This window comes from Erpetoichthys calabaricus, chromosome 18, assembly GCF_900747795.2.
Source record: "Erpetoichthys calabaricus chromosome 18, fErpCal1.3, whole genome shotgun sequence".
NCBI lineage: Eukaryota > Metazoa > Chordata > Cladistia > Polypteriformes > Polypteridae > Erpetoichthys > Erpetoichthys calabaricus.
In genome coordinates this window covers 5,855,657-5,977,552 of record NC_041411.2, presented here as the reverse complement: position 1 = coordinate 5,977,552, position 121,896 = coordinate 5,855,657, and the positions used below count along the sequence as shown (strand labels likewise).

The following is a 121,896-nucleotide window of genomic DNA, read 5'->3' as shown; positions in this document are numbered from 1 at the left end:
AGATAGATAGATAGATAGATAGATAGATAGATAGATAGATAGATAGATAGATAGATAGATAGATAGATAGATAGATAGATAGATAGGATACTTTATTAATCCCAATGGGCGGTTTCTTCAATTTGTACTATGAGAGCAAGTGATTAGGTTCTAATATATTGCACTTAACTAATTTTCAGAGCTCTTTCAGTTGTAATATTCCCTTGTCTCTGGACCTTGTGATTCAGTGGACCAAGTATGGCTCCCTCGTCAATCCTCAGGCTCAAATTGTGAGCTTAACTCGGAAGTTCACCACAAACTCTACAGCTTTTTTTTTATTTCTTACTTTGTCTTTTATTTTTCTTTTCTTCATTATGTAAAGCACTTTGAGCTACTTTTTTTATATGAGAATTTGCTATGGAAATAAATGTTGTTGTTGTAGTGTTCTGATTGTGACCTCAGGCTGTGTACTGGTGACAGTCTCAAAACATGTCACACCAGTGGAAACCAGACAGACCTCTCGCACCGTGTTTATGGAGACATTTTGGGATTTACATGGTTCTGTAACACATCATAACATTTCTTCTTATTGAAAAAAAATCTTTTTTGGCCTGTTTTTCCTGGGATAAACATAACGCTAAGGGGCTGTGATAAACAAAATATCATGTGGTCAAACCTTTGCCATTTTAAGGTGTAGTTGGAAGTGATCCTTTGTTCTACACATACATAAATACACATACATACATCCATAAAGATATTTTCTTATATAATACGCTACCGTGGCTGTTCATTTGTCTATCCAGGATTTTAAATCACCTGTAGCTCGCAAACTGTTTGACCGATTGACCTGAAATTTGGTACATATATACTACGTGACGTCTACTATCCACATTCGGGGTGATGATTGACCTCCACGGTTATTCCTCTTTTTATTTTATTCTATTGTAGAATCAACTCTCAGCAGCAGGGTGGCGCATGCGTACGGGCGCCGTTCTCATCCTTACCACCTTTGCCGTCACTTCCCCTACCTCTCCATATCCTAAATCATTCTTGAGGCAGATTGAAGACTTAAGTGCCAGTTTAAGTGAAAAATTAAAGAATACGTACTACGTAATTACAACACAAACACTGACTTGATCAGTTTTAACGTGAAAAGATGCTGACGAGAGAAGAGAAGAAGCGGGCCGCTAGGGTGGAGTAAAGAAGAGCTGCTCAGGAATCAGCAAGCGCATCAACCTCTGAGCAAAAGAACGCTAAACGTACAGAGACGGAGGATGAAAACTAGGAATGATCAAGTCAAGTGGATTCACTGCAAAGTTATTGTGCAGTGCGCCATTACTATCTAGTATATATACATGCATATATACACACACATTATATATATATATATATATATATATATATATATATATATATATATATATATATATATATATATATATATATATATATATATATATATATATAATTTGCAGCTGGAGATCCATGAAGGGAGAAAAAACGAATCACGTATCATAAAATAGTTTTTTATTCCTGAGCTTTCAACCCCTATCAGGGGTCTTCATCAGAGGATAATGCTTAGACTTACAAGAATCAAAGGCAATATATAGCAACACATTCATTGGGGGGTGGGTGGAGGTGACTAAGTCAGTATAATCATTGGGGGGTGGGGGGTGGGTTGTATAGTTTATTTATTGTGTACATGTCCTTCTTAAGTTGGCATATGCTGGATTTATGTCCAAGTGTCTGTTGATGGCGTTTTCATCTGATAGCCAAGACTCGGCCAACTCTCTGGCACCCAATGAATGTGTTGCTATATATTGCCTTTGATTCTTGGAAGTCTAAGCATCATCCTCTGATGAAGACCCCTGATAGGGGTTGAAAGCTCAGGAATAAAAAACTAATTTTATGATACGTGATTCGTTTTTTCTCCCTTCGTGGATCTCCAGCTGCAAATATGCAAACCGTATCACAGACCTTCTCTTCCATATATGTCAATGTCAATTTATTTATATAGCACATTTAAACAAACATAGTAATGCTGTGGCCAAAGTGCTTTACAAAAATAGAACAAATTAACATAAAACAAATAGAAATAAAATATATGAACATAAAATAAAATACATAATAAATAGAAGTAATGTTATATACATAAAAAATAGAAGTAATATAATATAATCACAAAGAGGAAACCATCAGTATTACTGAAGGTCACTGAATGCAAGTGAGTAGAAATAAGTCTTTAATCTTGTTTTAAACAGTTCAGTTGTAGACGACTCCTTTATATGATGAGGTAAAGAGTTCCACAGGCGATGTGCGACAGCTGCAAAAGCCCTGTCCCCCTTGGTTTAACACTTGGTACGAGGGACAACCAGAGACAGCTGACCAGAAGATCTAAGCACTCTAGATGGCTGATGTAAAACACACAGTTCGGATAAATAGGCAGGAGTAAGCCCATGTAAAGATTTAAAAACTAGCAGCAGGGTTTTAAAATCAATTCGAAAATTGACAGGCAGCTAGTGTAAAGAAGCTAAAATAGGAGAGACAGAGTCATACTTTCTTGCCCCAACCACAAAGCGAGCGGCAGCATTTTGTACCAACTGTAACCTGTGTATCAAGGATTTGTTAATCCCAGAATACAGCGAGTTGCAGTAATCGAGGCGAGAAAAAATAAACGCATGAGTAGCTATCTCAAGATCCCTAGAAGATAAAGATTACCTAATAGACGAAGTTGGAAAAAGCAACTCTTGACTACAGAATTTATTTGTATATACATATACATACACACACACACACACACACACACACACATATACTCACACAGAATTTTACACAGAAAAGTACATTTTCCTTCACAGGTCATCATTATGTGGCAATTTTAGTGAAAGAAATGCAAGTTAAAGGTTCATATAAATAAAACAGCTAAATATGCACAACATTTGACAGGTAAAAAACATAGAATGTTCTATTGGTGAAATGAATGAATAAAATAAATAATAAATGTTCATGTGTAAAACCTGTGAACACATTTTTGGAATCAAGTGGTTTTCCATTCCATTCTGCGCTCACGTAATGCATTTCTTAACATGACATCGGTGACAAATAAGCCATTGGGGTACTGACCTGTAAAGAGGATTTGGGCCACTTGATCCATGACAGACTCGCTCTTTCGTTTCTTTAACCTGTAAGTCATATGAAGACTTGAGTTAGTTAGTCGAGACTGCCGTCCTTAACCCCTTGTTAAATGTTCTTTTCTACAAATTGCAACTCAATTTACAAAAGAAACGCCAAAAGAAGGAGGCAACTTACTTTACGACGCATAAATGAAGACAAGGCCAGGAGATGTGCCAGGCTAACACAGTACACTTCACTCGCTACTGCAGGTGCCACGTCACCCCAGTCGTGACTCACTGGTTTGCACGTCAGCAGGACAGCGTGGGCTCCAGAACACAACGTTCACGACAAAGACCTTCATTCATAGCTCTGCTCACTTCTGGCGTGGCACTGGATAACGTCTAACAGGCCTCGCTTCCTCTTCTCGGACGATGTGTCGATGTTCGCAGGACTTGTCACGTTTTCCTACTTAAAGCTGCTAAAAATTACAAGTTCTAACAATTGTGGTCTCACCTAAAACCACAACGTGAATCAAATATTAAGCAAACATTTTCACATAATGATTACAATAACAATAATACACATGGCTGAAAATCAGACATCAAACATACAATATCAGTTTTTAAAACTTTTTTTATTTTTTAATTTCTTTTTTAAATTTTATTTATATTATCTACAAAGTAAAAGTTCTTTAACTTAAAAATTAATTCACTGTCTGGTGATGAGAGGTAAACTCCACAGTCAATTTATAAATAGACTTTTTTTTTTTCCTTGAAATGGGATTTTTGCAAACTTCCTTTTATTTTCCTTTCCTGATTGGTTAGAATGATGAATCGTCTTCCAAGTCCTAGTCGGAGCAGCAGCAATTAACAGGTGTGTTAATTCGTTCACTAGATGAAGAGTTTTAGAAACATACCGGGCTGGGGTGAAGTGACAAGAAACTTTCCAGTTCTCAGCAGTCGAGTCCAGAATGGCAAATATGTACAACTTGATAACGAGAATTAAACGGGGAAATTTCCTTCACGTCATGAAAAACGTCTTTTAAGTCTGTCGATGGTCCGCCCACCGCAGACGGACCTCTTAGCATTCCTACGGACTTTACAAGAAAGCGGAGGGGGTTGGCAGGATGATCACGTAGCCATCGGTTTCTTTGGATCTGCTGAAGCAGGCTGAGAGTCCGTGGGAGGAAGCCGAACTCGGCAGCCGTTTAGTGTTTCCTATAACTGGGGTTGATGGTGGGTTTGCACTGAAGACGAGAAAAGATAAATACAACATTAAGGGGATGGGCGACACTGAAGAGGCAAACAAACAACCTGTAAAGACTGATTTGACCCACCTTGCAGTTTCATTAATATGTTCAAATTATTATGATTATTATTATTTTTTAAATTTTATTCACCCTTTAATGGCATACTCCACCCAAAAATGATCGCTTCTTTTAATCTGTTACTTAGGCTGTGTTGTTTGTACTGATGTCAAGTTTTTATGGAAAATGGAGATAACACAGTTTGATATAACAGGCTGAACCAACAGCAAATGACACCAAAACAGCCATGAAAGAAAATCTCAAGTTTACTCGTGTCGCATGATCTAAATACCCTCACAACGTCACTAACACATATTCCTGTTAAAACGTTGCTAAATAAAAACGCTTCTGGACAACACTCTCTCGCTGGTGGCTAACGACCAGCCTTCTCCGCTCCATGGTGGTGAACACCAGAGAGAGACAACAAAAAGTCTTGATAACATTCTGACAGCCTGACTGAAACAAAAAGGACTTGACACGGCAACGCAGAAAAGCTTTGGAACCGAAGAATCGCACTTCTGCAGCTACGCCCCTGTGAGGGAGCAGTGCCAGGACAAAAACACGGAAGGATGTTGCAGCAGCGTATGTACACACTGGATAGACTGGAAGGACAGGACAGTAGGTGACTGCCTGCTACAGACAGAGTCCCCCCCACCATAAATTAGGCAGCGGGGTTCCTGTCCGGTGAGCCCCAGTTTGAACGCCTGCATTGGATATTCCCAAGGGGGCTGCCCTGTCAGGTTCCGGGGGAGCCGCCAAGGGAAGCAGTCATATACTGATTGTACAAGGGTCACCAGACGAGCTTTCCAGAAGCAATAGATTGAGCATTGTAAGTACTCCTGGATCGGGAGTTAAAACAGAGCCCCCCCACCAAGTTAGCCAGCAGGGTCAGAGTCATGGTCTGCGCTTTTCAACAAAACTGTAGTAATGTGGACAAGGCCTTGGACTTTCATGAGATTGCACCTCTGAATTGACCTCCTGCATGTTGAAGCACCTCAGATATGGGCAAACACTTTCCTCCCAATTGTGTTCTCACTCACTTTTCTTAAACGGTTCGTCTCGAACTACACACTCCCGTCATGTTGATGTCACAACAAGTGCAGTGGTAGCCAATGGAGGAGCGATTACTACGAATGAGGCGGGTTTTCAATCTAAAACAACATTCTCATTCTAAATTGGCCCTAGTGTGTGCTTGGTGTGTGGGTGTGTCCTGCAGTGGGTTGGCACCCTGCCCGGGATTGGTTCCTGCCTTGTACCCTGTGTTGGCTGGGGATTGGCTCCAGCCGTCCCCCGTGACCCTGTGTTCGGATTCAGTGGGTTGGTAAATGGATGGATGGACAACATTCTCATTTGAGCGGGCGTTCTGTGACTGTTTGTGAAAGCATTTTCCGTACTTTATTTAACAACTAGCAAAGCCAAACGCCCGTTTATTAAAACAGACCTGATGGTACATAGGGAAGGAAAGAAAGAGAAGAAGAAAATGAATTCAGGCTAACAGGGGTGTCCAGCGTCCCTCATTTGTTCCATCCAGGGGCTGCGCCAGGGCAGAGGCCAGTCAGCCCTTATTGTGACGGTTCTATTCAATAAGGGCGCGCACAAAAAGGCGAGCTTCAAAAGGGCGACCTCAATTGGGCGTGGCAAATAAAGGCGCGCGTAAATAAAGGTGAGCTTCAAAAAGGCGACCTCAATTGGGCGCGGTGAATAAAGGCAAACGCAACAAAATTATTACAGAAAATTTATTAGATAAAGGCAATGATTGAATATATAAAAAGGCGAAAGCAAGAATATTAAAACATTCGCTCGATTGAGGTCGCCCTTTTGAAGCTTACCTTTATTTACGCGCGCCTTTATTCGCGGCGCCCAATTGAGGTCGCCCTTTTGAGGCTCGCCATTTTGAGGCTCGCCCTTATTGAAGGATACCTACTGTGACACCTGGTTATCTACACATATTGGACCACTAGCAAGATGAGCAGCCGTCGGTCCAGGTTGTACTGCTATTAAATTGTCACACTCACTACCGGTTTTGTGTTTTGGACACATCAGGAAGGCGAAGTAGTCTAAAACGCTAGAATAAATGCACAGACCTTTGCTACCGCTGCTTCTAGTCCTCTGCGGTGTAACCGGGGGAAATAAATATGAAGGAATGGGGACAAGTGGAGCTACAGATTGTGACAGGCTATAATAATAATTTTTATAATAATAGTAAGTTTTAGTTATGTAGCGCCTTTGATACACTCAAGGACACTTTACAATTCAATAAACACATTAACAAGACAGTAGACAGATACTTTATTAATCCCAAGGGGAAATTCACAAATAAAGAAGTAGAGCAGAAACAGAGCAGAGTGTCAACCCACAAAGGAGATTTGTGTTCAGGTCCATGTAATTAAGAATCAGAATGGGGTCACCCTCGGACCCTGCCACTATAAAATACAAGTGCGTGAGACATTGTGAACATTCCACTAGATGTCAGAGATGCAGATTACATGCCTGATGTAAATGGAGGTTTCTTTTCACGGGTGTTTTAATATTTGCCGTTTGTTAAGCACTGGTCTCCACTAAAGCCCACTAGGTCAGGAACTTTTTTTTTTTTTATCTCCTGGTTTTAACAATTTTTTCCTCACGCATCACTGCATACAAGGGGTAAGTAACAGATCAAAAAAAGTACCATAGTATGTGCTGGAGTAGTCCTTTAATATCTGAGAACAATGCACAGAATTTGTAAAGACAGACCCTACAGTTTAAGCTTAGAAACCGCTGTAAGAGGACAACCCTGTAAAAATATCAGCAATTACTGTACCTGATGGGGTGGCCAAGTCATCAATAGGTGGGAAAGGGTTAATAGGTCATCTCATCTTCTACTGACCTGACATAACTGATGGTAGCCTGCAATTATTACAGCTACATATTAAACACAGTGCATTGAGACAGGGGGATGGGGTAAAGAGAATGGACACAGATTGAAAGATGAGGATGGTCTCCATTCAGAACTGGAAATGCAGCACTTGCCCCCATCACAAATCACTACAAATGAGCAAATACATACTGATCCAAAATTATTAGCAAACTCCCATAATGCCCTGACTGAGTGAGTAACTAACTAACATCATGAACAAGAAGATTAGTAACTTCAAGTGAGGACATCATTTCAGAGAACATGCAGGCTCCAGATTCTAAACTCTCTCTAACATGAGACATTTTTAAAATTTTCTGCTATATAAGAAAAATAAAAACATTGCACATCAAGCTATAAAAATGGAAATGAGAAATTAAAAACATTACACTCAAAATATTTGGGGCAGAAGGGGGACTGTGAATCAAAGAGTGGAAACAAGTCACATTCTGCCATCTCACTTCTTTCCAGAACATATTAAGAGTGGGGTGAGGAAGCAACAGACAATCAGACGAGTATTTAAGGGTGCACTAGAAATGACAAAGTAAAAATTAAAATGCAGGAGTCGATACGCTAACAGCAACTGTGACATGTCGGCGTAAGGAACTGCTCACTGCAGCAGCATTCGAGTTCTGCCAGAGTTCATTTCCATTACATTCACTAAGCACCTAGCATGGCACAACACCAAAAAGTTAGAAATTAAAAAGATATTTTATGCTCATTTCATAAAAACAAGAAATATTAATTGAGCCCCAACAGCAAGAGTGGCACATACTGTTGCCCGTGGTCTTTACCTGAAGGATGTGCCATGTATGAGAAGTGTGTAGTTGAGGAGACAGGAATAGGAGGCAGTGCGCTCTGAGGAATTGGAGGCTGGGGTCCACCGGGAGGCTGGGTTGCCATCAGCATCATAGGCGGATGAGTGGGTGTCGCATGATGAGGTGGAACCATTCCGGACTGTACATGAGCCTTTAAATAGACAAGCGTCATTTTAGAAACATGGGCCACAGAGATGAGAGCACAACGAAATGACATAACGCAAAACCTTTACGAAGTATTAGGGACCAGTTTCCTCATTCTGTGTGGAATTCCAAACTTGAACTGCCGCAAAATGTCAACAGTTGAACTGTGTGGAACCCTTCTTAAAATTAACGTCTTTGTTCACCTGTCTTCACAATTTCGCAGGAAATTCCAGCTAAAAACAAAATCTGCATCGCCAACCAATTGGGTCATGTCAGGCAGTCCTTACCTGAGGAACGTGTGCCATGTGCGAGGTATTGTAGCCATGCTGGACCTGTTGGGGGTGAATGTAAACAGCTGGGGCCGCAGTGGTGAAGCTAGTCTGAGGAGACTGTGGGTTGGGGCCTGGGGTCATCGAAGGAGGGGTCGGGGTCAGGGTCGAGTAGAGGGGCTGTTGCTGTGGGTTCCCCAAATGAATAGCTTGAGCGGCTTGATGCTGGGCATGCTGTCTCAAGAAAGAAAGAAAGAAATATTAATATGCGTTAATCCAATGAATGCCTAATAAAGGACACAGAGGAAACAAGCGTTAGCATGACAAATGAAACCTGGGTAGCAGTTTGAAAATACAATGATGCTTGCCGGGAACAGACTGCAGCCACCACATGAGCCGGCTCAGGATAAGCAAGTTAGGAAGATGGACCCATGGAAGTCGATTTTAAGCACAAGTACTTTATCTTAAGCCGGATGGGATGTTGATTTCATTACCTGAGCACGTGAAGCCTGCGTGACAAGCTTCTAAAGTATCGCGAGCTCACCTCTTGTTCGGATAGCCAGGTGTTGCTTAACGTTGCCGGTGCCTCATACGAAGGATTTAGGTACAATGAGTTCAGCCACAGTCTCTTACCCCATTTTTTCTTTTTTGCTTAATTCCCAGTCTCTCATGGTGTGTAAAACGTAGGACATTGGATGAGCGAGCCTCTCTCCGGTTTGTGAGGTCTACCACACGAGTGTTCCGTATTTCTCTTTGCTATATTACATTCATTGTACTTCTAGGTGGGTGGTCATTGGATCTCAACTCACACACGCAACCTAATCCTCCATGACTTAATGTAAGATCAAACCAGTTTGATTTTGTCAGACTGTGTCACCGGTTGAATCAGATTAAACGACTGGTGCTCATAGGATTGTGCAGCGACTGCCTTCGATCTGCCAAGACTGTGTAAGTGAAGACTACGACTGAAAATTGCTGAGGACGTGGCCTTCACACGTGAGATGCACTCCTGAGCGCCACATACAGCAGGTTTTCTCTCAACGACCCCTCTTATTGCCCCCTAAAGCACAGCAAGCAAGGTTTTACACTTACCCAATAATTCATTCTCCATGTACGGTGCCTATTCAGAAACTCGACCCATTTGTTCTTTGACTAAACAGCAGTCATTTTTTTCTGGGATATTTTTCTATTTCTATGCACATAAACAGTATTTTAGTATTTTTTTTTGCTCTTTTCAATGTGACAATGTTTTCTGTACGAAAAAAATTATCATAAAGTAAAATAACTTTGCTTATGAAATCTCTAAGTTGTGGAGGACACAACTGCCGTACAATGCGCATTCACCACTGTTATGAGATTATACTGTGTGAATCTAAAGGATAGCACTGAAAAACAAATAAATCTCACAATTAAAAAAAATCTTGAGACGAGACTATTGCCAAGAGATGTTTTCAAGTCCCGCCCTCCTCTCAACCATTTCTGGTTCATGGCCCACCCCCACGGTCCTATCACCTGTTATTGGTGTGAATACTTTTGTCAGACGCAGTTCCTGCGCTCTTATAAATTTTTACATTTTCCTCACATTAATAAAAAGTCTTATTATGTCCAAATCTTATTGAAGAATTTCATCCTGAAGGGTTATCAGCAGAAGAAATTAGTACATGGGCAATCCTAGCACCAGGAAACGATTAAGTCAAACAAACGAACACAAAAACTGTCGATCGGTTACACGCAAGTTGATTAAATGCGTATCAATAGACTCTGCTGAAGCAGTTGGTGGTGATGATGCGGAAGATGAAAATTTTAACAACCGACAAGAACGGTAATGTAGTCCATCTTCAGAAGATAACATTTGACACCACAGGAGATCTTGATATGCATTTCATATTAAAACGTTTACAGTTTCCCATTAGTGCCAGAAAGATTAACTTAGCAAATGACAGAGCAAGCCGAGGAAGGAAACACCACACCACAGACAAATGACAGAGTAATAAAAGACAAGAGTGCACCCCAATGCAAGAAGAGTCCTCCGCTTGAACCACCATGCAACACCACACAGCATCGGACATTAGCCTTGACATCGTAAAATTGTTAATATACGGAAAAATAAATTAGAACACCAAATAGCCCGTAGATAGCCAGGTCCTTTTGTTTTATATGTCACTCTGCTATATTGGATTTATATGCAGTTACCATATTCCTAAAGTTTTTATGCTCATCGATAAAATGTGTCTCTATTATAAAATCTTGAGACGAGACTACTGCCAAGAGATGTTTTCAAGTCCCGCCCTCCTCTCAACCATTTACGGTTAACGGCCCACCCCCACGGTCCTGTCACCTCTCCTTCGTGTGAATGCTTTTGTCCGACGCAGTTCCTGCGCTATCAGCTCTAATACATTTTTACATTTTCCTCACTTTAAGTTCCCAATTAAAGAAGACGTATTATGTCCAAATCTTATTGAAGAATTTCATTCTGAAGAGTTATCAACAGAAGAAATGAGTACACAGGCAATCCTAGCGCCAAGGAATGATAAAGTTAAATAAATTAATGAGAAAATTGTCAATCAGTCACACGTCAAATTGGTTAAATGCGTATCAATAGACTCTGCTGAAAGAGTTGGTGGTGATGGTGTGGAAGATGAAAACATCAACTTACAATATCACGAAGAATATCTACAACCGTTAACACCGTCTGGTCTTCCACCGGCCGAATTACTGTTGAAGGAAGGACGTATCGTAATGTAATTGCGTAATTGATGTCTGAGTGATAGGCTATGCAATAGGGCAAGATTAGTTGTGTTCAAAATTGGTCGAACATTTCTAAAATTTTAACAGGCGACAAGAAAGGTAAAGTAACATGAGACACCAAAGGAGATCTTGATATGCCATTCGTATTAAAATGTTTACAGTTTCCCATTAGAATAGCTTTTGCTATAACAACAAATCACAGGGACAAACATTTGAAAAAGTCGGTTTATTTACTAGAGAGAAAAACGATATTCACTCACGGGCAGTTATACGTTGCGTTGTCACGATGCAACTCCAAATAGAATCCAAATTCAAAGCGAATTGGTGAAAAGTTAATTCCAAATATTGTTGTTACTGAAGTTTTACAGTAAAAGTAAGTTTAAAAATAATTTGCATGTTAATTTCCAAGCGAAACAGAACGAAAACATATAATGCAATGAACAACAACATTTATTTATATAGCACATTTTCATACAAAAAAGTAGCTCAAAGTGCTTTACATAATGAAGAAAAGAAAAATAAAAGACAAAGAAAGAAAGTAAAATAAGACAACATTAGTTAACACAGAATAAGAGTAAGATCCGATGGCCGGGGGGACAGAAAAAACATAAAAAAAACCTCCAAAATAAAATCTGCAGGGGTTCCAAGCCATGAGACCGCCCAGTCCCCTCTGGGCATTCTACCTAACATAAATGAAATAGTCCTCTTTGTATTTAAGGTTCTCACGGAAGGACTTGATGATGATGGTCATGCAGACTTCTGGCTTTTAATCCATCAATGTTGGAACATCACGGTGCTTTGAGTAGATGGTGGTGGTTGTGCCACCACAAAGAAACCGGAAAAAGAAACAAAAGAGAAATACCTCTAATGCAATATTAAATATAATTTTCTTTCAATTTATTACGTTTAACTATTTCTTACTATGGTTAAGTACTCGCTGTAATGTAAAATAGTTATTTGTACATCCGCTTCCCCATATGCAAGCGGCAGAGCCATGAAGAGGCTAGCATGTAGTGCATGTCTGGGGGTTGGTGAGCGAAGCGAACAGGGGGCAGAGCCCCCTAGTAAAGATAAAATAATAAGCCCAAATTAGGAAAAGGGTATTTAACAGTATGCAAGCATTTAGATGTCACAATAGGTTCAATTCTCAGGAGGCACTGCTTCATAAAACCACCAAAAGGGTGGTCCTCACAGGGCTGAGGTGTTGAGACGGGAGGAAATGTTCACCTGTCAGTCATATCAGGAACTTGGTGTAACACACTGTGAAATCAACCTCCTGAAGAGTGGCACAAAAAGTCAGTACTCCACTAAGACCCAGGTGGAGTTTGTCAAAAGGGACCAAGATGAACCAGTGGTAGCATGGGAAACGTTTTGCGCCTAGATGAAACCAAAGTATACCGTTTTACTCTAAGAGCAATGTGTGGTGTAAATATAAAACATTGCCTGCTCGTCTAGCAGCACTACGTCTACAGTTACAGTGACGTATGGTGGGGTTAGGCCGGGTTGTTCTTCATCAGCAGGGACCTGACATCTGCTTAAACGCTCAGTTCAATGAGGTTCATTTTTGTCTTCGGTGAGTGCAGGTGCCAAGCTCACCAGTAAATGCAATTAACTAAGTTTACAAATTACTAACTTCATAACGAGTACCCATAGAGACGCTGATTTGATTAAAAACAACAGAAACAAAGTAGTTGAGAAATATCTGTCCATTAACTTATTGTTGAATTATTATGAACTACTATGAATGTCAGAAAATACCTCAAGAAAAAATATATTATTTCAGTCTGCTAAAAGAACTTAAAAGCTTGGGCAAAATATCATCTTTCAGCAGGATAGTGGCCCCCAAACACAAAACCAAAGTAACCTTGAGAGGCCTATGGACAAAAAAAGAAAACGTGACTGTCCTACAATGGCCACGTCAAAGCCCGACTGACAATCTCTGGCACAAGCCAACAGTTGTGGTGCACAGGCATCTTCTGACCAATGTGACGGCCCTGGAACTAATCACTCCATCAGAATGGGCTACAAATGGTAAGCCAGGACACACTAACCCCAGAAGACGTCAAACTCTTAGCGTTGCAAAGTGTGGCTCTAAAAAATAACAAATGTGGAGGTTACATACTTTTGCTAACAACTTCTTTCTTACATTCTTCTTAGAATAAAACTTAACATAAACCAATGTTGGATAAACGATAAGAACTAGATCGGAGTTTTAGTGCTTTGAAATAAAAATATCAGCAAACAAAGGCCATGTCACATTAGACGACTTGCATAATCTGAATAAGTTGCCGCTGATGTAACACGACATACCCCACAAACTCACCCCAATAAAAGCCAAACAGGTCCGTGACTCCCCCGCCAGACAGGTTTGATTTTGTCTTTAGCCATATTAGCGGCTCGGCGTGGATGACAGCTAACAAGCAACGAATGCTCATCCAGAAGTATAACGATTATGTAACGCAGCCATGAGGATTAAGGAACACTGGTGTTTAGGACCTCACAAACAGATGAGACGTTGGTCTGTCTGAGGTGTCATTTTTTTACATATGAGAAAAGAAAAAGATAAAAACAAAGGAGGCAGAGATGGCGGCTGAACTCAAAGTACCTGTTAACTCTGCGTACGGCACCGGCTCCGTCAGTTAGCACACAATTGTCTGTTAGAAAAAAATCGGGCAGGCACAACCGTACTGGAAAGTTTTAATGCAATTGCTAACTTTCATTTCATGTTTATTTCTATAGAAGAAAGACAACAAGTGTCAAGTGCTGCACAATAACATGAACTAAAACAAACCAAACACTTCAACAAAATAAAAAAATCGGGAGTGGTCTTCCCTCGACTTTCTCGTATACTGGAGATGGATATTTGAGGAGTAAACCGTAAGACAACGATTTTTATATATTATGTACATTAAAGAACCATCAACAAAAATCCAATCAATTGAACAATTATTATAAAAGTTGAATAAATCGGACTCTGCAGCTGCTTGAATAAAAGGTGAAGTACCACTTCCGGTTAGTGGAAATGGCCGAAAAAGTTTCTAAAAAAATCTACGTTTTTGTACCTTATTATTGTATGCAAAATTTGGTTGACCAAAGTGAAAGCGCACTCAAGTTATTGTGTTTTTACACACACAGACATAATTCCAAAGATGGTATTTTCAGACTCATGGAGGTCTAAAACTTACCCTGCATAATGCAAGATTGGCTTAACTTTGGGCTCCCGCCACCAGACCCCCCGAGATGGGTCTTTGCTCCACTTAAAGTACATTCACAGCTTTACCTGTTGACCAATCCTGACCACTTTGAACATTTATTTCATCACAACAAAAGGTTTACAACTCATGATAGATCTCTAAAGAGGTCATTCCTCGCAAGCATTTTTGCGAAACCCTCTCACCTGAACGGGGCTTGGAGCAGGATGGCTGGCAGGGTGTGGTGTTTGCTGTTGCTGCTGCTGTCCCGTTGGAGTGGCCGATGGCTGAGGATGCTGAGGGTGATGGTGCAGCGCAGCACTGGGGTGGGTGTACTGCTGAGGGATGGGACCGGGCGAAACTGAAATCAAAAGGGAATGCTCAGTTTAAAACAGTAACCACAGCATGACAATCACCTAAAAACACAAGAAGTCGTACACTTGCTTGTCCATGTTGTTTTAAAATAAAATAAAAATCCTGAAAACAGGACTTATTGCAGTGAACCTTTGAAAAAGTACCTTTTTTTTTTTTATTTTTACAAAGCTCTCTCTTAGCCAACATTTTCACAGCTGCATTTTAAAACGGCCCCTGCACTTAATCGACAAAATCAATGTAACTGGTAAATCTTCGCCCCATCAATGTACTAACCCTGCCAACCAGTCACTAACCTAATAAATATTTAATGTTGAAACTGAGTTATAATTATACCCAGAATGCATTTTTTTGCATTTAAGAAAAAAATTCACACTAAAGCAGCCTGAGATGGTATATTTCTTATGCAAGAACAACGATAAGCAAGAGAAATCCATTAATGGGAACCCAAGAAATGTAAATACATCAGGCAACATCTCTTCTCAAATTAATTAGGCAGGGAAAAAAAAAAAAAGAACTGCTGAGTACATAGCTTTAAAAAGTCTAATTAAAAGAACAGAATGTATAATGTGCAGAGGAGAAGAAAAAGACTTGCAGGACTGTGTTAAAAGTGTTAAAAAAAAAAATTTAAAAATCGGACAATGTTGGCATGGCGTAACATTCAGGTGTGACAAAGTTAACTGATATGAACGTTGGAGCATTTCACACTTATTTACTTCATCCTAGAACACGGGTGGGCAAAGTCAGTCCTGGAGGGCAGTAGTGGTTGCAGGTTTTTGTTCCAACTCAGTTGCATAATTAGAAAACAATCCTTGTCTATTTAATTTCATGGCTTGTTAGTTGCTTTAACTCTGCCATGTCAGCTCACTCTCATATCCTCGATTTTCTTCCCTTTCCTAAGGATATCATCCAAATGATTTGAAAGCTAAAACGGACGAGTTATTCTCAGTGCTTCACTTTCCTTCCAAGTATTTTATTAAACCCAATAGTTCATGATAAATACACACAGAGGTGTAAACGGTAACACACTAAATGGAGAAATGCTGGTTTCTTTTATCATTTCCATATTATTGCTAATTAGGAGCAATTAAAAACCAAGAATACAGCTGTTTACGACTAAAATAAGCAATAAGAGTTCAAAATCTTAACGAGCGAGACCACTAAAGTGAAACAGAAGCGTTACTTGAGCAATAAGTGCCACTTATTAAGCAATCGGCCACTACGGCCCTCCAGGACCGAATCTGCCCACCCCTGTCCTAGAGTCAGCCATTGCATTTTTGGTTTTTAATTACATTTGTAACAATGAGTCGTTTTCAAAAGTAATCGCGATAATAAAGTGCAACTCGTGTTAGTAGACTACAGTATGTGACATGGCCGCTTGTTAAACTGCCTTTTACAACGGAGCACAGAGAGGCTTGTAGCGGCTCGATGGCTTTCATAAACAGCAGACGGCAATTCAAGTGACATCACGATGATGCGTATTAGTGGTGGAGCGTCTGTAACTAACTGCTGTTCAATTTTCTTCAACATAAATGTATACCCAATAGAGAAGTATCTAGTAATTAGCGACTGTTAATACAAAATGACCAATACTTACATAAAATCTGTATCAGTATCGCCGTATGTGTGGAGAAAAGCAACTGAAATGAATTCCCAGTTTAGCTATTAATAATAGTTAAAACATTTGTTAAAATTATTTAAATAAGAACTTGGAAAGGAGCCGATTTATTATATAACGGGACTACAAATCGTACAACATGGGCAAGATGATCAGGGGTTTTGCTGCGATTGTACGTTTGTGTTCTGGGACTGAAAGATCAGGCGCCCCTACAAACTCCTGACGCCACCGTCCATTGCTAAATCCGTCCTGTGTTTATATCCGTTTGGGCCGCTGCGCCTTTCCCGTGTTATAGAGGTGTCCAAACTCCATTTAGCTGCAGGTTAATGACGTAGGTTCTTTACAATAACAACCCACAGATAATCTTATATATGCGTACTTAATTGCTTTCACTTTCCATTTACTTGCAGAGAAGTGAATTCTTCAATCCTCCGTTATTTAAATGACCTAACGAACCAGGACAGGGCGCTGCTGGGTGACTTTTAAAGAGGAAAATCCTCAGAATGGACAAGATCAAGCAGCTGTCCTCAAGGTCAAACTGAAACAGCAAACGCGTTCCTAGTTGAAGTCCCACAGAACGGTCCTCCATTTTAAGATGGACGGGATTTGCAAATTCGCCAATGCTCTTCAATGGGAAATTTTGCAAAAAGTCCAGCAAAATGACACCTTTTATTGGCGAACTAAAAAGATTACAATATGCAAGCTTTTTCGAGGCAACTCAGGCTCCTTCTTCAGGTGAGATGTAATCCCCTGAAGAAGGTGCCTGAGTTGCCTCGGAACGCTTGCATATTGTTATCCTTTTAGTTTGCCAATAAAAGGTGTCATTTTGCTTGACTCTTCACTATTCATAATGGCTCACATGGTACAACACCCTAGTACTACAATGGGAAAATGTGGAATTTTAAAAATTCATACAGGGCAATCTGAGATATGTGAACGAAAACTGAACCGTCTTGACAAATTTCTTTGAAGGTCAACAAAATTGGTCCACGGGAGTCCAGTGGTGCCATGTGGACAGACAGACATGGGCTTTCACAATAGGTGCTTCACCCATTATACGTGAACGCACCTAAAAAACAGAGCAAAGTAAGAACATTAAAAGTACTAACTTCCACTCGCGATTGAAGCAACTTATAAACCCAAGTTACTGTACTGACACTTGTTGTCCCTCAATAGCTGAATGTCATCTGCTGCTCTAATTCAGCCAGCCCCTTACCATACATTGCATGTGTCTGGTCAGCAGCCCCATACTGTGTAGTAGAAGACGACACCAGCCCAGGCTGGCCATGCGTTGGAGGAGCCATCATACGAGCACCACTCTGTAACACTGGGCTGTAGACATGTGGAGGCTGCACAGGGCAGAAACAGGCGAGACAAAAGTTTAAAAAAAAACAAACAAAAAAAACCAAAAAAAAAAAACAGTAAAACGGCTCAAAGGAAGACAATGGCTACACGTTACCTGCGATTGATAATGAGGTACTTGCTGAACCAGAGGCTGACTGGCAAACTGCTGAGGGTTATAGGTCACATACTGTGCCGAGTATGCAGGGTTGGGTGTTACAATTGGCGGTCCTGCTGCCGACACTGGGTGCATCATGGCTGTTGTGCCTTGGGGATGGTGCTGGTCAGGTCGTTGTTGAGGCATGTTGGGTACTAAAGTGCAAGTGACATATTTATATAAAAAAAAAAAAAAAAAAAAAAAAGAGAAAGAACGAAAAAGACACACAGTTTTTCAGGGGAATACAAGTTGATCTCATCACAATCAAGTGGTAAGCAGTAATTCCAAATGATCAATACAGAGAAACTTTGGCGACCCAACTTTATACATTAAAATACTAAAGAGCACAGTGGGGCAAACCATTCACTACAGAAGAAATTCATGCATTTTAACATAACCGCCATCTTTGGAACACAAGGCAGCACTGTACAGGAAAGTATCTCATGCAACAAAATCGAACAAAATGCAGCCAACATTCTCTCACCTTTACCTGCTCTATAGGGCTTCGTCTGGTTCACTGGCATGTGTGCGACTGGGACGTGGTACATGGCAGTCTGCTACAAAAAAGAACAAAGAATTAAAAAAAACCACACGCATGCTATAGCAAACTCTAAATATACAAGTGAGAAATCGGCCTTATAACCTGAAAACCAAAATTAACGCAGACGTCCCATTACAGTTGAGGCTGAAGGCTTACCAAAACGTGAAAGACATCTTCAAAGATTACACTTTATTTTTTTTTGGGCAGTGGGGTTCATTCGTTTATGAAACAGTTAAAATAACTAAAAGCAAACAAAACATTGTACACAAATAAATTACAAAATTAAATAATTACACTCTCTCGGGGACTACCCCACAAATCACTACGTCAGTCGTAAAGCCAAAAACGGTAAGCGAGAGTGGCAGCCAAGTCAACTGGCCCCCTGAAACCCAGTCCTGAATGACCTTCATTCAGGGCTGCCACTTACTAATGTGAAGCCAGGATGCCCCATAATTCCTTGCTACTGACAGCTCTAATGGTGTTCAATTGAGAAGAGAAGCTCTAGAGGCCTAAGAGTGATGGGGAGTCAGTGGATTTCCAACAGGTTATTAAAACATACTTAGCAGAAAGGGAGACGAGGCGAAGAAGATTCAGTGAAAGGGAAGAAAGATCCAGCACAGCACAAGAAACTGATGAGGCAAGATTAACAGCCAAAACCAAAGAGAAAAAATAGGAACGTTTTGGACGGGACAGTGGATTATTGTGACTAATTGTAAAGCGCAATCTTAAAAAAAAATCCCTCTTCTCATAACAAGTGTTTAGGACCTGCTGCTAGCAGTGGTGGGCAGTGTCGGTCCTGGAGGGCCGCAGTGGCTGCAGGTTTTCATTCCGACCCAAATGCTTAATTAAAAGCCAATCCTTGCCAGTCTCAGACCTTATTTCATTTTATGGCTTGTCAGTCTGAAATGAAGATGCGAGTTCCAAAATCTGCTAATTACACCTTTTGGTAAAATTTAGCAAACAACGTGATTGTGACTTTTCATGCAGTTGGTCATGCGCCGAAAATATGTTTGAGCTTCAAAACCTGCTAATTGCAACAGTGTAGCACTATAGTTTTAGGGATTTAGTTTCAAAATCTGCTTACGGACCCAGATTTTCCTATTTATCTCCAAAATGTATCTTTTGTACTTAGCTGATTTTGGAACTGAGCTCTTCAAATGTTAGGCTCTTATATCGTAGATTTTTTTTTCCTTTCCAAAGCATATCACCCAAATGATTTGAAGCCTAAAGGGTGTCATTTTCAGTCTGTCCCATTCTTCTCTTAAGTGCTTTATTAAATCAAACAGTGCACGATGAATCCACACAGGTGTAAATGGAAACCAGTTGGATGGAGCCATTCAAAACGGTGAACGCAGCTTTTTATTTAAAGACTGTAATAAAAGTGCCGCAAACCAGCACCAGACAAATTCCGCAAGAAAATAACTACAAACTTTAAAATATTTATGGAGGAACAGAAGAAAGAAGCTTTGGAATTTCACTATACCTTCCAGATGAGAGAGCGAGAGAGAAAGAAAGGAGGAAAGAAATTAAATTTGAGTGTTTTAGCTGCGACAGAGATGGATGTTGGATTTGCTTGGTGTACGGCCTGCTGCAATATCCAAACTTTTATAAATTGTGCCACAGTGTTCCATTTGAGCATTTCCCTGAATGAATGGCAACAAAAAAAGGTGCTGTGTTTACAAGATACTAATAACTACTGACAACATCTGCAATGTGCAAATGACACGACTGCATCATATGGTCAACTTTTTGAGGTAAACCAATTTATGAAAATGTTTGTTAGCCAAGTTGTTTCCAACGATTAATGTCATTTATTAAGGATGAAATGCTTGCAGTATTTACTCACGCCCCCAAAAAAGTATTAATGCAGAACTCTAAAATGTTACAGAAGTGAGGAGGCTCACGTCATCGTCCTCGTCCTCCTCCACTTACACATACATATATCATATACAGGACAGGCTTACCTGCACTCCTGGGCTAACCGGAAGGGGGTACATCTGCGGAAAGCACACCGTCTGGCTGTACACAGTGGGATGCTGCTGCACTACAATGGATGGACTTTGCTGACTTTGAGGACGTGGAGGAGTAGGCGTAGATGCAGGTTTAGGCTGAAACAGGGAAATAAATACATGTGCTGCCGTTAACATTTAGACAGCACTTCACTTCTGTGTTAAGAACCCACGATGTACCAGAAATAGAAGGTTGCTCCTTAAAAATGTTAGGGGAAAATAAATAAATGAGTAAGGCAAATAATCTGGCTTTTTCACACCAGTCACAAAGACATTTCCAGGATGGTACAGTCCAGCAACAAGATGTTCATAAATGAGACCCACACACTAGTAAGCTGAACAACAACAAAAACAAAAGTTGGGGGCACCAGCCATAGAGTCAGCATTTTGCATCCTCCGTTCATCCATTATAACAGAGGTCAGGCTACAAAGCAAATTCCAGCATCACTTAACCCACCCTAAGACAGAAAGGCTGACGCCAAACTGTGTTTCAGGTGCCAGTTCTATTTTAATTTGTAAAGCAAGGATGAAGGAGGCCTGTTCTGAATCTTTTATCGTGATCACAAAGTAAAAGGATTGGGAGTGTAACAACTCTGAGGCAGGCACAAAGAAGACTGCCCAAGAAGATGGGCATTTTAAGGGTAATTAAAAGCTCTGGGGTGATGTCACACCAGAAGTCTGACCAATGGCCAGGAACTTATTAAATCTGGTATATGTAGAAGAGTATTGCAAATTTCAGCTAGCTAGAAGAATAGAGGTTAAGGTCAAGGGAGCTGAGGAAAAGCACTTGAAGCTGTTCAGAAGAGAGCAATTAGCTGCATCCCAGGACTTAAGGAGACAACGTCCTTGTCCGACAGGCTGAGAGAATTACAGCCGTCTAATACAACGCAGAGGAGGCTGTGTGGGGATCTAATCCAGACCTTCAAATGTCTCAGTCTTACACTGACAAAGTAGATCCAGCAGACATATTTCAATTAAATGGTGATTGACTAAGGCCAGGGTCACCAGTGGAAGTGCATTTAGGACTGGAGCCAGAGATGTGGGAATGTGTTTGTTTGTTTCTGTCCTCCTGGCCATCAGACCTTACTTTATTCTTTGTTATTTAGTATTGCCTTATCTTATTTTCATATTTCTGCTTTTTATAAACTTTTCTTTCCGCATCTTGTAAAGCACATTGAGCTACATCATTTGTATGAAAACGTGGAAAAGACATACATGTTGTTGTCATTCTGTACGTGTGTTGTATTTATTAACAAATAACTGCCAAACAGAGCAAAATATTAACACTAGGACTGCAGATTAATAGTCATTAACGAATGCAATTAACAGTTTAAAAATTTCTGTATTTAAATGTAATTCCCAGGTGCGTTAATTTATTCCGCTTAATATGATCAGTTGTCACACATTATTCATAAAGCAGTGCCAAATGAATACAAGATTATTAATAGTAGCCGTGGGACACAACTACAAAGGAACTCCTGCCCATCTTGACCAGTTAAACATGCTCACCCCATAATATTCTCCAGTCTACCTGAACTGCATAGGCTTCTCCTTACCTTCCACGAAATTCTCCCAACGCTTTTATAATCTTGTCCCGCTATCAGGTGATAAGAGAACCTAGTCGCCCATTCTCCAGCATCGAGTACACAAGCGAGCTAACCTCTCACCTGCTTGCGAGACAGGAGCGGCATATGCACATACCAATATTTCCTTCACAAAAGCTGCCAAAGCGCACTTTCCCATCTTGCTGCCTACAATCTATCGCTAGCAGCAAGTGAAGGGGCCAAATGGCAGATGACGCATTTAAGCAGAGATGGCCTCAACGCTGTCTACACACTCCAAAACCTCTATTGCTGACATCGTCCTGCACCCCTTCACGTGAACCTGAAAGGATCCATTTATGTCCCAGAATTCACTGATCTTATTTTTTAAAAAGCAGAAAACTTATAGGGCATACTTAAATTATATTCAGCTACACTAAAAAAAGAAACCTTTACTCCTGCACAGAAAAAACTGGTGAGGACGCCTATAAAACTAACTTTACTCTCAAAGACGTTGCCTGCTGGGTTTGTAACATCATGCATTTGTCTGTTCCGGTGACAGCCAGTGATCAAGATTAAAGCACATGAATAGCGCCAAGTGAAAGGAGTTGAACTAAAGTTGTAGGAATGCATTTAGTCCTACAAATGCAGAAGGGTACATTTCAGTTCAGTTCAGGGCAGCTGCAATGGGTGTGAATTATCATCCTGACCTGGCACAGAGTCGTAATGAATACAGTGGAACCTTGGTTTGAGAGTAACTTGGTTTACGAATGTTTTGGAAGACGAGCTAAAATTTTGAATAAATTTTGACTTGATAAACGAGCAACGTCTTGCAATACGAGTAGTATGTATACACTTTGTCTGCTGAGCATCATGTGATCACAAATGAGCGTATGGTTCTTCTCTCTCTCTCGCTGCGAGATTGCGGGCAATCGTCTTCTATTCTCCGTCCGAGTCGGCGTACCTCACTCATATAGTCAACATCCATATGAGCGTATACTGTTTACCATAGCATTGTGACTGTGTGTTTGTGCGCGCACGTGCATGTGCTGTGAGAGGCCCCGTCTTGCACCACCAGCTTTATTCAGCGTGAAACAGCAACAGCGCAGTTATTTATTGGAGCGGGATCTGTGGCTCTCCTATACACAGACACAGCAGTTAGGCAGGGTCGTGGCCAAGTAGTACTGTGCCCTGCGCATTTATAATGTTCCTTGTTCCTGGTATCACCCATCGACGGCAGGCGCTTATAGCATGTCTGCGATCTTTTCGGATTCACTTTTACAGCGAACTGCTACAGCGCTGGGAGACTGCGATTGCTTTGGGACGCTCTTCCGCGTGTCGTCCCGTTGGGTGGAATCCCACAAGAGTTTAGGAACTCACTCATACCAGCCAGCCAGCCATGACTCTTTTCAAAGGTAAAGTGCAGGTTAATTTGTTTTATGTATTTTTACTTTATATTTTGTATTAATCATTTTTATATGAATAGTTTTGGGTTGTGGAACGAATCATCTGAGTTTCCATTATTTCTTATGGGGAAATTTGCTTTGGACTGCGAGGACGTTTCCTAACGAATTATGCTTGCAAACCGAGGTTCCACTGTATTCTTATTTTCTCTTTGTTTAAAGAAATACATTTACCCCGATTACAAGTGTAACAGGGCGGCGCAGTGGTGGCACTGCTGCCTTGCAGTAATGGGATGATGGTTCGCGCCCCAGGTCCTCCCTGTGTGGAGTTTGCATGGATTTCCTCAAACTGTCCAAAGACATGCAGGTTAGGTGGAATGGCGTTTCCTAAATTGGTCCTAGTGTATGGGCTTGTCCTGCAATAGAGTGGTGCCCTGCCCAGGGCTTTTTTTCAAGCCTTGCACCCTATGCTACCTGGGATAGGCTCCAGCAGCTCCCCCACGACCCTGTTCAGGATTAAGCAGGTTGGAAAACGACTGACTGACAAGTCTCACACAGACAGCAATGGGGATTTTCTTCTTTTTACCTTCTTCTGTCACAGCTCCTCGACATGTTTAGATTCCGGAAGATTCCGTCTTGCCTGAAGAAGGGGCCCGAGTTGCCTCGAAAGCTTGCATATTGTAATCTTTCAAGTTAGCCAATAAAATGTGTCATTTTGCTTGACTTCTCACTACATCCATAATGGCTAACATTGTATAACACCCTAGTACCATATTCCACAACAAAGCTATAATGCACAGCAGCAATACTCACTTGTGTACAAAATGTCCTAGGGTTAAATTCCTTAGCATTTGGATTCAAAGTGGATTTCCTGACCTGTCTGAAAGCAGAAAACACAAATAAAAAGAGCAACAGGTGTCGATTTATCCCCCCCCCCCCCCCCCCTCCAATATGCCCACCTGTCACATTTAATAAAGTGATCTTGTCGGCTGTTCTGTGCAGTGTATTAATGAAAAATAAGAGACTTACTCTGGGGTGGTGTCTGCTTTTTCCTCCTTGTCATCTTTGTCATGTTTGCTGCCCGGGCCAGAGGTCTGGACCCCCTGAGAGGTAACATCTGGTCCCTTTCGCTGCTCTAAAGTGCAAAGTGTTGACGGAGGAGTGCTGGGGCTACTGGGCTTACTACTGCTGCTACTGCTGCTGCCGCCGCTGCTTCCCCCTGTAGTGTTGCTGGCAGAGTTGTCCTCAATCAGCAGCTCCTTACTAAGTGACTCGGACTTCTCTGACTGCGAGTCTTTCAACTTTTCAGGAGGGTCTCGAGGTTTGCTGATCATCTGGTCAAACACAGGGTCAGGAGTGGAACTTGGTTGTAACTAAAACAGAAACACACTTGTACGTGTATATATAAATTAAACCTGCAAGGCCGCAGAGTATATAAATGAATTAAAAAAAAAAAAAACAAGAAAAGCAAATAAAGGGAATGTAATGTTGGTGCTGCTTGTACGAGGAGGAGTCAAGCTAAAGTTAAAAAATGGAGCGAACCTTCACAAAACTAATCATGTCATATCTCAATGCAGTCTCCACCCTTCTCAATGCACTGGCGCCACTTGACTGGCAGTGCCCAGATTCCAGTTCCAGTAGAATAGAAGGTTTTCTCTTGTCCTCGCCACCACTCGTGCACCGCTTTCTTCACATCGTCATCTGTCTTGAATCAACGACCACCCAGATGTTTTTTTTAGTGGTCCAAAAAAAGGGGGAAATCACTTGTGCCAAATCGGGAGAATAAGGAGGATGTGGCAATAGGCGGAGTGGTGGCTCTGAGGCTAGAGATCGGCACTGGCAATCTGAAGGTTGCCGGTTCGAATCCCGTAAATGCCAATAGGGACTCTGCTCTGTTGGGCCCTTAACCTGCAATTGCTGAGCGCTTTGAGTAGAAGAAAAGCACTATATAAATGGAAAAGGATCACAGTAATCCCTCGCTGTATCGCGCTTCGACTTTCCCAGCTTCACTCTATCGCGGATTTTATATGTAAGCATATCTAAATATATAATGTGGATTTTTCGCTTGCTTTGTGGGTTTCTGCGGACAGTGGGTCTTTTTACTTCTGGTACATGCTTCCTCAGTTGGTTTGCCCAGTTGATTTCATACAAGGGACGCTATTGGGAGATGACTGAGAAGCTACCCAATCAGAGCACGCAGTTAAGTTCCTGTGTGCTGATTGGCTCAGCGACGGAGTGCCGAATTTGATTCCGCTGCTTTAACCAGGAAGTCTCATCTCGCTCATTCAGCTTCAACGTGTTTCGCTGTGTAAAGAGTTAACTTTTGTGCTCTTTTTTGTTTATCTTTGTGCATAGTCAAGCCCTTCGTTATGGCTCCAAAACGACCTGCTCCTGCTTCAGGGGCCGTGCCCAAGCGCAAACAAAAGATGCTAACGACTGCCGAAAAAGTACAAGTTTTGGATATGCTGAAAGCAGGGAACAGCTACACCGCTGTAGGACACCATTACGGCATCAATGAGTCCACAATTCTTTTTATTTAAAAAGGAGGAAAAGCATATAAGATCTACGGCCGCAATGTCCTTTAACCAGGGCGCAAAACGAGTTGAAAGTGGATGTAATAAGGCGGTAGTCCGGATGGAATCTGCTTTAGGGATTTGGATTGAAGACTGCCGGAAGAACAACAACGGCGGTGCTACACAATCGCCTGAAGAGGCTCCTTTAGAAAAGCTGTAACGCTCTCCTTTGTTGTGCAGTAAAATTAAACTCAACGTTATCGGACAAGTCATCGTGTCATTGTTGGTGAGTAACCATAATTAATTTTCTACATACAGTACTTATTACATAGTTTAATGTCACTGTATACAATTTTTCTTGCATTGTACATATTTATTGCTGGTGGCCTGTCTGTCGTAATGGCTGTAACATATGTGATATCGGAGACGCTCGATATCTTTAAAATAATATTTAGGTTTTACAGTATATAAAGTGTGTTTACATACATACATAATTTCAACGAATCTTACCTAATATCTAAGAGAATACAAAGGGTTTATGCTGTATAATTGTGCGGGAAATGCTTATAATAGTGTGGGAGAGTTTATAAGGGCTTAAAATATATACAAATAACCATATGACCATATGGTTTTTACTTCTCGGATTTTCACCTTTCGAGGGGGGTTCTGGAACACAACCCCCGCGATCGAGGAGTGATTACTGTATTATTATTATACCTCAAATTTCATTTTCTCCAGACAAGCCTTGGTGTTCTTAGCAGTGTGTGTGTGTGTCAATGTCTTGCAGCCCACAAAAGGACACCTTGAGACAGCAGTCCCCGCCGCTTCACAGTGGTCTCCAGCAAGTCACAGGAACTTGCACTTTGTGACTGTAGTACCCCTCAGCATGGAGTGTTTGACAATAACTCAGGTTCACGAGTGGTGGAGAGGATGAGATAAAACCTTGAGAAGGGTGGAGACTCCATTGAGAAATGACCTGATCAGTTCTGTGAAGGTTCATCCCATTTTCTAATTTTAGCTCGACTCCCCCTTGTACTACAAGCCTGGTAAGCTCCCCTAAATGTAAGCATGCTGTCTATCCATTCATTTTCCACCCTTTTAATTTACTTTTGGGTCACAGAAGAGTTAGACCATCATGGCAATACTGGGCACAAGAAATAAAAACAATCTCACAGTGCTCAGTATGGGTGATGGGGCACATACGGTGTGTAGTGGCATTTCATAGGGTCGCCTAACTCAACTGCATTTGTTCTAGTTTTGTAGTTACTTGCAAAATTAATGCAATACTTTAAATAAAAGGTAGACAAAATAAATTTCCTTCATTCTTTCATAAAAAACAAGTTATACCTCTTAAGCATTTTATGTAAACTGTATGTTAAAATACACATTGGGCACAGTTTTGTCATTTCTTCATGATATAAACTATACATCATTAATCCAGCAAGCTGGCCAGTAGAACAGCTTAAAACCGTCAAATGACTTAACATGTCGTATTCTGGCTGGACATCAACCAACAAACAAACCGGCCAGGGATTTCACAGAAGACTTACAAACCAATACTTACTCGAAAATCGACGCTGAATTTCTTTAAGTTATCAATTTGTTTTCTGTGGTCCGGGGCCATGCAGGGAACAGCTAGGGAAGAAATATCAATTACAGCACCTTCCAAATAACCACTTCACCAAATGGTAACGGACATGTATGTAATATTACGTCTCAACTCAAGATAATCATTTCTTCACATTGTACCACATGCTTCTGTCTGAAGTGATGAAATGTGACTTGGATGCTACTGGTTTTCAGAGAAACAGGAATTTCATACCATGCTGCATATTCTAATTCAAAGCTAACTCTAAAGAAGTAATGTTACAACCCTAAACTCAGAATTATACTTCCTTCTAAAAACAAAACAATATCAGACAGAAAACTGGGAAAAACATAAACTGTTTAGCCATGATCAAGAATAATTGCTCCGTGGCATTAAGGCTTGGTTTTTAGGACAAGGTTGATTAAGCAGATTGAACTCACAAAGAACTGGGAAAAGATGAAGAGGAAGAAGACAAATTAAGATTAAGTTTAATAAATTTAAAAGGAACCTTACCCTTAGTAACAGGTTTTGAGAAGTTTGGCGAGGCCTCATTTGTCTTGAGATTGTCTCTGCCTGAAGTGGGCGAATTTTGCCGTGGTTCTTGAAGCCTGGATTCTTTGGCTTGAAAACGTTTAAAAACAATCAGGCAAGAATGAATGACTACGTAAGATTCGAAGTATTGAACAAATACAAGATATCTGACATACGTGTGACAAAGTAAAACAGACAAAGTTATCAAGACATATAAGCTGAACTACTTCTTAAATTGTAGCTAATCAAAATGCGAAGATAATTACGTAATGACATAAAGACATTTATTTTAAATATATATGTGACCTAATCACACACAATACCAATATACTGTACTTTAGTCAACCTTGCTGTAAATTAAGCTCAAAAACTTTTCTATATTAGACTGTTTTTTTCAATAAAGATATCCGAGTTGTAGGTGGTGTTAACATTTTTTTTTTATTTAATGTCACAAGTATAGACACCTTGTGAAAATGACAGTTTAGAATAAAACGAGTTTCGCATAAAACCTTTTCCATTTGAAACCGAATTTGAACTGATAGCAATCATCTCTAACAACTGTTACTGCCACCTCAAAAACAAAAAAAAAAAAGGTTTCTACCAAACAACAACTTCATAAAAGCAAAATAGTGTGTATGCCAACAGACACGGTGCAGCTTCCCTGAGCACAGGTGGAGTGTAGTGCAGTGCAGGGAGCTAACTAATGCTGTTTGTTAAGGCTGCTTCTGTGATCCCTGCTATCAGTAAACTGCACTTTTCTGCTTCCTAAAATAAGCATGTTTGATTTATTCTATGAAAGGAAGGCATAAGAAAACTACAAGACTGAAGAAAACCCCCAACCTGCCCAGGTCACTTCTGCATAGTTGTATTTACACATACGTGAAGAAGTGTCACCTTCATTTAACTCTTGTACATTATAACTGACCAATACAACTTCATTTATTTTTAATCAATTATTTTCTGCATTTCACAGATCGCACAAAACTTAAGTGTACTAAATACGTTACATTTTAATTCTGTGAGTTTTAAAGATTCTCACTCTATTTAATATTTTCAGAAATCCGTGCCAATCACATACCTTTGCCCTACTAAACATTTATATAATGCCACTTCATCAACACTAGGTGTCAAACTTAGCAGTTCAGTCAGTTCTGATTCGGCATGTGGAATACTGTATGTGTTGACCATAGTAGTAATCAACATGCCTTTCTGCTTATGTAAGTATTACTTCCTATTTGTTATTTTTAAACAGTCACTTTGGTTAATACTTTTATGCAATGCTTGCATTTTATCAAGAAATGGACAAAACCAGCATACTAAAGCACCTCTGAATTGCCTGCTCGTCAATTAATACAACGAAGTACAGCAAGCAAGAAAATATCAAACAAAATGAGACTACGTCAAATCAGTGTGTACCGAAAGACCACTAGAGCGCACACCGTGCTCAATTCAGAAGGAACTCAAGTTTCTGTATTCACAGTGAATCAAAGTGAAGGACTGCACACAAACAGACTAAGTTCAGAGGTCAGGCATTTATGGTCTACAAGTTCAAGCTGATGACAGTCCTATAAATTGATCACAACATACATCAGCAAGGTTAATGCTTTGAACTTAATTGATGCTTACAGTTTAGAGCATAGACTGTGATCCCAAGATACAAATCTGCTTAATATTCCAAGGGTAAAAAAAACAAAGAAGATAAAGTCTAGTTAGCTTTTGTTCCTCAAAACGATTAACTTGGTTTACGAGTGTTTTGCAAGACAGGCTAAAATTTGTAATTAATTTTGACTTGATAAACGAGCGAGGTCTTGCAATACGAGTAGTATGTATACGCTTTGTCTGCGGAGTGTCATGTGATCACAACTGAGCTGATGGTTCTCCCTCTCTCGCTGTGGGATTGTGGGTAATTGTCTCCTATTCTCCGTCTGAGTCGGCGTGCCTCACTCATATAGTCAACATCCGTACGAGCGTATACTGTTTACCACAGCTTTGTGACTGTGTGTGTTGTGATGTGCGAGTCCCCGTCTTGCACCCCAAAACACGAAGCGGAGTCTCAGTACTTTAGCAACACCAGCTTTATTCAGCGTGAAACAGTAACAATGCGGTTATTTATTGTAGCAAGATCTGCCACTCTCCTATACACAGTCAGGCAGGGCCGTGGCCAAGTAGTACTGTGCCCTGCACATTTATAATGTTCCTTGTATTACTCATCGACAGCAGGCGTTTATAGCATGTCCGTGATCTTTTTGGATTCGCTTTTACGACGAACTGCTACAGCGCTGAGAAACTGCGATTGCTTTGGGACGCTCGTCCCTGTGTCGTCCCGTTGGGTGGAATCCCACAAGAGTTTAGCAACTCACTCACACCAGCCGTGATTTTTTTCAAAGGTCAAGTGCAGGTTAATTTGTTTTATGTATTTTTACTTTATATTTTGTATTAATCATTTTTATATGAATAGTTTTGGGTTGTGGAATGAATCATCTGAGTTTCCATTATTTCTTATGGGGAAATTCACTTTGATATACGAGTGCTTTGGACTGTGAGCACGTTTCCGGAACGAATTATGCTCGCAAACCGAGGCTCCACTGTGTGTGTATATATGCAGTTGAAGTGAAGACTTTCACCTTTAATTCAGTGGGGTGAACAAAACGATTGCATAAAAATGTGAGGCAACTAAAGCATTTTTTTAACACAATCCCTTCAATTCAGGGGCTCAAAAGTAATTGGACAAATTATATAACTGGAAATCAAATGTTCATTTCTAATACTTGGTTGAAAACCCTTTGCTGGCAATGACAGCCTGAAGTCTTGAACTCATTCATATATTTTATATATATATATATATATATAAATATATATATATATATATATTAATATATATATATATATATATATATATAAATATATATATATATATATATATATATATAATATATAAATATATATATATAAATATATATATATAAATATATATATATAAATATATATATATATATATATATATATATAAATATATATATATATATATATATATATATAATATATATATATATATTAATATATATATATATATATATATATATATATATATATATATATATATATATATATATATATATATATATATATATATAAGAAAGGCCCTTTGATTTCTTTTTTGCTAAACTCAAGGCTGAAGTTCCTTATTTGAACAAAACACGTCTACTACACAATAAAACGCTAAAGTCTTTGTGTACAGTCCCACGGATCAATCTGATTGGTCAGCTTGGCTTTGATGATGCAATGAAAGAGGAGATCCAAGATGGAGTAAAGATGCATGAAGCACACAGAGAGTCGCCAAAGACTGCAAGTATAAAACTGAACAGGAGGTGAGAAAGGTGCCTAGAAAATAATGACAGAGACTTTATGGCAACACGCTCAAGAAAGGTAGCGCAAGTGAAGAGAAGTTCACAGACATGCACACACAGATACCAAGGAACAGTGTTAAAAAATATTTGTTAGAATAATTAACAAATATTTTAGATATTACCCGACTTCGACAAGTACCACAACTAGGTTGTTATAAAGCTGTTGCTGAACTTGCTTCTCATTGCGTTTTCACAATACTTTTAATTAGTGCAAGCAATTATTTCGAATTGGCAAAACTTTAGCCCTCACAATTTCTTTTGCTTTCAGTGTCCTTGGTTGCATTCGGTCTGCCTCGAGGTGTAACTATCAACAACAGTGTTTATTATTAGAATTTTGTATTCAAATGAAAATGTTGTTTTCTGCAGACTGACCTGGGAAAGTTAGAATCTAAATACCATACGAATTAAACGCAGCAACTCACCTTCTACTGATGGCGTAATCGTTCTGTTTAGAGCAGGGCTGGTGGTCGTGGGTGAAGCTGATGAAACAGGCATGGCTACAGGCTCAGCAGGGATGGTACCCACTTGAGGAGAGGGTAGCGAGGAACCACTAGAAGCACTTCCAACACTGTTCTGTCGAGGAGACTTAGGCCTGTGTGCTTTGGGAGATAACCGGGAACTTGAACCTAAGAGTCGAACATCATTTTTATTTTATTTTAACGCTTGTCAATAAAACTGGCAGAGCTTTAGAATAACTCGTTTATACTGTAGGCTTTGATTGACTGAACCTACTTAAACCAAATCACATACAAGATATAATAAAATCTAACATCAGGATAACTATAGAAAGAAAACTGGATTTGCCCACTGGCATGTTAATCAAAAAGTTAGTTACTAAATATAATAAATAATACATTTAAATAATAAATAAATGATTCTGCACTTCTGGGGTATATCAGTCACAAACATGAGACAGAGGGGATGAGTGGAGTCAGGTGGAGAACTTAGAGAATTGTCTGCAGCCTAACATCAGTAAAACTAAGGAACTGCTGACTGACTTTCTCCACAACAAAGAGCCTCCATGTGTGTTACTATCCAGGGAGTGGATGGAGAAGTGGTCCACTCCTACTAGTATTTTCGGGGTGCACACCAATGACACATTGCACTAGTGTCAGAACACAGGGAAACTTTATAAGAAAGGGCTGAGCTGGCTGTTCTTCCTTAGGAGTCTGTGCTTCTTAAATGTGGGAAGTGGCATCCTTCATATCTTCTATTACTCTGTGATTGCCAGCGTGGTGTGCTGGGCTGGTAACATCAATTCATGAGGCGCCCACCAAATCAACAAGCTGATTAGAAGGGCAGGCTCAGTTATGGGGTGCACTCTGCACACCTTGGAGGTATAAGAAGAGGAGAGGCGGTGTGCCATTATGAACAATGATGCACATCCTCTCTGTGACACGGAGACAGGGTGCCTTCAGCCAGCCAATTATCCCAGCAGTCAAGAAGTGGGACTGGGGCTCCATTATACCAACAGCAATATGCCTGTATAGCACCTCACTGGGACTGTCAAGTCAGAAGTTTTTCTTGTTCCACCCCCACCCCCCTCTTCCTTTACAGTCATCCTGTTGTGTTCAGACCATAATGCATCTGTGTTTATATATCGATCTGTTTATAAGATTATAAATCAAAATTCAAATTTCACCCTATCTATTAATAAATGAAGGCAACTACTTACTTCCGCTGACCACAGATGACCACGTCCCACCTGAAGGGCTGGTTCGAGCGGCAGGTGCTGCCGACATTTCTGCAGTTGCTGTGTGAGACATAAACTCAACACTAGAAGACACACCACTCCGTCCTGTTGAGACCCTGTGGCCCCTGGGGGTTCGCTGCGTTTTAGGAGACATTCTGGGAGGACCTAACAAAATCATAAAAAATAAAGAAATAATTGCTTTTCAATAATGTTTAGTTAGGCAACTGTTAAAAAATATTTTCTATTACGCTTTGAGTAGCACATAGGTGAGAAAAACAAGTACCCCAGAATTCACCATCCGCAAAAAAATAAAGTTTTACATCCGTTTATCTGCAGCTCAAATTAATAACTACAAAAATGATTTTTTTTATTATAAATAAATTCAGATGGTCACATTTCACATAAACTACAGGAAAAACAAATTCAAATGACATTTGGCAAGTAAACTGCACAAAGCTAAATATTGAATTGAAACAACAACAGAAACATAAATTAGCACACCACTGGAAATTTTAAAGGTCACTCTTTGAGCAATGCCTTAAGACCGACAGTTCAGCTCATCACCAATTTCAGATCTCAGGCGTCAGTTGGCCTCGAGTCCCATTTGGTCCCGATGCTGCAGGCTGGCATCACTTAAAGCCGATGCACAAGGTCAGCCACTTTACGTGGGCTTACTACGCAATCTAATGTAGGAGACATGCGACTGTCTTATTAAAGTGGTCATTTAACGTTCCAGGTTCCTTTAATCAAATATTGAGGAAATCATTTGAAAGCATACTTGATATCTGACACTTGTTTCTCTGATGCTCCCCAACCACACTCTTCTAAAAACCAATGAAAAACATTAAGGGGCAACAAGAAACGCAATCACATCATCTGTATCAAGATACAGCAACTCTTAACATTTCGGACTACAATGGTTATCATTGTGCACATCTCACCACCAACAGGCCTTATGCACAAACTCTCAAAATATCCCAGACCCAATATTCGACTATTGCTAATAAAAAGTCAATGAAGATGTGTACTGTACCGTACTGCATCTCGGAAAATTGGATTTATACTTATCTGAGACTGCAATTGTTTTTTTTTTATTACTTTCTCTTATACAAAGTACAGGGAAAGTATTGTAATTGTCCAAGAATTAGACCTCCAAATTTTGATGAATCTCAACGTTTTAGACCTCCTTGAGTCCAAATTACTTTCTAATAGATAGATAGATAGATAGATAGATACTAGGGAAAATATTGTAATCGTCCAAAAATTCAATTTTTATGAACCTCCCCGAGTGACAATACCGTTTTTGGAATTATATCTCTCTCTGTGTGTGTGTGTGTGTGTGTGTGTATAATCACAGTAACTTCAGTACGCTTTCACTTAGGTCAACCAAAGTTTGCATCCAAGTGTTAGGTACAAAACGTAGATTTCTATCAACCTTTGCGCTATACCCGCTAACTGGAAGTGGTGCTTTACCTTTTATTCAAGCAGCTACAGAGACTGATTTATTCAACTTTACTTTTATATGTTCAACATATTATTAATTTGATTTGTTGTTGATGGTTCTTTAATGTACATAATATAAACATATAATCCTTGTCTTGCAGTTTACTCCTCAGATATCCATCCCCATAGCTGAGTATACGAGAAAGTCGGGGGGAGACCACTCCCAAATTTTTTTTAATGTGAGCTGCACAACAGATTTCATCACGGTCAGAGTGGCCTCTGCTTGTAAACTCAATAAACCCATTTTGACATTTGTCTTTGAGCACTCATTTTCCAGATTAAGAGGTGTCTCTTTCCCTTCCATGCAGACGACCCATCAAGGGCTCTACACAGCAAAGGGAATAAGGCCAAGTCCTCACAAAAAAAAAAAAAGAGTAAAAGGTTGGTTTCAGTCCAAACACAAAATATTTTCCAAAATTCCCCCAAGCCTTTCCCCTTTATAAACTATCTGGCACGTAAATCTCCAATTTCTGGTAAATACAAAAACATCACCAAGAGCCCACAACACTCTTAAAGACCACGATTATTATCAGACTGTAGAGTGAGACAACTGGGCCAACTGTTCAAAAAATCAAAAAGCAGTGCCTGAGACCACACATAATTCACAATCCTGCAGATGACATTAAATAACATTACAACTAAAATGACCAACATTGGGACACCATTTTACGTTTTTCCCTAATTCAGGAAAAATCCCAAAGGAACATAACCTGCTCTGGCTAATTCTACAATGCCACCAATCTTTGCTGCGACCAACAAGCAGCTACTTGGTCTCCATGAAATGCAATCACTGTAGGGTAGGAAATAATTTTATTTCTTTAGGGACAATTGTTGCCCCCATACTGTATATGTTACCGGCCTCACGGTCTAGGGGAACCTGGGCCAGGTACAAGCCACTATTGCTACAGGGTGTAGCTACAGCGATAGGGTGTAAAGCATAAAAGAAACAGACAGCAGTCCCGAGTCTCAGACCATACTTCTCTGTTCTCTTCTCCTTTTATTCTCCTTTTCCCAGAAATATATATATGCTTCAATTTCTGCATAGATGAACATGGTAATCAGTGAAAACAATGGTGCAAGCCAATTTACTCTGTATAACAAATAGTGTAAACACATTTACTTTGAGTACTTGATTAGAAACCAATGTCCCCAGAACTCAAGTTAATTTTCCAAGGAAGCAGACAGTTCTGTATCTACACATTGTGTGTAGATAAGATACTAAATCAAAGCAGTCTGACTATTCAAAGCAGGTGACTCTTTAGCAAGACAGGAAAATATTTGTGTCCTGTAGATAGCCATCAGCAATAACCTGTAGCAGAATTTTCCAGAAATTCTGGCTTTCCTTTAAAACACTGGTTTATAGCCCATTACACTAAGCAACACACCGAAATGTCATTTTCTTTAGAATACTGAATTGTAGCCCATTACATATACAGAAATTCTGTGGCCTTTAACATACAAATGGAGATATGCGTTTAAAAAAAGTCAGGAGTGGTCTCCCCTGGACTCTCTCGTATGCTCAGATATGGGGATGGATATTTGAGTAAACCGCAAGATAATGATTATATTTTTATACTATGTACATTAAAGAACCATCAACATTAAATGAAATTAATCTATTCAACAATTATTATAAAAGTAAAGTTGAATACATTGGACTCTGCAGCTGCATGAATAAAAAGTAAAGTATCCCTTCCAGTTATAGGAAATAGCCCAAGTTTTACACCTAGTACTTGTATGCAAAATTTGGTTGACCCAAGTGAAATCATACTCAGGTTATCTTGTTTGCACACACAGAGACAGACAGACAGACAGACACACAGACATAATTCCAAAAATGGTATTTTCAGACACGGGGAGGTCTAAAATATCGAGATTCATCAAAATCTCAAAATGTAATTTTTGGACGATTACAATACTTTCATTACACCTCACATACGAAAAACAAAAAACATTTTACCTTATAAGATCAGTGGAATTGGTTTTCATCTCCCCCAGGGACAAATAAAGTTCTGCCTGCCTATGTAATGCCTTTCCTATCTACTCATCTCTTTAGTCTTAGACAAACAGAAATACAAATTAAGCTGCATAAAGAATCAAGTTTCTTTCTTTTTTATTAAAAGAAGCGTCAACACACACACAATATAATGATTTAACCAAAGAAAAACATTATTCATTTAAGTCGGCTGTACTTTGTGCGTCAGTCCGAAGGTAAAACTGCAGTGGGGCACCTACAGTCCAAATTCACTTGTTAATTCTACAATATTGGTCTTTGCTGCAGGGTGAAAGAGAAGCACACTAGTTTTTCAAAGTAAGCCATAAGAAGCCAGCAGGATCGCTATCGGTGGTGTCTTTCTGTTTCAATGCTTCACTACTCAAGTGGATTACAGTTTTCATTGGGATTTGTTCTTGCTTTTTCGATTGGGTAGGAAGACACCTGCGTCTGTGGAGTGCTCCCAACTTCTACGAATCTTCGTGGATTTTGGCGTCACGGTAGGGAAAAACGTTACACAGCTTACAGGAAGCTGTTCACTGGGAGTTTTATTTAAAAACTACACCACCATCATCTGCAAAACGGGACTGTGTCATCTTGAGTGTTTATCGTTTTGTGCTTAGCGTTTTGTTGGATTTCTTTTTGTGCTTGTAATATTAATAATTTTTTGCATTTACTACCATAAATGTACATATAATTTTATCATTATAATAAGTTAAATGTTGTAGAAAGTTCACTAAAGAATGGATGAACTACACACTTTGTCTGGGGGAAGCCGCACATCTTGGTCTCAAGCAGCCAGGCTCACAGATGTGATTTGTTTGTGCACTGATCATTCCACCTCACGCTTTCACGCAGCTTTTTGCATCTTGTTCAATAAACAAATGAACATACAGAAATATTCACATTCACGGGAGTCCTGTGCCCTTAACTCCTGCAAATTGTGAGGGAAAACTGTACTTCAATTTTTTTTTTTATTTTCTAGGGGCCCATAACCTGAAAACTGCTCCAGAGGCGTTGTAAAATGGCTGACCCTGCACTTGGACCCCCACAGACCATGCGAAAGGCAAATGTCCCTCAGGGATTGATAAAATGTATCCAAAAAAGGGATTACCTTGACTATTAACTGCATATTTCTGTCTTACATATATTGGAATCTACAATAAGCTACAACCTCATTCAGAAAATAGGCAGAAATTTCCTAAAATACACTAAGAAAATCCCAAAAATGTACACAAATAAATTAACATTACTTGTAATAACACATTTTAAAAGATCATGGGCATTTATGTTATCCACAGCTGCATGCATTAAAGCTTAATGGAACAATCCACCTAAAAATGACATTTTATTATGTTACTATGTTGCAGTTTGTATTGATGACAGAGAAAAATATTTGCTCTCATGTTTTCATGCAGAATAGAGAGGAAAAAAAAGTATGATATATAAGAATGTAATGGTGACCAGACAGTGTTAGAAACTCCTCACGTTACTCGTGTACAGTGGTATTGTTGCTGCCTCGCTGTAAAAAGACCAAGGTTGGCGTCCCGGGTCGTCTGCATGAAGTTTGTATGTTCTCTCCGTGTCTGTGCGAGTTTCTCCAGGAGCTCCAGCTCCCTCCCACTGACCACAGACATGCAGGTTAGGTGAAATGGCGACTTTCAATTGGCCCTACCATGTGTGTGTGTGTTCACCGTGTGATGCACTGGCGCCCTAATCCAGGGTTTGTTCCTGCCTTGCACCCTATGCTAGCAGTGATAAGCTTCAACACCCTCCATAACAATGGCCTGCATTAAGTGGGTTAAAAAAAAACGACATGACGTTACTCAAGTCACATCAGTTATATTTGCAAAATTTATTATAAAGTATTTCTTCTGCAATTATGACTGCACACCCTAAACAGGCAACTTAAATCCTCACGGGAAGGCTGTTTGAATCGAAGACCATCACTTGTTGGTCAAGAGTTCCGTCTTCAGTCCAAAAACCCCTTCTCATGAGGCTTTAGAAATTCCGTAAGTACTTTATCTACTTAATATTTTAGCAAAACTCATGAGAGTTTTGCACATTTTGAGCATATGACTACATAACAGACAAGTAGATTATGGAACACAAGTACCGTGTGATTTATTTACTTTCTCATATACAAAGTATTGCAATCATCCAAAAAATCAACCTAAAGATTTTGATGAATCTCGACATTTTAGACCTCCCAGAGTCTGATTTACTTTCCTGTCGGGAAATTATTGTAATCGTCCAAAAATTCAATTTCAAGATTTTGATTGATCTAGATGTTTTAGACCTCCCCGAGCCCAATGTACTTTCTCATAGGGAAAGTACTGCAATCTTACAAAAATTCGATATTGACATTTTGATGAATCTCGACATTTTAGGCCTACCCGAGTCCAATTTACTTTCTCGTTAGGAAAGTCTTGCAATCTTACAAAAATTTGATGAAGATTTTGATGAATCTTTTAGACATGTTTTATTCGACTACTTCTAATAAAAAAAAGTCAAAGAAATTGTGTACTGTATCGTATTATATCTGGGAAAGTGGATTTATACTTAGAGACTGCAAACTTTTCTTTTTGCTTTCTCGTATACGAAGTATAGGTAAAGTATTGTAATTGTCCAAAAATTTGATATCAAGATTTTGATGAAAATCGACATTTCAGACCTCCCTGAGTCCAATTTACTTTCTCCCAGGGTAAGTATTGTAATCGTCCAAAAATTCGATATCGAGATTTTGATGAAAATCGAAATTTTAGACCTCTGTGAGTCTGAAAATACCATTTTTGGAATTATGTATGAGCGTGTGTGTGTGTATATAAAAACAGTAACTTGAGTTCGCTTTCACTTAGGTCAACCAAATTTTGTATCTAAGTATTAGGTACAAAATGAAGATTTCTATCAACTTTTCAGCTATTTCCGCTAACCAGAAGTGGTACTTAACCTTTTACTCAAGCAGCTACAGAGTCTGATTTATTCAACTTTACTTTTATAATAATTGTTCAACATATTATTAATTTGATTTGTTGTTGATGATTCTTTAATGTACGTAATATAAACATATAATCCTTGTCTTGCGCTTTACTCCTCAGATATCCATCCCCATATCCGAGCATACGAGAAAGTCGAGGGGAGACCACTCCCGATTTTTTTTTTTTTGCACATCGTTCACCGTTGTATGGCATTGGTCACTATTGGCTACTCTTACGAATATCAGAATTGTTCCTCTCCATTCTGCAAGAAAAGATGAGTGTGAACATTTTTTGGGGCTATCACTACAAACTACATGAGGCAAATAATATTTTAAAAATTCATTTAAAAAAATTGGTTCAATATTCCCTAACAAAAGCCTTTCCATTGTACAAAACTGCACCCCATGAATCACCACCATTCAAAATGCAATATTAATGACCGAGTGTAACTAAGTGCAGGCCTGAATTTTTCACACTCTGCCATGCATGGAAGGGAAAAAAAATCCTAGTAATGGGGGCAAGCAAACACAACCTGAAGTTTGAATACAAAATCAAAACTCAGGGTTATACGGAATATGGCAAATGGACGCTGGTTCAACCAAGGATTTTATTTCAGTAGGAAAATGAGCAACAGACCATGTGTTAATAAAAATAAGGACTCACAGTAAAAGGCACTACTTTTTTAAAATTGAATGAACACAATTAAGAGAAAATGGTGCATGTGTTAAAACTGAAAAGATACATTTAATCATTTCAAACATATATCAGCTTTTTAACTTATTTTCAGTCTTCAAATACAAACTCTGTTTACAGGCCTAAGTACAAAATGTGTCTCAAAAACACAAGAACATTTTCTGTTGACACTATATTCTAAGTGACAAATAAAATAAGAGGGCACAAACTGAAATAACAGTACAGTCAACCACCGTTTCAAAAGGCAGCTGCATTAAATGACATTCTCTTTAATGTAAGGGAGAAACAGGGGAGAGACAGAAAACACAAGGAACCGACACTCACAAAGACAAGATCAACAAAAACAAAAAGAGAAACCAAGGCGTTGTACCTTCAGTAGACATGCGTTTAGGCATAGCAGAAACAGGAGCTGGAGAGCCGTGAGCAGAGGGGTGAGATGGAGGCCGTGACGGCCTGGAAGGGGGCCTGGTAGGTGTGGCGGCCAGAGGTGGAAGAGAGGTGGGGCCTGACTGGTAGCGAGAAGGTGGGCGAGAGGAAGGAGATGGGCAAGGCGATGGCCAGGGAACACCTGACAGGACAAATGAAATGAAGTATAAACTAAAACAAAATAATAAAATGCATGGAGAGTGAAGAGCAGACCACAGATAAAAGTACAGCAACATAAAAAAAAAAACACAACACACAACCCGATACAAGAAGGGCAAATCCCACCAAACAAGATAAATACAGAGTTCTACATAGATAGGCAGCATGACATTCAAAGTGAAGAACGTCAGATACTAAAGGACATTATTCAAATATTTCAAACGTCAGCTGACTTTATTTATTTACCTCATTCCTGCAGGTCACGTAGGGTGGACAGTTCAGTGCTAGAAGGTGATAAGTACCCCCTGTAAAAATGCTTGAAAACAAACAGTTCCAACCATAAAGCCCACCCCATATATCCTCACAGCAGATTAATGCGGTGTCCATTGCAGATTTAGTTCACCCCAAACAAAGTTTTTGCTTTGTAGAGCAGAAATTTCGTCAAAAGCGTCAAGTCCGAGTTACACTCCTTAACACCTTCAATGTCTCACACTTGTGATTTGAGCAACGCGTAAATGTATATATTAAAATCTGAAACTATCATGCCACCCACCTCGGCTCCATCACGTACACCAGTGCTTGCAGATTAAACACTTCAACTAAACTGGAGTCCCATCTTTCCAGAGCTTACACTGGAACAGGCCTGCACTTTGAACACCAGTACAAATGAATAATACTCTGAATTGTGAAATGCAGGCAATTGTACTGAAACAAGCAGATGACACTATAAACCACCGGAGGATTTAAGGCCAATTTCAGATAGATAGAGAGGAAAGGGACAGACAGACAGACAGACAGACAGACAGACAACATATAATACATCAGGAGTCCTCAATCACAGTCCTGGAGGGCCGCAGTGGCTGCAGGTTTTTGTTCTAACCCGTTTGCTTAATTAGAAAGTAATTCTTTCCAATAATTTAATTTCATGGCTTGCTACTGCTTTAACTCTGTTATGTCAGGTAATTCTCATATCCTCGATTTTCTTCCCCTTTCTAAGGATATCATCCAAATGATTTGAAGGCTAAAATGGAGGAGTAATTCTCAGTCCTTCACTTCTTTCTCTTCACTTTCCTTCCAAATATTTAATTACACCCAATAGTGCAGGATAAATACACACAGGTGTAAATGGTAACAAGCTAAATTGAGAAATGCTGCTCTCTTTTGTCATTTGCATGTTATTGCTAATTAGGGGAAATTAAAAAACAAGAATAAAGCTGTTTAAGAGTAAAATAAGCAATAAGTGAAGCAGAAAAGTTACATGAGTAATAAGTACTTCTTATTAAGCAATTGGGTTGGAGCAAAAACCTGCAGCCACTGCGACCCACCAGTACCGTGATTGAGGACACCTGTAATAGATAGATGTGAAAGGCAATATATAATAGATATATAGATAGAAAAGGCACCATATAATAGATAGATGGATGTGAAAGGCACTATAATAGATAGATAGAAAGACAGACAGTTAGATGTGAAAGGCAATATATAATAGATATATAGATAGAAAAAGCACCATATAATAGATAAGATGTAAAACGCACTATAATAGATAGAAAGACAGATAGATAGATGTGAAAGGCACTATATAATAGATGGACAGATGTGAAAGGCACATTATAATAGCCAGATAGAAAAGGCACCATATAATAGACACAGACAGATCGATAGAAATAGATAAACAGATAGATAGAAGAGGCCACAAATAAAAAAACACGTGGGTTGGTGGTTTGTAACGACGGCTCAGTAACAAGTGAAATCAAAAATGAAAACACACACGTGAAACGACAGCATGCTAGGGCTGTGAAAATTAGCTAGGGACTAGAATATTACCAAACTAAACAGACACTTTACCCATGAACAGTGATAAAAATCAAGCAAGCAAAAACTTCTTCAGAATATAAACTTTTAAATAAGCAGAACCTGAGTTTAACTTTAAAATGGAATCAATACACACCACACCTTTCACAATGTAGTATCTCCATAGATCTTTGAACTAGAGGTCTACGCTGTATTGATTCATCATTGCCATTCCCACCCACTTTCTCCTGCTCCCAGCCGCGTTCCCATTTTCCCCTCTAAAAGACACCTGAATTGGGCAACTAGTCTAAGCAGACTCTACAAAATGGGAGAATCTACAAGGGGAAAAAAAAAAAAACAGTTAACAGATGTGAGTAAATGTCCTTAGGATTTTTAGTTCTTTTTCACAATACAACCAGAGTAGTCCTAGTCCTATAATTTTCAAAATAAAAAGAAAAATATGGGAACATTTTAACAATCTGGGCAAAAACAGGCCACTCAGCCCAACAAAGCTTGTCAATCCTGTCCACTTCTAATCTCCCAAAATAACATTAACATTGTGTGTAATGTTTTAAAGTCATCAGACTACCCAGCCTCTCAGATATTGTCCACACCAAGTTTATGTGCCTGGACCACAGCTACAAAAAAGAGAAACTTGTCCAGGTTCCTGAATTATTCAGCAGAAATGTGTCAAGAAATATTGCGGGTGTGCCTGTATACCAACAGCAATATCTGAGCAATCTGGACAATCTACAACCAGAGTAGACCTAGTCCTATAATTTTCAAAATAAAAAAATACTGGAAGGTTTCCTCTTCATCTCTGTAAAGGCTCAGCTCTTGTCGTCTTTCCTCAAAACTCATCCCCTGTAGTCCTGTACTCAGCCTTGTCGCTCTTCTCTGGACTTTTTCTATCACTGCTATGTCCCATTTGTAACATGGAGACAAAAACAAGGTAAATGAATACGCACAGGGTGAGATGTGCTCTTTATTTCCCAGGACACGTCCTCTTTTTAATACCTAAAACACTCAAATAATCTGCCTGGTATTTCCAAAACCCCTGTAATTTTTATCCTAATGGTTATTCACACCACGTAAACTATTAATAGCCCTACATATTTCGTATTTTCTTGCACAAGAGGCTTTGAAAGCACATAACTGGTAAGCTGTATATAATGTTTGTTTCAAGAAAACAATACTCATGGCAGTGTGACTCAGACGTTAACTACGAGGACTAGACAAAGCTATGTTACTAAACAACTTGTAAGTACAAAAGGTAGCCAGGCAAAACTGTTCATTTATAGTCAAGTTAAAAATAAAATAAAGAATGAAGAACCATGTTTTCCATCAGGAAATAAGAGGCAAGCTGAATGTTTCAGCAGCATAGAATCAGAAAGCTCAGTTTTTAAAATGTTACGGTAGCAGCATTTCAGTATTGTTTTGGTACTGTAAGTAGACGCCAGATTTCTACTCCATCTCCCCCCTTCACTGAGTAGACTGGGCTTCAAGGTGTCTTGTGGTCAATACTGTTTTGGCGTAACATGTTTAAATTTTAAAACAGTACAGCAGCAGAATTTCAAGGTTTTTGGTTCTGGAGGTAAATGACAGCTTTGCTCTCTATCCTCACCCCGGACACTCGCTGCTGAAGTTGTGGAGAACTTCCACTTCGTAGACTTCTTGAAACACAACTATACTGAGTATGGAGATGCTTGGGATTGGCTTTGGAACCGTTTTGGTACTGATAAGGAGGTCTCAAAGTTGGTGTCAATACCAACGTCCACATTTTAGTAACAATCTCACACTACAGAACGTGCAATCTGTAGAACTGGCATGGATGACTTAAAGTTCCTGCTCTAAAACTGCGGTTACAGGACGAAGCGCATCAGAAGAGGTGACAGACTGTCTGGGGAGATTTCAATAGGTTCCTAAATGTTCCATTCAAACCAATCATTTTTATAACCAATGACAACGTCAAACAATTTATGATGAAAGTACAAATAGCAATTTTTCATATATTATAATTAAAGTACTGGTCTCCATGATGATATCTAATAACGTATGATGAAAGTACTGGTCTCCATGACAACATTTCATAACGTATGATGAAAGTACTGGTCTCCATGACGACATCTCATAATGTATGATGAAAGTACTGGTCTCCATGACGACATCTCATAGGTTTTCAAAACTGGATTTGCTGTATTTTCATATTACTTCATATTATATATATATATATTTTTTTTTAACAATTTCTTTGTCAGTACTTCAACTATCCTTTCCCTCTTTTGTTTCCATGTTCTTTGGAAACTTGTTTAGACCAAATTAATGACGTTAAGGACCTCCACGTGAGTAGAAGTTCACTTTTTGAATAAGTAATAAGAATAAGGTATATCTTACAGTGGGGGACATTGTGATTTTAGATAGGCCTAGGTAGGGCTTGGCCAAAAAAAGGTTGGGAACCATTGCTCTAGATGGTCAAAAAAAGGGGGAAACCTCAAAAAGCTCAAGATCTTCCCTAACTAGACATCCAGACGAGTTGAACAGTATGTAATTGGGGAGTTGGTACTTGTACCGGTGAGTCAGGGGGCAACGGGGGGTGGGGGGTGGGTAATAAATAAACATTTCAAAGCGTTCGGAAGGAATTCTTATAAACATCATTTTTCCAGAATTTTCTCTGAGGTTCTTTTATACTCTGCTGGCCCACTTTTTTTAAATGTTCAGGTTGCAAGCGAATGCAGACCCTCTAGATTGAGTCCAGTAAATCTAGTTCTGGGTCTTAGCAACAGCTGGCACACACACAATGGAAGCGAACAACGGAGTGGGCACATCATGCATAGCAGCAGCTTCACTCATTCAGGTCTAATTTGCTCAGTAAGTCAAATGTTGACATCTTCAGGACGTGGAAAGAAAACTGTGCAGGTAGAGGAAGCCAACAATCAGGAAAGCCTGCTCCATCACCGGGTGAACCCTGGGCACACTGGAAGCGGTTGCAGAAAAGAAGATGGTGGCAAAAATCCCACCACTGGAGCACACTTAGCTGGGGGGGGGGGGGGGGGGTTTCTTGTCTGACCACCACTATCAAGCAACTCAATGCTTCTTCCTGGGGCACTTGTCAAACTCATTTTTGAAATACCATTTTGAAATATCTGCACATTCGACATTTATAATGTATTTACTTATTGATTATATTTTGTCCTGTAAATAAATCTCTTTGTTTTTTACGGTTCTGCTGTTCCACACATTTGAATTTCCGCATGAGATTAATAAAGTTTATCTAATCTAATAAATGCACATACATAATAAGCACTTGTTCCATGTTCTCCATTAGTTTAAGGAAGTCAAACTCAAAATTGTCTTTTCAACTGCACAAATAACTAATAGGAGTTCAAATGAAGAAGATGAACATAAAGCAAAGTACAGAATGTCATCTTTTATTCTGGCACATAAATGCAAAAAATAAAAAAAACACATAAATAATTATTCTCCTCACAGGTATGGACAAGGGTGGCTGCCGGGTGCTTTGTGTTGCACGCACAAAGATAAAGGTGTCAACACGCAGTGTTTGTTTTACTTCTCCTTTCTGTCAGCCAATCAAGATAACAGCTTGAAAAGAAAATTGTGAATAATGAATTATCAAAAAAAAAAAAAATTAAAGACAAAAGGGAGATTTGGTATACGTGGCACATGGCAAACTCCTTTTCTGCAAAGAAAAATACTCTGCGTATTCTCGTTGACAGAGCGACACCCTCATACAGGTTGTGGTCATCGTTGTTCATTTTCAAATCCTCGTCATTCACTTCCCGAATCCCAGGGAGTCTTGAGGCTGCATTTGGTACAAAGCTCAAACAACGGTTCTTAAATTCAAACTCCGTGCTGTTCAGTGAAGTCTTCGATAGGAGAGTTATTAAATGGGCAGCCCGAAAAATCTGAAAGTTTTCAGCTCTCTGACAAACAAAATTTTACAACTTAATAAAATAAGCAAGCGGCAACCTAAAGCAAACTGCGTCACCCGTTTAAAAACGGTAGACATAATGACCTGACGGTCCCTCAAAGGGAACAGAAACTTTATGTGTTCATTCGATAAAAAAATAAACACACACATCTGGTGAATGACATGCGTCAAGACAGGGAACAAGCTGCGAAGTTCACTGGGGATATGCAGGTAAAAAGACCAAAGTTCAGCGCCTGCTAAAATCCACTCAAGTATGCAAGTCACTTGCTGAAAAGCAGGCCAAGCTTGAAAGCCTAAAAAGCTAAAAACAGCTGTCGGGAGGGCTAGGCAATTCTAGAGGAAACATGTAAGGGACATTTAATGCATTCCAAGGATCTCCAATGAAACCGGTTTACAAAGAAAAACTGATTTACACCTTCACTCTCCCAGGCACAATCATCTGAAATGAGGGATGGAACACGAGGAGCATCATTCACAAAGGGGGACACAAATATGGACATAAGATAAGTGAAGGTGTGTCGGTAGAGACTGAAATTCTTTTTTTTCTTAAATATAAAAGTATATATTGAAAATATTTATATATAAATATATATGAGGAAACAAAAATGATCCACTGTGGCAAACCCTAACGGGAGCAGCCGAAAGAATTAGATGATGTTAAAAAATATTCATTTGACTTCACTTTGTCAAGCCTCAATTTGGCAATGTACTCATTTTAACAACTGAAGACTTGAAACCGAAGTGCTGGTCTAATCAATTAAGTGAGACATGTGCTCTACGGCAGCGTCTTCAGCGCTCGACAAAGGTAGAATTCGGGGAAAAGAGGAGGAGGAGGAGGATGAGGTGACGCAGCTGTTAACATCCGGCCCCTCTTTGCCGCCCTTTGTTTCTTGGTGCAGAAACAATCTGCAAATATATAGAACTGGGTGCCGACTTTCACCACGGCAAACAGCCTTCATGTCCGGTCACTATTCAAGATCTAAACACTAGTGTGGAGAGTCGCTCGCTCATGTACTGAAGAATCTACAGCTGCAGGTGGAAACTGCCATTAGCAATGCCTTAGATGGAACTGAAGGTAGTATCAAATATGACATCAGTGATTGTGAGCAACCAAGCTTCATAAATTCTGACACTAGCGATGAGGAGTTCTTGGGGTTTCCAGAAAAATAGAAGAATGCTTGAACCTTAAAGTCTCTCCTCATTTGTTAATGACAGTGATGATGGTTCTTAATATTGCTGTTGACTTTACATGGTTGAAATATTATTCTGCTATATTTTATTATATATATTAGTGCACCATTTGGTTCAGAATATATTTTTTTTCTTGTTTTCCTCCTCTAAACCTAGGTGCGTTTTATTATTATTATTCTCCTCCCACTTGGACAGAGGCAGTGATGCTGTAAGAATTATGTTTCTGGACTTCTCTAGCACCTTCAACACCATCCAACCTCTGCTCATTAGGGACAAGCTGACAGAGATGGGAGTAGATTCATACCTGGTGGCATGGATCGTGGACTATCTTACAGACAGACCTCAGTATGTGCGTCTCGGGAACTGCAGGTCTGACATTGTGGTCAGCAGCACAGGAGCACCACAGGGGACTGTACTTTCTCCGGTCTGTTCAGCCAACATACATCGGACTTCCAATACAACTCTGAGTCCTGCCACATGTAAAAGTTTGCGGACGACACTGCTATCGTGGGCTGCATCAGGAGTGGGCAGGAGGAGGAGTATTGGAACCTAATCAAGGACTTTGTTAAATGATGCGACTCAAACCACCTACACCTGAACACCAACAAAACCAAGGAGATGGTGGTGGATTTTAGGAGGACCAGACCCCTCATGGACCCCGTGATCATCAGAGGTGACTGTGTGCAGAGGGTGCAGACCTATAAATACCTGGGAGTGCAGCTGGATGATAAACTGGACTGGACTGCCAATACTGTTGCTCTGTGCAAGAGAGGACAGAGCCAGTTATACTTTCTTAGAAGACTGGCGTCCTTCAACATCTGCAATAAGATGCTGCAGATGTTCTATTAGATGGTTGTGGTGAGCGCCCTCTTCTATGCGGTGGTGTGCTGGGGAGGCAGCATAAAGAAGGACGCCTCACGCCTCGACAAACTGGTGAGGAAGGCAGGCTCTATAGTAGGCACGGAGCTGGACAGTTTGACATCTGTGGCAGAGCGACGGGCGCTGAGCAGACTCCTGTCAATTATGGAGAATCCACTGAATCCACTAAACAGGATCATCTCCAGACAGAGGAGCAACTTCAGCGACAGACTGCTGTCACCGTCCTGCTCCACTGATAAACTGAGGAGATCGTTCCTCCCCCGCACTATGCGACTCTTCAATTCCACCCCGGGGGGTAAACGTTAACATTATACAAAGTTATTGTCTGTTACACCTGCATTGTTATCACTCTTTAATTTAATATTGTTATTATAAGTATGCTGCTGCTAGAGTATGGGAATTTCCCCTTGGGATTAAAAAATTATCTATCTTGTCGGGTATGTCTTATGGAGCGAAAAATACGGTAATTACACGTCTAGTGTGTGATCTGTCAGTGATTTTAAATAAAAAAACTGAATAAATGTGTACTTGTTTCTAAAGTACTGCCATAACATGAATGCTAGCTCACCAGCACCATCTGGTATCCGTATTAATAAAAGGATAAGTGTGTGTGTGTCTGTCTGGTCTCTGTCATTCCAACAGATGGCACATCACAAACATTTAAACTGCTTTAATGAATCCCATACCAAATGGCACCTAACCGAGACGTTTGGATTGCATGGTGCAGTGCCAAAGTTAATGCTCAGGTCTATGCTGATTACTTCAGATTTGCACCCACAGCTAGTAAAGTAATAAAAGCGCACCATTTACTCAAATATGTTTAAGGTTTATGTATTTCAAGCTCCCTGTCAATTACTTAATTTAAACAAAAGAAAGCACGTTATATTAAACATCTCCAAACTTTATTGTGATTAAGAGGTGAGAAGACAACCTTTATAAATCTCTTTAAAGGATATTTACAGTAATTTTTCTACAGAAATGACAAACTAGCTACATTAAGCTATTTAAAAAATGCTGCTTGAACACATGCAAGAACACACTAATTAAAAGAGCAGAAGGTAAGATTACGTTTATTGCAAAGATGAAGAAACAAACACCCCGGATTGCAATCCCCGGTTCTAAAACTATACACCCTATGTTAAAATGTGGAAATTCAAATCATCTATAGCTTTATCTATCACATATTAAATGTTCAATAAATTACAGATCACCAAAATAGCACAACCCGGTTTCAAAAAACGAAAAGCAGTTCTGAGCACTTGCAGGAAAGGCCGTCGAACATAAATATATGTTACAAAATATATACATCACTAAGAAGAAAATGTATGATACACGTCTTAATTCCTAAAATCAAGGATAAAGTTGGGTTAACACAAACTCTGCATTTAGCATCAATTGATACCAAGATAGGAATAAAGAACAATTCAGTACAGCAATGCATCGCAAATACGCACACACAACATCAAAGGCTCATGGAACAAAACACTTGGAAGTGGGGATAGGATAACATTTATGCCGGAGACGTTTACCTCCATTAACTACCCTCTGTTCTACTCCAGAGCTTGGGCTGTACTCGGAATTGTGAGTGACGGCACGTGGAGGTGCAGATACAGAGCTTGGCTGTGTCATTCTTGGAGAACTCTGTCGTACACTTGCCCAGGACATGCCATCTCGATTTCTTTGTCCAGGAGGAACGTATTTGTCTCTAGACATGAATGTACAGAAAGAGAAAAAGAAATGCAGTCAAAAGAAAGAAAGTTAAACAGGCCGTTTCTAACACAGCATAGCACCCATTTTGATTCCAATACTGCTTTTTGACTTAGCTGCACTGAACACGAAAAGTAGAGCCTGTGACCACTGAACTCTGACCTCTCTTCGACTCTTGAGCCAAATTTATAAATAAATCAATTAAACGTCACCGCTCATAGAACTAAATTAAACACAACAGAGACATACTGCAAGCACAGGAGATTTAACTTATGTGGGGTGCGTGGGGTGCTCCCGGTATCTCTGCAAAAGGACGAAGACTTCAGAGTCCTGGTGCTCCCTGTTTGTGAGACATGGAAGCTATCCTGTGACCGGATACGAGGAGTGGACTCCTTCAGGGTCTCTCTGGAGAATCCTTGGGTCCCGCTGATTTGACTTTGTGTTGCTCACGGAGTCCTGAATGAGGCACATGACCTGCACTGTGAGGGAGCGTCAGTTACGACACTACAGCCATGTGGCGCAATTCCCTGAGGGTGATCCTCATTGTTGAGGACCCGAGTGGCTGCACCAGGCCAAGGGGACGCCCACGTAACACCTGGCAGTGGCATTTCCGGAGGGTGGGACTGGACCACGTGTCTGTCTGGGTGGTTACCAGCCAGGATCCAGAGCTGTTTTGTCGTGTGGTGGGTGCAGCAACGCGCTGTATCGGTGCATGGTCCCCAACCTGACCTGACCTGGGGTAATTGCAAAGTGATGGTGACATCCCCATGGGATTAATAAAGTTTATTCAATCTAATCTGGAGAATACAGTTCAAGTCAGAAGTTTGCATGCACTTCGGATGAATTCTTTATACTTCATTTAATAAGCCCTCCACAGATTTTTTGTTTGGCATACTGTTTAAGGTGCCTGCTTTGTGTAGGGTAAAAGTTATTTTTTTCCAATAATGCTCCAAGACAGAGTATTTCACTTTTTATTGATTATCTAACAATTCCAGTGGGTCACAAGTTTCCATACACTTTATTAACTGTGCATTTAAACAACATGGACAATTCCAGAAAATGATGTCAAGCCTTTAGGCAATCAGACAATGAGCTTCTGATAGTCAATTAGCCTCACTGGAGTCAACATGTGAATGGATGTGAAGGACTACCATCAAACTCGCTGCCTCTTTGCTTAACATAATGGGAAAATCAAAAGAAATCAGCCAAGACCTCCAAAAATGTGGTTCATCCTTGGGCACAACTTCTACACGCCTGTAGGTTCCACATTCATCTGTACAAACAATAATATGCAAGTATAAACACTATGGGACCACCCAGCCATCACACCACTCAGGAAGGAGTGCCTCCTAGGGAAGATCCCAGAACAACAGCAAAGGACTTTGTGGAGATGCTGGAGGACACAGGTAGACAAGTATTGATATTCACAGTAACACGAGTCCAACATCGACATCACCTGAAAGGCCACTCAGCAAGGAATAGGCCACTGCTCCAAAGATGCCATCAAAAAGCCACACAGGGGCAAAGGTGGACAAAAATTTGTCCTTCTAGAGAAAAGTGCTCTGGTCTGATGAATCCAAGATGGAACTGTTTGGCCATAATGACCATAATTCTGTTTGGATAAAAAAGGGTGAGTCTTGCAAGCCAAAGAGCACTATCCCAATCGTCAAGCATGAAGGTGGGAGCATCATGTTCTGGGGGCTGAAGGAGGGACAGGTGCACTTCACAAAATAGAGGACATCATGAAGGAGGAAAACGATGGAGATACACTGCAGTAACATCTCAGAAGCTCAGCCACAAATGGGTCTTCCAAACGGATTAGGACCCCAAGCAAAAACTGCTTAAGGACAACAAGTTCGAGGTATTGGAGTGGCCATCACAAAGCCCTGACATCAATCTGATTGAAAAAGTGGGTGTGTGAGCAAAGGAGACATACGGACCTGTCCCAGTCACACCAGTTCTATCTGGAGAAGTGGGCCAAAACTCCAGCACCTTATTGTGAGAAGCTTGTGGAAGGCAACGCAAAACGTTTGGTTCAAGTGAAAACAATTTAAAAGCAATGCCACCAAATATGAACAAAATGCAAGTAAACTTGTGACCAACTGGAATTGTGATATTGTCAATAAAAAATGAAACACTCAGAGGTCTCTGAACAATGGTGGAAAAAAATGCTTTTGTCCAGCACAAAGCAGACATCTTACTGTAAACAATATGCAAAATTTATAGTTTGTTAGTATAAAAATCTGTGGAAGGCTTATAAAGAGAGTTTTAAAAAATTCACCTGAAGTGTATAGAAACGTCTGACTTCAATTGCACATCAATTAAATAAAATTGAGAAATTTAATAATACTTCAAAACAAATATTAAAAAAAAAAATGTAATTCCGGCCACATTAAAAAAAAAACAAAAAAAACCTAAGGTCATCATCAATATCCATTTTTCTCCATAATAAACTAACTGCAAACCAATTATAAAAAAAGAGTAGCAAATCTGAACACTCATGCATTATGTGAGAAACTGTGAAAGTTGTGTTCAGTCACGCGTAATGTTTATGAATCCCTTAAAAACTGAAAGTTGCATGGAGAAGGTAAAACATTACAGATGAGCCATTTATATTACACTTTCCTTTTAATAAACCCAACTAGGAAAGACAAAGTAACATACTAAGTAGGTACTGAAATTAACAAGATTCCCCCTTAACACTTTTCTACAAATGTTCACATAATAATTTATATAGCGCTTTTCACATGACAAAGCACTCAACCGTTATGTTAACCTCCTGAAAAATGAGGCCCAAACTATTTTTACAACAACAAAAGAAAGTTACTAAATGTAACAGAAACATGTACATGCCAAAACATCAACATAAATACTGTAGGAGAGGTCTGTCTGGTGCCCGCTGGTGGAGCGATGCCGATTTAGTAGTGCATGTCCTCCATGTGACATTTTGAGACAGTCACCAACGCACAGCCTGAAGGTGCAGTAGAAGTTATTTCTTGGCGCACTTCTCTTATATATTTCCTAAGCTTTCAAATGAAAGGTAGAATTTTTGTGCCTGATCCACATGCTCGTCACACCCTGTGTGTTATTGTAGGCTACTACAGCAGTGTAAGGCTTAGTGACTTCCACATTTCCGCCAACATGAACACTGACAGATGCCGCACCGTGAGAATGCATAGGAGGCTAATGCCTTCCTTGTCCTTCTACTTGATTCCACTCATTTTGCCACTTCGACACTGCACCCCGCTGCAGTTTACGAGACTGAAGTCACCGAGCACATCATAGCAGTTCAGTCGTACAGCGCAGTGTACATCAGTTTGACTATCCATGCCAACGTCTGATGACCAACTCAGACTGTCGTAACGAAAGCTTAATTCAGTTGGTTTAATTTGTTCTAAAACTGGCTTCGCAGCTTTGTGTGCCATTGTCTGTTTTGGCTGATGGCTTCGCCCCACTCATGAATACTGATGAGTTACCATAGAGTGAAAAAATGAAAATGAATATCCATGATCTTTGTAGTATGAGGTTATTTTATCCCCTAGAAAGCAACAGAATATTGTCTGGAGCATTATTTGGATTTCACACTTCACGCCAGATCATAATAGCCTAACCTGAGAGACACTGGGGCGTAACTGCCCGAGAGATGCTTAGAGTTAATGCCAAGGAGGTGTAACTACTGCCTCAAGGTCTGAACAAAAACAAGTGACTAACCAAAAGAATTAATAAATGAAAATGTGCACGTGAATTTTCTTACTGAGAATCACATCTTTTTTTATATAAAAAAAAAAAAAAAACTATGGGGCTTAGCCCCCTGCTCGCTTCGCTCGCAACCCCCCCACGGCTTGCACTACGCGTCAGCCACTTCTTGTCTCTGCCGCTTGCGTATGTGGATTTCACTTTCACCAAACAACAAATCTTTTAATTCTTGTGGATACGCCTCTTCATTGGGAACAAACACGACTTTAAGTCTCCGCCTTAAAGTTTAAATCCGCACAATATGTTCGATCTCTTTTCACTGTTCCATTATTTCACCGAGTAATAATTTTCGTTTGTTAGCGCTAATGCGAACTTTACTATCATTTTTTTGAGACTTTCGAATTTTCGTACTTCCATTATCTCTAACCTGCTCTGCATGTGTATCACGCCAACGTTTTTGAATTCTTTACGGTGTTCTACTTTGTCATCTACGGTTTGTCTTTTATTTCCAGCTCCGTGCCTGGTTAAATCTCTTGCCACAAAGTCTTGTCTTGCGGGACATGAAAGTGTCTCTCTAAAAAAGTAACGTCTCGTCCCAGGATTTTTTTATTATAATAGAGAGATAATACCTCTTAACAGATTTGTCCCACTACTTGTTCATGTCAAAACAGGTTAAATAATTAGGACTACCTCTTACGTAAGCGCACTTAAGGTCTAGCTCAGGGCGTATTTGTGTACTTTTACGTTTTTGTTGGTTGTTTTTAGAGCTTTTAGGGGATTTTGTTTACATGCATTTGATTACTGTATTGGCACAGTTGTAGATGGTTGTTCTTGTGCTTTATGACTACTGAGTAAATAATTTAGGTTAAACAGAACATGCCTTTGACTATGAAAGGCTACAAGGTAAGCTGGATTTTTCCACTGCTATCATTCCTTTCCTCTAACCTAACATGCTCGAAGTATGAAAGGTTTGTTTCCTTGCATGCAGTGCGTGACTCAATCTAGAAAAGTATAATTGTGTGAAGTCTAAAGCTTTAGTTATACATCTTTTCATTGTTATAAAGCACAGAAACAAAAGGTGCCAACCTTAAACTCCCAATGTGCCCCTCTCGTTCGGTACTTCTCGTCACAGCCGTGTACTTCTCCTCCTCTGTGCGGTCATCATTTTCTAGTGCTACTCGCGCCTTGTAGACGGCACTGGACTCGATCTCTTCTGCCAGCTGGGCTGCGCGGGCTTCCCGTTTCAAAAACTCTTCTGAATTATCCCTCTCTAGAGGCACACTGTGAAGATGTAATTCAAATTTTAATACTTAAAATATTTCACAAACATTTCATACAATACTAACACTGCACATATTAAAGACAAGGCTCAGCAACTGCTACCACAAGAGTAAAGCATAAAAACAATACATAGGCATTGACAACAAAAGGTGTAAACAGCACGGCATTACAGGTGAGATCAAACTAGTGGGGTGGGGTGGGGTGGGGGGGACAGGGGGATTAGAAAAGGAAAATTCTAGACGTGGAATAAAGAAAGATGCAATAATACAAACTACTTACACTAATTTTAAAAGCTATAATACTAAACCTTCCTTCCAAAATCAATTTTCTGTACTCATTGTATTTCATGTGCCCCCACCTTCCCCACCCCCATGCTATGTTATAAAAAAAACAAAAAAACAATAATTATGCTTTTTTCAAACAAAAAGGCAGAGCTGCTAAAGATGGACGGCACAGACCTTTCACCATCAAAACAACACGTGTGCACTTTGGGTACTGCTGAGTTCATCACCCCTATGTAATCGTGAGAGTTACTTATTGCAAAGGGAAAACATTAACTGTGGTAGTGTAAATTTCACAATTAAATTTTCTTTTATTGGAGTAATATCACAATTCCAATAAGCAATATCTTCAACCTAAATATTGACAGCTTAGAAGGGAAACAAACAAACAAACAAAATGTTAACAGTACATCAAGCAGACATGGGCAAGGGTCACTTGTGCCCTGTCCAGGACGTTTTGTGCTTTGTGACCAGTGCTGCCAGACCCTGCAACAGGCTCCCCACGTCCATGAATTGGATTAAGAAGGTTTGAGATTTAGGTGAAGCTTTGAAAATTACTTTATCTCACTACCAAAGCTGCAACATAAATTAGTAAAACTGACCATTGTGAGGTTTAAATGGTAACTACCTAATAATAAGTCCATTTTTACAAGTTGTACTTCCGGAAAAAATAAAGAAAACAAAAAACACAGACAGACATACAGGGATGAGAGGAAAAATATGGAGCACTTCAGAAATTACAATTTAAAAACAATGTAGTCAATGGGTCAGCATCGATATACAGGGGTGGGCAAAAGCAGGTTTACAGTTGTTCACATGGAAAAAGACATTCAGGTTATGATTATTAGTAGCTTTATTAATTCAATAGCTTTAATAAGTAGAAGACAACAATTAATGAATAAAACAAGAGTGAACTAAACCTCTTTCTCACAGGACGTATAACACTGCTCGTGTTGTGAAGGGGGTGCGGCTGAACACACGCTAAGGAGATGCCGTTGGATCATCTGCTATCTTGCTGCTGCTGCTGTCGCGCTGCCCATCAATCGTTTTAAAGCCTGTACAGCAGCTGTCCTTTTGCCACTTTGCGTCTCTGCCACTCGCATTGTGAAGGGTGGTGGGGGGAGTTAAGGTGGCTGTATGCACGCATGGAGAAGTGGTCGGATCATCTGCTGGCGAGCTGCGTGTTTTGCTTGTCGCTTGTAGTTGTTTTACGAGCTGGGAGAAAATTAAAGTGTCTCTCGTGGGACTACAAATTGTCTTCCGAGAAGATCACATCTCATCTCCAGAGAAGATCACATCTCGTCTCCCTAGTCTCCCTCCCAAAGTGATATATATCTCTATCTACTTATCTCTCTCTATATATCTATCAATCGCATACTGTATATAGAGACACTCATAAGGTCAGGTGCTCCATCTCTACCACTTCGCTCTGCTGATGAACTTCATCTGCGTGGCATTAAATCTCAATCCAGATTCTTTTCATGTTTAAGTCCTAGCTGAAGCAATGAGCTGCCCCCCAGACTCCTTTTAAAATTCTGTGTAAAAAGCAATTTATGAGCAATATATGCGTAACTGATAATGGCTATTAGGTGTCTGTAAAGTGCTTGTATTTTCTTCTGTGACTTTTCACTTGAGTTGATTGATTTGGTCACCTTGCCCTGTCACACTTATTCCCAAACAGTTACTAAGTCTAATAAAAATATACTCCTCCATTCACCCACTGTAATATGTGCAACTCAAACTAGTTGAGCATTTAAAAGCCAAAAAAAAAAAGCAAAGATAAATAAAGCTGGATAAGCATCTGGCAAGTATGCTCAAGGTTACATAACAAAAGCCCCATTCATTAAATAGTAAATGAAAAAGCAGATCATTTAATGCACGATCCATAACAGTCTATTTAGTCAAGAAACAAGCAAAATGGCACAGTAAAATGTGAGATTTTACAACTTACGTGTAAGAGGAGAGACTGCTGTCATAAGTAGATTTAACACCATAGTTTTCTTCATTAAATTTGAACATGTCATTGGGATCCCAGCCATTGGACTTGAGAGAGAGATGAATGAAGGAAGAAAAAAAAAAAAAAACACACACACATTATTTAGACACAGTGATGCTTTGTGGTATATACTATTTTGTAACAAATTTAGGGAAAGAAGAGAAAGCATATCACATAAATAAATGCAAAGGTTATATACAACAATATTTATCCACTGAATGCATGAACAGGGAATATTGACGCTCACATCCTTGGCTTCTCATTTTCTTTTCATTCAGCACAACACATCTTCCCACCTTTCTGTCCACCATACCCAAAACACTGCAGTTTGTTTCTTCTTTCCAAAGGACTTGTGAGATGCTGAGAAAAGGGAATTGTACTCAAGTGACAAGCTATCCTCTCCCGCTAGAAACGGAGTTGAACACTACTCACACACAATACGGGTTTCTGCACCATGCGTATTTAAACATAAAATACGCATCCAGCACTACTTCTAGCACACTTTCAAAGCTTAATTTGAAATGAAGCACCGTTTCGACATCTAACAGTCCTCCAAGCAAAGAGGGGTCTGTCTACCTGTAACGCAACGGTGAGTTTTATCAACATTTACAGCTTTCTTTCGCCCTCTGCTCCTGATATCCACCCACAACCCTTTGTGTCGACAAAAGTCAACATCTGCCCTAAAAGAGATAAATACTTGGAAGGAAAGTGAAGAGTAAAAAAAGTAAAAGGACTGAGAATGACTCCTCTGTTTTAGACTTCAGATCATTTGAGTGATATCCTTAGAAAGGAAAAAATAAATAGATATGAGAATGACCTGACATGGCAGAATTAAAGCAACAAACAAGCTGTGAAATTAAATTATTGGCAAGGATTGTTTTGTAATCAGGCAACCTGCAGCCACTGCGGCCCTCCAGGACTGACTTTGCCCACCTTGCATTACAGGCAGGACTGCTACGACACTTGTTGGAAAACAAACTCTACAGAGACTTTTACAGAGCTTTTTAACTTTCTCGTATACGAAGTATACGGACAGTATTGTAATCATTCAACAATTCAACTGAGATTTTGATGAATCGACGTTTTAGTACTCCCCGAGTCTAATTTCCTTTCTTGTAGGGAAAAGTATTGTAATCATCCAAAAATCTGATGTCGAGATTTTGATGTTTTAGACCTCCCCGAGTCCAAAAATACAATTTTTGGAATTATGTCTGTGTGTGTATGTAAACACGGTAACTTGAGTACGCTTTCACTAAGCTCAACCAAATTTTGCATACAAGCATCGGGTACAAAACCTAAATTTCTAACAGCTTTTGGGCTATTTCTGCTCAGGCAGCTGCAGTCCGATTTATTCAACTTTACTTCTGTAATAATAGTTTATTATTAATTTGATCTGTTGTCGACAGACAGACAGAGGGACTAATAGATAGATACTTTATTAATCCCCAAGGGGAAATTCACATCCTCCAGCAGCAGCATACTGAATATAATCCTTGTATTGCGCTTTACTCCACAAATATCCATCCCCATATCTGAGTATATGAGAAAGTCACGGGGAGAGCACTCCTCATTTTTAAGATGGAAATGCTACAGTCACTGATGTTTTTGCAAGCCACTCTAGAAACCATAAATGGTGCCTGTTAATAAACCACTAATACTATACTTCCAATAAAGATTGGTTTCCTCCAATTTTCGAATACAAGTAGCCAGACCAATAATTTGACCAAAACACAACTACAGGCTAAAAAAAAAAAAGTTTCAAATATAAACTTGTTGAATGGTACACTTTAACAGAGATCAGTACCTCTGCAGTTCTACTGTGTTCTTGTTGTAGTAAATGCGGTTGAACTTTATTTCACCTAATTTTTGAAATGTTTTTGTCTTCAACCCAAATAAGTCAGACAAAGGGGCATAAAGCGCACACAGTGATACTCCCAGGTCTAAAAACAAAGACTGTTTAGTTCCAGCATTCTTTGATTCTTGAAAGAATGGCCTCGTGTTTTGTGCAATGACTTTTTCTTTAGAGACATCTACCCTTAAAATACACTTTGCGAGTTTAAAAATAGGTTAATCGTGTATAAAATTTATTAATGTACTCACATCTAAAAATTAGGGAATATGTATTTATAATAAAGAAGAGGTTGTCTTATGGCTCAGTTGCTCGATGTTTCAGTCGTCATTCAAGTTAGTGGATTACAAATTAAAACACACAAACTTCATGCTTTGTTCTGTGTTCTTACAGGCATACATACCACATCAGTTTCCAAGGCTTCTAAATCCTCACTTGCCATCTCTCCACTGTCCCACGGCTCCAAATCCTTTTCTTTATGTTCACCGTTTATTCTAGCATTGATGGCAGAATCAGTAAATGTATCTAATTGGCAAGATTAAAATAAACACAGAATTAATGGTACAATGCAGATGTACAGTACATTCAGACCAAAAAAAAGAATTAAGTAAAAACAGGTGGGGATGGGGGTCTTAAGAAAAAAACTAGGAAACACAAAACACAAAGTAAATTAAACAACCAAAAGCACGCCACAAAAACCTATCAGGTCAAAGCCACCGACCAGGACAACATGTCAGGTCAGGTCAGATCTCCATACAGAGAATGGCACTTTAGCAGATCATGCCTTGCAGGATTATTAAGTACCACAAGGACAGCAAAAAGTGTGGGGTAATAAAAACATTACTTCTCAAATTTATATAATTTTTCCATTAAAAAATAAGAAAAAAAGAATTTATATACAAATACATGTGCCCAATTCAGGAGGTTTAAAAAAAAAACAACCAATAAGCACAAGTATCAGAGAAATACAAGTTGTGGATGGATATTAGTCTTGACACTGTTAATCCAACCAGCTAAAGAGATGTCAACTCATGATCCTCTATTACTATCTTCTTGATGTTGTCTATTACATTGAAAAGAATAAAATTCAACCTTTTAATAACTCCTAGCTATCAATGAAGAATGACCTAATGATCTACTGTATATATGATGTGCAAGACAAACGATTGGGACATAAAGGTTTGGGCCCAAGAGACCCTGTCAAATTCTTCCAGTATATTTAACACAATTGGCAACAATGAGCGTTTCTCTGTCATAAAGAGTAATGGATTGGGCAGCCGAGACATACAGAACTGTCATCAAAATACGTCTGCAAAGAAGGGTAAAGCCAAATGAATCTGTTTCTGGGTAAATGACATAAACAGGACATCCTGTACTGTTAACTGAAAGTTACAATTCACAATTTCCAATTGCCTTAACACTCAAGTCTTGGGGAATGTAGTAGAAAAACCCCCAGATAGACATATAGGTGGGGAGTTGGCACTAAATCGGAAACAAGGACGCTCGGTTTCTGAAGCAGCATTAATTTTTACTGAACCTTGGTGTCCACTACGTTTGAATGCACAGAACACCACAAACTTTCGATCAGACACACATCAGCAATACAGTGGTACGACCGATGTGTTAAACACGCATGAAAGCGTTCTCTCTCAGTTTGGCTTTTTCCTATGTAGCAGTGTCAGTTTCTTGTGTGTTTCGTTGCACCAGTCTCGTGTTGCACTAGGTATCTAACTATGTACTGTCAGAGCATTCTGGGTTCATGTGTCCAGGGGCTTTTTCAACAAGACAAACCAAACACCACCTCACCCTGATCAAACAACCAAGCATCTGAAAATCAAAAGGATCAAGGTGAACCTTACTCCATTCCTGCCCACCCCTGCTGAAGGAAACAACCGAGTACACGCAAGCCGAAATGGTCATGGGGGTGAAAATGCGATGAAAACAATCTTAAACGAGCCGGTGTCTGCACACTGAACTCTTTAAAGTGTGATCAACTCTCTGTTAAGGAGCTAAGACCCACCCAGGGGCCTGTGTGTTTAAGGGGTCCTAAACAGGTCTCAGCACCATTCACAAACTTTCAAAGAATATCTATGTTTTTAGTTCTGTCACAGTACACTTTGTACTTTTATTCAGCACCTTTAAAAATAAGAAATTATAAAAATCACAGGACAAAGCACTTATAAAACAAAATAAGCCTCATTCACATACTAACACAGATAAACAAGGGATCCATCTAAATATCCTATCCAATACATTAAGATTAAAAGTGCATGCACAGTTTAAAAAATAAAGTACGAGATGACAATATAAGTTTCTTCAGTGTATTTTATGGGTGAATAAAAAATTACATTTTAAGGTTTTAGAAGATCATTTGTGTAAATATAACGTTATCGCAATGTTGTCCTTGCACTGACCGCAACCAAAAAAATATCCTTTTATTATTCTGATTAACACTAGCCTACGATACACAATTGTAAGAAAATTAACAATTGTTTTTATTTATATAATTATTTTATATTGACTGTACTTAACAATGAATCATCCTTAATTTGTATATTGTTACACAATAATGTAAAAATTAAAAGGTTATTAAAGTAACTACTCATTTGCATTGAATTACACTATTTCATTTTTATTCTTTTTTTAGACACCCTTCTCATCCAGTAGACACCCAAACTTTTTTCATTAATTTGGACTAAAATTGCATTTGGGGAACCCACCGGGATTGGGGGCCCTGAGACGTAGGCTTCATTAGTTTCATGGTAGACCCACCCCTGCTTCGCATATTCCAAACTAAGAAATAGAAAAAAAAAAAAGGGAATATTTCGAAGGGGGGGGGGGGGGGGAATTCTGTTCTATACCCTCTGTATTCTTTATTTCCTGGACTAAGCCTCAACTCAAACTAAAACAAAGAAAAAAAAAAAACAAACCAACTCCGCCAAGCACTCAATATTGCACCCGATAAACTAACAAGTAATAAGATTTTAAATAAGTAGTGAAACGGATACCTTTCATCTTTTTTATTTTGCCCCCCCCCCCCCAATTATCTGCCTACAAAACCGAACCCACTTTTGACTGACCTCGCATTTCCATATAGCAGGTCAGTCACAACATCTTCAGTTTTATTTTAGAGTACAGGACTATAAGAAGAATCCTCCTGTCTCATATATTTCCCATACACCGAGTGCTGATATATGGGGGGAGAGGTTCACCTAAACAGTGTAACCACAAAGGATACCACTGGAGAACGGATATAAATGAAGACAGAGCCCACAAACTAGAAGGCAGTCATAACGGGAGAGCTACAGGGTGCAACTTAATCAAGTCTCCAAATAATCACATTTACAAATACAGGGAAGTACCAACCTGCAGACGCCTGAATGCATCATCAATTAAAAAACGAGTTATATAATGCAAGCACACTTTTGTTCAGTTGTGTGCAAGTCATTTGAATTTATAAAAATAAGCTGGCGGTCATAGTAGATTAGGTTAAAGGCCGGCTTTGTAGAAAACATGCTGCAAACCTCAATCTAAACACCCCAGGAATACCTGAACAGACAGTTTTACTGGGGGTGCAATCTCATGCAAGACAAACAAATGTTCATGCAAGTGAACCAAATCACTGGTAATGTTACATGAAAATAAATATAATGATATAATCTGATGAAATCTTTTTTTTGGAAGTTTACGAAGGCTGGCTATTTAAAATCAAAAATTAAAATTAAAAGCTGGACAGATTCTGAAATTCTCTTCATCCAGGGTAAAAAAACAAAAAAGCTGCCGAGGATTAGATGGCAGCATTTTTGCTCCACAACTGCTATTTCCCCACCACCAGTGAAAGACGAGCACGGTTTGTGTGTGGCATTTGTCTGGCATGAGGAGTTTCTTTGCTGCTTTAGTGGACATAAATATATGTAGCACCATACATCTTGGAATCCTGGCTGCTTTGTCTTGGCCCTGCCGCTCATCAGGTGCCCATTCTAACTACGGAGTTTATATCACATTAACTGATAACGTTAGCAATGCTGCACACTCCCATATTGTGTTCTGTTGGTAGTTTTCACTCAAGTGTACCCCTCAGTGGTGATGAGACTTTCTTTTGTGATCACCATAAAGAAGGATGGCTGTAGGGTCATCCTGCTAAGTGTAAATTGCCTGGAATGGCAGACTTGAGAGGATTAAAAGCACCAGGGCAGCTTAAAGACTTGCCAAATATGATTTGCTGTGGCAAACTCTTTAGTAGTTAATTTTGCTAGGACAGAATAAGGGGGAAAAAGAGCCACAAGTGATACTCCCTCTGTACTCTACCATGCCTTGTTGTAACATTAATGACTTGGGGACCAGACGACTTTTATTCCAACGTTGGCACCTTTCAATAGTGACTATCATCACGGGCTTTATTACAAGTACGGCACCGTGCTATCGTATAGTCAATCTAAATTTATACTAGAAATCAGGAAGGGCACACAAATCTGTTAAATCTTGCACATCATAAGGACTATCGTGTATCGTAGATCATATGAACAAAAAAAAAAAAAAAAAGACAAATATGGGCACAACCCTGCCAAGATAGATTTATTTCCAATATTAAAAAACAGGAGAAAGAAGTGAAATTGCTCAAATAGAGAGGAGACAACAGCACTAAATCTTTCACTGGAGGTTAACCGAAGTTCAAAAACAGACAAAGGGGCACACAGACACATAAAACAGAGATATAAAATAACATCTGTAAAAATGTGCATTCAAAGGATAAGCTACAAAAGATATGAGCAAACAGTTTACCTGTTTCTGAAGAAACTGAGGATTACAGAGAGAAAGAGATTGAAAAACAGAATCAGTTGAAAACAGAAATACTGCATTAAAAAAAGAATGATAATAATAATAAACACACATCAGGATTTGGTGGAAAACAAAACCGCTGAAAAATGAAATTATTATTTAATGCAAGAGATACTCACCAAGATAAAGGAGCATATGCCACATAGACGACATGCTAGTAAGACTGGCAGAGGAAATGAACGGGTCAGGCACTTTAAATACTCAGACTGTTCATTTCTTGCTACAAGGTGGCATACCAGATTAACAACACAGCAGAATCTGAATTCATTACACATCATTAAAAACTAAACACTTTGACAAATATCATGCCTTGTTGTACAGCTGAACAACAATAAAAAAAAAGAACTTTAGTGAACCTTACAAAAATTAGCATTTACAATACATCATGTGCATTATTACATTTAAACATATTTTGTACATAATCTTGGGAAATCAGCTCATTTTATTTAAAGCTGTGGTGTTAGCTTTACAATATGCATCTCTTTTTAAAACACCACTCCCTGAATCTAGCATTGATTAAGCCTTCCTGACTGGGCACAGCTGAAGCCTGAACTTTGGCACCTTTAGTGGTTAATTAGGACAATGCAAGCTTAACTTCAACAACCCCTTGACACTGTCATAATATTCAAATAAAGTATCCGTTTATACAACGGGCACAGTGCACTGTAACAAAAAAATGTCATCTTCATACACTCCAACTTAAAACACATTTTTGCTGAATCAAATATGTCAACCTTTCTTAATTAGTGAAATCCTACAATGTCGCTGTGGAAAAACAGACTGCAATTAAAGTGTGGGGAGGGGTCTATATCAAATACTCACCCCCCACCATTCAAGTCCCTTTAGGGAAGCAGTGTTAAGATAGAATCTCGTTGCAAGCGTTTGTCACACTTTCACATGAAATTTAACCATGACCACCTGACACAGAGAAATCATCAAAAAAAATAACCAGTCGGAAGCTTTTAAGGTGAAAAAAAGAGTGATTGAAAGTTTCAATCATCTAAAAAATTGAAAAGATATGAAAGGATATAGACAATTCCAGGCCATTCCAGCAAAACAGATTGCTAGCTTTTTACCCCACATAACATGCATCCTGCCAACAATGGACAAATGGAAGACGCCTACAGCAGTGATGGGACACAACGTTCCACTACTCAAACTCACAAGTTTTGTGCTCAATGCTAACTAGAGAGATGTGCCTTGCAGTGTAACAAAAAAGACTTTTTGTCTCTTCAGCCACAATCGTTCAAGTGAGCGACACAAACAACTGACAAGTGAAGTGATACAATCTCTATATATAATCTTCATTTGGATCTTGATCTTTGTTCGTCTGCAAATGAATTAGAAGAAACAACACGATTTTAATGAAGCGCTTCACCATAGCGGACGTCTGCCAGTTTAGTAGACTTGAACACTACTTTGCTTTATTCCAGTGCATTCACCCAGGTCACCATTCCCTCCAGTCTCTTCGGAAATGCACATTTTGACAATTCACTATGACCATTACTACGAGGAACGTTGAAAACGTTTTTTTTTTTTTTTTTTTAAACTCCACTTATTATGAATTTCAAAAACAAATTACATTATTATTCTACATAGTCACCCAACATTGTGAAGCACTTTTCCCAGTCACATGACACTCTCAGACACGACCAATTACTACTCCTCCCTCCCACGTACACAGCTTATTGATAAAATAGGCTTTATTTCACTTACATTATACAGTGGAACCTCGGTTCACAACCATAATTCGTTCCAAAATTCTGGTCGTAAACCAATTTGGTCGTGAACCGAAGCAATTTCCCCCAATAGGATTGTATGTAAATACAATTAATCCGTTCCAGACCATAAAAAAAAAATATATATTTACATACAGTTTGTAAGTTTTTAAGCACAAATATAGTTAATTAAACCATAGAATGCACAGCTTAATAGTAAACTAAATGTAAAAACATTGAATAACACTGAGAAAACCTTGAACAACAGAGAAAACTAACACTGCAATAGTTCGCACTATAGCGCTACCAACCGCTGGCTAAAAACACTTTTTTTTTTTTAAATGAGTTTTAAGCTCAGGGAAAAAATGAACATTTGAAAAAATCCGTAATTTAATAAACCACCAAGAAAAGTAACATTGCAACAATGCACGCTACGAACTGAACGCTGTAAACAGAAGTGAAAACAAAATCAAGCCCAGCGCATTCTTTAACTGCCTTCCTACCTTATGAGTCCAGCCCTCTCTCTCGCTCGCACTGCCTATGTGTGTGCGTGTGTGTGTCGCGCACTCTCTCGCTCTCTCTCTCTTGCTAGCTGCACAGGTAATGCACAGGGAGAGACTGAACATGTACAAACCGAAAGGGAAACTGGCTTGTTTGTATACCGAGTGTGTGGTCGTGAACCGAGGCAAATGTTTGGTGAACTTTTTGGTCGTAAACCGATTTGTACGTGTACCGAGGTTCCACTGTATGTCTCAACCAAACATGTAGATTCAGATGTTCATAACGTACCATCAGGGGTGAGCAACGTTTCGGAGAATGGAGGGCTGCAGGATTTTGTTCCAACCTAACAAGCTTAATTAGAAAACCATTTTTGACGATAACATAACATGGCTTGCAAATGTTGTGAACAATAGGTGGCACCCCCAGAGCCCCTGACTCCAGACACAAGTTCCCATACACAGTCATGAGTTCAAACAGAGTTAAGTTTTATTATATAAAAATACCTTTCACAGATTCTTTCTTCCAGAACTCAAGTAATTATAATCTAATAATAATGAATCTCCGCCAGGCAAGCCTTGTCTTCTACTTCCCAACTCCAACTTGCCTGGGTGAGACGGAGTGGTCTTCTATATACCGGACCTGGGAGTACTTCCACTTCCGGCACATGGCACTAGCGAAGCATTTCTGGATCAGGCAGAAGCCTTACAAAGTAGGGCTAGCCATCTCCTATAGCATCCCCTGTCTGCATTCATGTAACCCCATGGGACTACAACTCCCAGGACACCTTGCAGGTTTGGATCTAGGTACACTGGCACGGGAATGCTGCCATCCTACGCACCAGAGGTGCATGCAGTGTTAGTGGCTACAACCCCTTCCTGGCCTGGCAAGGATCATCTGCTGAATCTGATCTGGATGTAAGATGGACTGATATATGAGCTCAAACCTGACCATATGTATAGTGCTGTAGAAGAAGTCCCTTATTGGCTAGTGCTGCTGCCAATCACTTTTGCTGCATATGCTGCTCCCTGCAAAGCATGCAAGTTAAAATAATAATATTGACAAAAAAGCACTTGCCAACCAATCTACATAATGTGCTAAGAATGATGATAAAAAAAGGATATAAAGCAAACAATTTTTGTTTCTGTAACCCCCAAATGTCACACAAAACACTCAAATCACTTCAGATTTTTTTTTTTCCCCAATTGTAGGTTTTATTTTTTTAACCCCTAAATATTTATACAGGTTGTCGCCCGGTCCTACCCCATGACCATCCACTACTCTGGCCTCCTGGCCAGGCAAAGGAACAGGGTCCGACGCAGCCTAGACGTCCACTCTGCAATGTCAGGTCATTCTGATATCGTACATGTTGTGCCTTTCTTTCTAATTGTATCATTAATATAACTTGAAGCCCAAAACGGAGGAATAATTCTCAGTCCTTCACTTTTTTTCTCTTCAGTTACCTTCTAAATATTTTATTGAAGCAGACCGTTCATGATGCGGGCACACAGGTGGAAACGGAAACAAGCGAGATGGGTCCTTTGGCATTTGTATCTTATTGCTAATAAGCAGTTTGAGTGGCGTAGTGGTAGCCCTGCTGCCTCACAGTAAGGAGAACATGGCTTGATGTCCCGGGTCCTCCCTATGTGGAGTTTGCAAAGTGCTATATAAATGTTAAGTATTATTATTAATATTAAATGTAGCTGTTTAAGACTAAAATAAAAACTCTTAATCAAGACAAGTAAAATGAGCAGTAAGCAAGAACTCACTTTAGAAATTGGGTTTGAACAAAAACCTGCAGCTACTGTGGCCCTCTATCAATTTTTGCAGGAGTTTAACTTCCCATTCTTTTCTCTCCTTGATGTGTTCTGAAGTTGTCCACTTCTCACGACATTATTTATCATGACTAAGATAAAGATTAGATTACATGTTAGAAACTATCTGTGCATGAATTGCAACACTTCCAACTTTCTCAGATCGGTAGCTTTTAAGTTACAGGCAGGTCTTGTTATCTTTATCCAGCTCAAGTCACCTCAAGTGCCGAGGACAATCCTTAGGGAATACTCATGGAGAGATTTGTTTAAGAACGTGTTTACTGATAACATTTCCAATGGAGGTCTTTCAACTACTCTTGCACCTAAAACTGTCAGCATGCAGTCTAGCTAGCTCAAAACAGTCTGCGGCTGTGAGGTTTGGAATAAATCGATCCTGACTCATCATGTGGGACACGGTTTTAATAAAAACACGTTTCCTCACCCTGCTTTGAAATTGGACAGATTAAACAACATGCCGCCCAAGCCCAACTCCATTGTAATCAGTCTTTCCCATTACACTATCACAGAAGAGGGGTGTTTAACACTTTGGTTTAGGACACTGATACGTTATGTTGGATTCTGGGTAATTACCTGGGTATACAAGGGCACAACCTCGACTGATAATCCGTGCATGTCAATTCCAAAGAGGGATTTCAGTCACCCTCCTTTAAGGCTAAGCCTCGACTAAGCACTTCAAAGTCTCAAAGAGGCTACAGAAATGTGAACTTCTCTCGAAAAATGTTGCTTCCGATTTAATGGCGACACCACTTTAGCTGTCACATCACAGTCGGTGTGTAAATTAAGCAGACCACGGGACCCAAGGCACCAGCCCTGACTTTTTTTTTTTTATGCTTCTTAAGGAATCCAGGAGTGGTACATAATAAGAATACAGCAAAGATTTCAAATTAAATAAAAAAAACTGCTCTGCCATGCCAAGTAATTGTGATGCCCCGGGTGCCCACAGCCACAGGCCTCTACGGTCTTGAGGACACAACGAACGTTATCAATGCAATTAGTGAATAGTGCGTTTATTCAAACAGAGCCGTGGTGCCTCAAAATCTTCATCGAGTGATAATCCATAACAGTGCTGGTCAGGAAGTTTGAAATTCAATAATTAATAATTTTATAAATTACAAATTATTTATAAATAAAACCAAGGAGAAAATCCCAGTCAGATCCGCTTCCATTCATCACAGTCCCAGCGCTCACTTGCTTGCTTTCTCGTCTCACCAAGATCACCCATCAGGCATGAGACAATAGCAAATGCGGTCCACGTTACGACTCCCATCCCCGACACTGGGACGCTTCCTCGTCCTGCCACCACTTCCATCAGGACCCCTGGAGCCCATGACAGTCATCAGGGGGTGAGTCCGTGCAGAAAGCTAATGCTTACTTTGGTTCGTGGATCTTCCTCAATTGTGAGCCTCCTTACACCGTCACTGGCTCCAACCTGACTGTGCTCCCCTCGATTTCTTCCTCCCTTTCGATCTTTCCTACTCAGACCACTGATTCTCCAATGAACTTAGCAAATAGTGGGGTGATAATGAGGGATGGTCGAGCCAGTTGGTCTCAGCCCGTTCACCCATTAAGTGCTCTGTGGCCACTTGTCACTCTTGCACACACACACACACTACATCTGAGCCACACCATTTTCTAACAAACATCCTGCACCTGCTCTGGTCTGCTGATCACACCACGGATCTCAGAAACGCGGCACCACAATAATGTCAATGTGGAGCTACGCTTACAATCTGATAAGCAAGGAGATCAAAGCTTTCAGAAAACAAATGGCAGCCACATCCTCTAGCAGCTGCTTGATGCTACTAAAGACAAATGAGGAACACTGTGCTTAGCTCAACATCATGTTACGTATCACTGCACGATGTACACAAACCAATTACCACAAAACAATTATCACGAAAAACAAAATGACAAACTCCAGCAACAATATTTGGAATTTTTCTACAAAAACTGAGACGACAAGTAAGAAGCTTGGAGAGAGCCAGACACATTTTCAAATTCAGTTCAAAATTAAACCACCACCACCACTAAACTCAAACCAATATTCAATATGAATAAAGATATATCCACCTTAATTAAAGAGTAAGTGCTTGTGTGCCTGTCCGGTTCTTATGTCTCTGTCCCTCCAACAGATTGTACATCGCAATCATGACCTATACCTTTACGGACCCCATATCAAATAGCAGACTCATATGCATGGCATTTGTTCATTCCAACAGATGGCACATCACAAACATCAATACTGCTTTTGTAAGCCCCAGACTAAATGGCTTATGACAGAGACATACGGCACATCCACCTTAATAAAAGAACAAGTGCCTGAGTGCCTGTCTGTGTGCCCATCCAGTATTTAGGTCTCTTGTGTTTTAGTAATAAAATTCACTGCGTAAGTCATTCAGAGACATGAACTCTACTTTTACAAATCCAATACCAAATGGCATGTAACAAATGCACTGCATCTGTCATTCCAACAGATGGCACATCACAAACATTAACACTGCTTTTATTAACCCCATACCAAATGGCATTTAACAACGACATATACACTGCGTGGTGCACAGCAAATGTTAATGCAGACGTCTAAGTTGATTACTTAGGATTTATTCTTTTACAAAGTACAATAGCAAGAAAACATTTTTAATTTTGCAGAACCCCTTTTAAAGGACAGCAACTCCAAAAATGGCAAAATGCAAAAAACATTATTACACGACTAAAAACACGACGAGATAAATAAAGGGAGAGCGCCAAGCACGAGACAGGAGTGTAAAACGGTCTCTCCCTCCCGCTTGCCAGCTGAACCATTTGAATCCTGGATCAATGAGCTAGTAGACATCAGGCAGATTTAAATCAAGCCCCCATCCCAGGGTGACTTGCAGACAAGTCCTGAATAGCATTCGGCATTGGGCACTGCACTACTTCGCCAACAGGGACACCCAGGCTGCAGAATTCTCGCGTTTGTCCCCATTTTAGTGGTTCTCAAATCAAGACAGACTGAAAACAAACAGTATGCCTTCTTTAATTTTAACAAAAGTTGAGTCAATCTACAGTCATATGAAAACGTCTGGGACCCCCTCTCAGCCTGCATAATAATTTCCTCTCCTTTCATCAATAAAGATAACAGTGGTATGTCTTTCATTTCCTAGGAACATCTGAGTACTGGGGTGTTTTCCAAACAAAGATTTTTAGTGACGCAGTATTTAGTTGTATGAAATTAAATCAAATGTGAAAAACTGGCTGTGCACAAATGTGGGTCCCCTTGTCATTGTGCTGATTTGAATGCCTGTCACTGCTCAATGCCGATTGGTTGATGAGCTCGTTAAGCCTTGAACTTCATAGACAGGTGTGTCCAATCATGAAATATAAAGGGTTTTAAGGTGGTCAATTACAAGTTGTGCTTCCTTCCCTTTGACTCTCCTCTGAAGAGTGACAGCATGGGATCCTCAAAGCAACTCTCCAAAGATCTGAAAACAAAGATTGTTGAGTCTCCTGGTTTAGGGGAAGGCTACAAAAAGCCATCTCAGAGGTTTAAACTGTCAGTTTCTGTAACTGTAAGGAATGGAATCAGGAAATGGAAGGCCACAGGCACAGTTGCTGTTAAACCCAGCAGGTCTGGCAGGACAAGAAAAATACAGGAGCGGCATATGAGCAGGATTGTGAGAATGGTGACAGACAACCCACAGATCACCTGCAAGAACATCTTGCTGCAGATGGTGTATCTGGACATCGTTCTACAATTCAGTGCAATTTGCACAAAGAACATCTGTATGGCAGGGTGATGAGAAAGAAGCCACAAACAGTCGCTTGTTGTATGCCAATGCTCATTTACACAAATGAGATTCATTTTGGAACAAAGTGCTTTGGACTGATGAGACAAAAATGGAGTTACTTGGTCAGAACAAAAAGCGCTTTGCATGGCGGAAGAACACCGCACTCCAAGAAAAACACCTGCTACCTACTATCAAATTTGGTGGAGGTTCCATCATGCTGTGGGGCTGTGTGGCCAGTTCAGGGACTGGGGCCCTTGTTAAAGTCGAGGGTCAGATGAATTCACCCCAATATCAACAAATTCTTCAGGATAATGTTCAAGCATCAGTCACAAAGTTGACGTTATGCAGGGGTTGGATATTCCAACAAGACAATGAGCCAAAACACAGTTCTAAATCTACAAAGGCATTCATGCAGAGGGAGAAGTACAATGTTCTGGAATGGCCGTCACAGTCCCCTGACTTGAATATCATCAGAAATCTATGGGATGATTTGAAGCAGGCTGTCCATCAAATTTAACAACTGGAGAGATTTTGTATGAAGAATGATGAACAATACCTCCATCCAGAATCAGACACTCATCAGAGGCTATAGGAGGACAGTGTCCAGAGGACAAAAGGAGGCTCAACTAAGTATTGATGTCATATCTCTGTTGGGGTGCCCACATTTATGCACCTGTCTAATTTTGTTATGATGCATATTGCATATTTTCTGTTAATCCAATAAACTTAATGTCACTGCTGAAATACTACTGTCTCCGTAAGTCCATAAGTCATGTCATATTAAAAGGAAGTTGATACTTTGAAAGCTCAGCCAATGAAAAACAAAAATCCAAAGAATTAAGAGGGGTTCCCAAACTTTTTCATAGGACTGTAAATAACACACTAAGATTCAGCAAAAATGTGAAAACTGAACAGGAGGAGTGAAAATTTTTCCAGTGCATTGCATTATTTATTTTTTAATACACATAACATTTGATGTCATCATGGAGTTTTCCGCCCGCTATTGTAGCATTACTCAAAAGCGTTTGAATTTGACACAGATTAAGACGTCAGATTTCTGAGCACCAATCTAAGGATAGTCCTCTGTTTTCATGTGTCTAAACTACTATATGGTTGGACTATTAACACAGTGGTTCACAGTTCAGAATCAGGCTCTTGCAGGCCCGACTGGAGTTAATGCATTCTTCACTCGTCCACACAGAATTTCTCGCATCAGAAGACATGCATGTCACATTCATTAGTGACTGTTCATCTCCAGAAATGAGCGAGAAAGGCCACTTGCATGTGTGCGCTCTGTAAAGGCCTACCACCCTTTGCACTAAAATAGCCTAAGACTGCCTGCAGAGTCCTGAAATGGAATAAGCAGGGTCGGAAAAAAAAAATGGCTAAATGGATCTGACATGCACATCAAAAAAAAAAATATTTTTCATTTTAGTACTCTGGTGCAAAACTGCAGGACTATTTGGAATAATTTAAAGAAGTTATTTTTTGATGAACTATAGAGAATTGAAACAAAATCTAAAAAGAAAACAATTAACGTGAGAACAAATAAACATTCATTAGTTTGAGAAAACTCAAAACAGGCAGGGAAACTGCTTAAAATGTGACATTACCTTTTCTTGCATAATTCAAGTCTACGTCTTTGAATTGCACGACGACAACGTCCGAGGCTTTAAAAATGATGCTCTCCACAATGTCCTCCCGCTTTGGACCAAGAGCACTATCTAAGCACTTACGGTGAACTGCATCCAGTACTAAGTCACACTGCAAACACAAAAAGCAATAATACTTAGAATTAGGTTTAACGGTAAAGTGTTAAGACTGTTTCACCAAAAATAACAGAAAGAGGTTTTCCGATTACCTTGGGGCTGTAGGTTTTGAAAACTCCTTCATAGACTATTCCATTTTTTACTTTTAGTTCACATTTTGTACCCTAAAACAAAACAGATATTAGCTTCATTGATCCTTATTTCTAGTTTAATTTGGTAAAACGTATAAAAACAAGTTTGTTCAATTTCAACCTTAGTAAACAAACAGAAAAATGAAGGCAATCTAACAAAGGATGAGGACGCTGTCAACCAATTTAATGATGCAGGCTAGGCCTCTCTGGTCACACAGTCGTGTTGGGAATCCGGGTGGAAGAGGTGATGCTGCCAGTCAGCAAAGTTCAAAACCCAGTTACGTCATAATTCTATGTGCACGCCCTTGTTCACTTTCACAATGGATCAACATTTTGTGTGCTGTTTTAAAGTCGTCAGGCTACCCAGCCTCTCAGTTATTTACCACACCAAGTTTACATACTTGGACCACAGCTACAAATGAGAAACTTGTCCAAGTTCCTGAATTATGCAGCAGAAATGTGTCAAGAAAGGCAGCGGGTATGCCTTTTATACTAACAATAATATTTGAACAATCTGGATGAGAACAGGCCATTCAGCCCTTCAAAGCTCGCCAGTCCTATCCAGTCACTTCTTCCAAAAAAACATCAAGTCGAGTTTTGAAAGTCCCTAAAGTCCTCCTGTCTACCACACTACTTGGTCGCTTATTCCAAGTGTCTGTAGTTCTCTGTGTAAAGAAAAACTTACTAATATTTGTGCGAAATTTCCCCTCAAGTTTCCAACTGTGTCCCTGTGTTCTCGATGAACTCCTTTAAAAGTCACCATCTCGATCCACTGGACTAATTCCCTTCTTCATTTTAAACACTTCAATCATATCTCCCCTTTCTTCTTTTGCTTAAACTGTAAAGGCTCAGCTTTTTTTAATCTTTCCTCATCACTCATCCCCTGTAGTCCTGGACTCAGCCTAGTTGCTCTTCTCTGGACCTTTTCTTGTGCTGCTATGTCCTTTTTGTAGCCTGGAGACCAAAACTGCACACAGTACTCCAGATGAGGCCTCACCAGTGTGTTATAAAGGTTGAGCAGAGCCTCCTGTGACTTGTACTCCACATATCAAGGGGCTATATAACCTGACATTCTGTTAGCCTGGCTTCTGAACACTGTCGGGAAGTTGATAGCTTAGAGTCCACTACGACTCCTAAATTCTTCACATAAGTTGGACTCTCGATTTTCTGACCCCCCCATTGTGTATTCACACCTCACACTTTCCTTCCTATGTGTCTTACTTTACATTTACTGACGTTAAATTTAATCTGCCCAAGCCCTGTCTGCTGTCCAAGTCCTTTTGTAATGATATAACGGATTCCAAATTATCTGCTAATCCTAAATCCTTCTCATAAGCTGTACTCTCAATTTTCCGACTGCCCATTGTGTTTTCGAACCTCACATTTTTACTTCCTACGTGTAATTCTTTACATTTACTGACATAAAATTTCTGCGGTGGGCTGGCTCCCTGTCCGGGGTTTGTTTCCTGCCTAGCACCCTGTGTTGTCTGGGATTGGCTCCTGCACACCCCCATGACCCTGTAGTTAGGATATAGCGGGTTGGATAATGGATGGACATTAAATTTCATCCCCTGTAGCTTAAACTGTAAAGGCTCAGTTCTTTTAATCTTTCCTCATCACTCAACCCCTATAGCCCTGGACTCAGCCTCGTTGCTCTTCTCTGGACCTTCTCTTGTGCTGTTATTTCCTTTTTGTAGCCTGGAGACCAAAACTGCACACAGTACTCCAGATTAGGCCTCACCAGTGTGTTATGAAGCTTGAGAAGACCCTCCTGTGACTTGTACTGCACACATCAGGGCGCTATATAACCTGACATTCTGTTAGCCTTTTTAATGGCTTCTGAACACTGTCTGGAAGCCTCCAATATGCCAGTATAGCACCTTACACCTCATTGGGACTGCCATGGCAGAAGTCTTCTTTGCTTTCTCTTTAAAATTTTCATCCTTTTTAGTCATTCTGGTATTTGTTCAGACTACAGTGTGCGTGTGTGCTTACATTCATCAATTTATTTATGTATGGATTTATTTATTTCAATAACTTCAGTAAAAAAGCCTCATCTTCCCCTGGGCATTGATCAATAAAGTTCTACCTATCTTGAACCAAAGCTCCTAGTTTGGCAGTCAGCTATCAGTGTTTAATGTTTCTATATGTTTTGTCCTGAGCCACGGGTGTGGGTGTTTGTGGGTCACTCGGTTTCCTCAAATTCCAATACGAGACACTGTTTGTCCAGGCTGCATGCATCCAGTAATAACTGATAACTTTATGACGACGGGGAGCACAGACTCTCTCGGTAATGTAATGAAAGATGAATAAAAAAGTGTCTGTGACAAGAGCTGCCAATTGGTTGCTACATACATTCCACCTGGACTGGAATCTTAAACTTCCTTCTTTGTTATTAAAAATGTTAGACGGAACCAGGGGGTTGGGGGCTGTCATCTTGAAACTACCGAGTCATGTGATTGAAGCAGAGACCACGACAACCTTGAAGTAAAACCTGGAGGAGATAATCAGGACAGCTTAGCCATCAGCTAAGTGACAAATGGACTGGGCCCTCCTCTTGCTTCTCCAATTTCTCAGGTTCTTTTCTTAAGACAGTATGAAGACAAACAAAAGTAAGGCACAGGAGAAACAAAAACACTACATTAACATACCAAGCAGAATACATTATACGAGGGACGTTCAAAATGTTTCCGCAATTTTAGATTTTTGTCGGAAACGGTGAAGGCGAGAGGGAGGAGTAGTAGTAATAATCGGACAATCAAAAGTTGGTATGACGCTGGGAAAATTTGCATCGCAAAGGAAGGTGACTCCGTAGAAAAGTGATGTCTTTTGTTTTTGAAATTCTTAATAGAGTTAAATAAAAAAAAGTGTGGAAACTTTTTGAACGTCCCTCTTGATACTTCACGTGATGGAATAGCAGAGAAATACTAACCAGTAACAATTCTTATACTAAAATAAAACACTTCCAGGAAAAATAAAAGAAAGTTCTCAAGATATCAGTGTGATCATTTTAAATAAAATTTAACAACCTATTTGACTTAAAGATTAAAAGATACTCAAAACCTTAACTCACTAAACCATTAAAGCCATTAAAGCAACAGAGGACTGAAAAATAGTACGACATTATCTATAAATAAAAACAATTCCTCCAATCTGTTTTGAAAGGCTTGTGTACTTACTACAACAGATGTTAGGACATGCACCATTCTCATGTTCGCATACACACCGTCAAACGGTATCTGAGGAAATAAAACAAAATGAAGAGCTATCATCAGATAAGTCCCAAACACATATGGCAAATATCACGAAAGACAGACACAAAAAGACACACACAGAGCCACAAAGAGTCTGGAAGGGTCATGGGGGCACAAAGGCAAAAGTGTGCACTCAAACGGAAAAACTCCAGCCGCGTCAGCAGAAACCCGTCACTTTGTCCCATCTCGGAAAGCTGCCATTGACGGAGGCAGAAAGCACCTAAATCTGAAAACTGCACCAGGGGGTGCTCTCTGTGCAACAGCTGACCCTACACTTTCTGAACCCCAAAGGTTATGGAAAAAGACCATGGGGGATTAATAAGGTACGAGGGGGAGTGAAGCTAAAGTTAGAAAATGGGATTTATTAGTAAATGGAACAAACATTCACAAAACTGATCATGTCATATCTCAATGGAGTCTCCACCCTTCTCCATGCACTTGTGCCACCTGCATGGCAGCGCCAACAGAATAAAAGGTTCTCTCTTGTCCTTGCCACCACTCGTGCACCGATTTCTTCACGTCATCACCTGTCTTGAATCGATGACCACCCAGATGTTTCTTTTTTTTGCGGTCCAAAAAAGGTGGAGACCACACTGTGCCAAATCTGGTGAATAAGGAGGATGTGGCGATACCTCAAACTTCAGATTCTCCAGACAAGCTTTGGTGTTCTTAGCATGTGTGTTTTATTGTCTTGCAGCCCACAAAAGGACTCCTTGAGACAGCAGTTCCCGCCGCTTCACAGTGGTCTCCAGCAAGTCACAAGAACTTGCACTTAGTGACTGTAGTACCCCTCGGCATGGAGTGTTCGACAGTCACTCAGGTGCACAAGTGGTGGAGAGGATGAGATAAAGCCTTTTATTCTGCTGGCACTTCCAGGTAGATGGCGCCAGTGCATTGAGAAGGGTGGAGACTCCATTGGTGTCATTCTTGATTCCTCCCATTCTTATTCCGCCCACATAAACCACATTAAGAAACTATCTTACTTTCACCTCCATAACATATAACGTGTTTGCTCTTTCCTCTCCTTTTCTAACGCTGAGAAACTTGTCCATGCTTTTATCACATCCAGAATTGATTATTCTAACTCCATACTGGCAGGTGCCCCTTCTAATCTTATATCACAGCTTGAGTTGATTCAAAACTCGGCTGCAAGAGTCCTTACTCGAACCAGCAGCAGCGAGCACATCACACCCATCCTGCTTCGCCTTCACTGGCTCCCGGTGTCTTACAGGATTGAATATAAAATTCTACTAATAACCTACAAAGCCTTAAATGGCCTTGCACCAGACTACATCAGTGACCTTCTAAATCGCTCTGCTCCTGTTCGCTTACTAAGGTCCTGTGATTCTGGTAATCTTGTTGTGCCTCACACTAATCTGCACTCTATGGGTGACAGCAGCGCCTTCGGCTCCATAGCACCCAGACTTTGGAATAACATCCCAAAATTAATTAGATCAACTGACTCCATTCATTCTTTTAAAAAACAACTTAAAACTCATCTATTTAGGAAGACGTTTAACTTAACATTCTGTCCTTTCTTTCAGTTTACCTCTCTGTCCAGGTGCTCAAGATAATTTGTGTGTCTGTTAAATCCCAAATTAGGTTATTTGTTAAGTTTTTCTTTTAGTATTGAATTTAGTATTTTGCTCTGGTTTATTGTCCTTTATGCTATTTAATGCTTTGTTATCTGTTTCACTGTTCTATTCAGGAAAACATTTGTATCCAATGTTACATATACCCTGCTGCATACATAGATATACATATACATACATACACATATATATTTGCGTTATTTGACAGTAAACTATGCAACATACACATACATACATACATACACATACATACATACATACACATACATACATACATACACATACATACATACATACATAGTTAGGGCCATAAATATTTGGACAGAGAACTTTTTTCTCATTTTGGTTCTGTACATTACCACAATGAATTTTAAATTAAACAACTCCGATGCAGTTGAAGTGCAGACTTTCAGCTTTAATTCAGTGGGGTGAACAAAACGATTGCATAAAAATGGGAGGCAACTTAAGCATTTTTTGAACACAATCCCTTCATTTCAGGGACTCAAAAGTAATTGGACAATTGACTCAAAGGCTATTTCATGGGCAGGTGTGGTCAAGTCCGTCGTTATGTCCTTATCAATGAAGCAGATAAAAGGCCTGGAGTTGATTTGAGGTGTGATGCTTGCATGTGGAAGATTTTGCTGTGAACAGACAACATGCGGTCAAAGGAGCTCTCCATGCAGGTGACAGAAGCCATCCTTAAGCTGCGAAAACAGAAAAAACCCATCCGAGAAATCACTACAATATTACGAGTGGCAAAATCTACAGTTTGGTACATCCTGAGAAAGAAAGCAAGCACTGGTGAACTCAGCAACGCAAAAAGACCTGGACGTCCACGGAAGACAACAGTGGTGGATGATCGCAGAATCATTTCCATGGTGAAGAGAAACCCCTTCACAACAGCCAATCAAGTGAACAACACTCTCCAGGGGGTCGGCAGGCATAACGATATCCAAGTCTACCATAAAGAGAAGACTGCATGAAAGTAAATACAGAGGGTGCACTGCAAGGTGCAAGCCACTCATAAGCCTGAAGAATAGAAAGGCTAGATTGGACTTTGCTAAAGAACATCTAAAAAAGCCAGCACAGTTCTGGAAAAACATTCTTTGGACAGATGAAACCAAGATCAACCTCTACCAGAATCATGGCAAGAGAAAAGTATGGAGAAGGCGTGGAACAGCTCATTAACCAAAGCATAGCACATCATCTGTAAAACACGGTGGAGGGAGGCAGAGTGATGGCTTGGGCATGCATGGCTGCCAGTGGCACTGGGACACTCGTGTTTATCGATGATGTGACACAGGACAGAAGCAGCCGAATGAATTCTGAGGTGTTCAGAGAAATACTGTCTGCTCAAATCCAGCTAAATACAGCAATCAAATTGATTCATGATACAGATGGACAATGACCCAAAACATACAGCCAAAGCAACCCGGGAGTTTATTAAAGCAGAGAAGTGGAAAATTCTTGAATGGCCAAGTCGGTCACCTGATCTTAACCCAACTGAGCAGGCATTTCACTTGTTGAAGACTAAACTTTGGACAGAAAGGCCCACAAACAAACAGCAACTGAAAGCCGCTGCAGTAAAGGCCTGGCAGAGCATTAAAAAGGAGGAAACCCAACATCTAGTAATGTCCATGAGTTCAAGACTTCAGGCTGTCATTGCCAGCAAAGGGTTTTCAACCAAGTATTAGAAATGAACAGTTGATTTCCAGTTATTTAATTTGTCCAATTACTTCTGAGCCCCTGAAATGAAGGGATTGTGTTCATAAAATGCTTTAGTTGCCTCACATTTTTATGCAATCGTTTTGTTCACCCCACTGAATTAAAGCTGAAAGTCTGCACTTCAACTGCATCGGAGTTGTTTAATTTCAAATTCATTGTAGTAATGTACAGAACCAAAATGAGAAAAAAGTGGTCTCTGTCCAAATATTTATGGACCTAACTGTACATACATACTGTATATACATACATACATACATGCATATACACACACATATTATAGACCCTTGCCTCTTCTTTGTATGGCCCAGGGGAACAAGAATGGACAGAACAGTACCTCCCCTAAGATGCTAGAGGGCAGCCCCCAAGTGTAGCAGTGGTGCCCTGGATTCCAGCAGGGCTCCATGGGAGATGGAGTTCTCTACAACCCTGTTGGGATCCGGGGGTGTCGCCAGGGGACACTGCAGTGGCTCCTGAGCCCATGTGGGCGGTTCTTCCACCACACCCGGAGCACTTCCAGGTGGGCTATATAAGGAGCCAGCAGTCACCACTCCAGGAGCCAAAAGCCAAAATGAGACAAAGCTTGTCAGAGAAGAGTGGAGGGGATAAAGAAAAGAAGTATTGTGATTGTGTTTGGTGCTTGTTGGGACTGTGTTGTGCCTGTGGGAACGGGGAAGGCGTTGCCCACTGGCGAAGATAAAATAACATTTATTGGTTTTACAAGTGTGCCTCCCGTGTCTGTCTGTGTCAGGTCATGCACTGGTATAGCGCCTTTGTCACAACACACACACACAAAATAAAACACACACAAACAAACAAATAAATAAATGGGTGCATCCAGCAACTCCCCCTTAGAAGCCCGGTGAACTTCATCTAGGAAAAGTAGATTTTGAAACAAAAACGTCTCAGATTCATAAAGACAAACCACGGCTTTGAGAAGAAATGAAAGATTGCAAACAGCTAAGCCTCTCAGCCTGTTGCAGTAAACAATTAACTCGCTCACCACAGTGACACAACTTAAACATTCAAGTCAAAAGGAGCAAGGGGCATAAAAGCAACACAAACACTACTAGGCCAGATCAATAAAACTGTGCCCACATTCTGCCTTGGAAAAAGATGACTAAACAGTTATTGCCCTTAGTTACAATCATGATGGCTCTTAGACAAGAACAGCCAAGTTTTTCATATAAACATTATCATGAATAAAACATGATTTAAAAAAAAAAAACAAAAAAAAACAAATCACATTTTACAAACAGAAATAAGTCATTATTAGATAACATCTCAGTGCCGTATTTGGCACATAATAATGCCAACATTGCTTTAAAAACACCTAGCAAAGCTGAAAAGTGAGAAGGTTACTTTATTAGTCCTATTGACAATATGATTTGTTTCAAGTTTCTTAAATAAGTACTGCAAAGGCATAACAAGTAAAAAGGTCAAAACCTTGAGAAATTCTAATTTGATATTATAAACACACACATACATAAATATATTATATACTGCTTTAGAACATTTCTCCTTTCCTCTACAGATCTTTCAAGTAACATTTCAAGGACATGACTACAGATTTCAGGGCTCCTGGATGCACACCTTTCACCTCACCGCCTTCATAGCCAGCCCCACAAACACCATCGTTCTCCAGTCCGAGGCAGACTCACAATTGGTGATGTTCCTTATGGTATACATTAATTCATGCTTATTATTTTATTCCATAAAGTGAAGTTTCCAAGCCTATCAAAGTGTGTGAGCTCCCCAGCCCCAGTGGTTACCATCCAATAGACCCCCTGAATTTGGTAAATCGCAACACTCACCCACCTTGTTATCTCAACAGTGGAATGGAAATACAAGGAATGGCAAGATATCAATTTGTTTTTTGCAAACTCAAGAAATTCTGGTTACTGCTTATTTTATCTATATTTATCTGTACTTATTCTCAAATTAAACTTTTTTTTTTTTTTTTTTTTTTTTAATTCTTACTGCCCAGATAATGATCATAAAAAATATTCTCATGGATAGCCTTTAGGATTTCCTCACAGAATTTTAGGAAGAACTAAAAGCCTTACGGCTGCTCCCATTAGGGGTCGCCACAGCAGATCATCTTCTTCCATATCTTTCTGTTCTCGTCATCTTGTTCTGTGACACCCATCACCTGCATGTCCTCCCTCACCACATCCATAAACCTTCTCTTAGACCTTCCTCTTCTCCTCCTACCTGGCTGCTCTATCCTTAGTACCCTTCACTCTTTATACTCAGCATCTCTCCTCTGCACATGTCCAAACCAATGCAATCCCGCCTCTCCGATTTTGTCTCCCAAATGTCCAACTTGAGCGGACCCTCTAATGTCCTCATTTCTAATCCTGTCCATCCTCATCACACCCAATGCAAATCTTAGCATCTTTAACTCTGTCACCTCCAGCTCTGTCTCCTGTGCCACCGTCTCCAGCCCATATACCACAGCTGGTCTCACTATCGTCCTGTAGACCTTACCTTTCACTCTTGATGATACCCGTCTGTCACAAATTACTCCTGACACTCTTCTCCACCCATTCCACCTGGCTTGCACTCTCTTCTTCACCTCTCTTCCACAATCCCCATTACTCTGTACTGTTGATCCCAAGTATTTACACTCATCCACCTTCATCAACTCTACTCCTTGCATCCTCACCATATATACCCTTTTCCAAAAATTCTGCACTCACAGTACTGCTCATACTAACGTATATTCTGAAAATTCTCACATTTTTCCAGCTTTCCAATTATTTTGTACACACAAGGATCTGTTAGTTAATGTTTATATATCTTTTTTTTTTTTTTTACTTACAGAGGCTGACGGGGGACCTTTTCCACTGTTGCGACCCCTGCAATAAAAATACAAAAAAAAAAGAAAAACACATTATGAATTTCTAAATATGTGCTATGAAGAAAAATAAGCATATAAATAAAAAATACATCAGTAACTCCGTGAAGCTTGAATTGTGCAAACCACACAACAACAAAAAGGGAAAGATTTTACACATTCCATATGGTTGTTAGAAAGTCAACAATCCCATGGTGAAGAATCTAATCAGATACACCAAACAATGTATTCTTCAACACTGCGTTCTGAAACCAAACACGCCACTTAAATCAACACAAAGTAAAAATCACAAGCGTACAACACCAGCACCGTATCACCGTATTTCGGGACCCTTGACTACCAGCGTCTCCTTTTCCTTTTTAACCTTTGCACCCCGTTAAGCCTGCCTTTCCGCAGGTCAGTCCAATAATTCACAAAATTTAGGTAAGCAAAAACCGAAATAAAAAGGAAATTTCAGAGTATTACAAATGGGTCTTCTTCAGGGAACAACTAACCACACGTGTTCTGCTGCCATTCATGTAAATGAAGCCTTTCAAGCTGAAGCGTACAGTTTGCACAGGTGTCCCAACTTCTGCCGATTACTTAACAGACTGTGTTCCTACACCCTCTGAATTGCTACTTGGACAATATTCCAGTGATAATGGCAAGAATTCACAAATGAAACGAGAGAGAGCATTATTTACATTTAGAGAAATTGAAGACAAACCCAAGTGTCAGCGAGTCCAAAAGCCAACGTAAACTGGAAAAAAAAAAACCCTGACAGAAAGAGATCTGGCAGTGCCAAAGTCACAAGCCAATCAGATGGCAAGTTTGACGGTCACCAGCTTGCGTGATCACAGGCACCACCTCGCAGTACAACGGCTTCAATCACAACTTAACAGTGCAGGTCGAAAAAAGCGAGCGTATCCTTGTAAAAATAAGAAAATTCATCAAAATTCTGAAATACAAAAATAATGGTTTTGGTTCTCTCATGGCACCTCGTGGCTTAAAGTCTATGTAGAATTACCAATTTAGAACACAAATATGTAGTAGTGCCTTAACTGTCTTTGATGCAAATTGTTTTCCCAATTAGACGTTACCAAGAAAACTATAAAATAGACAGAATGAGGAACACTTCTTTACTGAAACGCAAAACAAGCAAATTCAAAAATTAGCATCAAACAAACACCAAATATGTTAACATGCACATTTACATTCCAGATTAGTTCAAATTTGAATGGGTAACCAAACATTTGAACACTACATTAGATTAGATAAACTTTATTAATCTCATGTGGAAATTCTGTAAGGAGTCCAACAAAACTCCACAGTTACTGCTTCCTGATGCACTTCACTCAGAAAATGCCTGTGGATGCCGTTGAAGCCCACCAGCAACGCAATCTGAAAACCTTTAGTAAAATTAAAGCCACTCAGTAAACTTTTGGTGACATCACACTGTAACCCGTCTGTCCTTTTCGGTTTCCTTTTTTAACTGCTATCCCAATGGATCTAACTTGGGCTTCCAACAGCAGACTATAGACATTTTAGTAACTGTTTAGCTTAGGTACAGCAAACCACATCTATTACTCATTTACTTTTATGTACCAATACTTTAACAATGGCATAGTTGGGTCTCCGTAACAATTCTCAATCATCAGCAGATTGGTTATTCATTTCTGTGTGGTGTGGCATGTTGACATGCTGGTAAAATGACTTGTTAATATGAAGGATTCACTGGTCTTGTACCAAATATGAAATATCAGGAGAAATGTGCCTCCATTACGCTCCCTCAGACCACTGCATAGTGACGTTTTGTTAGCCGGACACATTGCGGAGATGAACACACTCTTCACTGATGCTGGTCTTGGTACATAACAGCATACGAGTAATAAACGCATCTTTGCGGTACCTAAAGTGTTTCCAAAATTTATGCTAAAACAATGTCTCTCTATAACCAGAGGACAAGTTGAAAAAAATTTGGATTTTTGGAACGTTTCTACAACTAACAAATACTTATATACAAGAAAAAAAATGTTGATTAATTCTTTCGCCTACAGTGTGATTATGGCAAAACTTTACAGCACCCTTTTGTTCAAAGTTTTCACTCAATACAGTTGGGGCACCAAGCACCTGATGGCATTGGGAACCAACATATTAATGCAAACTTTACAAAAGAATGAGACACGAGTGACAAACAAAAAATCAAAAATATTTAGTAGACTGGTGAAATTGTCAATCCAAAAAAGAAAACGGACCAGAATACAAAAATGAAAGCAACACCCAAGCATCTAAGAACTACTGAATAGAGACATGCAAGTAAGAATTTCAAAGTACTCCGGACGTAAGTCAATACTACTGCTATGACAAAAAGGACAAACTTAGAGAACAAAAAAAACAGAAAATCAAACGCACCATAGACTAGGGCTGTGTAGTATACCGGTGCTGGGAGGAGGACCAAAAAACACCTACATTTTAAAACGTTACGGTACGAATAGCACAACTTTACGAGGGAAACACAGCTAATGACTCTGACAAGATTGCAACTTCACAGGGAAACATCTCCCCTTTCTGCTTCAACGCGATCAGAACCTCTGCCTGCAAATCGGGACTTCACAGAGGATATAAATTCAACACGAGTGGCTTCTGCATAATCAGAATTAAACGATGATACCGATTCCTCTCAATACCCCTCGACACTCACTATCGCAGTGGTAGAAAATTGCCTATTTTGTAGACTTCAAGAAATGAACCCTAAATCCTTCAACGCAGTACGGCGGATCGGGAATGTGAATAAGAGTGCAGTGCATCAGCAAGGCTGGAGTAAGATGGTGGAGAGGTTTGGAGTTGTCCGTTATTTCCTTATGAACGTTTTTTTTTCCCCCCCGATACTACAGTCTGAAAGCTGTTATCGATACCCAAACCAAAATTTAACTTTTTTTTTTTTTTTAAACTAATTTTATTTGATTTTACTTAATTTGAAAATAGAATTCCATATGATCACATCTAACTTATACAACAAAGAAAATAACATTACATATAATCCAGTCAGCCAACAGCATAAGCAAATCTTGAAAAAAACATCAACAACTAAGAATGGAGAATATCGTTTTCCCTGATTTAAATGCTTATTCTAAAATACTATTCATTATATCTCGCCATATTTTTTAAAAAGTTTTGAACAGATCCTCTAATTGACAATTTTTTCCAATTTCAAATTAAAGGACAGTAATTACCCACTGACTAATAATGATTTTTTTTTTTTTTATATATAAATGTTTTATCCTTTATTTACCATACACAATTTCTTGTACTAGGAATTCGTCATTTGTTTTTGCAGTTTTGGGGTCAGAGCGCAGGGTCAGCTAATAGTACAGCACCCCTGGAGCAACTGTAGGTTAAGGGCACGACTGAGGAGCGTTCCTTACGTCAGTGTTTCCCAACGTCAGTCCTGTGGACCCCCTGTGACTGCAGGTTTCTGTTCCCACCAGCTTCTGTTTTTAAATTGGACTCCTGGGCTCATTAAGTGATGTGTTATTTCCCAAGTTCTGTGTTTTGGGAAGAATATAGAAATTAGAAAATTAAGTTTGGTAAAAAAATATATTTTATATTATTTATATTATATATATATATATATATATATATATATATATATATATATATATATATATATATATATATATATATATATATATATATAAATCTATATACACATACACACACACACACACACACACACGTACACACTGTAGCAGTAGACGTCTTTGTCCACCTCTTTAACCCTTAGGTACCACTCTACACTTAGGACGGACGTGAGTGAGGAGGCACGCAAATTATGTATTAAGATTTATTTATTTATTTATTTTACAGTGGGTATAGAAAAGAATCCCCCCCTTCGAATTTTTCCCATTTTTTTTTTTTGCTTTACAGCCTTACTTACTCATTGCCACCTTTAACATCCAAGTGACAAGATATCACAGCTACAGTTCAGAAAAATTAAAACAAGACCTACTAAGATTAATAAAGGATCACTCCCCCAATGTCAATGTCATTTTGTTGAACGACCTTTTGCTTTAATGACAGCCTTGAGTCTGTTGGGGTACTTCTCTATCAGATGGCCCATTACCATAATAAAATAAAATGTCTTAAGTAAACAATGTTTTTTTTTTTATATATTATATATTTTATATAATATATAGGATGGAGTGGTGGCTCTGAGGCTAGGGATATGCAGTGGCAATCGGAAGGTTGCCGGTTCGAATCCTGTAAATGCCAAAAGAGACTCTGCTCTGTTGGGCCCTTCAGCAAGGCCCTTAACCTGCAATTGCTGAGCGCTTTGAGTAGTGAGAAAAGCGCTATATAAATGCAAGGAATTATTATTATTATAAATAAGGACAAGGGGAGGAAGAAGAAATTATAAAAAGCCAATAGAAAAAATTTGACACAGAAAAGATGTAAACCTGGACGTGCTGTATGAAGAAATCACAGGCTGCACGTGTAAATAAAATCAAAGCACAAAATTAAATCTTAAATGACGGCACAAGATTAAGAAGTTAATATAAATAAAGACGACTGGATACTCCTACTGCATAAATATTTAAAAGTTTTAAGTGTAACAACGTTTTGTACGTCGTACTGCCGCTGTGGTCTTTATGTACTTGGAGCAGCACCATTAAATCAAAAACAGCAGCACTGTGTAAATACGTTTCAAGTTCACGGTACAGTATGCTTACACGTGTATTTGCACATTATTAGGCAATGAAGTGTTGTGTCTAAAATATGATAATATTGCAACAGCACAGCCAACATGGTACATACACGCAGTGCTCAGTTTCATAATGAATGTCAGAAGGTAGCTTTAAACGGCTTTGAACATTAGATAATCTGGACGAGAACAGGCCATTCAGCTGAACAAAGCAGGCCAGTCCTACCTGCTTTATTCTTTTAAGATAAAATCACGTTGATCACTTTTTTTTTTTTTTAAGCCTTCTGTCTCATATTTATCTGCTCCTTTTGATAAAACACGACTGCTTCAGTGATCTCCATTTGCCTTCTAAATCCTGTGATAAATGGAATGGATTTTGGACTGACCCAGAAACTGAACTGCTGGTCTCAACGTTACTCGGACTCGGTGCCCCTTGCTTCAGTTACACACACTCTTTGTACTGCGTGATGTGGCCAAACTCAGGTTGGCCGGAAAATACCCTGGGTTGGGAGTACAATGCCATCACAGTCCTTATGCACATTTTGATCAAAATCGTTTTGGTACTTCATCACCAGGTGGATCGAGGTTCCCTTTTCAAATTTTCTGAGGCCGTCACACATAGAACAGAAAGAAAAGCACCCTTCTTGAAATACATCACTAGGGACCAGACTTTTAAAAGTGTGTTCAATACAGCCGCCTGTAATTAGTGAATCACATGATGCAAGTGCTTCTGATTGGCTGACACACCCACCCATGATTGGTTACTGCTGAGGGGTGTCAAACTAGGAAAACACTCATTGTTAATAAAAGGGCGGCAGTAGAATGTAGTTATCATGACTTGCAATTAGTTCATCACAGCTGCTGTAATGGAAATTGTGACAAGTATAAACTGAACCGTACAACCATGAGTGTTCTACAGGACTGTGTAGTTGACGTAAGAACAGCAACATTGGCCTGGGAAGCCTACCACCTACAGTGACAAGAGGTACAAACCAGACTGTGATGCCCTACAACTACTGCCACCCCTGCCTCCCTCCCTCCACCACCACCAGCCTGGCAGCCGGCCTGACGTACATTCCTGGTGATCTGGCGGCCACAGCACACAGCAACAGATGTTTAATGTTGATTTCTGTGTGAAACCATGGCTTTGTGACCAGTTTTCATGGCTAATTAACTCCTTTTCCCTTCATTTTAATAGCCCTGTTTTTAAGGATTCAGTCCTCTAAATTGATTTGTTTCTTCATTAAATGGCAGCCAAACAGAAACGAGATGTGAAACGAGCCGACAGATGACCAGCTAAATTGGGACATCAAACTCACACCAATGTCACTCCAACCAGTTTCTTAATGAGAAGCCCATTAGTGCTGTTAAGTAAAGCCATTATTGAATATCAGGACTTGCTGCTGCTCTCATTCTGTCACAGCAGACATTTCCAAAACTGTTTTTTTTTTTTTGCATGACGTGAGCTGATCGACCTTACCAAGACTTTAACCTTTCTCTATTTTCAGGTGAGCTTGTCATGAGGCGGCTCATTTTATATGTCTCACTATTGTTTGGCTGTCAAATACCGTAAAGCTTCCAATACTTTTTTACGTGCTTAAGTGTTTACAGGAAGGCAGCCCTCGAATTAGGAATGCGTCACAGTGCTGCCAATTTTCTTTTTATGTTACAAATAGCATTAGAAATGTCGGCCAAAATGGCATAATGTATTCCTTATGTTACAGAAATTTTATTAAAAAAAAATATATTTTTCAAACTCAATAAAAAGATTATCTTTTATATATATTTCTCTTCTGGTTTGTCCTGCTTCCACTTCAAAACTGGTCCCGCCCACACGGCATTTCTCGATTCCTATTCGTCCCCTTCCATGTCATGCACTATACTGGACTGCTGAGCTTAATACATTCAACAAGTACTCGAGGTGCTGCCACAACAGTAAAGTAGCTTTATCACCTTTGCGGGAGCCACCCGTGTCTTTACAACAGCTTCTTACACAGCAAACATCAGAGGGTAAAAATTATCATGAGCACATTCGAGAATACAACTCTTCTCTAGCGTTTGCTTCCATGGGTGCACAGGTAACTCAACCTTCTGGCCACAGACCATACGGTTTTAAAATACACGGGCAAATTTATCACTAATCTCTCTCCACTATACGCTGACACTTCTACCTCTCCAGGATATAGACAGTTGTATGTTTTTGACACAGCACAAGCTACTGAAGTACACTAACGTAATAAAGCAAACTCTGCATGCAGCGAAAATTTATTCTCCAGTTACATTCCATTCTCAAAACCATCAACCCCTTCGCTAAATCATACAAACACATGTATAAAATCGCTCAGTCCAATCCAACAGCATCTGTACGAATGGTTTTCAAGGAAACCCCTAGGCAGGATTTAAGACGATACAATGCCCCGACATGTCACACCGATGTTGCAGCGATTTTCGTCGGAGAAAATAGCGAACCGCCTGCCAAAAGGCACATTTGCATCTATCCCATAGGCAACTCCTGTGAACAGATTTCCATGCTCAATATGAATTGCGATCCTATGGTTTACCCACTTTTATTCCCTTACGGAGACATTGGCTGGCTCAAAGATTTACAACATGTTCCCGATAAAAGAACCGCCAAGCGAATAAGGCGTACTCAATGCCAATTTTACGCGTACAGATTAGCAATGAGGAATACATTTAGTATTTTGCACTCTAGCGGCAAACTATTCCAACAGTACATCGTAGATGCGTATGTTAAAACAGAGGGCGCACGTCTCAACTATCTCAGATTACATCAACAAGATCTGCGCGTGAAACTATCAGACGCACTGCAAGCAAACGCTGAAAATAACGTACGTGTAGGCAAAATGATCACATTACCATCCACATTTCCAGGAAGTCCAAGATACATGCAACAAAACGATCAGGATGCCATGGCCATAGTACGTGAATTCGGAAAGCCTGATTTATTTATCACTTACACATGTAATCCTGCTTGGCCGGAAATTCTACATGCACACTGCATTTTTCAAGAAGTATTTATTTCTTCTTGATTTCTGAATTCCTTTCTCACCATTTTCCGTTGCTATTCTTACTCCGCCGTATGCTACAGCGGGCGTCGGCTAGTGAAGCAATATTACAGTAATTTAAATTAAACAAGTACAGTCAATTCCACTTACCTGCAATTCGATTAGCTGCAATCTCCGCCTAGCTGCAATGCAGGTTTAGGGCCAGGTTTTTTCGCTATACACTCCATTGCTAACTGTATTCGCTTAGCTGCAATGGCTTTAATATTCCCGTTTCATGATTTTCGGGTCAGTCAGCTTCAGACAGCTGCAATGGCCGTGCGAGTCCATTTTCCACTTGCTGTACAGTCTACTCCGTTTAAGTGCAAGACCTCCGGGCGAGATTGCCACGTGCGCTTGAGCAGAGTCGACTGCACTTGACTTTATGCCAACAGGGACTGTGCAAGTCGTGTGCAGCTAAGTGGAGTGTGTGCTCAACCGACGTGCACACAAGTGGAGTGGACTGTAGTTGATACACTGTACAGAGAGAGACGACACCATATAAAGTCGAGGCATATGTGTGGGCGGTATCTGTTATTTCAGTAACTTAGAAAGCCAACAGATCTGAAAAGAACCTCAACTGATCGACATAATTTAGTTTTTTGAAAAGTTGCTGGAATATCGTTATATTAGGTCTAGTCTAATATGGCAGCGTGTAAGACTTCAAAAAACGTTAAAAGCCCTGTCATTAGCAGATAGAGTGGAAGTGTTAGAACGAATTGATAGTAAGGAAAGTCAAGCGTCTGTTGCCAGGCACTTTGGTGTTCATCCAAGTCAAATCTGTCGCATTGTTAAGCAACGGCAGCAAGTGATTGATGACTGGCAAAAAAAACGCTAATCCTGACCGAAAATAAAAACGGGCAGGAAAATCTGAGGATGTTGAAGTCGTTTTGTTGCGTTGGTTCAGCCAAGCTAGAAGCAGACAGCTGCCAGTTGGCGGACCGATGTTGATTGAAAAAGCCAATCAGCTTGCTGTTAGCTTTGGCATTGAGGGATTTAATGCTACAAATGGATGGCTGGAGCACTGGAAGCAACGAGAAAACATCCAGTTTAAACAGCAACACGGGGAAAAGCAGGACGCTGATGAATTTGGTGCCGAGCATTGGATAGTTGAAGTTCTTCCTGACATCATCAGAGAGTATGATGAACGTGATATCTTCAATGGTGATGAAACTGGGCTTTATTGGCGTGCCATACCCGAGGGAACATTAACGTTTAAACACCATGAAGCTGCTGGGACTGAAGTGCCAAAAGACAGACCGACGCTGCTACTGGCCTGTAACATGGATGGGATCAGAAAAGTTGCCGCCGCTGGTAATAGGGAAAAGCAAAGAGCCAAGGTGCTTCAAAAACGTCAAGAAGCTTCCAGTGGCATACGAGGCAAATCCCAACGCCTGGATGACCAATGAAGTTTGGCTGCAGTGGCTGAAGAAGCTGGACAATTCAATGAGGTCCAAAAGACAACAAATTATTTTGCTGTGTGACAACTGTGCAGCACATGGTGATGATATCAGACTGACAAACATCAGGCTCGTTTTTATGCCACCCAACACAACAAGCTTAATTCAGCCCATGGACCAAGGCATAATAGCAAATTTCAAGTGAAATTATCGATCCCTAATGCATCGCCGTCTGATGGCTATCCTGGACCAAGGTGACACTAAAACGATGAGAGCAACTGAGCTCTCTGACGCTACTTGACAGTTTGCACATGCAGAAGGATGCATGGAGTCGTGTCAGTACGTCAACAATCGTTAACTGCTACAGATGGGCAAGCTTTGTGAAAGCTGTGGAGGGAGAGGGCACTATCCCAGTTCCGGGTGCCCCAGCAGCAGTTGTGGACGATAGCATCAGCGTGGGGCTACAGCTGCCTGACGGAATGTCAACTAATGACTTTGATCGTTCCGTTGAAATCAACAGCAATGCTCCAACAAGTGCAGATAAAACAGACGAAGAGATATGCGAAAGCCTGAAGGCATCTACTCCAGCCGCTAATCAACTACAAGAGGTGGAGAGACTGGACGCGGCCGATGTCGATGACGTTCAGACTGCACCTGCCATGGCACTGACATTTGCAAATGCAGTGAAGAGCTTCAATTTTACCGCTGAACGCTTTACACCAAATTCAAACACAATACAGCTCAACGATACAAACACGAGCCCACCTGGATAAGATCAATGAACGCAGGCGCCTACAACACGCATCTGAAACTGCAGAAGTAAAGCAGGCACGGGTTCAAAACGAACAAGCTCGACTGACGGATATACAAACATGAGCCCGCCTGGATAAAATCAATGAACGCAGGCGCCTACAACACGCATCTGAAATGCCAAGGGCAAAGCGGGCGCGGCTCCAAAACGAACGAGCTCGACTAATGTATTTCAGGATACCCAACACCGGGGGTAGGTGAGCGAAGCGAGCAGGGGGCGGAGCCCCCTTGTATTACATATTTGTGAGTGGCAAAAGTATGTGAAGCTCTAGGATTAGCAGTTAGTTTGAAGGTGAAATTAGAGTCCGGTGTTTTCAATCAATGGGATGACAATCAGGTGTGAGTGGGCACCCAGTGTTATTTAAAGAACAGGGATCTATCAAAGTCTGCTCTTCACAACACGTTTGTGGAAGTGTATCATGGCACAAACAAAGGAGATTTCTGAGGACCTCCGAAAAAGAGTTGTTGATGCTCATCACGCTGGAAAAGGTTACAAAATCATCTCTAAAGAGTTTGGACTCCACCAATCCACAGTCAGATTGTGTACAAATGGAGGAAATTCAAGACCATTGTTACCCTCCCCAGGAGTGGTCGACCAACAAAGATCACTCCAAGAGCAAGGCGTGTAATAGTTGGCAAGGTCACAAAGGACCGCAGGGTGACTTCTAAGCAACTGAAGGCCTCTCTCACATTGGCTAATGTTCATGTTCATGAGTCCACCATCAGGAGAACACTGAACAACAATGGTGTGCATGGCAGGGTTGCAAGGAGAAAGCCACTGCTCTCCAAAAAAAAAAAACATTGCTACTCGTCTGCAGTTTGCTAAAGATCACGTGGACAAACCAGAAGGCTATTGGAAGAATGTTTTGTGGACGGATGAGACCAAAATAGAACTTTTTGGTTTAAATGAAAAGCGTTATGTTTGGAGAAAGGAAAACACTGCATTCCAGCATAAGAACCTTATCCCATCTGTGAAACATGGTGGTGGTAGTATCATGGTTTGGGCCTGTTTTGCTGCATCTGGGCCAGGACGGCTTGCCTTCATTGATGGAACACTGAATTCTGAATTATATCAGAGAATTCTAAAGGAAAATGTCAGGACATCTGTCCATGAACTGAATCTCAAGAGAAGGTGGGTCATGCAGCAAGACAACGACCCTAAGCACACAAGTCGTTCTACCAAAGAATGGTTAAAGAAGAATAAAGTGAATGTTCTGGAATGGCCAAGTCAAAGTCCTGACCTTAATCCAATCAAAATGTTGTGGAAGGACCTGAAGTGAGCAGCTAATGTGAGGAAACCCACCAACATCCCCGAGTTGAAGCTGTTCTGTACGGAGGAATGGGCGAAAATTCCTCCAAGCCGGTGTGCAGGACTGGTCAACAGTTAATGGAAACGTTTAGTTGCAGTTATTGCTGCAAAGGGGGGTCACACCAGATATTGAAAGCAAAGGTTCACATACTTTTGCCACTCTCAAACATGTAATATTGAATCATTTTCCTTAATAAATAAATGACCAAGTATAATATTTTTGTCTCATTTGTTTAACTGGTTTCTCTTTATCTACTTTTAGGACTTGAGTGAACATCTGATGATGTGTTAGGTCTTATTTATGCAGAAATACATAAAATTCTAAAGGGTTCACAAACTTTCAGGCACAACTGTAGCTCTAGGCACTGCAGTTAGGCGCGTCTTTTATAAATAGGTGACCACAGTGACCCAATACATGCATAAAGTGCATACCTAGCATGAAGCACATGGCTCACACTCTATTATAAGCTGACTCCGCTTATTTGCAATCTCTGCTTACCTGCAATTGGGCCTTCAGCCCCCTAAACGGCGTGTACTGTAATTCAAAGTAAAATGAACCACCAGTATCTACAGTATGTTGACCATATTCGACATCTTTAGTCATACAGTACCTCAGAGCAAAAAAAAGGCACAAATAACGGATGACTGATCCTCAAAAGAGGTGTGCCATCCTAATGGAGGGGTTGCCAAGAGTGACGACCCCCCCCCCCCCACCACCGTGCTGGTAGCGGGATGCTTGCTTAGGACGCTGGGAATGCCAAGCAGCGGTTTCTACTCTTCCCCTTAATGGCCTACGTGCTGCCAATCAAGATGCTAGTAATTTAGCTTCCTGCATGGCTACCCAGTTGCGTTTGGCGACACATGCGCACGAAAGCACAAGACGATTGAAGACGTCAAGTCTGTAGAGCACAGTACAATTCCTCATCGTTAGCACACACAAGTAATTCAGCTTTGTACATAAAAGGACGAAGCCTCACAGATGAACTTAATTGAAAAAGAAAAATTTGTAAAAGTTTTATGCGCCCGTTCTTATCTGCCTGTATTTAAGGTATTCTTTATTTACCATCTACACTCACCGGCCACTTTATTAGGTACACTTGCTCAACTGATTGTTAACGCAAATATCTAATCAGCCGCAGTAACTCAATGCATTTCGGCTTGTAAACATTGTCGGGATGACCCGCTGAAGTCCAAACTGAGCATCAGAATGGGGGAGAAAGGGGACTGAAGTGACTTTGAACGTGGCATAGTTGATGCCAGATGGGCTGCTCTGAGCGTTTCAGAAACTGGTTGTCTACTGGGATTTTCACGCACAACCATCTCTAGGTTTTACACAGCATGGTCCGAAAAAGGGAAAACTCAATCCTTCTTGAGGTCAGAGGAGAATGGCAGACGGGTTCAAGCCGATAGAAAGGTAACAGTAACTCAAATAAACATTCGTTACAACCGAGGTATGCAGAAGACCATCTCTCAACGCACAACACGTCAAAACTTGAAGCAGGTAAGCTACAGCAGCAGGAGACCACAGTGGGCGTCACTCCTGTCAACTAAGAACAGACAATGGGGTCTACAATTCACACCGACGAGTCTTAATTTCTGCTACAATGTGAACATTAAGTTTTCAAACTGCTACCTTCAGTGTGGATTAAAGGCCAAAAAGCACACAACTGTGTTAGCGTGGAACAGGTCTAAACATTCACAGACTTTCAAGGATAATGATATCGGAATAGCAAGAAGGTGACGGATGCACGAGTGGGCAAAGTGAAGGAGCACGACAAGGAGGAGTTTGGTGAGAGTTCAGCTTCATACCCCTGGGTTCAGAAGACAGAAGACTGGATGGACGCACTACCATAACGTTACAGGTGATAATGCTACTCTTCACAATTCCCAGATGAGAAATCGAACGTCAATGAAGGACCTAACAAAAAAAGGAGTGATTCAAGGTCAAAAACGTGCACAAATACACCCAGCGATACAAAAGGAAACATCTTGGAAAGGAAGTGCCTCTCCAGCAGGCAACATTAAATTGTCGCATTGATGGCTATTAGGGCGAGGTCATTTCAAAATGTGCTGCTAGCTGCTGTGTAGGACAAAGAGGGAGTTGGGGTCATGGTCAGTGTTAAAATGAGGGGGGGGGGCACACTAGTGGGCATAGAGTTTCTTTGGTGCAGCCTACAGTCACGGCCGAAATTATCGGCACCCCTGGAATTTTCTTTGAAAATGCACCATTTCTCCCAGAAAATTGTTTCAATTACAAGTGTTTTGGTATCCACGTTTATTTCCTTTATGTGCATTGGAACAACAAAAAAACAGAAAAAAGCCAAATCTGACATCATGTCACACATACAACTCAAAAACCGGGCTGGACAAAATTATTGGCACCCTCAACTTAATATTTGGTTGCACGCCCTTTGAAAAAAAATAACTGAAATCAAGCGCTTCCTCTAACCAACAACAAGCTTGTTACACCTCTCAACTGGAATTTGCGACCACTCTTCTTTTGCAAACTGCTCAAGGTCTCTCAGATTTGAAGGGCGTCTTCTCCCAACAGCAATTTTGAGATCTCTCCATAAAAGTGTTCAATCGGATTTAGATCCGGACTCATTGCTGGCCACTTCAGAACTCTCCAGCGCTTTGTCTTCAACCATTTCTGGGTGCTTTTAGAGGTATGTTGGGGGTCATTGTCCTGCTGGAACACCCATGACCTCTGACACAGACCCAGCTTTCTGACACTGGGCCCTACATTGCGCCCCAATATCTTTTGGTAGTCTTCAGATTTCACGATGCCTTGCACACAGTCAAGGCATCCAGTGCCAGAGGCATCCCCAAAACATCTTAGAACCTCCACCATGTTTGACTGTAGGTACTGTGTTCTTTTCTTCGTAGGCCTCATTCCGTTTTCTGTAAACAGTAGAATGATGAGCTTTACCAAAAAGCTCTACCTTGGTCTCATCTGTCCACAAGACGTTCACCCAGAAGGATTTTGGCTTCCTCAAGTACAAACTCTGGCTTTTTTATGTTTCTGTGTCAGCAGTGGGGTCCTCCTGGCTCTCCTGCCATAGCGTTTCATTTCGTTCAGATGTCGACAGATAGTTCGAGCTGACACTGTTGCACCCAGAGTCTGCAGAACAGCTTGAATATGTTTTGAAGTTGATTGGGGTTGTTTATCCACCATTCGGACTATCCTTCGTTGCAGTCTTTTATCAATTTTTCTCTTCCGTCCACGTCCAGGGAGATTAGCTACAGTGCCATGTGTTGTGAACTTCTTGATTATGTTGCGCACAGTGGACAAAGGAACATGAAGATCTCTGGAGATGGACTTGTAGCCTTGAGTTTGTTGATATTTTTCCACAATTTTTGTTCTCAAGTCCTCAGACAATTCTCTGCTCCTCTTTCTGTTCTCCATGCTTAGTGCGACACACAACAGAAAGGTTGAGTCAACTTGTCTCCATTTTAACTGGCTTCAGGTGTGATTGCTATATTGCCAGCACCTGTTTCTTGCCACAGGTGAGTTCAAACAAGCATCATATGCTTGAAATAAAACGACTTACCCACAATTTTGAAAGGGTGCCAATAATTTTGTCCGGCCCATTTTTGGAGTTCTGTGTGATATGATGTCAGATTTGGCTTTTTTCCTGTGTTTTTTTGTGTTGTTCCAGTGCACATAAATGAAATAAACATGTATATACAAAAACATTTATAAATTGCACTAATTTTCTGGGAGAAATGGTGCATTTTCTGGGAAAATTCCAGGGGTACTGATTTCGGCCATGACTGTAAGTCAATGAGCAATTCCTTGTTTTTGCTGATTTTAAGATGCGGCCACTTCTCAAATTTCCCCCCACTGACTCCTCTCCTCAGTCTCGTCCCCCCTTATCAATACACCCCCATAAGTGCAGAACTTGCGCTACAAGTTTATGGTATGCGTTGAAATTTCTGGAAGCACCTTTATAACATGCTTGCATTTTGCAGGTTTTGAGTAACACACATGTGGATCACGCAAAACGAGTAACCCAAGGTTTTTATTTCTCCCCTCCATTGCTTACTGTTGTACAGAATTAGGCACCTCTGGCTTCTGTTACACCGTAATCTTGGTTATCCCTGTTCGGCATGAAAACAAAAGATTGAACTTTTTTCTCGGTAATCACTACAAAGTACATGGGGTAAAAAACATAATAAGCGGAATCTTCCTTTAAAATTGGGGTTCGGGCCCAAAGCTTCCCTTGTTTAACAGAAACTGATCGGCATGGACTAGACACTATGCAGAAAAGGTGGTGGCAGACACACAAAGAGAGAGATCAGCAGACGCCACCATTAAGAGCGCAGCTAGCAGTGGTTAGAATGGGTCTCTGTGCGACCGACTAATGGGGATCTCAAACTGCAAGCAGTCCGCTTCTAAGGCAGACATTACGGGTTTGCGACTGACCATCACAGTGCAAATACTTGAGTTGAGGCGCTTCAAGGGTGAGAGTCAATGGAGGCTCTTATGGGGGCTCTCGAGAGACTGGGCGATGAGTCCGAGTGTCCTGATAAACACCAACATCCAGGCCTTTAATGAGCTCTTGCATTTGGAAGCAGTCACTGTGAACACTCCAACAGCCAGGCGTTTAGTGACCTCGTGGGCACGGCCATCAGCAGTGTGTGTCTGCGGAGACAGTGTCGACCTCATCATTGAGAGGTTTACTGACTTGGGCAGTGACATTCGTGATTCTTCCTATTAAGTCAGTGGATGGATTGGGAGAGCATAGGGGGAATCATGAGGACACTGGAAAGGGGTGTGTGGTGCTCGCGATATCCATGCAAAAGGATGAAGATCCAAGTCTTTAGGGTGCTGGTGCTCCCCATTTGTGAGATATGGACGCTACCAAGTGACCGGAGATGAAGACTGGACTCCTGTGTCTCTTTGGAGAATCCTTGAGTCCCGCTGGTGTGACTTAGTGTTGATCATGGAATCCAAATGAGGCACATGACCTGCATTATGAGGGAGCGTCAGTATGTGGTGCGATTACCCGAGGGTGATCCGGCTCACAGAACCAGGCCAAGGGGATGCCCACGTAACACCTGGCTGTAGCAGATGGAGGGTCATTTCCGGAGGGTGGGACTGGAGCGCACGTCTTCCAACTGGGATCCTGAGCAGTTTCATCATGTGGTGGGTGTGGACTCGCTGTACCAGTGCATGCTTCCCCAACCTGATCTGACCTGACTTGAGGGTGAGAGTCCATGAAAATTCACGTGTGGTAACATATAAGAAACAAACTTTTGGGTGGACTATTCCTTTAACCATTATTAAGGGGCACAAAGGCAGACTTATAACTTACTGGATTCCCACAAGCAAAAGCTTTGTTCAAAACTCACGTCAAACCTCTCGTCTTTCTGTCCTGAAACAAGTGGGAAGAAGTGCACAAGCGTAAGATGGGGGGAAAAAAAGTGTGCACGAAATGGCGGGACCAGGCTTAAAAATCTGCCGTCGTCTATAAACAGGCGTGAGAATGCCAGGGGTCAGATATTTTTTCATGAACAAACTGCAAGATCCTCTTAAGGGACATTTAATTTATACAAATTAGCACAACTTGGGTGAAAGGGCAACTACAGGAAAAGGGTCTAGCAGCAGTCCTCCACGGGTTCACGATTCAAGAGCTCATGCCCCACAGCAAACCGCACTGCACGTTTATAAGTGCCAGGTGTATTAGTTGCCACGGCCATCACTATTATTCATAAAACAGGTAACCCTTCTCACCACCCTCATCTTAAGCATAATATAAGGAGAACGAATCAAGTGGTACGCCTTCAAAATGGGTGTGCCGGTAAAGATGGCAATCGTATCGCGTAACATCGATGATGTATAATGCAAAGGGCGCTAAACGTCATGTAGCATTAGATCGGTACTCAACTTTCTGACTTGGCTATCAATACCAGCTTTACCAGTAACAAAACAGATAACTCGGCCCCCCACCCGGGTGTCACTCCAGCCACCCTGGCATAACCGCACACCTCGTCGCCTCAGTTCAAGCGCCAGCTCCCCCTTAAAGAGCGTTGGGGAGGCAAGGTTTGTCACAAAGTGCAAGAATGAAGAGCTGAGCAGAAGGTTTTTGACAACTTTATAGTTTACTTCGAACACAACAAAATGTTGGTAACCGTACCGTTTTAAAGAAAAAGTTTGGTAATTTATCAGTACCAGAATACTATCCATCCATCCATTTTCCAACCCGCTGAATCCAAACACAGGGTCACGGGGGTCTCCTGGAGCCAATCCCAGCCAACACAGGGCACAAGGCAGGAACCAATCCCGTGCAGGGTGCCAACCCACCGCAGGACACACACAAACACACCCACACACCAAGCACACACTAGGGCCAATTTAGAATCGCCAATCCACCTAACCTGCGTGTCTTTGGACTGTGGGAGGAAACCGGAGCACCCGGAGGAAACCCACGCAGACACGGGGAGAACATGCAAACTCCACGAAGGGTGGACCCGGGAAGCGAACCCGGGTCCCCAGGTCTTCCGACTGCGAGGCAGCAGCGCTACCCACTGCGCCGCCCACCAGAATACTAGACAGTCCTAATATTACCAATGCAAAATGAAAATCAACTGCTCAGAGTTCTGGAGCCCACTTAACTAAAACACCACCAACCAAATGATGCGGTCCTGGAGGCACAGCCAGCTGCAGACAGACATTGTCAGGTCACAATCGCTGTCACCTCCTTCGACTCTGGCAGCCTGTTGAGATTTGCAGCATGAACTGGTGATCACCTTGGCAGTCCCTTCTGGTTTAAATGGCCAACTGAGTGCCCAGGGGCCTTCTGGCCACTAAGAAAAGATGGACGGGGCGAATCTTGCATCAAATTCATAAGTAATAGGCTAGCATTGCTACAGCTCTTCGAAAACTAGTGGGACGATTTAACAACCTTAATGAACTTTTATTAAGAGTAAAAGCTCAAATTCTGGCTCTTAATAGTTCGGGATGAGCTTCACGAAACGCACACGCTGCTCCGCAACTCTCCCCCTTCCAACGCGGTTTGGGGGTGGGCCTGCCATAGTTGTGGCCAAAAATGATCGCCGCGATTAACGGGTCGCCTCTTTGACAGGTCCCTGCAGTCCGCCGCTCGTGTTGACATTGCGACCGCCTGTCCACTTAACCGACGACCAGAGTCAACCCCCTACATATGAATGGGTTTAAACGGACGGACCGGTGCCTGCCGCAGTTTGCCGTCCCGCAGGAGTATCCGCAATAGAAAACACATAACGACAGACAAGCCGGAGAAGAGAAGGGGAGGCACAAATCGGCTGCGGTCCGCTGGCAAAGGCCTGACGGCCCCGAACTAGGCCGCTCGGTGCACACCTCCAAATCGAATGTCGCCACACACGCCAGCCTGCCCGTCCCTCTCCTTCACCTTCACCCTCGCCACCGCCGCCGCGAAAATTGATAAAACGGAGCAGGGATAACAAAAGGCAAAAGGTATGAAAAGGCAAGAGTACTGACCTGGCGAGGCTCTGTCGCCCACCGCTCCCCCCTGCTCCTGAGGCCGCAGAAGGACCGCCGCTGCCGCCGGGTTTTCGGGTGCCGCCGGCCTGCTTCATTGACATGCTGCTCCCATAAACAACTTGAATTGGATGCTTTGCTTTTGTTTGGGATTCACAGGCCGAAACGTCTGCTTTAAAACTAAAAAAAAAAAAAACTGTTTCCTTCTTCAGAAAATAATAAGACTAATAATAAGAGCTCGAGTGTCCTTTTAATGTGTAGTAAAGCAGACAACCTCCGACACTACGTCAGACTCGCCAATCGCAGCTTTTGCTAGTACGCTCGCCTCTTTACGATTTTTTTCCCCCGAACTCTCTTGAGTTTCTTTTCTCCGTTGCTATTCGGCTAAAAGACCAAAACAGTCTGAAAGGAGACAAAAAAATCGCGGAAGGATATCACCAAGGCACAACGTTGCGTCCCTCTCGCTAATTGCTAATTTCTCGCCGTGACACTTCTTGACAGCCCCCGATTAAGGGTGCGGAGGTTCCCGCTTGGCCGATCCCACCAATTCCTTCGAAGGTTTCAGGTGAACGACTCGTTTTTTTCCCAAATACCGGGGCGCAGGTTGGGCGGACTATTTACAGGAAGTCGGACGATCGCGCAACTGGCAGTGCTGAGAGCGACCACGTGAGCCGGCACAAGTATGCAGCCGCTACACGGAGGGAGCGAGCGAGCGGGCGCGCATTCACGAGCGCGCCTGCCTATGCTTCCCGTGCGCGGTCCCGAGCCGACGCTCTGTGGCTGCGTTCGGGTCACAGGCGCGTTAAATCAGTTTTTACAAGTTGACAGGGAGACGTCACATCGGAGTGAACAGCTCGGGCCATTTCTCTACGCCGTAAGTGACTCTCTAGAATATATCTTATAAGTTTAATAAAGCAGCAGTTGCCTGCCTTATTGTACGTTAGTGTATTTCTAACTGGAGTCCAGTCATGGGAGGATGCCTGCCATGACGGCTACGAGTTCTTGGCGTTTAGATAGACAGATAGATAGACAGATACATACTTTATTAATCCCAAAGGGAAATTCACATACTCCAGCAGCAGCATACTGATACAAAAAACAATATTAAATTAAAGAGTAATAAAAATGCAGGTATAACAGACAATAACTTTATATAATGTTAACGTTTACCCCCCCGGGTGGAATTGAAGAGTCGCATAGTGTGGTGGAGGAACGATCTCCTCAGTCTGTCAGTGGAGCAGGACGGTGACAGCAGTCTGTCGCTGAAGTTGCTCCTCTGTCTGGAGATGATCCTGTTCAGTGGATGCAGTGGATTCTCCATGATTGACAGGAGTCTGCTCAGTGCCCGTCGCTCTGCCACGGATGTTAAACTGTCCAGCTCCATGCCTACAATAGAGCCTGCCTTCCTCACCAGTTTGTCCAGGCGTGAGGCGTCCCTCTTCTTTATGCTGCCTCCCCAGCACACCACCGTGTAGAAGAGGGCGCTCACCACAACCGTCTGATAGAACATCTGCAGCATCTTATTGGAGATGTTGAAGGACGCCAGCCTTCTAAAGAAGTGTAGTCGACTCTGTCCTTTCTTACACAGAGCATCAGTATTGACAGTCCAGTCCAATTTATCATCCAGCTGCACTCCCAGGTATTTATAGGTCTGCACCCTCTGCACACAGTCACCTCTGATGATCACAAGGTCCAGGAGGGGCCTGGGCCTCCTAAAATCCAAGATCGTTTAAGGACAAGTTCAAGCAGATTGATGGTCAGCAAATTCAAACAGCTGTCACTGCCATTACAATAGCTTTGTCTAGGATCACCACCTTTTATGTGGAGAAATAAGGGGTAACCCCCAAAGCCCCTCCAGCCCTGGCATGACACTATAATACATTTGGCTATACTTAAAGACAATACAAGTGTGTTGGGTGTGGTTCATCCATGGGGCTTTCTCACAGATCTGCTGGGGTGTCTCACCTGAGGGTTTCTCAAAGGTCTGCTGGTGGTGGGGTCCTCCATGAAGTTTTCAGATGGGTCTGGTGGGCATCCCCCATGAGGTTTTCTTGTGGGTCTGCTGGAGGTTTTCGTGTGGATTATATAAAGTGTGATGTGTACAAAAATACAGAACAAATTGCGTTTTGAATCCGATCAACACAGAACACGTCTTTTACTTTCCAATTATAAGACAGTTCTATAGGCAGGGTGGTGTACTCCTTACAGTTTTGGACTTCAGACACTGAGGCTGTGGGTTCAAACCCCACCACTGACTCTGTGTGACCCTCAGCAAGTCATTTGGCCTATCTGTGCTCCATATGGAAAACTAAAAGAAATGGAACCAATTATACGTTGAATAAGTCGTTTCTAGTACCCTGGGCCCTCATTTAGAAATCTTGGGTATGCACAAAAAGCAGGTTCGAAATGTGAGCTTGCAATTTTCCCACACAAACTTCAGGATTTATACAAGAAAACGAGACAGGGGTGTTAATCATAAGAAGCATTCGATTCCCCCAATGTAATCTGACACATTATGTTGATGTAGCAAGGGCATCCTGCGAGAGCGAAGCTGCTTTTCCACACCATAAGGCATCCTGGTTTGTAGATTTGCCCCATGGTAAACTGCCAGGCTTGAACCCACAGTGTGTGGTGCACAAGTGTTGACCCAAAAGAAGACAACCCCCATCCGTCAACCACAAATATCCCACCTCTGAACACTGTGAGCGGTTTGCTTCCTGGTGACGTCTGCCGATTTCCCTCTGGGTTGGCCCCTGCCACCTTCTGCTCAGGGTTGCCACTACACTCCACCCATCCACATTTCAAATCCCACCCTTGTCGCCAATCGAATTGCCGTGGAATCACCCAACACAAAGCATTCTCAGGGCACTGCCAGTGGTCCGCCGCCAACCTGCAACATCTGGCTCAGAAGGTGGTCTCTCTGCAGTGTGAGCTAAAAGGAGAAACGCCGAGACCCTTTCTGAACACTGCAGGCAGAGCACTTACGGGGGTCATCAGCTGAACCCTGTCACTTTCAGCCCACACCTTTACTGCGAAACATCAAGACTACAGAATGTATGGCTGTGTCCAAGAGTGAAGAAGCGACTATCTGCGACATCCGAGTTACTATCGAGGAGGTCAGACTACTTGGAACATCTGATGCGAAGTCCGATTATGAAATCCAACAGAGGACAACGATGCCCTCATAAGCTGAGGAAGGTTCTCAAGTGCCGCGTCTTCCCTGTTGTCACGTATGGGTCAGAGTGCTGGACAATTTCACCAACTATGGGTAAGGGAATTGAATCAATGGAGTTGTGCTTCCTAAGGAGAATTATGAAAGTCAGCTGTCCCCACCCGTGAGGAAGTTCTGCTCAAGTCTGCCTGCAGAAGAAGGTTGCTGCTGACTGCCAGAAAGAGAAAGATGGAGTTTTTCTGCTCCATGATGAGAAATGGAAAGTCTGGTAGGTTACAGGAAATGTTGAAGGAAGAAGAGATCACGGAAAAGGGAGAGGCTCACGTTCATGAAGAGTCTTTCCGACTGGATGAGAATGGACAGTTTGAAGATCATTTGTGAGTGAGTTATGGAAGGTCATGGTCACCGATGTCCTGTTTGGATATGGAATCTACAGACAGAGAGAGACCCCATGTCTAAGAAAAAACATAAATCACACGTTCTCATTGCCGAATGGAGACAATGAACTTTATGATGGTGTGCAATGGCGACCAATGATATACAATTGAAAACGATGAGAAGAACTGCCGTGGAAGAAAAGATCCTGCGTTACCTGAGTCGCATATTCCACATGTCAGTTATCCAGGTGTACACTCAAAACGTGCAAAACACGGGCATTCTTTTTTTTTTTTTTCTTTTACAAAAAATGTGGCCAAACTAGGTGTTACTTGTCAGAGACAAGTCATAGAATACATTTTAAAAATATTGGATATCTCTTTCCTTACGTGTCCCCTCAGCCCTCGTCCTACGCCTCTCCTTGCCTTGGCCGGCACGTCCTCTCTCGATCGCATTCCCATAGCACTTGCTTCTGAGACTCTGTCATTTCGTGGCATGCTACTCACCTCCTGTCTGCTTTTTGACTACCTCCATTAGTAGATGGGCCCCCATTACCCGTTGTGAAAACGTCATTCATGTTCTTGTGACTACTTCACCATGTCTGAGGGCAACTTCAGCGTTCCTACTACGCCTTTCCTTGGTATCCTTATATGTCTCAATGTGTCTTGGCCGCCACTTCCTCTTTCGATTGTGTTCCCATAAAGCCCGATGCTCAGAATCTGTCATTTCACGGTGTCTTGCAATCCTATCCGTTTTTTTTGACTACTGCCAATGGTAGATGGGACCCCATTACTTGTTGTAAAAGCGTCACTCATAATCTTGCGAATGCTTCACCAAATAAATACCTGGGAGTGCAGCTTGATGATAAATTGGACCGGACTGCCAATACTGATGCTCTGTGCAAGAGAGGACAGAACCGGCTATACTTCCTTAGAAGGCTGGCGTCCTTCAACATTTGCAATAAGATGCTGCAGATGTTCTATCAAACGGTTGTGGCGAGCGCCCTCTTCTACGCAGTGGTGTGCTGGGGAGGCATCATAAAGAAGAAGGACGCCTCACGCCTGGACAAACTGGTGAGGAAGGCAGGCTCTATTGTAGGCATGGAGCTGGACAGTCTGACATCCGTGGCAGAGTGACGGGCGCTGAGCAGACTCCTGTCAATTATGGAGAATCCACTGCATCCACTGAACAGGATCATCTCCAGACAGAGGAGCAGCTTCAGGGACAGACTGCTGTCACCGTCCTGCTCCACTGACACACTGAGGAGATCGTTCCTCCACCACACTATGTGACTCTTCAATTCCACCCGGGGTGGTTAACGTTAACATTATACAAAGTTACTGTCTGTCATACCTGCATTGTTATCACTCTTTAATTTAATATTTTCTTTATTAGTATGCTGCTGCTGGAGTATGGGAATTTCCCCTTGGGATTAATAAAGTATCTATCTATCTATCTATCTATCTATCTATCTATCTATCTATCTATCTATCTATCTATCTATCTATCTATCTATCTATCAGCAGCCCTTCTCTTTTGGCAGGCAGCCTGGTTTCTCTTTCTTGAGATGATTCATCTGGTCTTGCATCAGCAGCCCTTCTTCTGTTGGTTTCCCTTTCTTGAGGTCTTGCATCAGCAGCCCTTCTGTTGCAACGTGCGGCCATCTTTGATGATAAGTACGGGGACATCTGCCGAACGCTGTGTCGGTGAAAAGGTGCCTCGCGCTTAACCACGAACATTTTTCCCAACCAAACATACCCCATGACCTCCTCCTGGTCACAAAGGAGCCCCACGCCCAGTTTGGTGGCGATCGGACGCCCGGTGCAGATTTGTATGGCGGACAAACAAACATAGACTGTGCTTTATATATTAGAGATACAGTAACACCTTGGACTGCAAGTAACTTGGTCTGCAAGTGTTTTGCAAGACAAGCTAAAATTTTTAATAATTTTTAACTTGATAAACGAGTGCGGTCTTGCAATAAAAGTAGTACGTATACGCTTTGTCTGCTGAGCGTGACATGATCACAACCGAGCCGATGGTTCTTCTCTCTCACTCGCTGTGGGATTGTGGGTAATCACCTCCCATGCTTGGTCTTAGTCAGCATGCCTCACTCGTATAGTCAACATCCATACAAGCGTATAGTGTTTACTATAACATGGTGACCACGTGTGTGTGTTCTAACGTGTGTGTCCCTGTCTTGCACCCCAAAACACGAGGCAGAGTCTCAGTACTTTAGCAACACCAGCTTTATTCAGCGTGAAACAGGAACAGTGCGGTTATTTATTGTAGTGTGATCTGCCACTCTCTCCTATACACAGACACAGCAGTCAGGCAGGGACATGGCCAGGTTAGTGGCCAAGTAATACTGTGCCCTGCATTTATAATGTTCATTGTATCACCCATCGATGGCGGGCGTTTATAGTGTGACTGCAATCTTTTCGGATTCACTTTTGCGGCGAACTGCTACAGCGCTTGGGAGCCTGCGGTTGCTTTGGGACGCTCTTCCACGCGTCATCCAGTTGGGTGGAATCCCAAAAGAGTTTAGACACCTTACAGTGCGTAAAGCATTTTTTAAATTTTGTGTCCAAGTGTAGTGACTCTTCAGACAAAAGCAACTGTCATTGGAGAGGCTCCTTGTTAAAGTCGCATAAAAAGAAGACGATTCCAGTGAGCCGACTCGTTAGTTAAAAGAGTGAAAGTCGTCCTACACGATAACCCTCCTTGCTCTCGTCTCCCTCACACCAGCCACGATTCTTTTCAAAGGTCAAGTGTAGGTTAATTTGTTTGATCTATTTTTACTTTATATTTTGTAGTAATCATTTTTATATGAAGAGTTTTGGGTTTGATGAATGAATCATCTGAGTTTCCATTATTTCTTAGGGGGAAATTCGGTTTGAAATACGAGTGCTTTGGATTACGAGCACGGTTCTGGAACGAATTACGCTTGCAAGCCAAGGCACCACTGTAGTTACTTCCGGAAAACTCTGTTACTCGTGTCAATTTTTGAACTGAAGACCTACCCTCTCTCACTCATTCATTGGTCAAAAATTCAATCCCATGAGACTTGCGTTTCTCTATATATGATGCGTGCTGATTTTTATCTGTTAGTATCTATTCAACAATATTTTAGCAGAAAATGCCTGTGTTTGTTGAGCATACAACTGGATTCTTGACATGTGGATTATGCAACACAAGTAACATTAGTTGTTTAATTTTTTCCTTGGATGTTTTAAATGTCATTTGCTGTTGGCCACCATTGGCGTCTACGATATCGTAAACTTTTTTTTTTTAATCTCCATTCTGCATGAAAATGCGACATGATGATGTTTCAGCCATCATTACTACCTACATGGGGTAATCAACATATACAAATGTTTTTGGATGGAGTATTCCTTTAAAGGGCACTTCTTGTCTGTGCCTTCTTAAGTTCTCCTCTCATGTCTCTGGTGGTCCAGATCTTCCAGCACTGCTCAGTTTCCACCTTTCACTTTGTCTCACTACACCTCAGCTTCAGGTGTAGTCAGGCAGCCCGTCAAAGCAATTTTATTGGGACAAAGTAAGCGAATTCGGTCTGTCAAAGTGTTTATGAATGAAAACCAAAAACCTGGAAGAGTCATTTGCAGAGGGCCGCGCTGTTTACAACAAGACGCGTTCTTATCCTCACATTTCAGTTCTCAAGATAATAAGGGGCAGAATGTGACATTTTTTGTTAGGGCCATCCTCCATGCTCTTCGAATTCAGGTAATTCTCCTTCAGCGAGACTGGGGGCTCTGACACTTGCCTCTTCTTCCTTTTCACCCACAGACCTGACGGTTATCAACTGGGAGGTCTACTGACATGATTCCTATGACCGGACTGGTCTGGACCGGACCAGAGGTCCCGTCTCTTCCACCAATGAACCACGGAAGTCGGCATTCTAGGGAGCAGGGTCTGTGTATTCAGCAGGGGGGGCTCGCTCCTAGGAATGAGTTCTTTTGTGATTGCAGCATGTTACTTAACCCGAATCTATATAGTTATAACATAAAAGACGATATCCCTCCCTAGTGATACGGCGGTAAGAAATTACGTAGGAGAAATAACTTAACTTTGTTTAATGTTGGCTTACACTGCAGATAGTACAAAGATGAAGGACGCCAGTGACGAAACCCAGTCAGGAGTGGAGCCCGTTGGTGTCGTCATTGCAGATGCAGAAAGCATCCATCTTACTAACCGAAGGTTGTAAACCGGATATGGACGCAGGGCGCTGGGCGCATCGAGGCACACGCGCACTGGCGCACGCGCACTGCTACGAGCCCGCCACAGAGAAAACAAAAAAGGTTGTAAACCGGATATGGACGCAGGGCGCTGGGCACAGGGTGCGTCGAGGCGCACTCGCACTGCCCCACTGCAACGAGCCCGCCACAGAGAAAACAAAAACAAGAGGATTCAGCACATATGTGAATCACATTACAGTATTACAGTACGGAATCCCTAGACGTCCAAACTACACGGTGTAAACCGGATATGGACGCAGGGCGCAGGGCTGAACTTGCTGTGCTCCACTCTGCCAGCAGTCGGTGTCAGCAAAGGCAATGGAATCACGTCTCCACAAAACGAGACCGCTTTAATACAGATATGCGTATGTAATTAAATGACATTTCCCCAGACGCACCCACACTCCATGATATGTCATCCATCCAGATATCAGACGGAACAGAAACTGCTTGCCATTCTTGGATATCCGATTCGCTGGCGAATCGCGGGCTTACTAGTTCTCAAGAATAGGTGGTGACGTATTCCATCCTTTCGTTGGCTTCTTTAATCTTTGTACTAGCTGCAGTGTAAGTCGACATTAAACAAAGTTATTTTTCCTACGTGATTTCTTACCGCCGTATCACTAGGGAGGGGTTTCGTCTTTTATGTTATATCTACAGTGGAACCTCGGTTCACGACCATAATTCGTTCCAAAACTCTGGTCGTAAACCGATTTGGTCGTGAACCGAAGCAATTTCCCCCATAGGATTGTATGTAAATACAATTAATCCGTTCCAGACCATACGAACTGTATGTAAATATATATATTTTTTAAGTTTTTAAGCACAAATATAGTTAATTAAACCATATAATGCACAGCGTAATCGTAAACTGAATGTAAAAACATTGAATAAAACTGAGAAAACCTTGAACAACAGAGAACACTAACACTGCAATAGTTCGCGCTACAGCGCTACCAACCGCTGGCTAAATTACTTTTTTTTAATGAGTTTTAAGCACAGGGGAAAAAATGAACATTTGAAAAAATCCGTAATTTAATAAACCACCAAGAAAAGTAACATTGCAACAATGTACGCTATGAACCGATCGCTGTAAACAGAAGTGAAAACAAAATCAAGCCCGGTGCATTCTTTAACTGCCTTCTCTACCTTATGAGTTCGGCCCTCTCTCTCTCTCTCTGCCTGTGTGTGCGCACGTCTCTCTCTCGCTCGCCTGTGTGTGTGTGTCGCGCTCTCTCGCGCTGCCTCTGTGTGTGTGTGTGTGTGTGTCGCACTCTCTTGCTCTCTCTCTCTTGCTCGCTGCACAGGAAGAGACTGAACATGTACAAACTGAAAGGGAAACTGGTTTGTTCGTATACCGAGTGTGTGGTCGTGAACTGAGGCAAAAGTAAGGCGAACTTCTTGGTCGTAAACCGATTTGTACGTGTACCGAGACGTTTGTGAACCGAGGTTCCACTGTATATAGATTCGGGTCAAGTAAAATGCCGCAATCACAAAAGAACTCATTCCCAGGGAGCGAGCGCCCCCTGCTGGATACAGTCTGGGAGTGTGCGTCTCATTTTTTTTATGGGCACACGTGGAAAGTGAAAAGTAGTGAAATAGCTGACAGGCTGGCCAGGCAGGCAGATAAATCCAAATTTCATTTCATAAGAAGGAGGCAAAGGTGTTAAAGACCTCTGGGAGAGGTTATAGGATACAGTACATGAGACGTCTGTGTGGAAACCAGGGAAATGTTAAAGTACTTTGAAAGGGAGGAAGCCACAGACTACATTCACATTACCAGGTTGAAGCGACTCAAATCCGATTTTTGGCCTTAATGCAACATAAATCTGATGTTTTCAAGGCGGTGTAGAAACAGTGGGCAGAGTGGAAATCCGATCTTTTCCAATTTGATTTCACTCACTTTCACATGTGGTCCTAGATTGGATACATTGCTGACTCATGGCCATGTGACGTGAATGAAAACGGTCAGATTGCAATTTGCGTTGCTTTTTTTTTTGGCCTATACGCATGGACTAAGCACAGCTGTTATCAGCCAGCATCGGCAGTGTGGCCAAACGATGATGGAGGAAAGCCAGAGCAGTGACAACAGGTTCCAAGTTTTTTCAATGAAAGTATTTTGGAGGTCAGTAATGGCTAAACACATCCTGGAATGCCTACCATGCAATTTCCTCTAGCCCCACTAGCAGATCTTCCAAAACGCCTACCATTGATGATGTGTCTGATTTAAGGTCTTCCTTAATCTTGGCATCAGCTATTCATAGAAACACCGGCCTCTAATGTCAAAACCCTTCACTTTCCTTGTTCATCTGTCCAGGTTCTTATATGAAAAAGAGTCGGATCGACAAGTGGCTTTATTTACTTTTCTACTTACGGAGCGTCCAGTTCTTTGTAATGTAATGGGGGGGTGGGGGGGTCCAGTTCACAGTACTTGGGATATCCAAGCTGCAGTGCCAGGACTTTCAGATCACCACAGATGTTCAAGTTGTAGGGAATGTATAAAGTTATTCCTTGAGATTCACAAGGGTTATGAGTGCAGGACCCTCATTGTCCTGACTTGGCCGGAAAACAGATAACTATTTTCTCGAGTTAAACTGGGATATGCACACAAAAAGCAAAACAAACGAAAATAAAAATAAAACGAAGCAACGACGAAAATCACAGTCAATAATAGGGCAAGACACAAAAACTAATCACAAAGACAATTCAGGAAAGGTTTAGAAGGTTTTATCTGCAGACCGGATAAGGCTCAGTACAACGCTGACCCTTTTATCCCATCTGCTGATGAATTTGAGGACCACGCCCATAAAAACACAATGGTAGGCAAAAATGGTTTCCATAATAGGAAAATGCTATAAGATCACATATTTCAGCCCTGGTCATGACACTCATGAATGCGAAAATCAGTGAATACTGTTTGGGCCCATGGTTACTGTTGTAATAACGAGAAAAGAAACAGTAAAGATTGCGGTAGGCTGGCGGCCTGCCCGGGGTTTGTTTCCTGCCTTGCACCCTGTGTTAGCTGGGACTGGCTCCAGCAGACCCCCCGTGACCCTGTAGTAAGGATATAGCAGGTTGGATAATGGATAGATGGATGGAAACAGTAAAGAGTTGGAGCACCATAGTGACCTCCCCGTATGATTGGCTAACTGAAAAAGCAACAACTAAATACGTTTTCAGTCCTTGCAGATGTGAGTCAATATTCGACTAGCTCCAAGATGCCGGCGGGGCCATTTTTCCCATCGGGAGAACTGGAAGAGACGGATTTCTGGTGATCAGGGTGTGGTATAGCAGGTCCACAGCTCAAATTGAAAGGGCCAGTTTTAATAGATAATCTCGGCTTAGAGGGGGTTGGAGCGGCTCCCGGAAGCTTTGTGATGCAGGCGGTCCTCGCTTAAGTGCACAGGTGAGGAGTCGTCCGCATCCATAATTGTTGCTGGGAGCTGCTAATCGCCACACCTGATCCACGTCCCCATAATATATAGTAGAAGCGCGAGACGGATAGGTGAGTCAGAAAAAAGGAAAGAACGGGAATGGAGGTGAAGGGAGAAGAAGGCGGCAGCAAGGAGAAACGAGTGAGAGTGCAAGCGAGAGCAGGTTCGTTGAAGGTTGAATGCAGCTGGGAGGAGAGCCCTGGAGGAGTGTTTGGCCAACTCTCAGTTGATGGGGCAGATTGAAGCGGTCGCTCCAGTTGAGGAGGCTTTGAGCGTGTTGAGCCCCAGCGTGAGCCGCTGAGGAAGGAACCCAAGTCTCAGTCTGGCTGGAGCCTTACGTAGCCGGGGATCGGACCAGAATAGGAGGGAGCTGCATTTGCTGGGGTGTACTCACTTTTGTTTCCACTGGTTTAGATATTAATGGCTGTGTATTGAGTTATTTTGAGGGGGCAGCACATTTACACTGTGACACAAGCTGCACACGGACTACTTTACATTGGAGCAAAATGTCATATCTTCAGTGTTGTCCCATGAACAGATATCATAAAATATTTACAAAAATGTGAGGGGTGTACTCACTTTTGTGAGATGCTGTATACATGTAATAAAAAACCTATCAAAAATGGATTCCTTGACTAGAGTTACTTGAGTGCCAGACCCTCGTCTTCTGCCCAGCAGGCTTTGTAGCAGTCGGATGTGGATTGGGTGCCTGCGAATAACACTTTGTGTTCTCGATTCTCCATAGGTGCTCCTAATGGTCTTCGTAATGACGACGTAATGTCATCACAACTGACCCCTCATGCCTGCTGCTGGTCAGAACAAAGTGTGTGTACGTCGGTGTGATCGTATGAGACCTGAAGACTGAAACTTTGCGTCCTCCATTGTCCTGTTATACCTACTCTGGTAACCAGCAATCCTATCCTTGGGTCAAGAAACCTCTAAAACAATTGTGGAGAAAGAACTTAGGAAGACGCAAAACAAAAATTCTGACCGCACAGAATACGCAGCCTCGACTGAAGTGAAATGGCAGGCGATGACCTCACTTGTTTTGGCATGTCCTTCACGTGTCCACCCATCCCTTTTGTATTTTTCTCCGAGTTGTGCACTTCCTACCAAATACTGCATGAGGCAGTATTTAACTCGACACCAGTCTACTACAACCACAGATCCCAATAGACTCTAGCTGCGGACCCCTGGAGCTCCGCTCCATTGGGGAGGTTGTCGCTGTCAGTGGTAACACCTGGTTACACGGTGGTTAAGATTAGGGTCGTCTGACTCACGTCAAGTTAACCAAGTGACAAAAACCTGCAATCTGATTGGCTGTCCAACAGAGCTGGTAGAATCACGGAGGCCTGCAGCTGGACCCGTCTCAGACGTCCGTCTACAAAGGGTGTGGAATGAGTTTGGGTGGTATAAGCAAAAGCTACCCCATTGCATGGAGAACATGAGAAACTCCCCTAGCCAGGAACCGAAACGGGAGATGGCCACTCTTTCCCGTGCCTTTCCTGTGACCTCTTAATTTCCTTTTTGAACCTCTGCCTGGCCTTCACCCGTCCCGTTCCTTCCCAAGTATGTCCGAGTTGTAACCCTTGCGTTTTCTCACGTGTCGTTCCCTAGTGACTTTATCTGCAATGCATTCATTTCTTTTTTTTTTCCTTTGCTCGGCACATTTCGTTTGATGACGCCGGCTCCCTTTTTTTTTTTTTCCCTCTGATTATCCTGCATTTTGCTGCAGATCTGACGTCACGGGCTGCTGTACATGTAGGGAGGTGGCATCCCTTCTGCCGGGTTTTGTGAGAAGCTCAATCTCGTCGTTGTTTGCTTTGATCAGATCTTCAGGTTCATTTTCTTTTCCATGGAAGTGCTACAATGAATCGGGGGGGGGGGGGGGGGGGGGATTGGGAGTTAAATAAAAATAAATTGAAATGCCACCATTCTACGGGGTAGCTGGACCATGAGCTCTGACTCCATGTGTGACCCTGAGATTCTGCCAAGTGCAGCAGTGCCGACGACGAGAACACAAAAAGGGTGGCGAATGTGAAAAATGACAACCGGTGAACGAAATGAGAATTTCATAACATAAAAAAAGGGATCTTCAAAACCCCCTAAATTGACTGTTTGATCTCAGGATTTCATGAGGAAAAAGAATTAAATACAGAAACCAAACAATAATCTTAACATCTGGTTAGTGAATTGCATCTGAGGACAGGTCAGTTGGACTTTTCAAACCTGACAAGGTTCAGAACTTGTCTGATCCTTTCCTTATTTAAAAAGGTCTCACTGTCTTGTTCTGTGGCCACAAGGGGGCGCACCGCTGAGCCCCAAACCTCACATACAATTTCACCCAACACTGTTCCGGGTCCAAATAAAAAACTCTTTATTCGTCATCACCACCCACCAAGTGAGCACAACCAACGTTAACACAGTAGTAGAGCTATTAAACGCTCCTTCTCTCCTTTCATGTGTTGCCTGACTCTGAATATCTAAGGTGAGGTGGTGGATTCCTTTAAAGGAAGACCCGTAATTGTTTCTGGTGCTACTAACATATCCGGGTCAGGAATGTCCAACAGGGTTGGACTTCTTTACTCTTAAATCCCATGCAACCCTGGGATTGGCCAAGATTAACACTGTCATCCCTCCCTGCAGGGGGGGGGGGTGGAGGGGTAACATCGCCCAGTCCATCTATTAAAACCAGGACGAGGTTTGCAAGGTGTCCCTGCCAGGTTGTGTCTCCACTTCAGCCGCCCCTTCTATTATAGGCCAGGCAAATCATCCTCAGTCCTGGTGGGGATGCCCATCCTTCCTGCATGGCACTTACAACAGTCTGCATGTTATAGAAACAGAGTTCCGGACACGGGACTGCCTGTTTAGAGGAGGAGGTGCACCTACAAGAGTAGCCGTTGAATGTCGACACCAACATTGATCACATCAAGCCTGTTTGAGACCCTTCATAAACCTGAAAGTCACCACCGTATTTCCCAATTGGGGTCTACCTTACATCCTTTAATAAACCTGAGATACAAGAGCATATTGCCCACTTAAGGCTTATCTTATGTTGTCAAACTTGACTAATCCAAGAGTCAATACCATTTTGACCATTTAAGGCCTATCATTGACCCTGTCAAACCCAAGAGTCTAAATCATACTGCCCACTTGGCGTTTGTCTTAGACCCTTGATAAACCTGAGAGACACCACCATATTGGTCACATTATGAACCAGAGAATCACCTGCATATTACCCAAGGGACCTATCTTTAACCCTTGATAAACCCGAGTCAGTGCCATATTGCCCACATGATGAACCAGACAGTGACCACTACATTGAACACTTGAGGACTCCCATAGATCCTTTGACAAACCTGAAAGACAACGGCAAATTACCCACCTAAGGCCTACCTTAGATTCTTCATAAACCTTTAGAGACACCACCATATTCATCTCTTGAGCTTATCTTAGACCCTTCAATATACCTGAGAGTAACCATGTTGACCACTGAGGCCCATCTTAGACCCTTGATCTACCTGAGAGTCACCACCATATTGTCCACCTGACAAATCTAAGAGTCAACACCATACTAACCACTTGAGCCCTATCTTAGACCCTTGATAAACCTGAGAGGCACCACAATATTGCACGCTTAAGGCCAGTCTTAGATGATCAATAAACCTGATAGTCACCACAATTTTACCCACCTAAGGCCTATCTTAGATACTTCATAAATTTGAGACACACCACAATGTTGCCCACCTAAGGCCTATCTTAGATCCTCAATAAACCCGACAGTCACCACTATATTGGTCACATTATGAACCGGAGAATCACCCGCATATTACCCAAGAGACCTATCTTTAACCCTTGATAAACCTGAGTCAGTGCCATATTGCCCACATGATGAACCAGACAGTGACCACCACATTGACCACTTAAGGACTCCCTTAGATCCTTTGACAAACCTGAAAGACAACGGCAAATTACCCACCTAAGGCCTACCTTAGATTCTTCATAAACCTTTAGAGACACCACCATATTCATCTCTTGAGCCTATCTTAGACCCTTCAATATACCTGAGAGTAACCATGTTGACCACTGAGGCACATCTTAGAGCCTTGATATACCTGAGAGGCACCACAATATTGCACACTTAAGGCCAGTCTTAGATGATTAATAAACCTGACAGTCACCACAATATTACTCACCTAAGGCCTATCTTAGATACTTCATAAATTTGAGACACACCACAATGTTGCCCACCTAAGGCCTATCTTAGACCCTTCATAAACCTGATAGTCAACACCATATTGTCCACATGATGAATCCAAGGGTCAACACCATACTAACCACTTGAGCCCTATCTTAGACCCTTGATAAACCTGAGAGGCACCACAATATTACCCACCTAAGATCTATCTTAGATACTTCATAAATTTAAGACACACCACAACGATGCCCACCTAAGGCCTATCTTAGACCCTTCATAAACCTGACAGTCAACACCATGTTGTCCACTTGATGAACCTAAGGGTCAACACCATACTACTCACTATAGCCACTGAATGCACACTGAGGAAGGCCCAGAAGCGTGAAGGTGCTAGAAACTGATGCTGTGGATACAGAAGCCCTGCAATATGCACTTCTTTTGAGAGTCAAATCATGACAGTGACATCATTGGAGTGACCATGTAAAGGTCAGCGCATACATCCCAGGATCTTCTGAGATTGCGGATAACTCACTGTGTTATCCTTAAACACAGGCTGCACCAGAGCAAAGGGGATGAGAGGAGACAAGACGTTTTACAATCTAAGTGAAAGTCAAAGACCTACAGATTACCACGAGTGGAGAGGAAAAATACACTGGAGATATCTTAGGGAAGGTGGGAAGAAGTGGTCCACATCTGAATTCACCTTAAACCTTAAAACTGTACATCAGCAAGCAAATGGCCTCTTGGAGCTTGTAGATGGGATGTTGTGACTGAAATAGTGTCCAGCTAGAGGAACACTGCTGGAAAAATATATGAAGTTAAAGATGATGAACCACAGTGGGCAGTGCGGGCCAGTGGTGAAAGACGAAAAGCACAGAAAGCCTGAAGCAGCATGTGCCCACCACACCGTCCATGTCATCAGAACACAAACCAGACTCTGTGATTGGTCAGCAGAGGGAAAACTAGACACCTACAAAGTGCTCATGGAACCGTCAGGCCACTCACGACGAGAGAAGGAAGAAAATGACAAGACAGCTCAGAGCCTGCGGCGCCTCTCAGTGCCAGAAATGTACCATCAGCTCACTTGTCAAGCTTATCACACTGCGAGGTTACTCTGAAGATCACCAGAAAGCTCCAGGAGCACAGATGGAGGGTCCAGGCAAGGGGAGACGGCTTTACATGCCTGAACCGTTTTACGTCAAATATTTATACACAGTATCTCAAATTTCCTGCCTTCTGAGTTCCAAAAATTAATTTTGTAGAAAGTGCAGCAATGTAGTTAGATATGTGAATATGCTTAAAGAAAAAAAAAACTTACACCATAATCAAGAATTTTAACTCCAGCTCAAACACATGAGCTCGGTGTCTTCCTACCGCTCAGGGCTTGATGAAGGTGTGCTGAAGACTAGTGACATCTTGTGTAGGATGAACCAAAGTGATGGACTGAAAAACAGAAACAGCCACGGAGAGAAATGAATCTGGTCAAGAACAACCAGAGTTAAAAAAAGGAGAAGTTATGGCACATGTGCTGGTTTACACTATGGCAAAAGATCTACGCTCCGACAATCCACAAGGTGCTCATTCTGCATGTTTCAAGTCTCTCCTCAGCAGACAGCTGTGTCCAGATGTGCTGTCCAAGCTCTTCTGCAGAAGCACAAACAAACGGGCAAGGCTGAGGACTGTAAACAGTGAACTGCCCACTTGAGGCCAGTCGTAGATCCTTTATAACCCCGACACTCGACACCATATTGTCCACTTGACAAACTCAAGAGTCAAAATCTTTTTGCAGACTTCAGGCCTATCTAAGACTCTTGAATAACCCGAGAGACACCACTATATTGCCCATCAAAGGTCTATCTTATATCCTCAATAAACCTGACACTCACCACTATATTGCCCACATTATACACTGGAAAGTCACCAGCATGTTACCCACATCAGGCTTATCTTAGATCCTTCCTTCATATTGTCCATGTGACAAACCCAAGAGTCAACATCATACTGTCTTAAACTTTTGATAAACCTGAGGGTCACCATCATAATGCCCTTGAGGCCTACCTCAGATACTTGGATGAACCAGAAAAACACCACCATATTGCAAACCTAAGGCCTACCTTAGATCCTTCATAAAAAAGAGACTCCACTATATTGTCCACTTGACAAACCAAAGAGTCAACACCATATTGCCCACTTGAGATCTATCTTAAACCGACTGCATCACTCAGTCTGCTCTTTTATGGAGCGAGGAATGGAGACTTCACACAATTTCAGGCCAAGTGCCCGCTGTACTGGAGAGCAAGTAACACCCAGGAAATGTGAAACAATAGTTATCCTACTTTCTGATCGCTGCTCAGCTTCTAGGGGAGCCATACCCATTACCCCCTTTTAAATTTTGTGTAACCCCTGCTGCTATTTGAGAATTTGCTTCTGGGATGCCCCCAAACCAGCTGCCCTGCCGCCACCACCACAGACACAGAGCTTACCACCACATAACGGCCTCCACCAAACACACTGATGAGGCTCCCCCTTCAAATTCCTCTCCATTCCCAGTGTCCCTGCGGTGGCAACTCACTCCCACTGCCCTTTTCTTTCTTGGAACTCTTAAGTAGCCGAGCTGTCTGTGACACGACACAACAAACGTCAAAGACGTGTTACTCAAATTTAAGGAGGGGGACAAAAAGAACAAATGAACACTTTGTCTGTCCAACAGAAAGAGCTCTATGAACACCGGGCGCTGATGGCACCAGACGCAAAGTGGCAACTTGCTTATTCGCAACAGATTCATAAATCACATCCTTGAGTTCATAAAAAAATATATATATATATTTCCAGCTGTTTTGTAACCTTTCTTTGCACACAGGACACCCCCTAAGTCTGGATGACAATTCCTGGGTCATCATATTAACTGGAGGTTTTGTATTTTCCATTGACGCCCAAGTCCTAAGAAATTAACACCACTGACTAATAGCCACATTCAGACTTGCTTCATTACTTCAGGGTCCAAGGGGGTCACAGCCTGTCCTGGCAGTAGATTACATTAGATTAGATTAGATTACAGTAGAGTAGAGTAGAGTAGAGTAGAGTAGAGTAGAGTAGAGTAGAGAAGATAGATAGATAGATAGATAGATAGATAGATAGATAGATAGATAGAGATAGATAGATAGATAGATAGATAGATAGATAGATAGATAGATAGATAGATAGATAGATAGATAGATAGATAGATAGATAGATAGATAGATAGATAGATAGATAGATAGATAGATAGATAGATAGATACTTTATTAATCCCAAGGGGAAATTCCCATACTCCAGCAGCAGCATACTGATAATAACAATATTAAACTAAAGAGTGATAACAATGCAGGTATAACAGACAATAACTTTGAATAATGTTAACGTTTACCCCCCGGGTGGAATTGAAGAGTTGCATAGTGTGGTGGAGGAACGATCTCCTCAGTCTGTCAGTGGAGCAGGACGGTGACAGCAATCTGTCGCTGAAGCTGCTCCTCTGTCTGGAGATGATCCTGTTCAGTGGATGCAGTGGATTCTCCATGATTGACAGGAGTCTGCTCAACGCCCGTCACTCTGCCACTGATGTCAAACTTTCCAGCTCCGTGCCTACAATAGAGCCTGCCTTCCTCACTAGTTTGTCCAGGCGTGAGGTGTTCCTCTTCTTTATGCTGCCTCCCCAGCACACCACCGCGTAGAAGAGGGCACTCGCCACAACCGCCTGATAGAACATCTGCAGCATCTTATTGCAGATGTTGAAGGACGCCAGTCTTCTAAGGAAGTATAGTCGGCTCTGTCCTCTCTTGCACAGAGCATCAGTATTGGCAGTCCAGTCCAGTTTATCATTCAGCTGCACTCCCAGGTATTTATAGGTCTGCACCCTCTGCACACAGTCACCTCTGATGATCACGGGGTTCTTGAGGGGCCTGGTCCTCCTAAAATCCACCACCAGCTCCTTGGTTTTGCTGGTGTTCAGGTGTAGGTGGTTTGAGTCGCACCATTTAACAAAGTCCTTGATGAGGTTCCTATACTCCTCCTTCTGCTCACTCCTGATGCAGCCCACGATAGCAGTGTCGTCAGCAAACTTTTGCATGTGGCAGGACTCCGAGTTGTATTGGAAGTCTGATGTATATAGGCTGAATAGGACCAGAGAAAGTACAGTCCCCTG

The 121,896-nt window shown here is 41.3% G+C and overlaps 1 protein-coding gene across 4 annotated transcripts; it reads right to left on the bottom strand.

The window, feature by feature from the left end:
- Positions 1-3,708: 3,708 nt before the first annotated feature.
- atxn2 (ataxin 2) lies at positions 3,709-102,887 on the bottom strand. Of its 4 annotated transcripts, none has more exons than XR_003718971.2 (25): positions 102,282-102,885; positions 83,501-83,537; positions 77,288-77,347; positions 74,070-74,141; positions 73,822-73,972; positions 59,955-60,076; positions 57,658-57,749; positions 55,231-55,425; positions 50,271-50,446; positions 40,714-40,911; positions 33,159-33,341; positions 31,906-32,109; positions 28,059-28,166; positions 27,522-27,592; positions 24,474-24,817; positions 24,258-24,324; positions 20,456-20,599; positions 18,435-18,504; positions 17,912-18,105; positions 17,669-17,801; positions 14,669-14,823; positions 8,542-8,757; positions 8,087-8,261; positions 7,200-7,285; positions 3,709-4,339 (listed from the first exon to the last, which is right to left on the bottom strand). XR_003718971.2 is itself a non-coding variant. In XM_028825276.2 (25 exons), the coding sequence occupies exons 1-25, from the start codon at positions 102,383-102,385 to the stop codon at positions 4,311-4,313; spliced, it is 3,318 nt and encodes a 1,105-aa protein (XP_028681109.1). In that variant the 5' UTR covers positions 102,386-102,887; the 3' UTR covers positions 3,709-4,310. The 4 variants fall into 4 exon arrangements, 1 of the variants encoding a protein (XP_028681109.1); XR_003718972.2 differs by having other exon boundaries at positions 18,441-18,504; XR_003718969.2 differs by having other exon boundaries at positions 18,435-18,507; positions 102,282-102,884.
- Positions 102,888-121,896: the final 19,009 nt, after the last annotated feature.

Bases quoted from the DNA above. Each gene is read 5' to 3' on its own strand.
- atxn2 (XM_028825276.2), bottom strand. From the start codon at position 102,385: ATGTCAATGAAGCAGGCCGGCGGCACCCGAAAACCCGGCGGCAGCGGC. The intron at 83,538-102,281 runs GTCAGTACTCTT...TTTTTATTGCAG, and splicing joins GGGCGACAGAGCCTCGCCAG to GGGTCGCAACAGTGGAAAAG. The intron at 73,973-74,069 runs GTAATCGGAAAA...TTGTGTTTGCAG, and splicing joins TCAAAACCTACAGCCCCAAG to TGTGACTTAGTACTGGATGC.